At 45.4% G+C, this 144179-nt stretch overlaps 1 protein-coding gene and 1 pseudogene across 3 annotated transcripts; both read left to right on the top strand.

Annotated features, from left to right (window-relative positions):
- The first annotated feature begins 39503 nt into the window (after positions 1-39503).
- On the top strand, positions 39504-141549 carry l(2)k09022 (HEAT repeat containing 1 homolog l(2)k09022). 3 transcript variants are annotated; one of them, XM_075668905.1, is made up of 42 exons: positions 39504-39586; positions 40536-40704; positions 42133-42349; positions 43487-43628; positions 44178-44279; positions 47001-47255; positions 51960-52060; positions 53056-53286; positions 53879-53986; positions 58416-58638; positions 61893-61985; positions 64430-64515; positions 66486-66679; positions 70227-70333; positions 75044-75329; positions 77489-77640; positions 79679-79892; positions 82910-83078; positions 89046-89184; positions 95197-95445; positions 96173-96301; positions 99775-99872; positions 100363-100506; positions 102013-102205; positions 104749-104877; positions 105776-106000; positions 110175-110292; positions 111177-111313; positions 112182-112367; positions 115749-115889; positions 117245-117454; positions 121496-121671; positions 129378-129477; positions 130248-130400; positions 131925-132062; positions 134829-134933; positions 136377-136447; positions 136841-136938; positions 137204-137349; positions 138402-138557; positions 138986-139094; positions 141433-141549. In XM_075668905.1, the coding sequence occupies exons 2-42, from the start codon at positions 40560-40562 to the stop codon at positions 141519-141521; spliced, it is 6264 nt and encodes a 2087-aa protein (XP_075525020.1). In that variant the 5' UTR covers positions 39504-39586; positions 40536-40559; the 3' UTR covers positions 141522-141549. The 3 variants fall into 3 exon arrangements, with proteins under 3 accessions (XP_075525020.1, XP_075525021.1, XP_075525022.1); XM_075668906.1 differs by having other exon boundaries at positions 39551-39622; XM_075668907.1 differs by lacking the exon at positions 39504-39586 and adding an exon at positions 39701-39719.
- Positions 122537-125469, top strand: LOC142557898 (uncharacterized; annotated as a pseudogene).
- Positions 141550-144179: the final 2630 nt, after the last annotated feature.

Genomic DNA, 144179 nt, shown 5'->3' with positions numbered 1-144179 from the left:
CAGGTTTTCGTTCTGTTCTTCGCGATTGTGGTACAGTATATATACGCTGACTGAGAGATTAAAAACACTTGGTTTTTAATCAGCGCTGTAGTATGTGTCCTTCTATTCTTCTTGTCAACTGATGTTGTTCCCTCCTCGTAATCATGAGCCAACCATAGTCACTGCCATGGATAACCTGGTCCAATGTCACAGAAAATCGCAATGCTGCCAGCGTCCGCGCTAGAACTACAGTAGGACCACTGCGCGAGAGGGCAACACACGCGGTTTCTCACCGTGCTAGTTCTTCAACATGGCGGTAGAATAACGACAGTGCAAGCTGTTATGTGTACCATGAGCTTTGCATGCCCTAACATCATGGCCGAGTGTGGCGAAGAAAGAAAGCGCGCTTGGAAAAATGTGCGAAGCACAGCTCAACAACCAAGACTCCTGCCGTTCCAGAAAGCAGCGCCGCATAGAACACGAAGAAGCTGCGCAATTCGAACAGTGGCTTCACCGTGCCAGAAACATTCTCCTTGCGGGAAGAACGCTTGTAAAACCACTCAGACTTGTCCAAGGGTGAAGTGAGCAGGTAACCATCTCGCACCTTTTGCAGGAAGGCCCTGTAGCCGTCCCTATGAGGAAAGCTTTTACGAAGTGGCATGCTGGCTAGACGCGTCACGAAGTTCTCGTCGAAAGCGACGACGCGGGCAGACACGCTCTTCTCGAGCGACGGCATGCGGTGTGTGTAGCACACGCGATCGCTCCTCGTGGCACAGGCCATGCACTCGTTTACATTAGCGGTTAGTAGCTGATCCCCGTATTTGAAAAGCGACGCGTTGAGCTTGTTTCCCAGTGTCGTCGGGTGGTGCGGGTTAATGAGGCTTTCCAGGGCCACTGATTCGTAGGTAACACAGGGCGCCAAGGCACCGGCGTCCAGTGCGGCTTCCAGTTCCTCCAAGGTGTCCAGGCTGCTGGCTGGACGTCCGACTGTCACCTGCGACGTCAGCACGCAGCGAAAGTACTGGGAGAGCGGGACCATTGCTAGCACCCAGAACGAGTAAACAACTTTGTGGGTCCTCGTCCGCCTGTTCGGGTTCGGAAGCGGCGCTGACGTTGCCAGAAGGATGGCCAAGAGGAACAACGTCTCGGATTGTGCTCGTTCCCATCTAGGAGCGCCGCCTATCAGAACGAGGAGACTGGCGCAGGTTATAAGTGACGCGGCTGTCACGGCAATGGTCACCATGGACTGGACTGTAGTTTCGAAAACAGAGAGGGGTTGGGTCTTGCTCTCCAGGGCGTAGAAAGTTTCAGAAATCTGCGTAGTCTCACTGTACGTCGCGGCTGCAAGCATATGTTTGCTGAGAGGCATGAGCAAGGCTACCAGGTCGGTGTTTTCGCAGAAGAGCGCGTCGAGCGTCGTCGCCCAATCTGAGTAAAACTGGTACACCAACGAAACATTCTTGGCTTCGAGCATGTCAGACAGGTAGGGAAAAATTAAGCAAGTGTTGTAATCTGGCGACTGCTCAGACCGCAGGCACCCAACCTTCATCACCTTTCCCCGCAAGGTCGTCTTTTTCGTCGCACGTTTGAAGGCGCCTAGCTCCTTGTGGTGCCGATAGTCTTACAGCAACGGACTCCCGTCAAGGTTGGAATCGGGAATGTCATGACTGAGGTACTTCCTTTGCGAAGTTCCCAGAAAGCAAGCAGGCAGCACCGACAAAGGGTCCCCGCTGTTGGATAACGTCAGATTTTCGTGAGTCACGATCCAACGCACGAATCCGTTCGCCAGTACCCATCGTACATAGTCTGCCATATCCCGCCAATCATCGCGGAGGCTCGGAACTAACGCGACAGTCGTCCTGTCAGCAGCGTTGTTCTCTAAGATATAGTTTTGCAGACCACCTTTCTGGAAAATCCAAGTTGTTCTCGGCCACGGTAGGCGGCGCGTCAACGAATTGTCGACGTCCTTCCAATCCTTATTGAAAGAGACGACCACGACGTTTACTTTTGCCGGCGTCGGTGCTTCAACGAAGTCCTACAGACTTTTCCGGGCGCCCTCCGGTGATGCACCCGCGTCTTTTCTCAGTAGGCCGAGGATAACAACCATGAGCACAGATGAGACCCGTCTCCTGGTGTGCATCATTCTTCTGGTGACTGAGCTATGGTACTCCGTCCTCACTTAAATGGCAATGCCAATATATACCTCCTCGAGGACCTATAGCGGGTGCGAAATCGGCCAATGACAACTTAGCAATTCTTCGTCGATCGGTGACATAGCGAGCGAGAGACTGTAGATAGCCCTAGAAAGGGAGAAAAATAGAAGGTAAAGGAGAGAAAGAAAGAAAGAGACGTTAATGAAAGCGAAATGAAAGGTAGCGCTGTATACTTGCAGAGTATGTAATTGTTTCAAATCGATGTCACACCTTCCACGGGCGTTTTTGAAAACTGTAGCAGCGACACACTTAATTTCCTGTTCGTTTCCCTCTCCAGCGCATCCTCACCTTCTGTCAACGTCATCGGTTGTGGCACCATGAAGATTAGAAAACCACTCAACAGTGTGGACCCCTTATTTGTGAGCCACTCGATTCGTAAAAGAGGCGTCAAGATGGCGAGATATATGCAAGGACGGTGGCTAAGTGAAAGAAAATGACCACACCGTAAATGGGGTCCTTGCCGAAAAAGCACGCAAGATATGCAGTGGCCCTGCCATCACCACTTGCAGGAAACAGAAGCGTTCTAATTTGTGCTTGAAGCCGGCACGCTAGGACAACACCATTAAAAAAGTTCAGAGCTCTTCGACCCTGTGAAGAGAGAAGCCCAGCGAAGCTCGGGCTGTGGTTGATTATGCTATTTGAATGTTTTCCTGTGTTCGGGATGTTATATGTTGAACTTGACTGTTATGAGTTTAGAATTGGGCGAATAAATAGACACTCAAATATCCCGGTTGTCAGTATTTATTTTGCGACCATTTATTTCTTTTTTAACATACCTACCGTCGCCATGAGGCATTGTTGTAGGGGGGTGTTATACATGAGTAAACGCAAAAAGTTACACGCACGGTATAAAAAAATTTTTGGCGTGATTACAGCAGTGGACATATATTACAGTAGAACTAGCAGGTGACAGCGGTACACTAAATGAAAAAAATTGAAGTCATATTGCACTCATGCGCTAATGCTGTCAGAGCGCAGCAGAAAACATTTCAGTTGGGGCGGTGACAATTGTGTCGGCAGGGACGTTCCACTCTTTAATAGTTTTGGGGAAAAAATCATGCTTGGAACGCAGATGCAGGGCATGAATATTCGCCAGTTTTTTTGCTGTTTTCTCTTCGCCTCGTTATGTACGGAGGGGGGGGGGGGGGGAAGGGGGCTGAAGGTACACACGTCGATTTATTGCCAACTCTTCACACGCAATCTGTTTCAAAAATAAACACCTAGAAAAGGTGCGCCGTAGATTTAGAGAGTCCCACGAAGTGGTGTGCTTAAGAGCGGTAATGCTAACGTCCTGACTATACTGGTTAGTAATAAACTGCACAACGCGATTTCGTATTGTCTCCAACTTGTTGAAAAGAATTTTAGTGTTCGAGTCCCAGACCACTGTAACGTACTCTAGAATAGAGCGAGCATTAAAACGTGCAGAATTGTTTGACATCTGGAGGGGCTTTCCTAAAATCCTTTCAATGAAATAACGAACACGTCCGGCTTTTAAGGTGGTGTAGTCCACATATTTACTCCACGAAAAATCTGAAGGAAACAAAAACACACCAGGATATTTTGCCTGATCTGCTTTTTCGATTAAAGTTTGTCTAAATTATAGTTTGGAGAAGGTTAGCCGGCTTTCTGCTACAGTTAATATAACTATATTTTCTAGGATTAAGGTTCATCTGCCATTTCCAGGAGCAAGCAAGTATTCGGGAAAGGTCACCCTGCAAGGACAAAGGATCAACGTCACTGTCTGCGTACCTATAAACCACGCAATCGTCCGCCAATAACCGTATTTTTGATGTAATATTCGAGGTGATGTCATTGGTGCATATAAGGGATGAAAGCGGTCCTAAAGGAGACCCTTGTCGTACTCCCGAAGTGACAGCAGCAGATGTTGATTCATAGCCGCTTATAATCACACTTTGTGATTGACCCGACAAATAATTGGGCACCCAGTTGAGCACGAAATCAGGTAGACCAAGATGTGACATCTTAAGGAGTAAGAGAGAATGGGGAACAGTATCGGATGCCTTTTTAAAGTCTAACAAAATGCAGTGTACTTGCTTTCCCGCTTGAAATGAAGAAAAAATACAATGGGAAAATTTAAGTAGCTGGGTGACACATGGAAAGCCCGCACGGAAACCATGCCGGGCACTGTTGAAGAAGTTGTTCTCCTCTAAGGGGTGAAAAATGGCCCTATATAACACATGTTCTAGTGTTTTTCAACACAGTCTAGTAAGAGATATGGGTCTGTAATATTGTCCATGCTTACGAGTACCTGCTTTATGAACTGGTGTGACATTCCAGGCTTCCGGTCCAAGGAAGCTCACCGTAACTGAGGGACAATCTAAACAAAGTGACAATGCATTTTTAAATAACGGATACACAAGATTTAAAGATATATGACGGAATAAGGTCAGGTCCAGTACCAGAGTTTGACTTTAGGGTACACAGAAGTTTATGCACGCCTTCATAGGACACAGAGATTTCGGACATTTTCTCGTTAAAGTTATGATCTGGCATAGCATGGACGTAATAGGTTCACAAAATACTTGCTTAGAGTAGTCATTGAAATGATTAGCCTTCTGAATATCATCAGTGATGCACCTTGGGGTCCTGATATTGTCGGTATATAACCTCACTCTTTGCCATTTCACTAAACTTGGACATCTCTTTGGGACTTTGTTTGAGCTTGGTTCCCAATGATTGAAAAAAAACGGATCTTTTGCTACCGTAATCTGTAGCCAAATTTTTTTTCCTAAGGTATCACGAGTGCAGAATAACTCTTCATTCCTGCCAACTTAATGCCTGGAAAAAGGCGCGTTTTTAATTCAGTATAGCTTTAATTTTTCTGGTGAGCCACGGTTGTTCTGTCAGAGGTATTAGAGATCGTTTTGCATGGGATATCAGAATCAATAAGGTCAGATAACTTGCCCTTGAAGCATTTCCCACAGCTGTTCAACGTTATATGTTAGCTTGATTCAGAAAACACTGGAAAGTGCTCCTCCAGGGCCCTTATCATTGGATCGTACATTCCTCTTTGGTACATAAACACTTTCCGAGGTCGTCTGATAACGGGTAACGGACGCTTACAAGAAATAGGTGCCAACACAGCATCATGGTCACTGATGCCAGGCACGGGACACATGTATTGCACCAGATAGTCTGAAATGGAAAAGAAAAGATCAAGCGTGGTAGCGCAATCTCCGTATCGTCGTGTTGGGAAGTCCACGAATCGGTACAGCCCATTAGTAGCTATCAAATTTGTGAATGCTACGGAGAGTACAGAGTTTGAAGATGGAATGGGAGACATGTCTAAACATCTCATTTGAGGCATATTGAAGTCTCCACCAAGGAAAATGTTTGTTTTAATTTCTGAATTATCAGGGACAAAATGTCAAGCGGCACCAGAGAAGTGCTGCTATAGGGATATGGTACAACGAACCAAATGCAATATGTTCGCCACCAGGAAGGGAAACATTGCACCAAAAGGATTCGCAACCGTTGGCAGGAGCCAGAGGTGTATTGGGTAAATTTTTATTGACCAAAAAAAAAAGAACACCCCCACCATGCGCGTTGCGCTCGCAACGGTTGGCATCAAATGAAGGTGCGAAAACTTCGGAATTGTTGATGGTATCGCTAAGCCAAGTCTCTGTACTGATTACAATATCTGCCTCAACTGCAGTGATTAGGACAGTCAGTGCATCGCTCATATTTTATATGCTCCGGGAGTCTACAAGGAAAACATTCAACGATTTTGGATTTGTGGTATCTCGGCCTGAGAGTAGTCGGTGCTGTCCCGGCGGTATCTGCTACCTTTGAGCAATCATATAGCTATTTTTTGCCTGAACAATCGCGTCACTTTCTACGTCATAGACATTCGTAGGCTCGCCTCGTGGTTGCTTTTTACAACGCAGCTGAAAGTTACTGTCGTGTTGCCTGGCAAACTCTAATAGTTTCCATCGTGCAAGCCAGACAGACGGCGAAAAGTCTTCGCGAACGGAAAAGTCTGCATTCTTTAGTTTCGCGCCGGAGACTAAAATTTAATTTTTATCTTTAAAACGGCTGAACTTACCAAAAATTGGTCGTTTCCTTTTTTCGCTGGAAGCTGCCGGTCTTGTGCACCCTTTCCAGTTGATGTTTGTCAATCGTTATGTTCAAGGTCTGGGCGCTGAAGGATATAACGGCGTCCCCAGATTCGCCCCATGTCTGTGATTCGCTGTCTGCAATTACGAAGAATAAAGGTTATTTCTACGCAATCGATTTTCGGCGTCATCGGCAGCTGCTTTTAGCAATCCTAGATCCTGAGCCAAGCCTGGGGCGTTGGCTTGCTGATTTGCCAAAAACGAGGGGTTGCCTTGTGAGATAATTTTTTCCGGTTCAAGGCACTTAAGCCCTTCCTCGATGTTTTTTTTTAACTTAGACTCGATGCCCTTTTTCAATTCTCGTAAGTCTGTCCGTAACTGCAACTGCACCGGCTCAACGCTTTGCATTGTTTCCAGAAAGACTGAACTTTCAGTAGGCTCTGTCTGTATCACAAGTTCAACAACGCCATCAGGCCCTGGGTTGGTGTCAATATCCCCAGATTGCAATAGAATTGTGTTTGTGGTAACAGTCTGATAAATGCAAAGCCGGCGCATTGAAGCGACACGTCTCAACAGATAGCGACACTCAGCGGGCACGACACCGCTACAAGGGAGCGATGTGAGCTTCGATAGCCCGATGACCCATTCAAATAACTAATGTGGGTTACAAGCAGCCGCACATGCTCTGCGCGGTGTCAAGCCCCACTGGAAGGTCCGTCGAGTGCTCCTTATGTAGTCACACTGGTGTCGTCTCTAGTTGAACAGCTTTAGTCCGCAACCCTGCAAAAGTTTGGTGGAGTCAATCCGTCGGAGTGCAGGAATTCACGGTCACCGACGTGGCCAGGGCAGTGCCATTGCTCTGCAGCAGGGGTGTACTCAGTTGTCCCTGGAACTTTGAACGTCGTGGATGGGCGGTGTGTCCAGGCAAGAAGGAGCAGCTGAGTTACAAGCAGCCGCGAGTACATCTTCAGCGTGGTGGCAAGGGCACTTGTAATAATTCCCTTATGATGACTGTTGTACATGGCAAGTGGTTGCACTATCACCGGGTTAATGTTCTTCCCGAAGGTTAAGGTCGATGCACATCGATGTGGTGGGTACGGTGACATTGGTGAAACACATGAGGCCAAAGTGCTCCAACATAATGGTAAGTATCCACGCCGCTTCGAATCGGCTCACGTAGACATTGAAATCTCCCACGATGACGATGGATGTATTGGCGGCGGCCTTAATCTTCCCGAAGACACGCACCATATACATTTCGATCACTAGACGTGCCACACGCAGTCTCTTGGTTCTCGTCTTCGGAGTAGGTGCTCTGTCGCAACGCACCCGCGGTCCCTTCAGTCGAAGCAATGGATGATCGATTAACAAGCCATCTTTCGAAACAGCATAACAGCGCAAGGTTGCGCGTTGTGCGATTCTAGATCGAGAACATTTGAGTCCCCCTAAACTTGAACGGCTGGCAGGCTGATGACATTGTGGCGAATAAGTGACGCTGAACTGCTAGAAGTTTCTAACAGTGTATGTAGTCCGCAGTACACTCTTCATGGATTTCGCCGTGGCGTGTGGAAAGACCAGGCGGGTGGTATAATTGGCTGGTGTGCTGGTTGGCAGATCACGCAGTATTCTTATATGCAGTACCACGAAAGAACAAGCATGGTGCGTTTGATGCGACACGTCCTTCAGGCACAATTCTCAAACCGTATATATAGAGTCTTCATTCTCTGGAATGTTTTAGGTCAAATTTCGCCCTGCCGCATCTTGAACGAAAGGCGTAATTATCTAATTTTATGGTAATTTAGTCTTATTTTGTTTCGCATGCAAACACTGCGCACGTAGAAATGTTCTATGTATAACTGCGATAAGGAAGTCTATATATCTGCACTGTGCACTAAAAGAAACGTTTGCGCGCTCTTGTAGCTTATCTTGTCCCAAGAGCATAACCGCCATGTAGCTTAACTGCATGCCTTTGGTTTCTCCATCGGCGCGCCCGGTACTTGGAGATCACGAAGAGCATTCGCGTTATCAGCGGGACGCAGCATTTTTGAGAGTAATGTTAGGAGCAAGAAGTTCTGAAGAAAGCGAACGCAAGACAGGTGACGGTTATTGTTTGGGGACAAGAGAGAGAGAGAGAGATCAAGGGCAGGAAAGGCAGGGCGGTCCACCAGGCGAGCACCCGGTTCGCTACCCCTTCCGCGGTGGTGGGGGAAAGGGGAATCAAGAGAGGAAAGAAGGAAGAGAGTAAGCACTGAGTGCGTGTTGGAGGGACACTGTACACATAGACACTATAAACGGTCTCTTAAGCTGGTGCACTTCAATTATTGTACCAGCGCGCGAATCGCTTTTCGGTGCCAGTGATGGTTGTGGCCACGGTACGAGTATCGTTGACTCGGTGAACGGTCTTTGGCCCAGTCGATGTAAAGTTGCCCACAGAAAGAAGCGTTGTACATCGCAGCGAGGAAAAGTACATAATAGGTGCTCGATGGTTTCCACGCACCCACAGGAGTCGCACACCGGGTTCTCGGCCATTCCCAAACGAGAGGAGCAGGCGTTCGTGAACGCTCACTCCCAGCCGCAAGCGGCACAACAAGGTTGTTTCGCCGCGGGAAAGGCTAGACGGCATTTGTAGCCGTAGCGTGAGGTCCTGTTTATGCAATCGGCAATTAAAGACGCTGAAAACACATTGAAGACACAAAAGCAACTGAGCGCATGTACCATGAACTTCAGAGTAAGATACGCAATCATCTGCATAAAACCTGACCTTAACAACGATTCGTGTCGCTATATCATTAATAAACAAAAGAAGCGACAAAGGACAGAATAGTGAGTGCTGAGGAACACCAGAATCAACCTTCACATGTTTTGAACACCAATGGCGAAAGGGAAGAAATTGTTGTCTTTTAGTTAGGTATGAAGAAAGCTAACCCATGAACATTCTATTGTAAAGTACCTTATCTCATTTGAAAAGTAATTTTTGTGCGAAACTTTCTCAAAAGCTTTGGAGAAATTCCTAAATATAGCATCTGTTTGTTGGCGGTGGTTAATGGATTTCACAAAATCGTGTACGATTTCAACGAGCTGTGTGCAGGTTTAAAAGCCTTTTCTGAATCAGTGCTGATTCCTAGTTAGGAAGTTGTCCTCTTCAAGAAATTCAAAGATATGACTGTGTATTCATTCTGTGTTCCATCATTTTGCAAGAGGTCGAAGTTAATAAATTGGTCGGATATTTTAGAACGCGGTTTTTGTCCTGTTTTTATCTGTTGGTTTAATTCTGGCAATTACGCAGTCGTAGGGCAGTTCACTAACGCGTTATGATTTACGCATTAAAACATTCAAATACCTAAGGCCCATTCGGCATATATTTAAAAGAGAACATGAGGAGTGCCATCAGGCTCGGGGGAGTTCTTCGTGTCAAGGTTTAGTTACACGTTCAATATACAGCTCTCTTAGATGTGAATATGGGACATAGGGGTTAGGAGACATTGATAGTCGGGAAGATACCATTAATTCTCTCTTGTGTAAACGGATTTAAAGTGATTAAAAAGGTTCGGAATGTACTTTGAATCAAAAATCTCTCTACCATTATCAACAACGATTTCACATTCACTGGACTTTGGGGAAGTTGATCTCCAAACTTTTTCTCGTGAGGTGGTTATGAAATTGTGCAATGACTCACCAAGGTACCGTCTTTTTTCTGAAGTCACCTGCAGTTAAATTTCATATGCTAATTCTGCAATTTTTTTCATGATATCTGAAATCACAAGAGCTTGTTTTGCTTTTCTTTTTTAGCGTTTTTACCAGCCTTCTCCATATCAAAGTCTGCCTAGATATCCGTGGGTTCTTAGTTCTGTTTCTTAAATATAGTTGGCACAAAACTTGAGCACGCTTAAGCTTCGCATTTAAGAGTAGAATGCGACATCGTTCATAGATTCCTGACTGCGTATCACACTTCACCGCAACAGCGGCTTAAGTAACCGTAATGCTTACCGGGAAACGCAGGCGGCGAACGCTAGACATGAAGGCGGTCTTTCTGGTAGAAACGCAGCCTCTTGCGTGAGCCGCGAGAATGGATCAATGGATGGATGGATTGATAGAAGGACGGACGGACGGACGGACGGACTGACGGATGGATGTATGGATGGATAGATGGATGGATGGAAGAATGGATGCATGGATTGCTGTCATGAGCATTCCTTTGGAATGGGGCTTTGGGTTGCGCCACCAAGCACTTGCTATTATGTTGTCTAATACCCTATGTTAAAAAAACATAAAGACTCACGATAAATTCCAAGAACCAAAATTTATTACCGCCTATTGTGAACTTTCTTCTTGTGCGCCCCCGCTGTTTTTCGTTTCTTAACTTTTCTTCCACCAATCTTCCATTCGCCTCTTACTAGTCTCTATTGCGGACATGTCTACTTTCCCGTGCACTCGGTGAACCGAAAGGCTTCAAGGAGGCCAGTGCTGCCTGAATCGACCGCTGGGCAGATGAAATCTCCACATTCTAATAAAACATGCTTCATCGTTTCCCTAACTTTAACGCAAGATGCACATGCTTCTTCTTCCTTCTTATATCTCCCTTTATAGGTGCGTGTTCTAAGGCATCCATATCTCGCTTCGAAGAGTAATGAGCTTGCCTTTGAGTTATCATAAATTTTTTCTTTACTGATTTCCTTTTTTCGTCTTAAGTAGTTATTCATGGCAGGTTTCTTTTCCATTCCCGCCACCCTTGAGATTATTTAGCTTCTCTGACGTTCAGCTTGACGTACTTTCTTGCTGTGTTGCTCACTGTACGGGCCGCATACTTACTGGTAAGCTTCCTAGTTCTTTTCCTCCACTGTGAATCAATGTTTCCCTGTACAGATACCTGAACACTCTCCCAGCTCATTTAATTTCTTCCATATTCCTCAGTCGTTCTTCATATTCAATTTGACTGTTAGCTTCCCTCACTTTAAAACTTGTCCATCCCATATGCACCTGCACAGCTTCATTTGTAGTTTTCCCGTGAGCGCCCAAGGCGAGGCATCCCACTTACCTTTGGTGGCCATTGCGTACTGATTGTGACCCTGTACAATCGGCGGATGCGAGCGCCACCTGGACGTGTTGCATGGAACCGGGAGCACCGCTTTATGGCTCTTTAGATTCGCGCGCGCAAATCTGGGAGGTCATGGGCGCTCTAGGAATGGTAGAAACGCTGGAAAAGGGGCCTTTGCGTGTTTTTCTTTCTTTAGTTTTCGCGTAACAGCGTTTTGTCATGTATACGAATTACAATCCGACTCTATCATGTCTGTAAATGGTGTTTAAGCGGTACTTTACAATTTTTCTGCATATCTTACCTTGAGAAATTGAAATAGTGAAGTAACTTCCTTGCGCCAAAATTCTCTGCAAATTCTTTTTGCCAAAACAACGCCCAATGATGGAAGCGGGACGGGGCCCTTAGCGACACTGCGTTAAAACATGAGATGCTTTCATTTACAATGACATTAAACTTCGTCCACAGAGCGGCCACACTATCGATGCCATTAGTACAATCTTCAAAGTGAAAAGAAAGCATATCAATTATTGATTCATCATCAGCTTTACAAAAGTTATGAAAGGTAGACAATATTGGTTTTCTTTGGGAAAAAACGTGTGATAAAGTAATCGGAAATACCAACGAACATGTCGCAAAAAAATTTACGTCCAATATTTCCCGAAATAAAGAAAAGATCGGGCATTGATTTTTTACCGCCCTAAATCCTTGCAGAATATACAACGACCTGTGATAACTCGTACTGAAAAGCGGTGTACACCATTGCCTCGGCAGAATCTTCACAGTTACTAGTGTGCGAAATTGTTGACCAATTAACATTCGATACGTTATTGTCTCCTGACAGTATAATTCGATCACACGGCCTCACAACTTTTGCCATGTAATTTTTTAATTCATCAGGTCTGTACATATTTCCCAAAACATGTGTTATTTTTTTTAGGTTTTATTAGCAGAATACTCTCACCGCTTCCCCTTGAGCTGTGGTCCTTTCTATACGCTCTGAAGCGAGGTGGAACGACTTTACCATCATAGATTGAATCGGCTAAGCATGTCTCTGTAAGGACAGCTATAGCAGGATTCTGTAACAGTAGAAGTCCCTGCAGTTCAACAGCCTTAACTACAAGGCGTTGGCTCATCACACAGACATGTAGTAATATGCTGGGTTCCAGGCCATAGAGGAATCGAGGGAAATGTGCTTGCTGATGAGATGGCCAAATCAATGGCATCGCAGGGTACTCGTTCTGCTGCAGTCCCTGCCACAGACATGAAGCCTTTCCTCAGAAACAAACTGCGAAGCCACTGGCAACGCTTGTGGGACGCAGAAACGAGTAATAAGCTTCACGTAATTAAGCCTAAGTTTGGTTTCTGGCACCCAACAAAGAAAACACGAAGAACAGACGTCCTGTTCAATAGACTAAGAATAGGACACACGTTCGGCACTCATAACTTTCTCCTCACCGGTAACGAGCCTCCAACCTGTGGTAGATGCGGCGACAGGCTTTCGGTCCTCCACGTCTTCCTGGAGTGCCGGGAAGCCGAAAGAGACAGGAAGAAACATTTTCCTTTTGCATACAGCCATCACGTCCCCCTGCATCCGGCCATGTTTCTTGGTGTAGAACCGCTTTTCAAGACTAAAGCAGTCCTCGCTTACTTGAAAGATGTTGTGCTACACGTGACAAGCCCAATTATTCCGTAGTGCATCCTCTTTCCAGAGGATACATCTACGATAGTGTTCTTTGCACAGCACATGCCTCTAGGTCCTTGGCTTTCAAGGGCTCTGGTGAGGCAGATGGGCTCCAGACATTTTAGCATCTCACGTATTTTATATATTGCATCATTTTTTCTCAATGCCTTCCAATGTTCATAGTACACTTCAATAGTCACTCCCATAATTTTTTACTCGTACATTTTATGGAATTTGGATCATCTCATTTAGGCCCCTTTACAGCCACGGCACATTAAGATCACAGAACCCATCTGTCCACTGCGAACTCATTAACATTAGCATGGCGCTCTTTGGCCACACCTGGCCCTTGCGCCATAAATATAAACATCATCATCACAAGGCGTTGGCAGTTGATGTTGAGGATCTTCATCGCGCAATGGCGTGGCTTGTTTCGTCGATCCATGCTTTTGTTCCTAATGCGGCAACGGGACTCATTGGTGTCATCCCACACGTCATCATCATCATCATCCTGGTTACGCCCACTGCAGGGCAAAGGCCTCTCCCATACTTCTCCAACAACCCCGGTCATATACTAATTGTGGCCATGCCACGCCAGCGAACTTGTTAATCTCATCCGCCCACCTAACTTTCTGCCGCCCCCTGCTACGCTTCCCTTCCCTTGGGATCCAGTCCGTAACCCTTAATGACCATCGGTTATCTTCCCTCCTCATTACATGTCCTGCCCATGCCCATTTCTTTTTCTTGATTTCAACTAAGATGTCATTAACTCGCGTTTGTTCCCTCACCCAATCTGCTCTTTTCTTATCCCTTAACGTTACACCTATCATTCTTCTTTCCATAGCTCGTTGCGTCGTCCTCAATTTGAGTAGAACCCTTTTCGTAAGCCTCCAGGTTTCTGCCCCGGAGGTGAGTACTGGTAAGACACAGCTATTATATACTTTTCTCTTGAGGGATAATGGCAACCTGCTGTTCATGATCTGAGAATGCCTGCCAAACGCACCCCAGCCCATTCTTATTCTTCTGATTATTTCCGTCTCATGATCCGGATCCGCCGTCACTACCTGCCCTAAGTAGATGTATTCCCTTACGACTTCCAGTGGTTCGCTGCCTATTGTAAATTGCTGTTCTCTTCCGAGACTGTTAAGCATTACTTTAGTTTTCTGGAGATTAATTTTTAGACCCACTCTTCTGCTTTGCCTCTCCAGGTCAGTGAGCATGCATTGCAATTGGTCCCCTGAGTTACTAAGCAAGGCAATATCATCAGCGAATCGCAAGTTACTAAGGTATTCTCCATTAACTTTTATCCCCAATTCTTCCCAATCCAGGTCGCTGAATACCTCCTGTAAACACGCTGTGAATAGCATTGGAGATATCGTATCTCCCTGTCTGACGCCTTTCTTTATAGGAATTTTGTTGCTTTCTTTGTGGAGGACTACGGTGGCTGTGGAGCCGCTATAGATATCTTCCAGTATCTTTACATATGGCTCATCTACACCCTGATTCCGTAATGCCTCCATGACTGCTGAGGTTTCGACTGAATCAAACGCTTTCTCGTAATCAATGAAAGCTATATATAACGGTTGGTTATATTCTGCACATTTCTCTATCACTTGATTGATAGTGTGAATATGGTCTATTGTTGAGTAGCCTTTACGGAATCCTGCCTGGTCCTTTGGTTAACGCTCGATAACGTTCTAGCGTTAAACGTTGCCAGGTTCATATTCCAATGGCGGCCTGTCCGGAGCCAGTGATTCTTAGCACCCTCTGCTGCGTCGCAGGTCTGACCGCCGCCGTGGTCAGTTGCTTCGCAGCTGCTGAGGACTGAGGGCCGGGGTTTGATTGTTGTGTTCATATAGGAGGTTGTGGCCAAGTACTGCACCAGGGTGGCCAATCCTGCTCTGGTGAGGGAGTGCGTTACCGGTTCTGGTCACCGGGATCAGGCCACACTCCAGGCCTGTTTGTGCAATTTTATCAACACGCGGATTTTTTTTAATCCGGTGGAAAATTGCCGGCACCGGGATTCGAACCACGGATCTCTTGCACGCGAGGCGGGTGTCCTACCTCTACGCCACCGCTGCATGCATCCCACACGTACGTAACGTACGTGATTCCATCTTTGATCAGTTTGTCAAAAGATAGCTTGACTTTCGCGGCTTTTACCCTTTGCGTAGTTGACGTTTGCCATAATTGACTTCTAAAATTTCGGGCTCGGTTTTAAAAGTTCTCGTATACAGATCGGTCACTATTCTTCAATTTATAGGCAGCCTTCAGAAAAGATACGTTTTCGCAATAGTCCAAAAATTGTACTATAAAAGGCCGCACTTCATGTTCAGTCCTGTGACCAAGTTTATTAATTCTTTTATTACTTTTCTCTGATACGCCCAGTTTTTGTTGGAATACTTCATCGCTTGCTATTCTTGCGAGCGTTTCGGTAGTCGTGGTGCGTCTCTTAGTGAGACCGTATATTATGAAGTTACTCCTAAGTCCTCCGTTTTCAAGATCGACCATTTTTTCTTCAAGTGATGTATATGCGGTTTTGTCCACTTTACATTAATTGCCTCAATTTCTTTTACTCTGCTTCTCAGCGCGGTCGTTGTTCATAGCAGTCTTTCGATACCATCGATTTGATCTGTTAGAGTAGGTATTTTTCGCTGAGTGCATGCTTGGGAGACCGTGATCACGTCAATAGCAGACTGCATTCTACTTTGGCCTGCTAGCAAGTTACATAGCATTTCCATTTCCGTAGCGCCTGCATTTTACTGCGTTCCCAGAAATTAGAAAATTTTTTCTTCAAATCGCTCATGAAACCAAGAAAGCATTGACACAACTGGGCGGCGGCAGCGGCAGCAGCAGCAGCATCAAGCAACAGCGGCAGCGAGCAGAAGCAAGCAGCTGTTTTAATATACCGCTACATATGTCGCGCGGTTTATACCATTGGTTGAATAGCTTTGATTAACTGTATCTTAATCCACTGTGCCGCAATAAACTTCACCTTCATCAACTCAAAATGTGGTAGGTTCGAGTGCCTTAATTATATCCTAATTAATTGGGCCTTAAATGACCTCGATTTAATAAGCACCAGAGGTTGTGCTTTATAGTGCCTAAATGACTATACCTTATTTACCGTGTTTTTATTCACTTTGCCCTAACGCCAAATGTCGTGGGTTCGACTCCCACCAAAGGTCGAAGGTTCGTAACCTATTTGGACCATCATTTGGTCACGCCGACAGCGCCGGATTTTCCGCCTCATGAGTCATTTAATGCTTTCGCAATAATAAATGATTAAGGCCCAGCTGACAAGTGGAAATCCCGCGGACCGGCTACACGGTTTGTTAACAGGGCTGGGTATCAGCACAGTGGCACGAACATCTGGAATAGATCGGCGGACCACCTCCGGGCACCCACAGGTTCTCAAATAAATGTTTACTCGCCACAGCGCACGCACTGTGGGAATCGATGTTATGCGAATCATTCTGAGGCCTTATTATCCAGCATCGTTTTCGGTTCTGCGAAGGAGTTAAAGTGTTTGTGTAAGGCGTGTGCGAAGTGAGCGTGTGCGTGACGACATCAGAAAGGGGAGGTCAGCAATGCCATGACGGCGCTGACTGCACGACTACTAATGTTTTTTGGACACGCGTGCGAAGAAATGATACGCCTTCTATTAGAACCTGTCCCGATCCCTAAGCCAATGCATAATGTCGCAGACCATGCAACGCTACCCGTGTCGAGCAAAGGGCGCAGAGAATTTGGGCCGATCTCGAAGGTTATGCCTTCTAACACGTGAAGAGATTCTCGCAGTGTGTTCCAAGCCACATACGAATGCCGATAGCTCAATTGGAAAGACACACCGACACCAATATAATTGCAAGAACATAATAATTAGAATAGACAGCAATAATTAATTTCACGCCCCCTAAAATAAAGTGCCATGAGGGCGCCGATATCCCTCGCCTGGTCATCAGGTACTTTTACATGAGCGCGTGAGCACGCACGCACACACATACACGCCCGCACGACCTTGTATACATGCCTGGAAGAAGGTCCCGTTCCCTACCACAGCCCCTCCGCCCCCCTCCCTTCGAGCAAAGGTGTCTGCTTTAAGCACTGATTACAATATGAAGACCTAGTTGTACCTTTGGAACTCCGGACGGGGGGTTGAAATTCATCAAGCTGATCTCAAAGCTTCAAGCTCCCACGAAGGAAGGCATAGGTGAAAGTGGTACGCTCTCTCTTGTTTAGGTGATTTGTTTTAAGGTCTACTACCATTAGGCTAAATGGTGAACTATGCGGGTTGGTGTACATTCATCGTTAGGAAAAGCGCGAAGGCAGAAAGACGACAGAAGCAAACTCAAAAATATTTTATAAGAGGAGCACGTAATATGCGTGAACAGGGATGTGTGCGCATGCGCGTGAAAAGGACTAGATTGTCAACGGTGCTAACGAAGGTGATATTACACGAACAATTTAACTGCAAATGCTTTTACCAGGCCCCGGCACATTTTTCCGCACTTTGCTACAACGTCACGAAAGCTTGTCTCAATCAAGAACGTGTTCTTCTTCGCCGTAGCTAGTTGTTCTCGCCGATTTCACTTGTTCGTCGATCCGCGTGCTTGAAGAAAGTATTGGTTTAGCCGAATCTTGGGGAGCAAAGCACAAATTGCAACTTGGCGTTTCTTTCCATGAATTTCTTTGTGGTCATAGGCGCTCATTCACGCTTTGACCCGTTTGTCCGATATATCGTGCGCCACATATATGTCATGGGAATTCCGTACACAACAGGTTTGGAGGCACGTAGTGAACCTTCCAACGTATCACACCTCGTCCTGTTTTATTCGGTCGTCTCTGACCTTCTAGTGGCGCTTTTCCCAACTATATGTGGCCTAAGTATATGTGGTCTATTGTAAACTGACAAGCCATCGCGCGCGCGTGTGTTCTCGGTGTAGGCGACATATGACGCACGCACAAAACGTCTCAATGAGCTAGTTAGCACGAGAGAAGTATGCATGTCCACGTCGTAAGGGAACATCTTCGCACAAATAAGAGCGTTGTGCCCTAGTCGACGTCATACTATCGTCTTTACCTTGCAGCTGTCGTTACCCGCACACAAACACACTAGCTCTCCTCAAGCGAATACGTTGGTTCATTTGCATGGTAATACTTTGATGATCAAAACATGCTGCATAGCCAGCTATACCTGCGGAATGCATCGCACAATATCAATTCATATGGTGTGTAGGATCAGATTTCTTTCTTCTTCTTTTCTGTCTCTCGCTCTTTCTTCTCTTTCTTTTTTTACAGCGAAAGCTGCATATGACTAACCTTCCGCAGTGTTCTTGGCCTTCAGCAACGAAAACGGACTTGACAAATTCTAACAAACCCATACGGGTGCAGTGCGGTGGCGCAGATGTGAAAATACGGAACAGAGTAGAACGCTCGCCGTGAACAATATGGAGACATGAAGGTGATCGCATTGTATAACGAGCAGAGATATCGGTGTTAAAAACAGCTGCGTTATCGATGGGGCCGACACGTATAGTTCGTACACCCGAAGAACAACATGCGTGCGACGAGCGCCGGAGGGAACAGCAACGAGAATGTAAACGGCGCCGGCGCGAAACGACCACCGACGAAGAACGTTCCCGCGACGATGAACGAAAACGACAATCGACAGTGCGGGCACCAACCAGCGACCATCGACGCTAGACTCGCAACGCAAAAAATGATAACAATTCCACTCTGTGAAGATGAAATGGCAGCGAAAGGACGTTGCTTTTCGTTTGATTGCTTCGACTGTTGTCAGCGTTCGCTGCCATTCCTTCTTCACAAAGTAGAATGATTGTCTTCTTTTTTGTTTGTTTGCTGCGATACCTTTGCATCCTATGCAGCAGTTTTCTAGGTGGTCGTCGTAAAAATAACCGGTGTCCTGACACAGCATTCTATTACGGGTCCTGGTCATATCGACCGCTCTTTCGTTATCTCCATCGGGAAACCTATCACTGTTGTAATCGGTAGGCAGTTAGAAATCAATTTAGCTGGAGTTGCAGTTTACATTTCTTCATTTCCTTTATTCTTCATACGTACACTTATCTCTACGTTTTCCAACCCTCAAAATATATCCACACGTACTAGTACGTGAGGTTCACGTACGCAACTTCTCACGGTGCTGCATTTCAATATGGCATGCAGCCAGGGCTAAGACAGTGTATCATATTCTGAACATAAAATAGCGTTAAACGACATGACGAAGAGAGGGACACGAACCAGAGGTCTGACTAACAACCAACCGTTTCTTTTTCTTTCAGTCAGCATATATGTACTCTACCAATACGGCAAGAAAAAGAACAAAATCAAAGAAGGGACAGCAATTCAGCATGCGCCGAGGCAACAAATTGTAATCAATGAGATAGGAAAGCTGTCTCCTCCGGAAGGAGTGAAATTGAGGGGAGGCTTGCATATCCGTCGCCGCTGTTGTGGATGCGAAAGGTTTCAGAAATAACGCGCGCACCATCATCGTGGTATTTTATTAAGGCCACACATTTAAAAGACAACTTGCAGCTGCAGTCATGGCAATGCAGTGACAATTGACTATCTGTAGCTTGTTTTTAGACATTGTTAGAGTGTTCGCGCACGTGGTTATTTACGCACCACCCCCTTTGACCGACATAGAAATGCTTGCATGAAAGACTAATCTTGTAAACTACACTGTCACAACCGTCAACAGCATACCGCTGCCTATGTGCTGCTTTTTACAAATTTAATTTCTTGCTCTCGGCCACCCGAATGACTTATTGGCGCAGGCTACCTAACTTATTTCGGGCAGTGCACAACCCAATGCCCGCCCGGCTGACAATCTACTTGAGATTATGCGTGACCTGGGGCAGATATGCGGCATCCACACAAATTTGCTGCGACTAATCAGATTGGGCGGAAGTCGAGCGCTTGCTTTGAAGGCCTGTAACTAGGCTTTTCATTCTGTTCTTCGTTATAGTTGTAGAGTATAGATATGGCTGACTGAAAGAGCAAAAACACTTGGTTGTTAGTCAGCGCTGTGGTATGTGTCCTTCTGTTCTCCTTGTCAACTGACGTTGTTTCCTGCTGAACCACCCAGCCCAAATGAGTACCCTTCTGCACTATCAGATTCATTGCCACGGGTAACCTGGTTCAATGTCATATAGAATATCGCAATGCTGCCACCGTCCATGCCAGAACTACAGCAGAATCACCCAGCGAGACGGCAACAGACGCCGTTTCTCACCGTGATGGTTCTCCAACACGGTGGTAGGATAACGCCAGCGCAATACGTCATGTGTGAACTGAGTTTTACATGCCCTAAGGTCAAGGCCGCGTGTGACGAAGATAGAAAGCGCGCTTGGAAAAACGTGCGAAGAGAAGCTCGACAACCAAGACTCCTGCCGTACCACAAAGCAACTTCGCATAGAACGCGAAGAAGCTGCGCAATTCGTACAGTGGCTGCACCGTGCCAGAAACACTCTCCTTGGGCGAAGAACGCTTGCAAATCCAGTAGGGCTTGCACAAGGGCGAAGTGAGCAGGTCACCCTCTTGCACCCTTTGCAGGAAGGCCCTGTACGCGTCCCTCAGAGGGAAGCTTTTACGAAGTGGCATGCTGCCTAGACGCGTCACGAAGTTCTCGTCGAAAGCTACGACGCGGGCAGACACGATCTTCTCGAGCAACGGAATGCGGTGTGTGTAGCACACGCGATCGCTCTTCGTGGCACAGGCCATGCACTCGTTTACATTAGCGGTTAGTAGCTGATCCCCGTATTTCAAAAGCGACGCACGCAGCTTCTTTCCCAGTGTCGTCGGGTGGTGCGGGTTCATTAGGCTGTAACTGTGGGCTGATTCGTTTGTAACACACGGTGCCACTGCACCGGCATCCAGAGCGGTTTCCAATTCCTCCAATGTATCCAGGCTGCTAGCCGGCCGTACGACTGACACATGCGACGTCAGCACGCAGCGAAAGTACTGGGTGAGCGGGACCATTGCTAGTGCCCAGAACAAGTAAACAACTTTCTGGGCTCTCGTCCGCCCGTTCGGGTTCGGAAGCGGCGTGGACGTCCCCAGAAGGATAGCCAAGAGGAACAGCGTCTCGGATTGGGCCCGTTCCTGTACAGGAGCGCGGTCTATGAGGACGAGGAGACCCGTGCAAACTGTCAGTGAAGCGGCTGTCACGGCAACGGTCAACATGGACTGGACTGTAGTTTCGAAAACAGACAAGGCATCGGTCTTACTCTCAAGGGCGTAGAAAGTTTCTGAAATGTGTATAATCTCACTGTACGTCGCCACTGCAAGAAATCTTTCCGCGAGAGGCATGAGCAAGGCTGCCAGGTCGATGTTTTCGCACATGAGGTCGTCGAGCGTCGTCAGCCAACTTGAGTAAAAGTGGTACACCAACGAGACGTTCTTCGCTTCGAGCAAGTTAAACAGGTAGGAATATAATGAGCAAGTTTCGTAGCCCTGCCACTTCTTCGACCGCAGGCACCCGACCTTCATCACCTTTCCACGCAAGGTCGTCTTCTTCGTCGCACGTTTCAAGGCTCCTAGCTCTTCGTGTGGCCGATGGTCGTACGACAACGAACTCCCATCAAGTTTGGAATTGGGAACGTCACGCCTAAGGCACTTCTTTTCCGAAGTTCTCACAAAGCAAGCGCGCAGCACCGACACTGGATCCTCGCTGTTCGAAAACGTCAGATTATCGTGAGGCACAATCCAACGCACAAATCCGTCCTCCAGTACCATTCGTATTTCGTGTGCTATACCACGCCACTCAACTAGGAGGCTCGGAACGATCGCGACCGTCGACCTGTCGGCATTGTTGTTTTCCGAGATATAGCTTCGAAAACCGCTTTTCCTGAAAATCCAAGTCGTTATCGGCCACTGTAGGCGGCGCGTCAACAAGTTGTCGACGTCCTTCCAGTCCTTATTAAAAGACACGACCGCGACGTTTACTTTTGCCGGCGTAGGTGTTTCCATGAAGTCCTGCAGGCTTTTCCTGGCGCCCTCCGGTAATGCACTCGCGTCTTTTTTCAGTAGGCAGAGGATAACAACCATGAGCACGGACGAGGCCTGTCTCCTGGGGCGCATCATTCTTCTGGTGACTGAGCTGGGGTACCCCAACCTCACTATAGTCGCAATGCCAGTATATACCTCCTTAATATATACACCAGCGTAGGGTAACAAACCGGATCTACCCATCTGGTTAAGCTCCCTGCAAATCCACTTTCTTTTGTCTCTCTCTCTCGCTCTAAAGAGGATGCGAAATTGGCCAATCACCGCTTAGCAACCCTTTGTCGATTGGTCACTTAGCGAGCGAGAAACTGCAGAATTCTCTGGGGAGAAAAATCGAAGCTAAAGATTCGAGACAGAAAGAGAGAAACGAGGATAAAAGCGAAATAAGAGATAGCGCTGTGTACTTGCAGAGTTTATAATTGCTTCAAATCGATGTCACGTATGCCACGTACGTTTTTTGAAAACTGCAGCAGCTGAACATTGTTTTCTGTTCGTTTCCCTCGATCCGGCTCCTCCCCACCTTCAGTCACTATCATCGCTTGTAGCACCGTGAAGATAACAGGCCACTCAACAGTCTGGGCCCCTCTTTAGTCAGCCAGTCGATTCGTAAAAGAGGCGTCAAAATGGCTAGATGAATGCAAGGAAGGAAGCAAAGTGAAATAAAATGACTACACTGTAGACGGGACCCGTGAGGAATAAGCACGGAAAACTTGCATTTTCCCTGTGGTCATCATTTGTAGGAAAGAGAAGCGATCGAATTGATGTTGGAAGTCGACGCGCTTGGATAACAACATTCAAAAAAGGACAGCAGTCTTGTGTACAGCTGTATGCATGGTCCTAATTTATGTATACTCACCAAGCGCAGCATAACCCGAGTTTGTGTTGAAGTTGAAGGATTCCCTAATAAGCGCTTTCGTAACTCGTTCGTGGAAACTATAATAGCGGACGAAAAAATGAATGCTAAATAAATAAACACACATACAGTCGAAGCGACGTACGATCTATTAACAGCACATCTTTTGAAACAGCATAACAGCGCGTAGTTGCGTGTTAGGCGATTCTTCTGACCGCATTTTATTTCTCCTAAATTTGAACGGCTGGCAGGCAGAGGATATTGGGGCTAATGAGTAATGGTTAACTGCTGGCAGCCTGTAATAGTGTTTAGCCCGCCAAACACCCGTCCAGGATCTCGCCATGGCGTGTAGAGAGACCACACGCGTGGAATAATTGGCTGATGTGCTGGCTGGCGCATCACGCAATATTCTTATATGCAGTACCACGAAATAAAAAGCACGCAGCGTTTTGCACGACACGACACGGCATAGTTCTCAAACCGTATGTACGTACAAGCTTCGTCCTCTGGAACGTTCTAGGGCCAATTTTGCCGTGCCACATCTTGAGCGAGAGACGTAAATGCCTAATTATATGGTAATTTAGTCCCGTTTCGTTTCGCATTCAAACACTGCGTGCGTTGAAATGTTCTATATAAAACTACCATAAAGAAGTCTATAGATCTGCACTGTACAGTAAAAGAAAAGTTTGCACACATTTTTAGCTTATCTTGTCCCCAGAACATAACCGCCATCTACCTTAACTGCATGCCTTTGTTTTCTTCAACGCTGCGCGCCCGGTACTTGCAGATCTCGAAGAGCAGCCGCATTATCAGCGTGACGCAGCATTTTTGAAAGGAATGTGGTGAGTAAAGAGTTTTGATTAAAGGAAGCGCAAGACAGGTGATGGTTATTGTTTGGGGACAAGATGCACCACAAAGGGTGCAAGCTTTCTTATAGCGCATATAAAATTCCCCATACAAGGATGATTTCCGGCGCTTGCACAGTCTGACAAAAATTTACAGCCTTTCCCATTGACGTATGTATCAGGGGGCTCGCACTTGGACGGGGGGTGGCCACGGCATAGGCGGGTGTCGTAGCATGTCATATTATGTCGGATGTTCTTGTGTAGGGAAATCTCGGGGCGTGGGGCAGGCACGTGCTCCATGTCAAGTAAGGAGGAAACGCAGGTAAGACAGATTATTATTGTTTGGGGACAAGATAAGCCCTAAATAGGGCAAAACTCATTTGGAGTGTAATAATATGACACCAAGCCGCCTCGAGAATATATGACATAGACTCTTAAAGAAGTTTGCACGCTTCGGGCTTGTCTTATGCCACAAGAAAGTTGGAAGGGGAGGCTGGAGAGCTCGAGCCCCACCTCATATTTTTCCCTGAGTGCTGGACAACTCCTACCCCCCCCCCCCCCCGAAGGTCAGCGATGGGGCCTGTGGGCATCATGTGTCTTCTTTTGAATGGTTTTGGACAAATCGACTGCAGAAGTAGAGTTGCCTAAAAGTTGAAAGAACAGCACATCCTTAAAACGCCGTGGCTACATAGATTTGTCTTGCACTAACCAAGGAGAAGTATCAGAACACCAAGAGATTTAGATCCAGTTCACCATCAAGAATTCCGACTGGGAACGGCAGCTCTCTAGACTTCTACTGTTCCAAGTCTCTGTGCGGAAACAAATAAACGGTCACTTGATAAGTGCAAGTGTTTCCTTCGTACACATTTTATTTCGAGCCCTTCCCGAACCCCTAAATGAGCGCTTTACTCGGTATTCAATTGTGAACACACCTCTAAATACATGTATAAGGCCGGTCCCATATGTCATGGGAATGTCGTAGACAGCTAATTTCTTGACAGGCAGTTAGCCTTGTAACGTATAAGAGCTCGTCTTGTTTTCTACGGTCCTCTGTTGTCTGAGGCGCTCATGCACGCATTGAACCGTCTGCTCGATATATCCTGCGCCACATAGGTCATGGGAATGTCGTACACACCAGATTTCTTGGAAGGCAGTGAAACTCCTAACATATAAGAGCTCGTCATCTTTTCGCTGCTCCTCTGTTGTCTCAGGCGCTCATTCACATATTGACCCATCTGCCCGATGTATCCTGCACCACAAAGATCATGGGAATGTCGTACGCAGGAAATTTCTTGGCAGGCAGTGAACCTGCTAACTAACGTATAAGAGCTCGACCTGTTCTCTTCGGTCCTTTGTTGTCTGACGCTCTCATTCACGCATTGATCCGTCTGCCCGATATATCCTGCGCCACACTGATCATGGGAATGTCGTACGCAGCAGATTTCTTGACAGTCAGTGAACCTTCTAACGTAAAAGAGCCCGTCCTGTTTTCATCGGTCCTTTGCTGTCTGAGGCGCTCATTCACGTATTGAGACGCCTTCCCGATATACCCTGCGCCACATAGATCATAGGAATGTCGCACACAGCAGAATTCTTGGCAGGCAGTGAACCTTCTAACGTATAAGAGCTCGTCCTGTTTTCTTCGGTCGCCTGTTGTCTGAGGCGCTCATTCACGTATTGACCCGTCTGCTCGATATATCCTGCGCCACATAGATCATGGGAATGTCGTACGCAGCAGATTTCTTGGCAGGCAGTAAACCTGCTAACGTATAAGAGTTCGACCTGTTTGCTTCGGTCCTCTGCTGTCTGAGGCGCTCATTCACGTATTCACCCGTCTGGCCGATATATCCTGTGCCACATAGATAATAGGAACGTCGTACACTGTAGATTTCTTGGCAGGCAGTGATCCTTCTAACGTATAAGAGCTCGTGCTGTTTTCTTCGGTCGTCTGTTGTCTGAAGCGCTCATTCACGCATTGACCTCTTTGCCCGATATATCCCGCGCCACATAGATCATGGGAATGTCGTACACAGCAGTTTTTTGGCAGGCAGTGTACCTTCTAAAGTATAAGAAGCAGCAGAAGCTTGATGTGGGCGAGTTGGTTGAGCATACTTAATGAAAAAAGAGAGCGCTCTTTTTTTTCATAAAGTATAAGAGCTCGTCATCTTTTCGTCACGATTCTGTTGTCTAAGGCGCTCATTCACATATTGAACCATCTGCCCGATATATCCTCCGCCGCATAGATCATGGGAATGTCCTACGCAGCAGATTTCTTGGCAGGCAGTAAACTTGCTAACATATAAGTGTTCGACCTGTTTGCTTCGGTCGTCTGTTGTCTGAGGCGCTCGTTCACGTATTGACCCGTCTGCCCAATATATCATGTGCCACATAGATCATAAGAATGTCGTACACAGTAGATTTTTTGGCAGTCAGTGAACGTTGCTCATAACGTATAAGAGGTCGTCATGTTTTCTTGGGTCCTTTGTTGTCTCAGGCGCTCATTCAAGTATTGACCCGTCTGCCCGATATATCCTGCGCCACGTAGATTGTGGGAATGTCGCACAAAACAAATTTTTTCGTACGCAGTGAACATTCTAACGTATAAAACCTCGTCCTGTTTTCTTCGGTCCTTTGTTGTCTGAGGCGCTCATTCACGCATTCACCCGTCTGCCCGATATATCCTGCGCCACATAGGTCATGGGAATGTCGTACACAGCAGATTTCTTGGCACGCATTGAACCTCCTAACGTATGAGAGCTCGTCCTGTTTTCTTCGGTCCTTTGTTTTCTGAGGCGCTCATTCACGTATTGTCCCGTCTGCCCGATATATCCTGCGCCACATAGATCATGGGAATGTCGTACAGAGCAGATTTTTCGGCAGGCAGTGAACCTTCTAACTAATAAGAGCTCGTGCTGTTTTCTTCGGTCCTTAGCTGTCTGAGGTGCTCATTCAAGCATAGACCCGTCTGCTCGATATATCCTACGCGACATAGATCATGGGAATGTAATACGTAGCATATTTCTTGACACGCATCGAACCTCCTACCGTATGAGAGCTCGACCTGTTTTCTTCGGTACTTTGTTGTCTTAGGCGCTCATTCACGCATTGACCCGTCTGCCCAATATATCCGGCGCCACGTCGATCATGGGAATGTCTTACACAGCAGATTTCTTGGCAGGCAGTCAACCTTCTAACGTATAAGAGCTCGTCCTGTTTTCTTGGGTCCTTTCTTGTCTGAGGCGCTTATTCACCCATTGACCCGTCAGCCCGACATATCTTGCGCCACATTGATCATGGGAATGTCATACATAGCAGATTTCTTGGCAGGCAGTGAACCTTCTAATGTATCAGAGCTCGTCCTGTTTTCTTCGGTCCTTTGGTGTCTGAGGCGCTTATTTACCCATTGACCGTCTGCCCGATATATCCTGCGCCGCATAGATCATGGGAATATTGTACACAGCAGATTTCTTGGCAGGCAGTGAACGATCTAACCTGTAAGAGCTCGTCGTGTTTTCTTCGGTCCTTTGTTGTCTGAGGCGCTCATTCACGTATTGACATGTCTGCCCAATATATCCGGCGCTACATAGATCATCGTAATGTCGTACACAGCAGATTTCTTCGCAGGTAGCGAACCTTCTAACGTATAAGAGCTCGTCCTGTTTTCTTCGGTCCTTTGTTGTCTGAGGCGCTCATTCACGTATTGTCCCGTCTGCCCGATATATCCTGCGCCACATAGATCATGGGAATATCGTACACAACAGATTTCTTGGCACGCATTGAACCTCCTAACGTATGAGAGCTCGTCCTGTTTTCTTCGGTCCTTTCTTGTCTGAGGCGCTCATTCACGCATTGACCCGTTTGCCCAATATATCCGGCGCCACATGCATCATGGGATTGTCTTACACAGCAGTTTTCTTGGCAGGCAGTGAACCTTCTAACGTATAAGAGCTCGTGCTGTTTTCTTCGGTCCTTTGCTGTCTGAGGCGCTTATTCAAGCATTGACTCGTCTGCCCGATATATCTGGCGCCACCTAGATCATGGGAATGCAATACAAAGTAGATTTCTTGGCAGGCAGTGAACGTTCTAGCATGCAAGAGCTTGTCATGTTTTCTTCGGTCCTTTGTTGTCTGAGGCGCTCATTCACGCATTGACCCATCTGCCCGATATATCCGGCGCCACATAGATCATGGGAATATCGTACACAACAGATTTCTTGGCACGCATTGAACCTTCTAACGTATAAGAGCTCGTCCTGTTTTTTTCGGTCCTTTGCTGTCTGAAGCGCTCATTCACATATGGACCCATCTGCCCGATATATCCTGCGCCACATAGATCATGGGAATGTCGTACACAGCAGATTTCTTGGCAGGCCGTGAACCTCCTAACGTATGAGAGCTCGTCATGTTTTCTTCGGTCCTTTGTTGTCTGAGGCGCTCATTCACGCATTGACCCGTTTGTCTAATATATCCTGCGCCACATAGATCAGGTGAATGTCGTACACAGCAGATTTCTTGGCAGGCAGTGGACCTCCTAATGTATGAGAGCTCGTCCTGTTTTCTTCGGTCTTTTGTTGTCTGAGGCGCTTATTCACCCATTGACCCGTCTGCCCGATATATCCTGCGACACATAGATCATGGGAATGTAGTACACAGCAGATTTCTTGGCAGGCAGTGAACGTTCTAACGTGTAAGAGCTCGTCCTGTTTTCTTCGGTCCTTTGTTGTCTGAGGCGCTTATTCACCTATTGACCAGTCTGCCCGATATATCCTGCGCCACATAGATCATGGGAATGTAGTACACAGCCAATTTCTTGGCAGGCAGTGAACGTTCTAACGTGTAAGAGCTCGTCCTGTTTTCTTCGGTCCTTTGTTGTCTGAGGCGCTTATTCACCCATTGACCCCTCTGCCCGATATATCCTGCGCCACATAGATCATGGGAATGTAGTACACAGCAGATTTCTTGGCAGGCAGTGAACGTTCTAACGTGTAAGAGCTCGTCCTGTTTTCTTCGGTCCTTTTTTGTCTGAGGCGCTTATTTACCCATTGACCCGTCTGCCCGATATATCCTGCGCCACATAGATCATGGGAATGTAGTACACAGCAGATTTCTTGGCAGGCAGTGAACATTCTAACGTGTAAGAGCTCGTCCTGTTTTCTTCGGTCCTTTGTTGTCTGAGGCGCTTATTCACCCATTGACCCCTCTGCCCGATATATCCTGCGACACATAGATCATGGGAATGTAGTACACAGCAGATTTCTTGGCAGGCAGTGAACGTTCTAACGTGTAAGAGCTCGTCCTGTTTTCTTCGGTCCTTTGTTGTCTGAGGCGCTTATTCACCTATTGACCTGTCTGCCCGATATATCCTGCGCCACATAGATCATGGGAATGTAGTACACAGCCGATTTCTTGGCAGGCAGTGAACGTTCTAACGTGTAAGAGCTCGTCCTGTTTTCTTCGGTCCTTTGTTGTCTGAGGCGCTTATTCACCCATTGACCCCTCTGCCCGATATATCCTGCGCCACATAGATCATGGGAATGTAGTACACAGCAGATTTCTTGGCAGACAGTGAACGTTCTAACGTGTAAGAGCTCGTCCTGTTTTCTTCGGTCCTTTGTTGTCTGAGGCGCTTATTCACCCATTGACCCCTCTGCCCGATATATCCTGCGCCACATAGATCATGGGAATGTAGTACACAGCCGATTTCTTGGCAGGCAGTGAACGTTCTAACGTGTAAGAGCTCGTCCTGTTTTCTTCGGTCCTTTGTTGTCTGAGGCGCTTATTCACCCATTGACCCCTCTGCCCGATATATCCTGCGCCACACAGTTCATGGGAATGTAGTACACAGCAGATTTCTTGGCAGGCAGTGAACGTTCTGACGTGTAAGAGCTCGTCCTGTTTTCTTCGGTCCTTTTTTGTCTGAGGCGCTCATTCACGCATTGACCCGTCTGCCCGGTATATCCTGCGCCACACGGGTCATGGGTATGGCGAAAGTGGTTCTCGCCCACGGTAGGCGGCGCGTCAACAAGTGTTCGACGTCACTCCAGTACTTATCGAAAGACACGACCGCGACGTTCACTTTTGCTGGGGAAGTTGTTTTCACGAAGTCCTGCACGCTTTCGCGGGCGCACTCCGGTAAAACACTCGCGTCTTTTCTTGTTAGGCCGAGCATAACAATCATGACCGCATACGAGACCTGTTTCCTGGTGCGCATCATTCTTCTGGTGATTGACCTATTACTGCATCCTCACAAGAGTCGTAATGCCAATATCTACCTGCTCGAGGACATATAGTGGGTTCGAAACTGGTCAATCACCGCTGAGGAGCCCCTTGTCGATCGGTCACGTAGCAAAAGAGAAACGGCAGGGTACCCGAGAAAGGAAGAAAAATGAAAGATAAAAAAAGAGAGAAAGAGAAGCATTAATAAAATCGAAATTAAATGTAGCGCTGTATGCTTGCAGAGTATATAATATCTTCAAATTGATGTGACATTTGCCACTTGCGTTTTGAAGACTGCAGCAGCAGCTTGTTTAATTTCCTGTTCGTTTCCCTCGATCCGACGCCTCCCCACCTTCTGTCAATATCATGGGTTGTAGCACCGTGAAGACTAAGAGGCCACTCAACGCTTTGTACCCCTTATTTGTCAGGCAGTCGATTCCTTAAGGAGGCGTCAAGATGGCGAGATGGATGCATGGAATCAGGCAGAGGAAAAGAAAATGACTACACCGTAAGCGGGGCCCTTGAGGAATAAGGACGGAAAACATGCAGTTGCCCTGTCGTCATTGCTTGCAGGAAACATAAGCGTTCTAATCGATGTTGGAAGCCACCACACTTGAATAACAACATTCAAAAAAGGGCAACAATCTGGTGTATAACTGTATGCATGTGCTTAATTTATGTATATTCACCGTGCGAAGGATAAGGAGAGATTGTGTTAGAGGTAAATGATTTTCTAATAGGAGCCTTCGCAACCCTTCCTTGGAAACTTTATTAGCAGACGTAAAAGTAAATACTAAATAAATAAATACATCTACAGTCGAAGCGACGGGCGATCGATTAAGAAAACATCTTTTGAAACAGCATAGCAGCACGTAGTTTTATGCTATGCGACTCTTCTTTATCGACCACATTTTATTCTGCCTAAACATGAACGGCTGGCAGGCAGGCCGATAACAATGAGGCTAATGAGTGATGCTTAACTGCTGACTACTTGCAGCAGTGTACGGCCCGTAGTACACTCGTCCAAGAATTTGCCATGGCATGTAGAAAGACAATATGCGTGGAATAATTGGCTGGTGTGCTGGCTGGTGCATCACGCAATATTCTTATATGCAGTACCACGTAAAAAACAGCACGCAGCTTTTGACACGACACATCGTTCACGCATAGTTCTCAAACCGTACGTACGTACAAGCTTCGTGCTCCGTAAAGTTCTACGGCCAAATTTGCCCGTGCCACATCTTGATCAAGAGACGTAAATGCCTAAATATATCTTTAGTCTTATTTTGTTTCGCATTCAAACACTGCTTTCCTTGAAATGCTCTATATAAAACTACCCTAAAGAAGTCTTTAGATCCGTACTCTACAGTAAAAGAAAAGTTTGCGCACTTTTTAGCTTGTCTTTTCCCCAAAACTTAACGTCATCTACCTTAATTGTGTCCCTTTGTTTTATTTACCGCTTCTCGCCCCGTACTTTCAGGTCACGAACGGCATGCACGTTATTAGCGTGGCGCAGCATTTTCTGACAGGAAAGTGGCGAGCGCAGATTCTGAAGAAACACTCTTTAATAAGTTTGCAACCTTGGGACTTATCTTGTCCCACAACGAAAATCGTCATGTGCCTTGCTTGCGTTTCCTTTCTTGAAAACTCGGCCTCGCTACTGTCGTGTCGAGAATGCTGTGTTGTCCTGGTAACGTGCAAGCCGTTCGTGACTTGGAAGTACCGAGCTCGCAGCGTTGAAGAAAGGAAATTCTGAAAAACACCACATTAAAATGTCGTGCATCAATTTAATTCTTTCATACACATACAATGGACAAAACTGCACAAAAAACTACATAATTGACAATATTACAAAAAGAAATACCAATATATTTTTATGCTAAACATTTTATTTATGTTGAAAAACATACTTTTTCAAGACCAATCGTAATAGTTGACACTGACACTTTCACAGATTGCATTAAGCACTAATACAAAACGCCATAAAGAAAACACGCTTGTAAGATATGTAGCACACGTAGCTGTATTTTGTCACGACAAAGATAATGCATGAATGATGAAGACAACTAAACTATGCCCAGCTACGCACACGCAGCTGTAACCATGCACATGGTGCATAAAGAGCCAAAAGACACAAAGAGTAAGTAATGACGTGAGGAAGGCTTCTTTTACTAATCACAAGTCATCCTGTAAGAGAATATTGTGTACCGGCTGTAATCTACCCTCAGTAAATACACGAATAAGTTACATTTTAAGTGCCACATTTACACGTCACTCATATAAAGCTCTTGTGATTTTCCTTGTTCTGATATTTAGCTTAGGAGCATGACTGACTTACATAAAGCCTCTCCATATGGCTTGGCACATATACAGAAAGAAGTGTTTTAACACTGGAGGTCACGTACGGGAAGCTGACTGACGCATAACTCTAGCTTTTAGTTATGTCTTTGTCTTTATGATTATCTACCACAGTAGTCTTTTCTACAGTGAATATACCTGTTCTTGATTTCTACCTTTCTCGGGTGTCCCCTTAAAGAAAGGAAATGCAAGCAACGCAGATTACGATCGTTCTTGTGGAACAAGATACCCCCCAAAGTGAGAAAAATTTTTAAATAGTGTTTTATGGGGAAATGCAGGCCCCAAAGGGTGCTAACTTTTTAAAAAAGTGTAGATAATATTAGACCTATTAAGGTGCTTTCCTGTGCCTGCAGCATGATAAGAATTTGCACCCTTTGCCAGTTGGCGACCCGGGAATTTTTTTTCGAATGGTGGGTGCTCGCACTTGACCGCAAGATGGGAGGGGGGTGCAGGCGGGTGTCATTCATTCATTCACAAAACTTTATTAGTGTCCTGAAGCCCGGTCTTTTCAGACCGAGGCGGGCCGCGTCCACGTCGGCACCGCCAGGCCGAGCCTTATGGCGTCATCGTAGACCCTCTGGACAGCCCGTAGCTGATCTTGATATGAAGCGCTTGTTATCAACTTGTGCCAGTAAAGCCATTTTTCTTCGGGGTCGGCGAGAGTTGTCGCATGTCATTTTATGCCACGTATCCTGGCACACAAAAAGTTTCGGGAAGCATGTGCTCAATTTCAGCTAAGGGAATACGCACGTGGCAGAAGATTATTGTTTGGAGACAAGATAACCCCCAAAGGGTGTAAATTTCTTTAGAGCGTGAGAGCGTACATCCTTGAAAGAGTTTGCACTCTTCGCGGCTTATCACACAACAATAATTGTCATCTATCTTGCGCGCCCGGTACTTCCAGGTCACGAACGGCATGCGAGTTATCAACGTGACTCTGCGTTCTAGGCAGGAAAGCAGCAAGCGCAGCGTATTCAAGAAAGTGCTGGTCACGAGGTCGCGTCCCACCGGAATGGAAGCAGGCCAGGATCATAACCATCCCCAAACCGGGAAAGACTAACCCTCGGGGCTCTGCAACCCGTCTCACTCACGTCTTGTATACATGGGCAAGTTTTTTGAGAGGGTGGTCCACACGTGTCTCCAATAACATATTGAACGTGATAATTTATTTCCCGCCACGACGTTTGGATTCCAACCCGGGCTCTCGAAACAGGACGTCTTCCTCTTGATGAGAGAGACGATCCTGAGTCGAGTCCCCGTGGGAAGCGACAACCTTACACCGGACCTACACCGCAGCAGGCTGCAGAGTGCACGCGGATGACCTGAGCAAGCACGCTAAAGAGGGCCACGACGGCGGTCTTTGCCGGGAATAGCGGACGCTTCTGCGCGCCGAAAAAGTCGGAGGTCATCCGCGTGCCCTCCCGATGCTACAAGAGTAATAGAGAGATCAACCTGAACTTTGACAGGAACGCCATTGCTGAAGCTTCAAAATCCGAAATCTTGGGCTACTAGATCCAGACCAATGACAAGGCCACGCACACGATTGCCACTATAAACACGACGTCCAGACATATTGGCCGAATGGATTAGGGGAATTTTCATGTCGTATGAAAGAAATGGAGGAGAGAGACGCCGTCAGACTCGTCCAGGCCTTGGTCATGAGCGTGGTAACGTACACCTTATACTATCACACGCTCACCAAGACCGATGAGAGACAGGCGGATGCTCTCATAAACACGCACAAAGCGGCACTAGGGCCGCCGCATTACACACCGACAGAGAGACTGCTAGCCCTCGGCTTGCACAGCTAAAGGCAGTGGTATTGATCTGGCGGAGGGACCGACTGAACGGCACCTCTGCAGGTAGAATATTGTTACGTGTAGCTGAAGCTGAATGCTATTTACAATTTATTTACAAGGAAGCTAACGGAGGCCAAAATGGCGACGCTGTTGTTGTTGTTGTTGTCCTGAGTGGCCGTGGCACATACCCACAGTGGGGGATTGGCCAAGAATCGGGCGGTTTAATTAGGTGCCTAAAATAATAATGATAACAAGGGAGTTAACAATTTGGGCGTGTGACTTTATATCAAGCCGGCACACACGTCGTCTTCTTTCTCCTCAGTGCAGCCACACTGTGGCGGCTGTTCCGTAGCATCAACCCCGGCTGTAGAAGCACCGTCCCGGTGCTTAATCTACACATCCGCGGTGAAAGGTGTGTGATATGGTTTTAGTCTCGCCACGTGAACGATGTCACTTGCAGCTGATGATGACGCTGAGAGGTCGGCGGGGACGATTTGATACGTGACATCTGTCACTTGTCGCACCACAATATTCTCAAGCAGGGCGGGCACCCCACCACATCCGCAGCGTAGACTATGTGCCGATGGATTTGCCGAGAGAAACGAGGAAACACGTTTCGGTGACTACCTTACCGAGAAGCATTCATCCAGAAAGGCACAGACAAAGGCGAATCGCCACGGTAGAGCGGCTCCGTAAGCAAACGGAGTCGGACCCTAGTACTTGGCCAAGTACCACAAAAGTGGTACTTTGGCAAGCGAACGCTCCGTGAAGCCACAGTGGTGGCCCAACACGTAACCCCTTGCGTCTAGATCACGGAGCAAGAATCGAGGTTTGCTGAGACGTTTGGATCCTACTAGTTATGCCAGCTCGTCTATGCCAGTAATTTTTATTCAGTGCGGCTTTGTTCGGCTGTCCACGACTCCAAAAGATGGGAGGGAGCACACCGCAACGCAATTGAAGCCAAACCTGATGGTCCAACGCGTGATCGCACGTCTGAGTTCGTGGTTGGTTTAGTGTTCTCGCTCTGCAGGCAGAGCCACGGCAGGGCTGCTGAATAAGCGCGCACCGAGTAAAAACTACTGGCATAGCTGCTGCAAACCACGTATCTCAGCAAACCTCGATTCTTGCTCCGTGATCTCGACTCGAGAGGTCACGTGTTGGGCTACCTCTGTGCAATGATATTCCGCGCAGGGAATTTCCCTTTCTTTTCGGGGAATTTTCGTTCACACATTTGGACGAAAGGGAGAGAGAAAATTTTTGCGATATTGCACGGAATTTTAGGATTGATGGAGTAAATATTAGAATGATGCCTTCGAGCGAGCAGTCACTTTGACAAACCACGTCACACCTTTTTAGTACACTGGCCAAACTTAGACCCGGTCGGCTTTAAGTTCTGATAGCCTTCGTTGTTGAAAAGCTGGTGTGTTGTTTCGGTACAAAACGCGGACTACAGTTTCTTTGTATAATGATGAGCTCTAGGGTGACTCGAGCGATTCCAGCAATCTCCAGCAAGTGTAATGATGTTTAATTAAAGGTGAGCAGCAGCGGCCTAGCAGCAGCAAACAGCCCAAGCGCTCTTGCAATCACAACACGGGTCGTCGTCGTCGTCTCCGAGCTGCTATCGGAAACACGAGGCGCGTCTGCTTCGTTACACTTGCATCAATATTCGATAAGATAATCTACTCAGAACCGCTAAAAGGTGTTCGTTGATAATATCGAACCCTGTCTACGCGGAAGGTATGTCGGGAACCGACATTAGAAAGTGCCACATCTGAAATTTTCTCATATTGCTGTTCAGCCGAGATGTTGAATAAACTGTAATTTCTTTGAAAACATACGGACACGCGCATATGAATTAATTCTAGGTTTTACCTGCCAAAATCACTATTTGAATATGAGGCACGGTGGGGGACTCCAGATTAATTTTGACCACCAGGGGATCTGTAACGTGCCTCCCATGCGTGGGACAAAGGCGCTTCTGCGTTTTGCCTCATCGAAATCCCGACGTCAAATTTCTAGAGCAGTCATCCTGGGGACATCCAAGGGATATCATTAACGGGCTAATTTTAACATCCACTTCTTATACTCCTGCGGACGTCCCTAGGTCATTTGCGCTGGACATTTTGCCAATGTCCGAGCCGGACTTCGTTCATGTTCTAGTGACGAATTTCTCAATCGCTGAGCATTTCTTCGCTTGCAAATGCCAACGAAGGACTGGCCTCGAGTTCATTCAAGCTATGTGAACCACATCTGGCATCGTTCAATATAGACATTAACGTTTTTCTGTAAAATATCGACCAGTCCTCAAAGATGCAGCATTAAATAAACCAAATTCGATCTAATTTCGTTTATTTATTAGGATTTCTTACAGCGAAAGCTGTATATGACTAACCTTCCGTAGTTTTCTCGGCATCCGACAACATAAAAAAATCATGTAAGTGGGCCGAGAGAGTATAAGAGTGGGATTGAAGATTAATATGCAGAAGACAAAAATAATGACCAATAGCTGGTCAAGGGAACAAGAGTTCAGGATCGCCAGTCAGCCTCTAGAGTCTGTGAAGGAGTACGTTTACCTAGGTCAATTACTCACAGGGGACCCTGATCATGAGAAGGAAATTTACAGAAGAATGAAAATGGGTTGGAGCGCATTCGGCAGACATTATCAGATCCTGACTGGAAGCTTACCATTATCATCAAAAAGAAAGATGTACAATCAATGCATTCTCCTGGTGCTGACATATGGGGCAAAAACTTGGAGACTGACCAAGAAGCTCGAAAACAAGTTAAGGACCGCGCAAAGAGCGATGGAACGGAGAATGTTAGGCACAGCGTTAAGAGACAGGAAGAGAGCGGTGTGGATGAGAGAGTAAATAGCGATAGCCGATATTATAATTAACATTAAGAGAAAGAAATGAAGCTGGGCAGGGCATGTAATGCGTAGGTTAGATAACCGGGGGACCATAGAGTTACACAATGGGTGCCAACGGAAGAGAAGCGCAGTCGAGGACGGCAGAAGACTAGATATGGGGTAATGAAGTTAAGAAATTTGCAGGCGCTAGCTGGAATTAGTTGGCGCAGGACAGGCGTAATTGGAGATCACAGGGAGAGGCCTTCGTTCTGCAGTGGACGTAAAATAGCCTGATGATGATGGGCCGATCATGGTGATAGTGCAGAAATGGCCGAAGCTCAATGACACATACCTCTGTGGGCTCGGAAACGTGTCCCGCGGCCTTGAACTATTCTTGTCACACGTGGCCGGGACCGAAAGAGGTTCCAGGCACACGGGTAAGAACATGTTTTTTGAAAAAAAATGTTTCGTGCAAATTTTTCAAAAAGGACTTAAAAATTCTCGGCGCCAACCGCGCAAACATGTACGCTAATTCCAATGCTCGCGCGTTCGTCTTCTTCCACAGCTGGCTTCGCTGTGCAAAAAACTTTCATCATCAGTAATGGCGCGAGCGTCGTCGTCTTCCATAGCTGGCTCCGTTGTCGCTCATCATTCCAGCGTAGAATTCACTTCTCTTCCGTCGACGTAATTGGGAGGCCTCGTCTGGGGGCATGAGCCATTGATTAAGGGGTGTGTGAGCCATTCAACAGCTGCGTTATTGATGGGGCGGATACGTATAGTTCGTACACCCGAAGAACAACATGCGTACGAGCAGCGCCGGAGGGAACAGCAACGAGAATGTAAACGGCGTCGGAGCGGAACGACCACCGATGAAGAATGTTCCCGCGATGCTGAACTATAGAACGTCAATCATGAGCCCGGGCACCTGCGAACGAGCAACGACGCCAGACTCGCAACGCAATACGGCGCCAGAGGTACCGGATTGGCCGAGCTACGACTTCGAAGGTGCGGATGCCAAGTTCCGACGACATTTCTGGAACGGCTCACAGTGTTCAAGAATAGAATGCGGGCAAGAGAGATGACGATTAATTGTTGTGGGGCCAGATACGACCGAAAGGGTGTAAACTACTTTTAAGAGTGTAAGGTGGCACCCTTTGTAATTTAAATGCGGATCTCAAAGCCCATGCGTTTGCTGGTTGAATGCGGCGAAAACAATTTCGGGAGCCTAAGACACACCATAGAAGTCGGTATAATAGCGAAAGGCTTTGATCTCGCCGCCGTGCTACGCGATTGGACGATAACTTTGGCGCGCCTCCTGGTGTGGTCCAAGAGCAGCTCGCAGACGACGCGCGCATCGTACCCCGTTATCAAACGGAGCGCACGCATAGATTTCACTTGATTCGCCCGTGTCCTGCACCGTGCCCCCGTCATTGCGAAATTCCGTTTCTGCCCGCTCGCCCAACTGGCCGGCGCGGCTAGCGAGGGAAATGGAATAGAACCAGGCTCTTTTCTGCTAGTTCAACCAAAGGAAAAGAGAAAGCAGTGAAAGGCTATAATGCGGCCGCATAATACTGCATAATACCATAGAGTTTCCTACAAAAATTACTGTAGAAACTCTATGCATAATACAACACTCCGCGTAGGGCGCGCATATTTTTAATCTTTTTCACTTGAACCAAACCAGGGGCCGCTACAGGCAGTTGGCGCTACTTTGGGAAAATCCAGGGCATATCCAGGGGTTTTATGTCGGTATGGTTTTTACACGGAGGAAGGAAACCAAGGAGAGGCCCTGACGTCACTCTTTGTGAAGCAAAAGTGAAGCCGGAAGTTGGCGTTGCTCATGGCGATGCTCCGCCTTTTGGGCCACCCTCCTCTCTTGTTTACATCTTTCGCGAAACCACGCCGCGCTGCGCGTGGTTTCGCGCGCGCTCGCGCAACATCCGGCAGAGCACGGTGCAGGTAACACAGCGCAACAAGACACGGTGACTAACGCAAACCCGCCCACACAGCGCCTTTGCCACGGCACGAAACCTACCAGAGCAACACGTGTGAGCGCTCAAAACCATAACAACACCGCTATTGTGGCCCAAAAGACATGGCCATACAGCAAAAAAAAAAAAAAAAAAATGAAAAAGCAGCAAAAAAATGAGAACCTACTACGTCATTTCCACCACACTTTTCTCCTAGCGCGCGCAGGGAGTAGGGCCTCTCCTTAGTGTCCTTCCTCCGTGGGTTTTTAACACCACCTATTTGTTCCTTTCAGAATATGTTTTTCTTTTCTTTCTTTTTTAAATATAAATGGTGTACAGAACTCTACGTCTATGGTGTATTTATGGCTCCCGCAGTCGCGTCCGGCGCATTCAACCAGAAGAAAGCATAGCCTTTAAGATCCGCAATTTAAATTTAGAGGCGAGCTGGCGATGGGTCTCAAGCTAATAAAATGATTATTCATAGACTGCTTTCCTACCTCAAAAAGCAGTTATGCCCGTCAACAGTTACTAAAACTTGCGCTTTACGCTAGCACTCACACTGTTTCATTTTCTGCGGGCAGCGCTTTGAGTGACAAGTCACGCGACCTCTTACGTTCGTTTCTGAAACCTGCGTCAAACATGTCGGCGTACACAAGCGTCCCACGTGTGTAGTTCTGTCCACGGGTCGGTCGGACTTATATGTTCTCTGTTTCGTTTACAGTAAGTGTACTGTAGTTCGATCGTGCATGATAAATCGCGCCGTCTTGAGCTCTGTGTAGTTTGTTTCTCTCGTTTATCCCTTCTGCGACGTAGAAAGGTGTGTTTCGTAGTTTCTATCTAGCTTTCGCTGATGGTGGTAGCGTCAGTAGCGTTGTGCAATTTTTGTGCCTTTCTGGGTGCGATAAGTGCTGAAATGTGACTAGGCGATGCATACAGTCCTCTGTAATTATTTGCGAAAGGCAACCGAGGCCCTGCTTTGGTCGAAATTAAAGACTGCAATACGACTGTTTCATTAGCTGTCACGTTATAGTTACTACGGTGGTTTGATCTTTGATCACATACCCAGCACTTTACAGCGTAAAATCGCATTAAATTTTGCTGATCGCTCTGGGCAACACGAAAAGCTATAGTGTGTAAAACGCAATGTCGCCGTGCTTTTGTATCGTCGGGATTTTTGTATGCAAGCATGTGCGGGATCAATTAATGCATGTTGTAAATTCTTTCGCTATCCGTAATGCGTTTATAGTTCGTGATTGTTTGAGAATTTCAGCCTAAACGTTGAGCGGGAGGAGCTGCCCTTCACGTCGAAGCATGTCTTGCCAGCTGTCGATGTTAGTGAATGTGGAAATGCGATAAAGTGTGTTGTCAAGTTTAATTATTTTCGTCTCACTGCGATCGCATCGTGCTGCTTTAGAAACCGTTTCTCTTACCGGAGTTGTTCGAGTGACTTTTCGCGCTCATACCCCCTTGTGCCGGTCTCATGCTGCTACTTTATATGCCTTCGAATTACAATGAAACAAACCTATGAGAAACAATGCTTCTATTCTGGTGCGATGCTACTGTTGCCAGTGACACATCATACATAGCACACTTTACGACGTGTCTGTTTGCCTTTCCTCGTCTGATGGTCCAGGCAACCCACGAGTAAGGGCCCGTCATGGCGCAGACGTCGCTTATACGGCAGCTGCAGAAGCTAGCGGCACCACAAACGTCGCTGCTCAAGGAGACGAAAACTCGCGCCTCCTTCCTCTTCGACCCGCGAGAGGCGGCTGCTCTTGACGTCGACACTGCGTATGCCATAGGTAACCTTAATTGTCCCTTGTTCTCATATTTACATTGCTAGAACGAAGTCTCAGCAACTGTAGCAGCAGCAGCAGCAGCAGTAGTAGTAGTAGTAGTAGTAGTAGTAGTAGTAGTAGTAGTAGTATTAGTAAGAGTAGTAGTAGTGGTGGTGGTGGTGGTGGTGGTGGACAGTTTGAAATGTTGGCTTTGAGGCATGAGGTGGTCTTGATAAACGCCATTAGTGGATCTGGGCCAAATTCCATGATGCGTGTAATACAGGTGTCGCACGGGACACTTTCGATTATGATCTAATTTCTCAATCATGATTGCCTTTGACACAGGCAATCTTGATTGGCACAGGCTGAGGAAAGGAACCAACGGCAATTGGAAAATTTGATCCAGATTGGCCTAGATTACGATAGAGAGTGTCCGGTGTGACTGGGGTGTGAGAGAGAGGGAGCAAATTTATTGACAAAAACGGAAACCTCGTCCAGGTGGGATGGCGGCTTGGCACATGTTCATGGCCGTATGGCTGTGTTTTCGCAGATTGTGAGCATTGCCAGGGAAGCTTTCATGTGTTGGGCTTTTGGGGCATCCCCGTTTCCCATGAATGCTGCGTCTGAAGTGTGGAGCCAGTAGCAAGTGCGTCATAACTGTGTCACAAAGATGGCGTCTTGCAGTGTCGTGCTAACAATAGGTGGTGGGTGAAACATGGCATTTTGTCAGGTTTCTCCTAGCCTTTCTTGACAGTGTATCCAAAAAAAAGTGCGAGTGTGGTCAGGGCTCATTGAGAAGTGAGTTATAGAGCTTGCTTTTCACCCTTGCCTGGTTGCTATGTGGTTTTGCATGGTAGGATGTACTATCGCAGGAATTGGGGAGAAAATTAAGTAGAAAGTACCTACAACACTTTGAGAATGTTCCGGAAATAAAAAAGAAGGTGCGCGGCCTTACTCGAAACAACTTATGGAAAAGCAGTTGGTACTTCTCTTTTCCCCACAAACAATATCTTACCGAATCACATTGCATCATGACACACTTATTAACTTGCAGGCTATGAGGAAACCCATAGCGGGGGGAACTCCAGAATAATTTCAACTGCTTGGGGTTATTTTAACATATTCTATTTGCATCACAATGCGGCTGCTGCAATCGAGCATCGAACCTGCAACTTTGTGCTCCAGCAGCTGAGAGCCTTGGCCAATGAGCCGCCACTGCGGTGGATTCCACATGTCGGCTGATGGGGACGACCGCCTCTTTTGCCTGCACTGAACCTGATGACCGCTCTGTTCATCTTCACTGCATCATGCTCTGCATCTTCTCTGTACAGCGCTAAAAGCCTCTCGTAGGAGTTCTGTGCAGCAAGTTGTACGTGTTGTTCATGCGGTCATGCAAACAGCTTGGATGTACCAGAACTGTCTATGTCAACCTGCACTGCTGGGTTATTCCAGGCACGACAGGGTTAGAGGAGTTGTCGACGCTCAATGAGGCCTTCTCGAGCTTCGAGGAGAACCTTTTCTCGGGGAACTCCAAGTACTTCGAGCGGGCTGTCAAGAGCCGCGAGGAGAATGCCATCCTCGATGGCCAGATCGAGGACTTCCTGCTCCATCTGTCGCCTCACTTCCTGCTGCGGCCAGCTCACAAAGCCCTCGAGTGGCTGGTTTACAGGTGAGGCAGTGACGTACCTGCCAAGTCTCCCGGATATTTTTGTATCATTAATGAATTTGGGCTTGTTCTATCATTTTATGAATATTGCATCAGGTTCTTAAAGAATAAATTCTGTTTGCGAAAACAGTTCAGTCGTCATTCTTGCGACCTTTTGTAGAAGGCAGTATCATGGTGAAAGTACGAGGTAGGTGTGACTGCTTTGAGCAAGTTTAGGGAGACAAGTTCATAAACAGGCCAAATTGCTAACAGCAATGTCGCTGTGACCTAAAAACAATGTGTTGCTTCTCAGTATTTGTCGTTAAAAGTTTGCTGCTGCTTTTGTTCTCCCTCTAAAAACAAGTCATTGTTAATAAAGTGTACGGTATTCGAAAAAAAGAAAGATGTGTGTGTGGAGGGCAAGCTTTAAAATGGAATGTGCAATAAACCCATTGTTGCGTCCGTGGGATTTTCAAGAATTTTACACTGCACAAGTTAGCAAGTATGCAATAGTTTTGATGTACTGACTCTGCCTCGGATGGCTGGGTCACTGAGTCAGTGACAGAATGGCACACCTTGTTCTTGTAGCATCTGGATTTGAAATTCTTTAAGAAAGCTACAAAGGAAAAGCAGCATTTTGTATTGTTCACTTCAGAGCTGCCTGTGTCACATAGCTTTCTGTGCTGGTTCTTTCTTAGTCGAAAATTGAATTTTTCTTTTTCTGCGCACCTATCTTCAGTTTCCCATATCCTACCCTCTTTCTTTTCTTTTTTTTTTTTTTGCATGTCTACGAGTAATGTGTTATGCACCAGTTGCAAATTGTGTGCTTGTTTCCTTCTCTGCCATTTTACTTTTTTTCTTGCTTGTATTTGGTAACGGCCCCGCCCCTTTCTAATGCATTGTACGCCCACAGGGACAATAATTAATTAATAACTCTCGGGCTATCCCACTGAGCAGGCAAGCTCAGTAGTATGTGTCCAAATTAAATATATGAACTGCTTTCAGCATAAAACTTGACAACAACGCCGGCAGAACGCGCACAATCCAGAGTTCATTAGGCTACATGCACTGTGCAAACTTCTCTGTCGGCTTTTTGATCTCGATTAGTTGATAGAAAAAAAAAGAACATTGCTCCTTCGGGGCCCCCTCTTCAACTCGCAGGTTCCACGTGCACGAATACAATGTGGACGCACTCCTGCGTTGCATTATGCCGTTCCACGAAACGCGCGTCTTTGCCCGTGCCCTGCAGCTGCTCGACCTGTCGAGCAATACCTCCAAGTGGCACTGGCTCCACTGCCTTCAGGTGTGTCACGCTCTGTGGCTGGGCATCAATGGAACTTGTACCAAGCGTTGTCAGGGCCGTGTTTCATTAGTTTTCGGTTCGTCTTGTACGTGTGTCCGTGTGTAAATGGTTCTTCCCCTTGCTTAAGTAACATAATGCAAAAGAAATTACATGGTGAACTGTCGATCTTTTACATCCCAAAGGTCGTCAGAGCGGAGCAGTAGGCGAACTAGAGCTGCATATTACGAACATTTCCCAGCGCTCTGCGTGCCTTTTTTTCCTGTTCTGAATGCTGCTAAACCTTTTCCCTAAAGTTGTAATGTGGGCGGTGAAGAGCACCAATGGGAAGGAAATTGATTTAGTTAGTTTAGACCCTCTGGGTTTTTGAGGTTGTGCAAATCGGGAGTACACGTGCGGTTTTTCTAAAAAATTTTTTGTTCCACTACTTTGTGCCTAAACAGCGTTACCTTCAGACATTAAGCCGAGATCAATCGATCAATTACTCAGTCAATTAATTCTTACGATAGGCTAGTTAGTAGAATTCTACTGAATGCAACTGTTTGCCTCTAGAAACCCGGCCTATCCTTAACGAAGACGGCCCTGGTGACACAGTGCACTCGAGACCCTGGCACCCTCAAGTTTGTGTGCGAAGTTCTTGTTGCCATGGGAAAGGTGAGAAGAGTCTAAAAAAAGTTGAATGACAGAGTGTAGATTGTTATAATGTTTCGTCATTATATGTAGGCTGATTTTATTAACCTTCAATATTTAATGCAGTAGTACTACATGAAAGCCTTTACATTAATGGTTATCATTATTTTTGAATTGTTGCTATCAGTGGATTACAGTGCATCTTAAAACCAAATGGTTATGGATATGTTTGTAGAGGATGGTAGGCAGTAGCATAAGTGTGAGAACGAATTGTTCAGCAGCTCAACATGCTTGAAGATTGAAACTTAAAGGGAAGCTGAAAGGTTTTCCAGAAAAAATGAGTGAACATCTGTACATAATGGCTTTCAACCCTCCGAATTCGAATATCGTATCGAAATTGAGCGAAAGAAAGTGCAAATATATTTTATTTCGACGAAAAGTGCAGCAGCGGACACGCCCAGCTCGCGCGTCTCGTTTCCGCCTGTGATTGGTCGGTGCGCCTCGTGACGTCAACTCTGCCGCTGCCGACCGCTGCCGCTACACATGAAGCGCGGTGCCAGGTAGTTTGGTGCTGTTTTTCTGAGACGGTAATGGAAAATTGAGAGAGACTGCGTTTTTCTGAGGAGTTCGGCGTTAATCCCTACATGTACGAGCCGATTGCGAAGAGCCGGCCTCTCGAAGAAGCAAACGATGCTGGTGCGAGCAGTGCTTTCGACGCGAACGAAAGCAAAGTCTTGGGATCTCCTCGTGTTGGAAATGCTCTTTGGTGAGTATGTTTTTTGCAAAGCGATCTAGTGATCTCGCCGATCTTTCGCCGATCTAGTGAGCTCGTTTCCGGTCAAACAACTGTAGTGTTGCGTTCCTGCATGCCTCCTCGTGGAACGTAAGCGGGGGTGCGATCGTCGGCATTTGTGCGCTGTCCAAAGCTGTCGGCAATCTACAAAGACGATTTAAACGCGTGAAAAGCTTCCCAGTTCATGCAGTACGTGTAGTGACCTTCATCTGTTGACTACCACTCACGTTGACTACCACTCACGTTAATTACCGCTCACGTTGACTACCACGCACGTTGACTACCACTCTACATACACGCAGACGCACCAACAAAGGAATGCAGGGTCGATCGAAGCAGATTACGATGACACGCACGCAGAAACAAGCGCGGTCAGGCTCGGTCGCGGACGCTGCGAAGGAACGAAGCAGAGTTGACGTCACAACACCGCGGTTTCCGGTCTCCGCTCCGCTCGCTCACTCAAAGGGGGGCGGAGCTACAGCGCAATTTCAACCGACGATTACGTCGCTCCTAATTGGAAAAAAACCCCCAAATTTTACCTACATGGTTTATAAGGTTCCCACATCCGTATATGAGCGTCTTATTGAATTCGACAGACTCTTCAGCTTCCCTTTAATGGGTTTTATACCAATGCTGAGAACGCAAAAGCCAACAATTCCTTGATGGAAAGTAACAGCTGAAAGCATTGGAAGTTTCGAAGCATGTGGAGCTTTGCAGGAAACCAGAGTGCATAGATCACATGCTGTCTTGATCGCAAGTTATTGATCTGGTCATTGGCAACCATACCTTGTCAAAAAAAAAAAAACTTGAACTTGATATTTTAAAGGGCCCCTTACCAGGTTTTGGCATGTTTAATAAATGAACACGGTGTATACATGGCGCATTAACAATCGTATCTGCAAAGTACGATGGTACTGCTCGCCGGGACAACAGCGGAAATTTCAAAGCAAATGACTCACTCCTTCACTCTCGAGGCAGCGCGCTCCCAGCCAGAGAGCCACGGTCACATGCACTCATTCCTATTCGCCATGTGTGTTTTCCCGTCACTAATCATCCAATGCAGAAAGCGTATCGCTGCAAGAAAGTAGGCTGGGCTTGTATTGCAGTATATCCCTCAGCTCCGTTATAGCACAAGACAGAGAAAGAACACCACTTGGGAGCACTACTAGAAGCAGACTGAGAGCATGTCCTCATTGGCAGTGACGCTCGCCTCCTGGCGGCATGACAGCAGGACAATTCCATCTGTCTCCTCCAATAATGAGCCAATTTGAAAAATTGGTTTGGTAAAACGTTTCCTAGATAGTTCTTTAGAGCTTCCAGTATATAGCCAAAACTTGCAATGGGGCCTGGTGAAGGGCCCATTAAGGTACAGCTGCTACTTTTTGCCGTTGACAGCATTTATCATATAATCCCTATGTTCAAGTTCTCATTCAGTGCAAGATGCCCTTGTTAAAACTTCATGAACATTGTCACCCATGGGATAGCTAGAGGGGAATCTGTGATCAGATTGCAGATGCGTTGAGAATAGTGTTGTAGTTGGAAATCTGCACCAGCAGTTGCTCTGAAATGTGCAGTAATGTGTAAATTACGGACAGACTTGACTTGCAAGTTTAGCTTCGACAACCGATCCTTGCCTCTGTTGTCATCATTCGAGTGTTGCATTCATTTACGGGCACAAGTTTGTCCAATCAAGAGCTAGATGCTTTATTCGCTCTCTCTGGTAGCGACTCTGCTTCTTGAAAGAAAAAAAGAAAACATCATTCACCTTGATTATGGCACGAGGCTACAAAGGAAACTCGCCCCGGTTTCCTTTGTAGCAGCATGCTGCAGTCCAACAGAACAGTTTCTTTTTCTTTCACGAAACTTGCTCTATCTTTTGAGCTTCTGCAAAATTGATTTGCCTGATTCCGCTTCCTAATCGTCGCTACGTTGGGACAATGCGCCCTACACAGGTGCACTCGGAGAACGCCGTGGCACTACGTCCTGCCATCGGCCTGTATGCGTCCACAGTTCTGGGCACGCTGGAGGCGATGAAGAAAATCACGGACCAGACCGTGGCAATGATGCTTCCCTACATTCTCAAGGGCCTGGCATCGTCAGTCACTCCCGACCACCGCGCCGCCACCTACCTCGTGGTCGGCCAGCTGGCCCGGCGCTCGGTTCTGAACCGAGAATTTGCACATGAGCTGCTCGTCCGCATTGCCAAGGTGAGCAGATGGCCCCGCCTGGCTTTAGCTTCTCTACAGGCAAATTGGACTGTACAGAGCAAGGAAGCCAGAGAAAGCTGAAACTGTTTCATTATTCTTTTCACAGTTTTCAATGCCAGGGGCTTGGGTATTGCTAAAAAGTAAATAAAGAGAAGGACAATGTTTTAAGTGATCAGAGGCATAAGCCCACGTCACCGCTTGTTTGTGCTTGAAAGATTCTTGGAACCTATAACTTTAAGGGTGCTTAACCCTTTGAAAGTTTTTGCCGTACATGTACGGCGGCGATTTTCTGTCCTGCAAGGTCTTTGCCTTATGGGTACGGTTCCGACCCTCCGTTTGAAATTTCGCGCCATAATGACGATGCGTGCTCACCGTAAGGTGCTGCCACATCTTAGCATTTATAAGAAGCATTTGAAATTTGCGCTACCTTCTTGGGGAGATAAACAGAGCTGATTGCTAGCTTCAGCGCGTCGCTCAGACTGCGGCAACGCCCCTTTGGCGGTTTCGGTTTCGCCGTGTGATCGCAACGGAGGCGCGTGAAACATCATTTTTTTCTTTGTCGGCACTCTCTTGCAGGCGGTGGAAGCTGATTTCTATCTTGATTGGCGCTGCTCTTAGCTTGTCTATCAGCGTCGTTCGCGAGGTATCCTCGCTCTCAGTGGCAACGCGCTTACGCGAGAGGGTACCTCAGACCTCTGCCCAAGGCAGCCGCACACAGAGATGTCATGTGTGCGCCAACACAACTCCTCGCTCCAAGAGAACAGACACGCATTTTAGGTGTGCAGACTGCAATAAGGCGCTGTGCATAGACCCATGTTTCAAGGAGTACCACGCTCAGAAATACTATTGAACATTTTGTAGTTCTGAGTGATGCCGACACCAAAATACTGTTCATAATTGTTTTTTACTATTTATTCCCGACTTTATACATGTTGTACATTCAAGATCTGCAATAAAGTAATTTGACCACCTGGGAAAGCTTTTTTCAAAATAATTCGACCCTCAAAGGGTTAAGCTCGACCTTTAAGAGTGGAATGCGCTAGATTTCAACGATCCCTGACTGGTTGTCATGTTTCCCGGCAACTGCAGCTTTCTTGAGCATGCGCGGAGGCGAGCGCGGGGGGGTTGTTTCAAAGAATCGAGCGTGCCGCGCCGCTCACAAAAGGGGTTTGTGTTTGAGTTTCCGTGTAACAGAATTATGTTTTCTAATTAACTTCGATGCTATCATATCTGTACGTTGTGTTCAGGTCATACCGTATTTAATCGCATAATGATCGCACCCCTGAATTTTGTCATCAAAATTCGATTTTTTAAAATTTCTCATGTAATGATTGCACCCCGAACTTGCCGCAACGATATGTTGTGTGCCAAGTCTGTCGTGTGCGCTTACCATCTGTGGAATGCTACGCGAACGACTCTTCAAGACAAACCAAGCGGTCTGCACACGCCAAACATTCTTAAGCTGATGCCCCATTTCATTCCTTTCATCACTTTCCGCACTTCCATGAGAAAAAAAAAAAATACTACAACCACACTTGCTTTTATTATGTGTAGGCTTTATAATGGTTGTGTCCAACAACAGCAACAACAAAAAAGGGGTCTTTCGATTCTTCTTTTCTGCACTCGTGGGCACGCAACAAACCGCGAGCGGCAACGACAGCAGCCACGTTTACACTGATACGTTAGAAGTGTACCCTATTCGTATCCCGACGCTTGTAACACAGCTAAGATATTCGCCCATCTTTAGCCGAAACATGCCGTATTAGGATAGTAGTGAAGACAAATTCTGCAGTTTCTGCAGCATGCCCGCCATGTGTTTCTATGTCACTGGCAGCTAAGCGTGTCCGTCTGTTTCTGTCCCTTCAAAGTGGACATGACTACGTTATTGCCGCAAACTTGCCGATATTAACGATATTATTCATTACAGATACGGAAGAAACTGTTTCAATGCACGTAATGGACTCATGAGAAGAAAAAAAATTGCATTTGGCACGTTCGGCTTGCTCCGCCGGCCGCCATTTTTGTTTTGGTGTCCCGAACTACATACAGCGGCAGCCGCCTATTTGTTGACCTGTTGTCATCCCGCAGCAAACACAAAATAAAAAGATATATTTTTTTTTCTTGCGGGATATTTAACCTGCGTGATGATCGCACTCCTGAATTAGCATCAATTTTTTTGACAGAAAAGTGCGATCATTATGCGAGTAACTATGGCATTTTATGATTTTTCTGCACATTTTACTTTGAGGAATTCAATTAGTTTAGTAACACCTCTGTGCCACGCGGAGGGCCTGTGTGGTTGTGGTTCGGAATGATTTCTCGCCAAGCGATGTCTGACGCCGACATAGGATATTTTGCGACATGGGGCCCTTAACGCTAGCGCATTAATACGCAGCACGGTTCATTGTCAAAGTTAACACTGAATTAATATTTCGAGGCTTACTGCAACTTAGCCTTGAAACGAAAGCCTTGGCAGTAATGATTTTTTACCATTGTCGATTTACCTATCATGTCACAATATGCCCTTTTTGTTTTTTTCTCCAGGAAGTTGATAATCAGGTTTTGTTGGCTTGAATATATTGTAATTAGGCGTTCACTTTAAAAGGACCCTGAAATACTTTATTTGAATGTAGGAAGAAAATCCGTTAATGAGGCTTCTATGAACATGTGAGCCAAATATTATTGTACTGCAAACAGCAAGGAATTTACCATTTTGTATAAAAAACAGTGAAACATTGCTTGCTCTCGCTTACGCACTATCATTGTGTAGCATCATCGTAAGCAGCTGGGCTTACAACAGCTATTGACTGATTTCGTGATCGGAAGAATGTTATTAGTAATACAATTATTGCTTGTTTTCAATAAATGAATGAAGAATACCGTAAAAACCGGACTATAGGTCGGACCGGAATATAGGTCGATCCCCCAACTAACGAATTCTAAAAATGAAAAAAAAAAAATCTTTTTCAATGGCAAATGTACCGAAAGACACCCTTACCTTAAAACAAATGTGAATCATGCACAACAGTGACAGTGTTTATTTAAATGCTGCTCGCATGTGCACCCGGCCAATTTTTAGCAGTATTGCACTGCCATCGACCCGCATGCTTATCAGCATTTTATTAACGGCGCTGAGCGGCGAAACAAACGCGATACACGCATGTGTACACGTGCGCTTACTTTCGCTATTTCGCCGCTCTGTGCCGTGATGATAAGGTGCTGACAAACACGCAGGTCGATGGTCACGCGATACTGTTAATAATTGGCTGAGTGTAGAGTAGACAGAAAGGCACGAAGTGTGCAAGCACTACTCCGAATCAGGGCAACGCCTTTGATCAGAGTCGTCCGAACTAGAGTCCGATGACGAGTGCTTCTCGCTGCCCAGTCCAGAGGCGCGCGCGATCTCTACCGTTTTCAAATGGATGCATTCGGCAGTCACAGGCAGCGATCCTACACACAGCTCCCGGACGAACTCCGCGACCTTGCCTCCCAGTTCTGCGGTCCGCCCATGAAATGACATCTTCTGTTGGTTTGCTGCTTCTACCTCCGCCAGTACCGAATGCTCTTTTCGGATACTCCAAATCCGCACTGTGCCGCGAGGTTGCCGTGGGCTTCCGCGCACTCAATCGCCTTGTTCTTGAAGGCGACGGTGAATTGCCGTCGGCTTCCGCTCATTTTGAAACAAAATGTGAAAAAGGAGCCTTCAACCAAAATAACTTTGCGACAATGTAAACGCAAATTGGCGATGCCACAATGTCGCCATGCCGCGCTGCTGCTGATGGTGATGGCGGCTCTTTCCGCCCATTGTTGCAAGACTTCTGTAGTTTCTCTGCCAATGTCCGCTATATAAGACGAGGGTCGACTTTTCGCAATGGTGTTTTGAAAAAAAGTTCGACGTATATTCCGGTTTTTACGGTACGTACCATAATTACCCGGGTCTAACGTGCGCCTATATTCTGAGAAATTGGGTCCGAAAATTGCCTGCCCGCTACAATCAAATACGAAATCAAAGCCGAGTTTGCAGCGTTGGCAACAGCCTACAGTCAAAACCTTTCGGAGCGCTTGTAGCTGTGAATCGCACTAGGTGAATTGTAACTTCCAGGTGACGCTTGGGCCGAATCATTGGTAATAGGAACCTTATTTAGAGCACTTGCAGCCTTTTTTTTATTTTCAGTTTCCAAGCCATCATGCATATTGGGTAACTGCGTAAGCTATAGAAAGTCATGAAACAGTGCCTGCAAAATGTGCATGCGGGAGGACCCCTTGTATCTTCGTCGACCTCCTCTCGGCTCTAGACTTCATGAGTCACACTAAGACGGCAACCAGTGATGGATTGAACATGGTCCTCCGGCACCATATGGCAGGTAGTATTATGAAAAGACAGTCTTCAGTGGCGACATGCATCTGTAACATGTGGGTGCTACCGACAAGTGATTTCACATGGATGGTACACTGTTTCAATTTTTTAGACATTAAAACCAATAAGAGAAATGTGGCAAACTAGGAAGCTAACACGCATGATGCTACGGAAACTAAACAGGACTGGTGCTTCAGAGCGCAAGAGCTGGGAAAACGTAGCAAGGAGGAACATGTCATCTAGGTTCTACAGTAGCAAGTGCTAGCACCAGAAATCCTTTGTTAAACCTTTTGATTATGTGAGCCCGGTTAGGTTTGCACTGGTGCATCCTCATTTTTCCTTTCCAGAGTCTGAAACCGCTGAGCAACTCAGGCGCAAGCCTCTCAGGCGGCCTTCTGTGCCTGCTGGTGCTGATGACCCTGCAAGGCATCGAGGAGCTGCCCAAAGCGTGAGTGATGGAAGGGACCTCTTGGCTTTCTAGTGATTAAACGGGAGCACTGAGAAGTGGCTGTCCCCTACTTAAGAGTGCATGAGTTCATGCTCTCCATGTGAACAGTGTTTGCTTTGAGGGTGTCTGTCTCCTTGAAGATTTGATGCTCCTCGGCCACATATGTGACTAATCATCTTTGTCATATAGTAACTCGTATTGCCATACAGTTAGAGCAAATGTAACACGAGCCAACATGAAGGGGACTTAGCAGGTTCTTCTTGTGTCATTTCTGTGATACCCCTATAACACTTTTACCTACTAGCCTACCAATCGACTCTACTCAAATGTCATCTACAAATATGACAAAACAGACTTGCAGTCTTGTATTATAACGTATATCATAATTGTGCTGTAAACATAAGGTGTTTTCATTTTTCTGTTATAACATGCGGTGAGGTCAGTTCCCAGGCATCCGAGCTGTGCAGGAAACTCGAATGTTTGGTTTTTACTGCAGCGAACGTATACTCATATGCATTTCTGGGGATGTAGATTAGCAAAGGCGCATGAGGGCAGAAACGTGCAGAAGGAGGCTGAAAGGGGAGGGGGAAGGGTTACTATTGCATGAAGCAGTTTAATGGCACTCATTGCAGCCACATTGCTAGCCTATGTAGGGCCTGGCCTACTGCACTGTCCAGAATTCTGGTTTAAGCTCATGTACTATGATCACAATATGTGTTGTTAATTACATGATGTAATCTCCTTATTTCTTTGTTTTTTCTGAGTGATGAAAACTATCTTGGATAGCTCAAGATTACGGTAAACGGAAGACAATTAGTAACATCTGCCTGTGATATATCTGCCGGTGATGCATCACTCTTATTGTTTCTTAGTTTGTTTCAAGCTACGCAGAACGTCCTGTATGTTGAACTACTGGCGCTCATTTTGACCTTTCTCATCGTGCTCCATTTCTAATTATTCTCTCTGTTAACCTGTGTGTGCCATATCTCGCTCAGTTCATTTCAGGCGCTGGTCAAGCACAAGAAGTCGCTCGTAGCCGCACTCGAGGAGCTGTCATCCAAGCATTCAGTGTCGCCCGTCCTGAAGCCACTCCTAGCACAGCTGACCAAGTCCGTGCTGGGGTCACCCAGCAGTGAAGACGAGGATGCCGGCAAGAAGGCTGCAATCCTCAAGGCTCTAATCCAACTTGCCTTGTCACTGGAGAAGTACTCCGACTTTGTCGTCTGGTGAGCTTTGTCACTTGCACTATAGGTTGTGCTCCAGCGCTCACTATAGACGGCTGATCAGACAGTGGCCATCTTAACTTTCAGTACAAATATGATGAAATAGTCAAAGAAGACAACTTTGCTAGGACACATCAAATAAAAAACGATGCAAGCTACTTTGCTGTCCAAACAAGATGGTGGCTGATCAGGAAGCTTGCAAACTGTTGACAAGATCATTCGCTCACAGCAAAACGTATTCATGCTTTGCTATATGCTTAAACTGTAAGTTACATTCTGTTTTCCAAAGGTTTGCACATGCAAGGAGTTAAAACAGGGAGACGGTCTGTGCTTTTCTTAGCTTTTTCTTCTCACCGCAAGGTGTCTTCATGTCGCAGAAACATCTTCCAGACAATTCCAGACACATTGCATTACTTGGGCTTGAAGCTGTCCATGTAGATTTGTCTCCCATACTGCGCAGAATTGGAACACACTTGTAGAAGCTTTTCTGCAAATTACGTGCTCGAATAACACGCTGTGTGTAGTGAACTTCACATGCCGAACTGAACTGCAAGATGCTTTCTCTCTCTCCCTCTCTCTTGTGGGATTTGTGCAGCTTGTTCTTTGACACTTATATCGAGCTCCATGCAAGCGATAGCGGCGAAGCGGTGGATCCTGCGAGTGATGGAGCAGTTCTTGACATAATGAAAATGCTGCGTCAAAGGTGAGCATTTCTTCTGTGTAGCAGTTACAAGTACACTGGAACCCAGTTATTGCAACATTCAAGTGCCAAGAAAATCCCATTGTTATAACCGATAATTGTTACAACCGGGTCGCACAAAAGAAAGCAGAGGAGATGAACATTCAGATCTTTTAACTTAGATAGAAAGAGGTACGGTCGAGAACCCCCTTATATCATTATTGGTTTTAACAATACTTGGATGTAACAGTGAGCAGCTACATTTCACTTTGGACGTTTGTGTGTGTTTTGAGGTAAAATAAACTGCTTACTAGATTGTTCTCATGCTGCATTATTGGCTATAACAATAAAACCTGGCTACTGCTGGGTGTTTGCGGAAGAGAAAAGGAGTTCGAAATTCAGGAAAGAAAAAAAAAAAAACACGCCAGCCCTTTTATCTCGCACGGCATGCCTTCGTTGCCCCTCCCCCGTCACCCTTCCGAAGTCGGCAAGAAGGTGGGTGGGAGATGGGAGAGGGGCATAGGAGGCTCACGAAGGGATGCAATGCTAGAAGGTGTGCTGTGCAGAGTGCGTGCGCAGAGGCAGGTGTGACAAAAGCAGCCCCTTCCCTCCCCTCCCCCGAGGCAATGCGATGAATGCGTGCCTTGCGGGGTGCGAAGCGCAAAGGCAATAAGTGGCGAAGTGGTTCACGTTTCTTTTTCTGTTTTTGCGAGGATTTCGCATTCTTTTTCCTTTCAGTGCGTACTCCCAGTAACCATATTTCATTGTTATAACTGATAATGTGACATGGGAACATTGTAGTAAGTGGTTTATTGTGCCCTAGTGCACATACCAACGTTGATGGTGCATCGGCTGCTTATTGTTGTATTCAATATGTTGTTAAAATGTATCATTATAAGTGGGTTCGTCTGTAGCTTTTATCTTTTTGAATTTTCATTTCCAACGTCCTTACAAGATATGCCAGGTTTTCAAGGGTAGCAGGCGCCTAGGGCCAAAAACCGGCACTGGAAGGAATCCCGGCAGGGATGTTGCAAAAGCTTACCTGCCAGCTCTCCCAAATTTTTTATAAAATTTTTGCATTTGGTCTCGTTCTGCAGTTTTAGAAATGCCGTATCAAGTTTTGTAAAAAATAAATTCTATTAGAGAAAAAGCTCTTTAAAGGTGTTGAAATATAGGATGCCACTAGACTGAAAGAAAAACAATAAATAAAAGTTGCATGAACAAAATTAAAATGACCTGTGCCGCCCACTTTTGGCTGCCACATACTACTGCAAGCATAGCCTCCTATAGACCATAATGGTTCTTTATTGCAATAGCAATTATATGGACACTCCCGGGGAGGTATTCTGTAAGAATCCACCTAGTGGACTGTCCATTACAGCCGCTGCTGATTGGATGCAACTGTACGAGTGAGGAGGAGATGAGCGGCCCCAGCAAATCAGAAGTGGCCGAAACGGACAGTCCACTAGGTGGACTCTTACAGAATACCTCTCCAAGTGCATTTTTTGCCGTCACCATGGTGTTCCGTATGAAGCCCGAGGGCGATAACACCGTCGCTGCGCTTTATATGCTGTGTGTGCGAATGAAAGCATGTGAGGGAAACCGATGACTGCGGCTAAATCTGGAGCTTGCGTAGGAAAAAATGGAGAATGCGCCGTCTTCCGTCGCGTGAAAAGTCTCTTGAGGATGGGAGGGAGGGGTGGGGGAGGCGGTGGCATTGTGGCCATGACAGCAACTGTGCCTTTCGCAACCGGGCGCAAAGGGAACTGATGATCGCAGCTCAGTCTAGTGCGTCATATATGGAGGAAAGCGGCAACGCAGCGCGGGAGGGATGGGGGGGGAGGGAGGGCAGCTTTGACTTTGCCAACGACTACGTACTTTGCACGGCCTTGCGCGGTCGTGTGCACTGTATCTTGAAAGGAATCTGCAGATGGCTCATATTCATGTGTGGTGTGTTCTAGCCGCTCTTGCGTTGAGTTGATGGATGGCATGAAGGTCGCTTTGCTCGTTGCTGCTGTTGCACTTGCTCACACCAGCGCTTTGACAGCAAGTGTCCACGCACATTGAGTGTGATGTGTTCATATTTGCTTGTGCAGGTAGACACCATGCTTGTTGATTCAGTTAGTGGACGAATGTTTCCAAGTTTATACTGCCGTTGAAACTACTATTCTTACTTCGTATAGCTGTCTACTAATTTGCTATTGCAATCGATGCTTCGCCTTTCGGGCGAAACTGTGACTTTTTTTGTTTCACACACACATTTAGAGCAAGCGCATCTTGACTACTGTTGCTATCTGTCAGCACAGCCTGCACAAGGGCTTTGGGTTTGTGAGCACCTGGGGTTTCTTAAGGGGCCCTTCACCAGGTCTGGCCATCTTGAGCTGACAGGCGCAGCATATACAATGCGTGCTAACGACCGTGTCTGCGAAGTATTACATTGCTACACACTGGGGAAAAAGTTGACATTTCAAACCAATTGCCGTTTGCCCTCCTCTCCGTGGGCGCTGCGGTCCCAGCCGGAGAGGTGACGTATATGCGCAAGTGTGTGTACATACACGTATGTGCTGTGACGTAACTCATAGTGGTGCACGACTTCGAGAATTCTTCAAGGCGACATCTGTTATTTGTATAATCTGTTGCTTCTACAGACGAATTAACCTTTAGAGAAATAATAAAACACACAGATCTAATGTCTGCGTTTTTCTGATTTACTTTGTACCGTAGCAAGAGAGATGTACTTCCTCTTCGTCTTCTTGCTCCCACGTCGTTCAGTTGCATGCGCAGACAGCAAAGCTATGTCATTTTGTACCATCTTCCAGCGTGCGATCGTGCTCTGTTATCCGCTTGTGTCTGTGTCGGTGTTCGCATAGGTCTGATTTATACCACTAGTCAGGTGTTCTCGTGCACAGCAGCCAAAATTGTGAGCTGTGTGAAATGAAACAAATGCAACAGCTTGCACCCAACACCATTAGCGGAAGTTGCTGTGCAGCAAAAAAAGCCAGGAAAGAAGGCGGGGCCCGTGACATGTGTCACGCGATCTTCCAGCTCCTGTATGGGAGAACACAGGGAAGGAATTTCGTTTGTGGTGTCTAGACGGGGCAAGTGGAGAGAGTGCTCGCTTCCTGAAATCATGGGTTCGTGGCGCTGAAATATTTCTATCTCGACTATTAACGAACCAGTTTGAAGAATTCTCATAGTTGAACGCTCCTTAGAGTGTACCTAACAACTCCTAGTGTATAACAAAATTTCTGTGTGACCTGGTGAGGGGTCCTTTAAGATGCGCATAAATCTGATGGGGTCGTGAACCTAAGTGCATTAGTATCTACCTAAATTTTTCTTACTGCCCCTCCCCTTTGTCCGGCTGTCCAGCTGATGACACTGTGCTTGGCACACTATCATGCACAAGAAAAGTTTGGATATCTTGAAAATGCATGCCACGAAATCTGCTATGTACTGTATTTGCACAATTCTAATGCGCACCTTTTTTGAATAAAATGTATGTTCAAATTTGCTTGTGTGTTATGATCGTAACTAATTCTACTCAAAATCAAAAACGAAACTGATCTCTACTAAAAAAAAAGTGCAATGCAAGGTAGCTAGCCACACTGTTAACAAAGGGTTTGCTGAAGAAAGTGATACTCTGAGCCATCGCAAGATTGCTTCATGGTACGTGGAATGCCCTCCTGCAGACGACGGTTATGCGAACCTTCCAGAAGTGTAGAATTTCTAATGCATTAAATGGAACTGGAGGTTACTTGCTGGGGTCGGTAGACAGTGAAAAGGAGGTGTCGTCGGACTCCGATAGCTCCTAGCCGCTAAGATTGAGCTGTATGTGTGTCCGTGTGTCTTTGTGTGTTCCATAATATCGTTTCCACACAGTATGCGTCGACTCAGGTTTCGTTACTTGATGTGTGCAGTAGAACCGGCGCCAATTTATCTTTTTGGATATTTGTGCGGTAATCTAACTGTGCGGTACGATTGGTGGTGCAAATGTGGTAGTATGCCAAGATGCCAATAGTTCTTTAGCTGGGGCATGAAATCAGAGACAGGGAAGCTTGTTTGCTTTCTCTGCTTATACTTATTCATTTTGTGCTAGGCAAAGCTGGCAGAATCCTCAAAGAGCACCAGTGGAGCCTTATACTTTGTCTTGATACTATTTCCATGCAGCAGGACCCAGACTCACTGTGAGGCTTGCAAATGCAAATGTTGCAAGGGCAGCAGGGCAAAACACGATAACAGTGCACAATGATGACGAGGCACAGTTGGATACCTTCTAGATGCATTTGTTGTTCTGATTGGTCAAGGCACCTGTAGCTCCCACAGTGCTGCACAGAATTACTGAGGCAGAGTACAGCTTAACGTGTTTGACCTGAGTATTACCCAGAGAAAGTGTGTAGAGTGACCTGCGATACCATCTTGTGATAATGCACATTGTCTTCTGGTTTGCCTTCAGGTGTCCTGACGAGGTGGACGCCTGCCTCGAGCGCCACCTGTGCGGCGACAACGAGCAAGCGCGCCTGGCAGCAGAGCAGCTGACCCGCACCAGCGCCTTTGGTCGGGAGCATGCCCTGGTGGAGGCCACGGGAAGCGCTCTCTTTCTAGCATTGAACAGTGCCAGCAAGCACCACCGAGTGGCAGCCGTACGTGAACTGGTCACCGCTCTCCAGAAAAAGCAGGTGGGTGACCATGTTAGAACGCTTTAGGGTTTCTCATTGTAGTGGACATTGAATAAATAACAAAGCCAGATATATATATATATATATAGCTCCTCTTACTAACACGCTGGCTCACTCCCTATCTTGCAGATAGGTGGTACGGTAAATATCCCTAATTTCATCTCCGGTTAATTAGATTTTTCGGTTAATTCTATCTCGACTGGCTCTCATAGATGTTTATGGGGCCAAACTTGCGCTATTTGGATCTTAAAATTGGCCTTCGTTAAAATAGTTTGAGCTTGAATGGTCAGCGTGCTTGTACCTGACCACAATGGTGAACCCAGTCGCAGTCCCTTTAACGGCATAGTCTGTCTTGGTGGAGCTTAGGGGACAGTGAATACGTCAAACACGCCCCATCCCCTGCCAAAAATGCCTATTTTCCGACTACCGTAGGAAGATTTTAAGTAAACGGTAGCCCATAATGAATGATTGCATTATTTACCCTATTCTAATGGCTTCGTTTTTTTTTCTCCACTGAAACTGGTCCGGAAATTACCATTTCTTTTAAAATCATTTCTTATATTGAACAATTTATAAACGCTGTAAAGCTAAATGGGAACATATAGCAAAAAGTATGATTATGTCGAATAAATATAGCAGCCACTACCGGTATATTGAACTTCAGATAGTGCGAAACTGTCCCAGAAGTTGGCTTTCATGCGTGGCGGCCAAGCAAGCTACCAACACTCCCTTAAACTCGTATAGCCCGACTTCGCCTGTGTGGCTCTGGCACACTGCTGTCGGCCACTCCCCTGAAAAATGTTATCCCTGTCTGCCCTGCAGTGCTCGCTCACACGGCCAATCAGGGTTCCTCATCGTGGTAGCTTCATATTATTTTGTTTCCACATGTTGCCTTTACTTTTGCGTGATGGCTAGCGTGAAGTGGCTGTATCGGCTGTTCACTCCAAAGTTAAATATCATCGAGTCAAGCCGGGGGGGGAAAAAAAAAATATGACGTCGCCACACAGAATCCTGGGCTGGCATTGAGAAGGAAACAATCCAGAACTGGTTCCGTCATGCCAGTTTTTGCGTTTCTGGTAACAACAGTGAGATGTCTTCCGAGGAATGCAGTGAAGTTTGGAGTGAGCTGTCGGCATTTTCGCTAGCCGTTCACAAGCTACAGGTCGACCAGTTTGTGTATGCGAACTAAGCTGCCGCGACCACGGAAGAGCTCGAGTACGAGGACTTTGTTGGCGACATTGTGATCTGGACATTCTTGAAGGGAACCCAGTGAGGACAACAACTCGGATCCCATGGCCACCTGCTCCAACGTGATGCACGCACTCGCCCTGTTTGGGTGCTTCTGCGTGAACTTGGAAGGCTGAGGCTTGCAGCCTTCCACAGCTACAACGCAAAAAAATATATGCTCAACCAGGAAATGAAGTTCTTGAAGCAGAAGAAAATTCAGGAATACTGTATTTACTCGAATCTAATGCGCAATTTTTTCCTGATAAAACGGGTCCAAAAATTGCGTGTGTGTTAGAATAGAGTATGACCCTAAATCTGTGTTACCATAGTGCCATCGACATTTCAAAATGGCCGCCTAGTACGTGCTTCGAGCCTAGCCACCGTAGCTTCCTCCACGTGAAGTAGTATGTGTGCTTTGGTTAGTCCACTGTCCATCTTCTTGTTTTTTTCTGCGTTTGCTCTATGAGCATGTAAGTGCTAACTGCGAAGACACACCGAGCGTTTATCACAATGCCGCAATTAAAAGGAAAGTGATCACATGTGCGGAGATGGGTGGGAATCGGGCTGCATCACGGTCGTTCGGAGTTCCCGAAACTTCCATGTGGGACTGGCGCAAACAGGAGAGGTGTTCTACTGTGATGGCTGCAGCATAGGCATGGCCGCGTGGCCCCTATCTTGAAAGCGATCTGCAATGGGGACGCACCTAGACGCACTGCGCTGTGTTCTCATCGCTTAGTTCACGTTGAAGCAAGAGGCCGCATAGAGGTCAATTCGCTCGCCCCTGTTACTGCAGTTTCTTACTCTAGTGTCGTGATAAAAAGTTCCCGCAGTCATTGAGTGAGATGTGTTCATGTTTGCTTGTGCGTGCGTGGCACCATGCTTATTAATTTAGTTAGTAAGCAAATGTTTAAAACTTTATGTGGCTGATAAAACTTACTTTTTGTATAGCTGTCTACTAATTTGCTATGTATCGCAATCGATGCTTCGCCTTTCGTTTTTTTATTTATTGCAACTTTAGTACATTGGGAGTAAATCTTTGTTTCCCCAAATGAGAGAAAGTTCCATTTCTGTTTGAAATAATGAGGTGCGTAGTACTGTAAAGGACTTTTTTTTATTTAGGTCACGGGAAACAGGTGCACATTACAATCGAGGGTGTGTTTCTTTTTTGCCCTTTTTTGGTCACAGAAAACGGGTGCGCGTTACAATCAAGGGCGCGTTAAAATCGAATAAATACGATTGTTCGTGCTAGGGTAATCCAAAAATAATACAGTTGTCACACGGTGGACTTTAGATAGCGATTGGGCTTCTGCCAATTGCGATCGAATTTTTCAAGTCGTAATTGGCTCCTTTGCTGTAGCTGTGGGAGCAAGCCAATTGTGACTGAGCATTTCGATCCAGATCAGGCTCGATTGCGATCGAAAGTGGCTGTGGGGCACTGGTGTGAGTCAGCTTTGTCAATAAAGTGCCGTTACAAATTGTACGTGCTTTTTAGTTGTCCATTTCTTTAAAAATTCTACATCAAATTATGCAATATATCGAACTAATTTGCATTTTCTTTGAGTTCTGTATGTGCGTGTTTGTGAGTTTTGTATGGGCTGTAAGTTGCTGTTTGCTGTCAGCACATGGTGCTCTGTTGGTAGAATCACAAGCATACTATAAGGGTGTTTCTTCACTTCAGTAAAATCGGTTGGTAGTCTTTTGTAGGTTGCACTGTTTCTGTCCGCATTTTTATGTAATGTTCCTTTCTTTCATTTGCGCAGTAATCTCCTGTGGTAATGAACTAACTAGTTTTTCAGGATGTTCCACTCAGAAAACCATAATTGCCTCTGTGAAAGGAACTGTTGTGCCATGCTGTTGCTACGGTGAAACACAGCACAAGCTGTGTTCTGCTATAACAGTGTCATACAATACCATTTCATTTTATTGCTGCGAAAATCTGCAGCTTTGGTCTGACATTGCCGCAGACTATGCATACTTTTTTTAGGTTCCCGGCCAGGTTGGATGTAAAGCTGTTCTCTTGCATGCAGGACGTCGATGAAAAGTTTGCTAGAGAATCGCTACGGAGCCGTTTGGCAGACACGGAGCCGGAAGTGGTACAAGCGGTGCTTGCGCTTGGCAAGGTTGGTGCCGATCTCCAAGTGGATCTTTGCTCACTTCTCTCTCTTATTTTTTTTTTTTTTTTTTTTCAACCTAAGCTTGCACTATAGCAAGTTAGAACATGCCAGCAGCAGTTACCGTATTTATTCGAACATAGGTCGACCTTTTTTTTTGCCGAGAAATGTTGCCCAACATGAGCCGTCAACTTATATTTCTTGACCAAAGAACCTCGACCTGTATTCGTGATCAAAGCTAGACAAAATGCCGAGCTCACAAACTTCCATCGCCGTGCCTGCCGTAAAGCCAGTCTGGAGATTATCAAGACTGGCTTTAAGAAATTCTGCGTATTCAACACAATCAATGGCTCCGAGGACAACGATGCTTGGGGTGCCAAGGGCGGCTGTGAAGCATCCGACCAGGACAACTTCTCTGGAACTTCTGACGAGGGTGCAGCTTGTGCCATCGACTAGCAAGGTTTAATAGCTGAGCTTGCAGTATAAAGTCAACGACCAATTTTTCGGACTCTCTAGGGAACGTAAAAACGTCCGAAAATTCAGGCAGTCCGAAAAGATGAATGCATGCAAAAAACACACTTTTTTTTTCTTTTTTTCTCGGATCTAGAGGTAAAGTGCGAAGTACCACGTTTCCAAAACCCTGCCAAAGCATCAGTGAAGTGGCTATAAAAAAACACATTCAAGAACTCTGTATGCAGCCGACTGCCGGTTTATTATGTACATGTGCATCGTCGGGCAGCCGGTTTTATTGCTGCAGTGGCTTGAAGAACTTGTTGATTGTTGTTTGGACGGCGTTCCGGTTGCATGCGATCATATTCACCTCGATCTGAGCAAGGGTCATGTCAGCACTGTACACCGATGAAAGAGTCGACAGTGCACGCGTCAACTCGGCGCTTGTAGGCGGCGCAGGCATTGGCTCCTCATTTTCAACGTCGGAGTCTTCTGAATCCCCCACAACCTGACTCCTTGCTCCATGCCGAACTCCTTGCTCACGTCAGCCTGCGATGGGCCGCTCACGACTTGATTAATAATGGCGGCTTTCTTCATCGTTAACCGACGATACTGCTTTCCGCGCTTCGATACCATCGGCGAGGACGACGAAGATGGAGTGGGGGCCATCGAAGGCAAGCGAAATCGTCAAGTTGCGAACAAGGGAGTTCGCAGACGAGCGTCGAAGCACCTAGGCCTAGCGTCGCAGAGCACACTTGACACAACAGCACAACCACACACCACGCTAGCCAAAACGTGGCCTACGCAAACAAATGAAATGGCACCGCTCCGGAAACTCCGCCGGAGGCGGAAGCAGAAGTGCGGCGATGAACAGAGCCAGCGTGGCCAGACCACATCGGTGTGTGACAGCTAGATTTGGCTAGTTGTTCGAAGAGGTGATATGCTTCGGCTGCAAGTCGATTTCCTGCGCAGGGGCGCTGAGTGAGGATCCAAAGGACCTTCCGTCGCGTCAAAAAGTCCAGAAAATTGGACGGCGGAGGGCTCGAGCGTCCGAAACTTCAGATGTCCTTGTACATTGATTCTATGGGGCTCGTGGCGGTGCCGCGAAAACGTCCGAAATATCAGGCATGTCCGAAAATTTGGGCGTCCGAAAATTCAGTCGTTGACTGTATAAAGATATGTCATGTTCTAAGTTTTTCGTTCTAGTAAGACGTGTTGACCTATGTTCGAATTATAATTTATTATTTTCCGGCGAGTTCAATATACTGTAGGGGTCGACCTATATTCGGGTTCTACCTGTGTTCAAATAATACGGCGCTTTTGCTAGTGACCAGCGGACAAGCCATTTTCATTGGGTAGCAAGAAAGGTGATCAATAAACAGCCTTCTGAATTCTCATTCTGTTATCTCTAAAGTAAAAGAAACACCTCAACTATAACAAAACATGCTGTTGGTATCTAGCTTTCTTTCTGTATTCCTAGCAGTGGGAGATAACCATGCAAGACAAGATTTTCTTTCTGTACATTTCTTGCAAGCTTTTAAGCTCGCTTCCTACATCTACAAACACCATGGCTTATTTATTGTGTTTCAAGCACACTGGACACCATGTATTGTGCTTTTAATTTTCTCATGTTTGCTAGCTTGCTGTGGCAGGCTGTCTTGCGTCGTCAGCATTAAAGCGTCCTTGGCATGTCTTGGTGAGATATGTCTCGCTAGAATAGCAGCAAAGGGAGGTACTGCCGGATGAGTTCGTTAGCAAGTCGGCAGTATTGACAAAGCTTTCTTTCTTAACAACATATTTAATTACATCACAAAATTACAATCACAAGAAGAACTACAAAACGTGCGTAGGTGCATGTCACAGGTGTTGCATGCCTATTTGTGCTTTGTTCATCATTTCATTTTCAAGCTGTGCTATGTTCTTGGCAGCTAGCCCAACAAGACATCAAACCTTGCTTTGTTTTCTTTACCCTTGCCTCCGACTTGTCTCCCTCTGTTTTCTAGGACCTCTGCAACTTTGTGGAGCAAAGCTTTGTCCTTAGCATCCTGAGACGAATCCTGTTTGAGCCCGCGGAGGACAGCAAGAACTGGTGTGTGCCTGCTGTTGTCTTTGCCCTCTCTTGTCATAGGTGTGGCTATGGCATTGCACTAGGCATGCACAGTCGCGAGCAAAAAGTCTAGAGACCATAGATGCTGCCCGACATCGACTTTCCTTGTCAGCCTAGGACTAGTGGCAAACTTATGTACCCTCTGTTCGCTGTAATAAATAGAGATATTTTCACTTTGCGTATAGCTGTGCCAGACGAATTTAAAATTGGTTTGCTGATGCCTTCGTCTGTAGACTTTTGCTCTCCACTGTACGGCAGCTGTTTTTTTTTTTGCTTAAAGCCTTATGGGCTGTGGTGTTATTGTGTTGTACAATGGAGTTTAGGATTTCCAGCTTACTGGTAAGCAGTCGTATGTGGGGTGTACATTCTGTCTACCTCAACCATGACTAGGGCAAGTAATCACAAAGGAACTGAACCATGAGAAGGAAAGGTTTTACTTGGGGTTGCAGTGCGTTTGGTTGGCGTACTGTCATGAACAGCAGCTTACTGAATTATTTGAAAAATATGCTATCACAGTACTTTGGCAGTTAACAGCTCACAGTAGCCGAATGATGGATTCTGTACTTGCAAGGAAGCTCTGAATTGGGCAACATGTGCAGAAAAGATAAATGATAGGCATAGCACCAAGAGGTGTAGTACAGATAGGACTCAAATGAAAGTGCTACTAGCTGATATTCCAGTCAAGATTACAGTGAACATGCCATGCTTAGCTGAGAAGGTTACGCAATGCATAGAACAGATAAATGTCAATCTACCTAAGTGATAATAGATTCATAGGGAAGGGAAATGGTGTAGAGCCTGACTGAGAAGTGGACGGAGTGACGTTATCAGGAAATGTGCAGGCACAGTAGACTCAAATTATTTCGACTCCAATTAATTCAATTGTTCAGTCAATTTCATCCCGAGTGAAGATTCCGGCTGGCGCCCATGCATTTCTACAGGCCCATACATTCAATATTTAGGTACTAAAATAGGGAAAATTCGAACTTGACCAGCCAGCATGCATGTGCCTGATCCCTATGGCGCCTTTCTTTTTCCAGGGAAATTGTGCGCCGAAAATTGCCTGCGCGGTGCGATTGAACCAAAACTGCATTCCTATCGGTTGTATGCTTTACCACATAGTTACCTTGTACTGTGGTGAAGCTTACTGTGCGGTGATGCTGACTGTAGGAAACCGGTAGCCATTGTGCAACACATAATAGTCTTGCCCATCTCTTGCTAAAAAGTTAGGGGCACATTAAGTTTCTACTTTGTTTAGGAGCTTTAATGTAATTTCTGTTAATTTGCTACTTCGGACACACAGAAAGTGGGCATGCGTTTGATTAGGGAGCGAGTTAAAATTGGCCAAATTTGCCAAATGAATCAGCAGTGTTTTGGCATTTCTTTCTGCATGTTGCTAAATTCGACCCGACAGGTTGAATAACTAAATAAGTTTTGTCGGTCTTGTTAGGGCTGAATTAACAGAAGTCAACGGCATAATGTGTCTACGGTTGAAGCAGGACAAATGCAGCGACATTTCCTGGGTGAGGATTTTGACCCGCTGTGGACTTTGTTTTGCTTGAACAAGAAAAGCTGTGCATTCAGTAAATGAAGTTGCTCTTCTGACTCTGAGTACTGGGAAATAAGGCAATACAATGTGGCATTGCGTTTCATCGTGGTGCCTTTTTCTGCCCTTGTCTCTAGTGCCACTTCAGCATCACAATAGCCCAACAAGCCATCCAGCGTAATGGTGATGACAGGATGGGCTTGTTGGTCAGACATTTTGAATTGGGACATGAAATGTAGCGCAGCACCAGGACATAGACACAACGTGAAGCTGTCGTTTCTTGTGTCCATGTCCTGTGGTAGAGCTACATTTCATCCCAGTTCCAGTGTAATGTGTTCCGATTCTTTTGCCGGCTCTAGCATTCGCCAACTCTAGCCCCTGAGCAGACTCCTTTGTATTTCTGCAGGTTTGACCTTCGTACCCGAGCATTGGCATTTGTGTGTGATGACTTCTGCTCTGTTGTGGACGAGGGTCAGCTGCTGGCAACACTGCTTCCCTTTCTAATGCCAACGAAGAGGTCAGAGGTGTCACTTGCCCGAGTGGCATATGCGAGTCGAGCCCTCCAGCGGTTTCCGATGTTTAAGACTGTCACCACCGACAGTAAGTACCAAAGACATGTGCAATGTGACGGTTATCACTGTTTGGTGGCTTTGGTTTTCTAGCCTTAGACAGTCTAGACAGATTGTTGACAGAGAGCAGGCAGCCACTATACTTTTTTGAAAAGGAGGCATTCAATAAACTATTTCACAAAACAATAACTGGCATGAAACTGTGCTATCTTAGACCCTTGTTACTAAATTCAACAACTACAAATAATACATGAAAGTAACAGTGACTGCGTGTAACTGCAGATTTTTTTTATCACGTCCTAAGCCTTAGTGATAGCAAACTTGTGTATGCTAAAAGTCGTGTATCCCTTAAAAATGGTTCTTTCTTAATGTGGCCCTGGGCTGCCAAGCTCAAAGTCGTGGGTTCCGTAGCAATCCTTCATGACTACTTTTAACTTTTGATGGAGGCGAAATGCAAAAATATGCATTCTTGTCAGTTGTGACAGAGTAATACCCCTGTCAGACTGGTTGTTTTAATGTAATTTGAATAGAATGGCATTAGCATTGAATGACATTATTCAGTTACTACACAGTGATATTTAATGCCATTTGAATCGAATGACTTCTTCAATCGAATGAGTTTGAGAAACTCATTCGGCTTCGCACTCGAGGCAAATATATACTATCAACCTAGAGACAAGGCAAAATATGACATTGAACGTTCATAATTTGAGAAAGATTCATGTAAAGAGGTAATTAATTTTGCCTGGTTAAAGGCATCTGTTATTTTAACTAGAGAAAATCTGTAAGGCAGGCTTTCGCAAAATGCTTTTACTCTCCACCTAACAAACGTCTGACGGCCACCACTTTACTAGTCGGCCGTACCGTAAACAATCAGGTGCCTGTATGCACGTTTTTGCTGTCTTGAATTGCATCTGTATCTATTTGACTATCGAGCCTCTTCCTCTGATTAGTATGCTTTGCTCGCAATGCAAAGCACATATCAACTAACTGCTTCACTTACTGCAACTGAGTGTCGTCGTTCGGCGCTGCCATGTCAGTCATATTGTGTTCAATTTATTGGCTATTGCTACTAAGCTGGCCAAGCCTTGTTTTTGCTTATAGTGGGCAGAAATTTTAGAATTATAAGTTTTATATGCATGTTATTTCAGTGAAGTGATGCGCCATATTTATATTAATATAAATAGATTGACTCTTCAGACATTCTACACATACCTTGCTATACTTTTCTCACCAGCTTTTTTTTTTTTTTTTTGCGATGGTTGCCATTGATATCATGACTGAATGACATAAATTTTTCCCGAGCAGCACCAACGAATGGGTCGAATTGCATTTGTTGTACCAAATGTCATTTGGATCTAACGAGATTAAAATGTCCAGTGTGACAGGGGTATAACACATTGAAGTGGTTGAAGATATTCTTCAGTTCCTTAGTTTGGTGTTCAGCAGCATGTAGTGTAGCGTTGAGATGTAAGTCGGTTGGTGAGTGAGTCAGTGTTCATCAACAGCCAGTCAGTCAGTCAATCAATGTTTTACAAGTAGACATTGTCATGTACAACTGAATCGGTTACTTAATGTGCCCAAACATGGACCACTAGACTCTGTCCTACACTGAAATTTTGAGAGAAAATATTGCTACCAGTTGACAAATTTGTGTTGACAGTGCTTTTTGGCTAGTGCAAAGCAATCTGTTTTGCGCAACTCCACTGAGCAATACCTTGTGAACCACAATGGGTGCTCATTGGAAACAGTTTTAAATGAAACATGGCTTGGCTTAAATTGATGCACAGGTTTTATTAGAGGCTTCAAGTTTGTCGGTATGTAGTTAACCATTCACATAATACTGGAGATGTGGACAGGAGCAACAGTGCCGATGACGCCATCTTGTGAAGTTCAGTGCACAACCAGAGTGCACAAAACTATCGTTACAATGACTGTTTATGCGCTACTGAACTGCCGGTGTATAAGCATCAGCACCAACATAAGCATTCATTTACGGTGGCCCTTTTCGTTCTGTGGTAGCGGTTATGCAACCCAAAAATATTTTGAAAACTTTGTGGTTGAACAACGCACCACTAGCTGTCGCTACCACTTCTGCTGCTAACATTCATGTCTTCAGTGTTCGGTATGTTGGGCTAAGCCAGACGGCGTGGAATAGAACCCTGGCTGCGGTGGCCACACTTCGATGGGGGCAAAATGCAAAAACGTCCTTGTACCCTGGGTTAGGCGCATGTTAAAAAACCTCAAGTGGCCAGGTTAACGCGGAGTCCCCCACTGGGTGTGCCTCATAATCATATTGTAGTTTTGGCACATAAAACCTCAGAATTTAATTTAATTTAAATTTCGGTATGTTGTGGTTGGTCATATGTAGGGGTGTGTGAATTTTAGAAGTTTCGAATATGAATGGAATTATCTTTGCTATTCGATTCAGATTCGGTTCAGGAATTAACTGTTAGAAATTGTCAAATTTTCATTTATTTCAAATATGTTAAGGGTAACAGCAATTATTGGAGTTTAAAAGGAGAGGGAAAGATGAGAGTCATTCAATGTGAATGAATTCTCAAATTGAATATGAATTGAATAGTCTTTGCTATTCGATTCGTATTTGATTTCACAATGCAGCACTATTCCTCTCTGTTGAATGTTCATTCGTTCTTGAATGCTGTGTAAGGGATAACAGTTATTGGAGTCTCAAAGGAGAGAGAATGACGATAGTCAGTCGTTATAAATGCCTCACGCTTAGGCAGCCTATGTGCGAATTCCCTCCAGTTAGGCAAGTTGGTTTCTTATTTGACCATTCGCACATTGCTTCCACCCATTTAAAATAATGTGCAGCACTGTGGTCTCACACTTCCCTCCTTGAACGAAATAAACACTCTACATGTAACAGGTGATGTGATGTTCTTTACCAATACTGCCATTTTCATGATGCATCAGATACCTGAAAGCAGTTTCAAATTTACAAGCTCCTTAGTTGACCGGACATCCTTTTGTGAACGGCATTACACGCATTTAATTATGTGTGTAAATAACCCATGTGAAAAATGTCAATAAGCATCTTGTTTTACCAAGAGGGTTCCATGCCAACTACATTTCACTGCGTTTAGAAATAAAATAGTTCATATTCAATTCGATATTTGGAGGTCGTTCTTCTGGAATATTTGTATTCGGTTTGGAAATTTCACTATTCCAACAACCCTAGTAATATGTACACGAGCAGGAAAGGACTATCTTTTGCTGCAGAGCAGTTTTATTGCTGTTCAGCTGGCTAGACTTGTTACACAATGAGAGTAACATTTCTAAAGTACTCTCCTCAGAAATCTGGCTTATCAGAAGATAGTGTGCAAAACTTGTTATGTGCAGTGTGGCTATTTAATACTAACCAAAGATAACTCTTCAGCTTACAAGAAAATTTGGCCTGGTTTAGTTCACCTGAAGGATCAGCATGATGATAACATCTGCAGCCCTATTCAAAACTTGTAATAGGGTCTGTGGTTCACCACAATACTTTGCCCATTGAGGAAAAAAATGTACGCTGAGAATGCCAGAGTGTCATTTAACGGTTGACTTGATTTCAGAGAGAATGACGTCTGCATTGGATGCTGAGGACCTAGACACCATCACAGAATTGCTGCTGGCTGACATTGCTGAGGCTGTTGGGAAGATTGACCAGCCTCTTGTTGTGGTGAGTAGCAGCATTTGACTTTTCACAGCGCTGGGAAATATTTTTAGAAGGAACATATTGGTGCGATAAGCTCCACTGCAGCAATTTTGATCAGCAGTATTTTAGAGTTATTACTTGAATCCGCGCATAGCTTTTCTTTCTTTCTATTCCCATGATGACTGAAGTCACGGAGTCAATTCGTTGCACTGTGGAAAAACAGCCTTTGGGTACAGGTTGCTTCTAGAGTTGGGCGAATACTTGAACATCCCGAAATGGAATGTAATAGTCAAAGTTTGAATACAGTAGAACCCCACTGTTACGTTCCTCACTGCTGCGTTTTTCCCGGCTGCTGCGTCGCTTTCATCCGGTCCCAGTATAGCTTCCATAGGATCCAATGTATAAGGAACCCCGCTGTTACGTAGTAGCTGTGGAAACGTTCCCGCATGATGCGTCGCAACCTGAACCCGCCTGGGCTAAAGTAGGCAACGCGCTCCAACCGCCATTTTGGCTTTTGACAAGTTTTGACCGGGCTTGGCTGGGCTTGGCTATTGAACTGGCTGCAAGGAGCCGCACGCCAGTTCGAGAGGCCGCCACTAGGTGGCCATTCGTGAAAAATGCTATGACTATCATCACTGTGATTACGGTCACCGCATGGTTTGTTAGGCGGGTCGACTCACGGAGGAAGGAAACTCGGGAGAGGCCCTGACGTCACTCTTCGGGAAGCTATAGCTAAAGAGAAGCCGGAAGTTGGCGTTGCTCTGTCTATCGGGCCAGTTCTCCTCTCTTGTTTACATTTCTCGCGAAACCACGCAGCGCTAGCAGCGCTGCGCACAACCGGGCTGCCCGGACGCGCGCGCTCCGCAGCAATACTAAACAAACGTTAGCACGTTAGCATGATTACGCCAAAGAGGGCAAAATTTCCTGCGGATATTCATTCGTCCGTTGCCTGGCGCGTTGATGACGAGGAGCACAAGCCGCATGATGCCGGGGAGTTGCCAAATCCTAGCTTTGGAGAAGCCGTCGCGGCTCTGGACCCCCTCTGCAGGTACGTCGCACCTCACAGCGACGCTGACAGCAATGCGGCCTTCCAGGCTATTGAGAAACGCGTGGTGATTTCTAGCGAGCGAAAGAAATGGCAAGCCACCATTCTAGACTCTTTTTAAGTCCTAAGCGCGCTATGTGGAAATACCGTATTTATTCGCGTATAACCCGCACCAAAATGTGAAAAAACGCGTTTAAAAAGTGGGGGTGCGGGTTATCTGCGAATTTTTTCCTTGGGAGGGGGGGGGTCGGCTTCACCGCAATGTGCGGCAGCCTCCCCGTGTAGTCCGCCATCCCCATCGTCATCGACGCTTGTCAAGCCGATGAAGGGCCAACGAAAGGCCAGCATTGTTGAGCCTCGCGTTAGGCGCTGTTTAGTGTACTTACCCCAGTTTGCACTGTTTGCCTGCTTTGTTTTGGCATCATGAGTGCGACTCGACGGCAGTGTTTCACAGCGAAAGAGAAGCTAAAGATTATAGCCGCTGCCGAAGAAATCGGCAACAGAGCTACTGCAAGACAGCATGACGTCGACGAGTCGTGCATTCGCGACTGGAGGAAGAAAAAAGAGAGTCTCGAAGCAACGAACCGGAACAGGCGAGCGTTTCGGGGTCCGAAGACTGGCGCGTACCCCCACCTCGAGACGCAGCTTGCGAAGTTCATTGAGGAGCAGAGAAGTCGTGGCCACGCTGTTTCGACTGAGATGACGCAAATGGAAGCCCTGAAGTTGGCCCGGGAATTGAACATTCCACGTGAGTTTCGTGCAAGCCGTGGATGGCTTCAGCGCTTCATGCGAAGACATGGATTTTCTATGCGGCGGCGAACAACCATGTGCCAGCGGCTTCCTGAAGCCTACGAGGAAAAGTTGTTGAACTTTCAACGATATGTGATCGCACTTCGGAAGGAGCACAGCTATTTGCTGTCTCAGGTGGGAAATGCTGATCAAACACCTGTGTACTTTGAGATGCCGATGGACACGACCATGGAAAAAAAGGGCTCCAAATCAGTCAGCGTGCTGACCGGCGGAAATGCCAAGCTGCGCTGCACAGTCATGCTATGCGCTTTGGCTGACGGCACGAAACTGCGCCCGTATGTGATTTTCAAACGCAAGACGCTACCTAGCATTCCACTGCCCCCAGGAATCGTTGTGCGTGCGGAAGAAAATTCGTGGATGAACAGTGGCCTAGTCGGTGACTGGCTTCGAGTAATCTGGGAGCGAAGACCAGGTGCCTTGCTGGCACGCCGGTCGATGCTCGTACTAGATTCCTTCAGAGGCCACTGCACTGATGCGGTGAAGGCTCGCCTTGCCGAGACCAGCACCGACCTCGTCATAATACCTGGCGGCATGACGTCCATGCTACAGCCACTCGACGTGTGCCTGAACAAGCCGTTCAAGGCACACGTGAAGCGGCTGTATGCCCAGTGGATGGCCGACGGCATGTACGCCCTCACACCGACGGGACGCGTGCGAAGGCCTGATATTCCATTGCTGTGCCAGTGGATCGTGGATGCGTGGAAAGCGATACCGGCCGATTTGGTGCGCAAAAGCTTTAAAAAATGTGCGATCAGTAATAGTCTGCATGGTTCCGAGGACGACTACGTCTTTGAGAGTGGCGATGAAGCCTCGGATGGCAGTAGTGAGAGCGGCGACGATTAAGAATCGGATAACCAGTGACGTGGTGGCGGTCGTTTGAATAAATGTTCTGAAAACGAAATGATCACTGAGTGTGAGTTGCATCTTTCTAGCGCTCATTTTTTTTTTCAGGTAAACGTGCGGGTTATACGCGAGTTTTTTTTTTTTTTTTTCCCGCCGAGTTCAAAGTTAGGGGTGCGGGTTCTACGCAGGGGCGGGTTATACGCGGGTAAATACGGTAAATTGTCTATAGTTGAAGCTGCACTTTTTTCATTCATTTTCGGAGCTTTCCTCACTGTTGCGTTTACCCGGCTGTTACATTTTTTGTCCTCGGTCCGGTCAAAAACGTATGAACGGGGTTCCACTGTAATTTGATTTGCAAATCGAATATCTGCTGATTCAGTTTTTTAATGTTCGATATATTTGGTTTATAGACCCACGCAGTGCCACCCGTGTCGCATGTTGCGTGCGCCGTAAGGACTGTTATGCTCGGTGCTGCCTAAGCAAGCGCTTCACTCGTTTCAGCTCATGCAAATTAGACGTGACCCTCCAGATTTCTGAATATTCACGGCGAACCTGACAATGAAACTGTGCGGATGGCTTCTGCTCTCTACCATAGGCGCCCGCTACGCACAGAACGGTAATAGAGTCACGTGATGCGCAGTCCTTTTGTCTGTCGCGTAGACTGGCCTTATGATAACCCACTTGCCGTAAAGTTGTGATAGCCCTTCAGTATTTTGTAGAAAAACTGGAAAGCAAAACACTGTGCAATAAATAAAGGATTGTGCACGACATTGGTTCACTGCTAAACTGAGAACCTCATTGGTATTCAGTACAACAGAACATCACTAATTCATTAGTTTCAGAGGCAAAAAAGAACACTTGGTTCTAACAGAAATTTTGTTTGTAAAAGCAACATATTTTCCAGACCGTCACATTATAGAACTGAGGTGTAATCAGTGCTGGTATACTAATTTGGTGATTCCTTTAGTAAGAGTAGACTATACTGTATTTATATTGATTTCTATGCACTTAAAGGCAAATATTAAGCCAAGCTAAAGTGATATATTAGTGCTCGAAAAACTCTAAGGCGTCAATATTATCATGAACAGAGCCTTAATAATTGAGAAACTGAGGTAAACACAAAACGTGATTAGAGACTCCCCAGGGATATTCAAGTACTTGACCGATGACGAAAGCACTCCTCGTTAAAATCTTGTCATTATTACTCAACCACTCAACCACTCAAGACAAGATAAAATGCTACTTGTCCAGTTCCATTTCCTCTTTATGAAAAAAAAAGAACGAATTGAAATTACCCTTGACAACGATGGGGGCGGTCGAAAGGTTTCATTTTTGCTCGACTCTGCGCCGCCCATGCTTTCGTGTTTCCGTAGTTTTGTTATCGCGTAGTGCTGCGCTGGTTTTGCTGGCTTGCGAAAATCACGCAAACTGCAAGTGGCGGAGAATTCAACTTCCATGTGATGTCGCGGGATGCCCGAACGGTCTGCACCACTTGACCGAAAGCAGCTGCAGCGGCGAATCCGCCGCTCTGTCTTGGCTCGATACCGCCGTCTGTTGGGTGCCGTTTTATTCACTGACGACAACGAAGGGTGGTGATGGTGTATGCAATGCCACCACTCCGCCGGTTGGGTAGCGGGAGATATGAATTTCGAAAAAGGTATTCGGACCCTTGAGGTGCAGTTTTCTCATAAACGAAGTCTTTTCTTGGCACGAAACAAGCTTTGCGAGATTTCTGGAATGGCATTTAAACAATCCATGTCGACTTAGTATTTGCTTTTGGTGTCCCTTTAAGCTGCTGATAGCTCACTACATTCTTGTTAAGCAATGCTAGGAGACTGCCAAGCATATGTAGTACCGTGTTTTCTTGTACAAAATTTGTAAGCATTAAACTTTGCGATAAATTTTCTGATATTCAATATTCAGTTCGATAGTTGGCTTTTCTTTCTTGATTTGATTCAATATTTGATTTGAAATCTACTAGTCGGTATTTGCGCATCCGTACTTAATTACATGTTGAGTTGCTCTCCCAACCGCAGGTGAAGACACTGGAACAAGTGTGCTTCCCGAGCACAGGGTATGCAGCGGCACAGCTTAGGTGCATCTGTGGCTCCCTCCTGAATGCCCTGGCATCCTCAACGAAGGACGCAGAAGTGTTTCGTGAAGCCCTGCACTTTTACCAGCGACTACTGGCCGAAAAGGCAGCTTGCGGCGAGTATGACTTTGCCGTGGCTGCAGTTCGGGACGGGTGTATTCCCTCTGCCATGGTCATCAGTGGCCTGTCGGCAGTCATCAGTGGAGTGGAACCTGTGGCAGCTCTAGAAGGTAAGATTGACCTGTAGGCCATTTTGTATACGCCTAAAGACGACCTCCTTCAGAATATGGTCGTTGTAGCGGGGAATCGAACCCGCAACCTTGTGCTCGGCATAGCTGAAGCTTCTCCATCCATGCTCCACTGCTCACTAAGACCTTTGACGTGCAGCACAGTTCCACTATTTGTTGATCACGCCAGTTCTGCTTCTGCAATTTCTGCTTCCAGAACTTTTACTTGCTGCATTTATGCTTTCGTGGAGGCTGCACGCCCGCACCTGTGAACAGCGGTAGCAGATTGAAGATGATGTCACTTCTGCTCAAAACCAAGAACTAAGATGACACATGTACGGCTCGACACCGGAAGCTTTGAAGGGATGAGCGAAAGAGATGCATGGAGGAAGAGATTAGGTTGGCGGTACTTAATCTGGTCAGCAGAAACATGTAGGGAGTAGCTTTAACCACACCCACTGAACCACCTTAGAGGGTATTTATGTTTCAGTAAAAGCTATTGTGAGCTTGAATCTGCCTCAGTCACACTTGGGATCCCTCACTGTCATCTGCCTTCTTGTGTAGGTATGCAAGGAAATGAATAAAAGGGGATTATGCACGATCTGCTATCATTTTTCCAGACCATGACCTTCACTATTCATTATTCCTTCTGGCGCAATGTATGGGAACACGGAGAGTGGAAAACACAGACAAACAAATGGTGTGCGAACTGTGTTCTTGTTTTTCTGTCTTTGTTTTCCCATACATAGTTGAAGCCTGAAAGGCTGCAGGGTATTCCAGCACCATAACCGTAACATCAGTCACAAGCAAAGTGAAAATAATGTCAGTTTAATCGAAGAACAAGTTTTGAATTTGGTCTACTTGCCTATGAGATTGGATCGAGACACAAAGGTTACCTGTGTAACTCTAAACACCACAGGATTTGGAATATTTGTTTTAAATTGGTCAATTTTGCCCTTATCGAATGTAATATAGAGTTGACATCAAGTAATGAAAATCAAGAAATAAAGCTCTTGTTGCAGTCGAGTAAATACGGTAGTTTTTGAGCAAGTCTTCATAGTTCACGATATTCCTAATCTAGAGGGTCACCTCCTTCTCAGCTTGTGCAACATATGAGGGCACTGTTTTCCAGTAGCCTTGAGCGACCGATAATAGCACATTTTGTGGGAGAAGCCTCACCTGTGTTTTTGACCTGTCACTGACTCTGCTGGTGATATAGTAGTCCTACAATTAAGGAGAAGCACATAATGATGTTACACTGAAGGTTTGTTTTTTAAACCCCACCTTGACACAATTTGGTTGAGAAAAGGCGCATGACCAAATTTTGTACAGTGCTTTACATACATGTACAATCGATAAGTATGGACAGCTGGGCTAGTTGGTTGTGATTAGCATTATGAAACATCGTTCCAGCGCACAATTGAACAAAGATGAGAAGAGAAAGACAACACGAACGCCAGGAAGCGCGTTCGTTTTGGAACGTGTTGGAACGCCAGGAATGCGTTCATGTTGTCTTTCTCTTCTCGTCCTTGTTCAATTGTGCGCTGGAACGATGTTTCATAATGTACAATCGACTTTCATTGGCTTGACCCAAGCAGGACTGCGGTTCAAGTTAAAGAATTTCTTGATGCGGATCAGAACGCTTCCGAGATATTTTATTTATTTACTTATTTATTTATTTAAGTACAAAATACAGTAGTAGAAAATGCATGTAAGTACAAAATGGCATATTTTGCAGCATTCTTGAACATGGTCCAGTTAGCAGATGCCAAACTAGAATATGTCGTGTGTAGCTCACGCACAAATATCTGGCCTTGATCAGTCATTGTGGTACTGGATGATACCACAGAGATCACCAGGGACTGTGGAACTTCTAAATAGTGTACTAAACTTACAAACTGTCATTGGCCAGGTAGTACGACACCGCAGAGAAGCACCATGAACTTTGGAAATTGTAATTAGTGTCATACACTTAAAGATAACGTGATTGCTAATATCTTTTATGCCATTTTCTTGCATGACAAACACTTGTCCCCCCCAAAGGTGACCAGTATACCTATGTCGCTGCAATGAACCAATGTAGCCTGCTAAATAGTTTTCTTTAATGTACACTTAATGGCAGGGCACTCATTGTAACAGTAATTTTTCTAATGGCTTTGTAGGAAATCCGATGTGGGTCCTCAAGCAGCAAGACGAAGGCACCCGTGCTACGTTGGGCCTCCTCACCAGCATTTTTGAGATGGTCGCAGAGAATTCGATCGCCAAGAGCACCTGCCGGTTACATTTTCGCCAGCTGCTGCAGAAATTCTTCAAGGTGCGCTCCAAGCCTTTTTTCTCTGTCTTGCATGCACACCTGGTTGCTTAGCTCGATAACAGTGCCAAGGTTATGCTGCATACCTCCATGATTCATTGTTCTCAGAATGTGATTTATCGCATTGATTGCAGTGACTCTGCCAAGCCGGTCATTAAGCAAGGCCATTCAGTATTGCTTCGGATTAAATTGTGACCCCATTTTCATGTGTACAACAGTAATGTGCAAAAGTAACAGTCCCCCAGAATTTTTCAAACTACAATTCAGCATCACCTGACGAAACAGTGGTAGTTAATTCTTATTTAAGGCATACATGTACACATAAAGAACATTCTCAAGTTAAAAAAAGATTACAGCAGAACCCATCTCATGATAAGTGTCGACAGTAATGCAATTATCATTCAAGCAACGTTGCAACAGACTGTATTGCTGAAGTCACATTTATTTATTATCTGAAATCGTCATTCTTAAAGAGAGAGAGAGAGAGAGAAACAGAAAAAGGGAATCGCAATGAAGTTAACCAGATGGGCACGTCTGGTTTGCTACCCTGCTCTGGGGAAAAAAGTCATTCTGACTCGTTTTGCTTTGGCTATGTACAATAGATAGTATTACGTCTCCGTTATCAACCCACATAGCTCTAGCACTTGCTTCCCAACATTGCCAATGAGCATGACAGCTTGATGACGAGTGTATTACGACAACATCGTGCCGACAGTAGAAAGATGAAGACGGAATGAAGCCGATTGAATGGCAAAGGCACTATGACGACATAATTATGACAACGGGATGATGTTTATGCAGTGATGATAATGGCAAACTGAGGACAGTGTGATGGCACCAGCATAAACATAATGGGATGACGATGAGTGTATGACGACAATGACGTGACGACGACGGTATGACAAACGAATGACGAGAATGGCAGAACCATGATGAAATGATGATAATTGTACTACAAGAGGCGTATGAGAACGACAGTCTGGGGATGACGCAATGATGATACTGTCATAATGGTAGTATAATTCTGATTAAATTATGACAGTATGATTAAGATAAAATGATGGTGGCGGAATGACATCTGTGGAATGACGTAGGCTTAATAATGATGACGGCATAATGACAGTGGGTGGATGTTTCTTAATTGATGTGGACGGTCAAATGACACCTTGACGATGGTGGCATGGCAATAATGGCATGACGACGAAGGCATGCCGAGAGTCGGGTGACAAAGTTAGAATGACGACGAAGGAATGAACATGACAGCATCACGACGACAGTGTTACAATGAATGTGTAATGATGACTCTATGATGACGACACGTTGAAAAGACGGTGTCACAAGGATGGCATGACGAGAGGCATGATGAAGCTGGAGTGACGTAGATGGAAGGATGACAACGGCATCATGATGGCATTATGAAAACAAATGCATGATGACTCTGTGACGACGATGGCGTAAAGATGATGACATGACGAGAACCAGATGACAAAATTGGATGATAAGGATGTAATGACTACGACAGTATCACGGCCATGCTCAGATCCCCAGTCGCCTTAGCTGGAAGACAACTGCTGCTGTGTTGACGTAACAGGCTAGATAGATAAATAGATGAGAGGCTCAAAATGCCTGAGGTAGGTAAGGAATGCTAATCTCATTAAGATGATGGCATCCTTATCAGCTGAAAAAAAATATCAAGGTCAAATGGGGAAGGGGGGAAGGGTTTGTCACATTTGTGCATGAGGGTACCTAGATCTGAATGCACAAAGAATGTTTTCACATTTTGCCACCGTTGAAATGCAGATCTTGAGGCCAGTAGTCAAGCCTGTGACTTCATGCTCAGTAGCAGAACAATAGGGGCCTCTCATTGCTTGAAGTGGCAACCAATATACAAGTTCAAGAGTTAGAGTGTTATGGATGAGCTAAAAATTGAAATTTTGGACATGACTGTACTTTATTAAGTCACATTCGTACATGGAATGCTGCATTGAAATGCTCTAACAAAAACATTTAGCAACTTTCACCTGCACTTTCTCTACTTCAGGTCCACTGCCCTAGCCTCAAGCACCAGGTGCACTTTTTAAGTGGCCTGTGGCTGCTGCATCTGGATGCCGACTGCAGTGCTTCCAGCATCGATTCCCAGGGGGTGCCAGCTATCCACGGCAAGGAGAGGCTTCAGTCACTGGCCCTTGCAGTTTCGATTCAGTTGTTGCGAGAGGCGGAGGACATCAAGTGGATTCTGGCTGAAAAGAACCTGGGTAAGTTCATGTTGGAAGGCAGAAGAACCTAGAAACTTAGAAGCAAAAAAATGTTTTGCATTCAACTTCATTATCGAAGCCACATGTTTTACAGCTACATTTGTGGTCAAGTTGGTTAGAAAATTTAACAGGCCTGCAGTTCATATTTCATTTGCCTATTATAGTGTAGTTGAACGTCTCTGTGGTCGACTTCTGTTATTTTGACCCTCATGGGACCGACAAAGTTAATTAAGTTATTCGGTAGGTCGAATTAAACAAGATGCAGAAAACTCGAAACGCACTGTTGGCTCATTTCGTAGTATTTTCCCGATTCTAACGGGAAAAGACCCCTGAATCGAATGCGCTCCCACTTGATGTGTCTAGAGTAGAAAACCAACATAGAAATTACATTAAAGTTCCTTAACAAAGCAGAAATCTAATGCACACCTGATTTTCTAGCAAGAAAAATGGACAAGAGTCTAATATGTGTTGCACAATGGCAGCCGGTTTCTTAAAGTCAACTTCGCCACATGGTTTTGTAGCTAGCTTTGCCGCATTACAGTATTGTAATGCGGGAAAGCATTCAACTGCTGCGAAAGTGATTTTGGTATTGTGACCGACTGCACTGCGATATTCGGCTCAGTTGTCCTGAAAAAAAAAAAGTATGTGTTAGAAATGGGCAAATGTCGTAACCATACATTGTGAGGAACGGCTGTTGCTTGCAAATCTTCCTAGGCCAGGTTGAATATAGGTATTTACCACACGATCACGTGTGTTTGACACATTCACTGTCCCATAAGCACCGCCAAGACAGGCACTACCACTAAAGGGGTGGCTATTGCAGTCAGCATGGAGGTCAGGCACATGCGTTCTGACTAATCAAGTTTCAATTATCCATCGAAGGCCAGTTTTAGGATCAAAATAATGAACGTTTGGACCCATAGAAATGCATGGGGCACTGGCCGGGACCTTTGGCCAGTGCCCCATGACACATGACACAGACGTGACACATAATTTCGTACAAAGGTACAAACTCATTTATTGTCTTGATGGGTGGTCAAAGGTACACACACTCATTTATTGTCATGATCGACGATCATTATTTCACTTGGAACTGTAATCACATTCTTTGATAATGCTAAGTCGATGCACATACGACACCGAGTGGTCAGTTGGCCCGGGTTAATGTGGCATTGCAAAAGATATATTAGCGACACAGAACGGCGTAAACTGCTCCCTTTTCGGTACCAACACATCCACCTTGACAACGACAACAGGGGTAGTGTCATCACAACTAATTCACGCAGAGTAGCCGTGAACCTTATGGGACTAATAGTCATTGCATTTTTTGCTTGCTTACGGGGGTATGAGCCCTTGATGATCATAGTTTTCTACATGCTGTTCTGCTTGTTGTATGCGTGATTGGAAAGAATTTAAGCACTGTTTGCTTCACTTTGCTGAGTGCTGATAGCCTCTGCCTAATAGGATTATGAACCATTGCATTTTTTGCTTGCTTACGGCGGTATGAACCATTGAGGATGATAGTTTTTGTTAACAGAGAACAAAAATGCACAGAACCCTAGCGTGTTATACAGCTTTACTGTAAAAGTTTAATTAACCAGAGTGGAAATAATGGATGTCTACTGCATAATGAAATCGCATTTGTAGTGAAATTTCATTTGTTATATTCTATACTCATGGGTGTGCGAATAGTACCTTTCGAGACCCACTCGAATAAAGATCAAGTGGTGCCAGAATCGAATCGAATATCTGATACCTTTTGAATAGATTTCAAATAACGAACAGCTTTCTTACCCTTAATAGAGAGCAGTCTTCACAGCCTAGTATATTCACAGCTTCAGGAAGTTTCAGTCATCACTTTATAATTATGAAGCGTTGTTTATTAAAATAAACGGAGCAATATGATAAACTGAGGGGCTTATTTGCATAGTGTGGACTGATTCATGAATGCGAATGACAATGGTTTAGCTGGTGAAGTCTGGCTTTATCGTGCACATTTGCCAATTTGGAATATTTGAAAACTATTCGTGTTTATAGGTAGGGATTATTTGATTTAAAGACCGAGTTGAATGTGGCATTATTCGATTGGTTATTCAGAATTTTTAGATATTTATACACCCCTAATATTTTTTATAGGACAAAGATTAATGCCATGAAGTGCGTAGTCAGGCGTGAACTGCCATGAAGTGTGATGGCGCCAGTGAAAGGAAACATACTTTTTCATCTCTCAGTGAGGACCACTTTAAAGGGGCCCTGAATCACTCCTCTGGCTAATCATATAATAGCTGCACTATAAAGGATGTCACCTCACAAAACTCCTGCTGCACAACATTTTTGAATCCTTCAAGTGTAAGTGGAGTTAGAGGTATTTGTCGCACTTATGCATAGTTTCCAATACTGCACTGGAAGCTACACATGGGGATGGCAAGGGGGCAAGACTGCAAGGCCCTGCTGAAAAGTTGGGCATTTTCATGTGTGTGTGTTTTTTTTTAATGCAGGTCTAGGCTTGTGTGGCACTCTCTTGATGCGTGATGTGGACGGACATGCTATGTTTGTCACGGCCACGACTGCTTTTTTCTAGCTGTTTTCTTTTTTCTAACGGCTCAACGGACCTTTCATGGTACATAAAGAAGTGTTCTCTGTCATTGGTTTCTTCTGATTCATAATTCATGATTCATAATTCATGCTTCACCTACAGTAAAAGCTTACAAGGTGTCTGTGTGTTTAGACGACCTTTCCATTCATGGCTCAACAGGTGGACAATGTTAATTTTTGCACGAGTTGCTTCTGGGGGCTCAGGGAGTGCGCTGAAAACACAAACGAAATATACTCGGGAGTAGCAGGGGCTGTGCGAGTGTGGCTGCCCGAGTTATCTTGTGAGTGGCAGTCAAAGCGTTAATAACTTGTTAATATACCTGCAACCATTCCAGTTGTATTGTTTGATTGCACAGAATGGGGACAACTTTGCAGTGAATGAAGTTCTCATTCGAATTTTCCACTTACTTTGAACTGTGCAGTGTTCCTGTCAATCATCCTGTCGCTGCTGTCGCCAGTACAAGGAATTCGAGATCTGGCTGTCAGTTTGGTGGAGGCATCGGTGGCCTGTTCCCACAAGGGACGCAGTGGACTCCATTCCCTCTTTCAGCTGATCACCAAACATGCTGCTGACGTATCTGTGGGCACAAAGTAGGTTTACTCAGTGAAGCATGCTTTCTAAAAGGGAAACTCGAAGGATGCTGGATATGAGACTATGAAATTTGGCTGTACAGTCAATGTCTGGTATTTCAGACTCCCTAAGGGCTCTGAAAACCGGAAAGTGAGGCAGTCTGGAAAAAATAAAAAATGAATGCATGGCTTTAACTGCTTCCAAGGTCTCAAATCGACACAGGCACGTCCAGTATAGCTCTGAAGGCCTGCCGCTACACTAACACTATTAGTGTTTTTACTGTGACAGGAGATGGCAGGTGCAGGTGTGTATAAATAAAGAAAATAGTAGTGAAAATACATATAGTCTCCTGTGACTGTTGCCCCTTTCTAATCTTAGTACGCTTCGCAGTATATTGCGTATGCATCACCGCATAACACTACTGTATTGCGGCAAAGCTTACTTTTGGATACCTGCATTATGCAACGTATCATGCTTTCCACACTTCAAAATCATTGGTGAGAAATAAAAGTTGGGTCCGTTGCTTACAGGGGTGGATTATTTCAATGAAAAACGGGGCTCCGAACAGCAGGAAGTTTGGTAGCAAACATCAAAGTGACTAGGCTTAGCGTTGCCGCGGTGGTGACTATGGCTGTAGTGGATTGGCGTGCGAGGGCGGACTGCAAGGTAATCAAAATGGTGCTGGCAGTTGCCGTTTCAGACCTGTGGTCACACCAAAAAGTTATGAAAATCGGGCAGTGAAGGGTTTTTGCGTCCCAAATTTCAGATGTTCTTATACATTGGCTCTATGGCATACGTGGCAATGCTGCCAAGGCGTCCGAATTATTGGGCATGTCTGAAAAATTGGCCAGCTGAAAAATCAGTTGTCTCTGGATTTATTTATTTCAATACACTGCTGACTTTCTTTTGGAAACCAAGGCAGAAGTGGTGGATACATTGCATGATTGCATGCTCTTCTTCCTAAAGGGAACAAGAAGTAAAAAGATAATAAAGAAGGCAAAGATTTTCTGATACATAAGTCATGACAGAAAGATACGATAACAACATCACATTTGCGAACCATAGGAAAGGTGTAAAAGGAGAGATGTTAGAATAGAAAACAGAATCAAAATAGAAATGAGAAGAGACAGCTAACGCATGACATTACAAGTACACCTGCACTGCAGATGAAAAAGGACAGGGAGTGGTTGAGCTAACCATGCTTTGAGGAAGGGAATTTCATTCACATATTGTTTTGGGCAGGAAGGAAGAATGATATGTGACTGTTCTAATATGCGGCATTAAAATTGTTTGATTGTGCTTACCTCTTGTTTGTCACGATTCATTGAATTGCTTATAGGTGTCAAATCTAATTTTAGTGTGGCTGTTAACTATGTTATACATTGTTTGTAAACGCTGTAGTTTGCGACAAATTTCTAGTGTCTTGGGCCCAGATCACAATCTCGGATCGGTGACTGAAATGTGCCTCTCATGAACATTATAGATAAATCTAAGTGCTTTACTTTGGTGCACTTTCGATAATGTCAATGCCAGTCTTCGTGGGACACTTGTCGGTGTCTGAACATGCTGTGTCAGATTAAAGCAGTACACAATGTCAAGCAACACTCCAGACTGTGTACAAGGCGGTAATGAGCACAGTTGTTCCCATTTATTGTGGCCAGGTTAACGTCGTCGCACTTGGTAATCTTGTTGTAGCTTTCGGCATTCTTTTGATGAAGTTCATGCAGTAAGTGCAGTATTGAAATGTCAGCTTTGGGAGCTCTGTAGACTATACTGACTAGAAAGTTGCATTCAGTAAATGAACAAGGATCCAGACCATTCCAACATTCATCTTGTGTGGAACACTTGTGAAGTCATTTCTTCCTTTTAATATTGTAATATAATAGCTACGCCACCTCCCCTTTAACCACGATGCCTCCTAACCATTATGTGTGAGCTTGCTACTATGTCTGCATCCGTGGTGTTTTCGCTCAGCCATGTTTCAGTTAGGAGCGTTACATCCTGACAAAAGGCCAGGAGTAGGCTTTCTAGTTCTCCAGTTTAATTTGTTATACTCCCAGCATTGGCACTTAACATAGTAAGCTACCATGTATGCAGGAGCATGCCCACTGGTATCATGTTTTGTTTTCGCTTTGGTATGTTATATGGTTTGTTTAGGGCACCAGATCATTTGGCATTCAAAGGGACTGCCTTGTTGAGTGTTTCATCTCATCTGAGTAGCTGGTCATTAAATTCTACCTTTTCATAAGTGAACACCGCTTTGCTGGGATTGTCCCTGTTTTCCTTTGTGCATTCCCACTACTTTTTTGTCAATAAATGAACATGTGGTGAGAAATCCTTGAAAATACTGAAAGGGGTACCTTTAAGACTGGAGCAGGGTTTGGGAACGGGCTAGTTGGTATTCCGTTGCAAACATCACTTACAGCGTATACATAGCCAGGGACCAGAAGAACGACGAAGACAAGCGCTGTCTATGTACGTGCTGTAAGGGATGTTTGCAATGGAATACCAACTAGCCCGTACTCAAACCCTGCTCTAGTATATTTCTAGTTTGTAAGCACTTGTCTTCATCATTCTTTTGGTCCCTGTCTATTTACGTGCTGTAAGTGATGTTGGCAGTTTTAAGACTGGCACCGTTACAGTGAACTCTTGATATAACAAACTTCAGGGGTCTGTGGCAAATTGTTTGTTACTTTGAAAGGGTGTTATGAAAGCACGGAAATTAATCATTTCATCCATCAACCTATCAGTTCATCAGTTGAGCTATCAGTTGAGCATATGAGCTATTCATGAAAGTGTCGCTGTTGGCTGTTGGCCCACAGTGTTGCTATTTCCATAGATTCTGCCACCCCGCACCACTGTATATAGAGTGGTGCGTGCAAAAGAAATGATGACGCTGAGAAAACCACCAACAAAGAAGAAGCTCCATGTCAACCATAAAATGTAATGTTTCATTTTGCTTGTTTGTTTTTCACATTCCTTGCCTTGGACACCTCAACTTCTTACTCGAGGCACACACCTGAACTATTCCAAAGTGCTAGCTTGTGTAACGACACAGTCTGAACAGTGTGATGGTTTGGCATCCCTGCAAGCATGGATGTTACATTTCTGCATGCATGTAGCTGGTACGACCGCAGAAAGAAGTGTGAAAGAAAGAAGAGGCGTGTGCATAAAGTAGTGCGTGAGAAGGAAGAGATGTGCCTTCGTTGCTAGATGACACTTGTCTGGGTGGAGGATGCACTCGCAAAACTTGATGTGTTGTTACTTCCTCAAGAGAAGAGGAAAAAAAATGTCCCCCTCTGGCGATCCTTCTTTTCCTCTGGCGCCATCTCGGGTTTTCTGAACCCATGTGCCACAGCGTCTTTTTTTTTTATGCTCTGTCTTCTGCTAGCCTACTGTTCCGCCTGCCATAATGGATACACGGAAATCAAAGAGTCCTCATATTTTTGAATATTAATTCGTAGTACTGAGGCGTTCACACGACATGGAAACTGATAAAATATTGTTATTCTGAAAAGTTCGGTATTCTGAAGTTCGTAGTACTGAAATATTGCTACGGAATAGTATTTCCAATGACGAAGAGCCGAGCAGTAAGAAGACGACGACGACGATTGGAAGCTAGCGCGGGCTGTTGCCTCTTGGCCAACTGCGGCGTATTGCCTTGTAAATATACTTGTAAATAGCTTTTCGTCGGTGTCTTCCTACGTAACAATATTTTTACATTGAAACTAAAAGCAATGAGCAGGAGATTTTTGAAAAGCTTGTTAATCTGAGAAATTTGTTAATGTGGTGTTCATAGTAACGAGGTTTCACTGTATTGAGAATCTTTATGTTATCCCTACCATTATCTAGTTTAAATATGACTGGTCGGGAGTGATTCTCACATGGGTTCCCAAGCCTACGAATATGCTCTATATATATACAGTTGGAACTTTCAGTACATCCTCAAGGATTTTCTTAGTAACTTCCTGTTCTAAAACCTGGTGCTACTCACACTTCTTTTCTTGAAGCCCTTGAAGGAATAAGTTGTTCCTCCTGCTTCTGCTTTCCAAATCGTCTACCTTAAAAACCAGATGATCGACGGTATTTTGTAGTTTATCTACTTTACACGCATATACCGTGACAGTGGCTACGATGTCATCTACCTTCCTGGCAGTAGAAATAAGTCCATTTTCAAGACCTGGGCTTGAAGAGCTTACGTTTACCTTGATCTCGCGTATTTCATGCATGATGTCTTCAAGCATTTTTTCCGTAGATGGTCCGGGATTAGATTCACTATCCTCACGAGGAGAAAGAAGATCTACAAAACATAACTAAAGATGTGTCAACACTGCGAGCAGCGACTGTGGGCACTGCAAAAGCAACTGACATGGGTTATTACTACAATACCTGGGAATTTGGCTGTAGTCACTCAGCTGGATGAAAAACAAGAATGGATTGTTCAGATGCATTGTGCTCAAGCTTTTGGCAGGCCCACTGAATGGTTGCCGATTTGGCACGAATATGAACACTTGTGGCTTTTGTTCATGCTCATGTTAACTGGCACTCACTCCTGTTCACGCTGAAGTCTGCTCAAGTTCACTAGCATGCACTCCTGTTCATGCCCACATACACTAACACCATTCATCACTCACTAACACTCTATCTCATGCCTGCGAAATAAGTGTACAGTGACTATCAGTCACTGTACTCATGGGTAAGTGTGCCAAGCTGAGTTGGTGAGCCATTGGTGGATTACCATGCCGATATACGGCCGCCCATCGTGATGTAGACTGTGCTCTTCATCCTCGACAGCTTCGCACTGGGTAAAAACGAAACTGCTGTTTGCCGCAACCGTTGCGAACGAAACCGCGGCTGCTGTCGATGCGATCATGCATGACGACCTTGTGGTTCTGAAGGCATGCAGCTGACGCGAGCACCAAGTTGAAACTGCTGTTTGCCGCAACCGCTGTGGGCAAAACCGCGGCTGCTATTGACGCGATCATGTATGGCAACTATGTAGTCGTGAAGGCACACGGCCAATGCGGTGCTAAGTGCGGCGGTAAACGCAAGAAGAAAGCCTTTAAAGGCACAAATAGGCATGATGCGTTCTGGCATTTCACGTACGATTTCCACGAATGACTATGGTGATGCGAACTCCGCCACTTTGTTTTGGTGCACGCTAACACCGTTTTCGCTCTTCTGCATTGCACATTTGCGGTGCTCTCAGCTCCAAGAGTTGTCCGAATTAACCGATCTGCGGTCAAATAGGTCAGAATTAACGAGAGTTTCGTTGCATTAAATAATGCATATGTCGGCCGGGACCAGAGGACAGGTCCAAAATATTCGATTTTCTGAATAAACTAGGTTTTACTGTGTCGGGCGCTCACCAGCCAGGCCACTAACCAAAATGCACCTGTGTGTCTAGATGTGCCATTACACATAGCTTTAGCTTAGTACTTCACATTTTTGCTAGCATAATAAATCAACAAATATTTTGCTTCACGGTAATTGGTGTTGTTTTACTGCATGCTTCGGGCTGGATCAAGGAACAAAGAAAAAAAATAGAGCGTGGTTACATGGGAAGGGGGGGTGCCATGAAGAGGTGGCAGGGTGGAGTCTAAGTCAGCTTAAATGATTTTACCTTGTGCCTGTACCGATATTCTCTTGGGTCTCCCATTTTTTTGTTTTACTGTAGCAGTAGCGTACTCATTAAGACAAGCCATGTCAAAGCAAATTTAAGTTTACTTTGTTATATTAAGGTCCAACAGTGTACATTATGTTGGCCCAATGAAAGTTTTGTTGGGCGGTTGCGAACGACTGCTGTTTGCTGCCTTAAATCCTGGAACTATCTGCAACATTTAGCAGTAGAGGCTGCATGTTGCTAATCATAGTGTAATCAGCCTATTATCGTTGGCATGAGATATTTGCAGAGCCTGATCTTCTGAATGTTTCAGCTTTGCACAAGGCATCTAAAAGCCTTGCCTTCTTGTTTCATTTGCTTGCAGGAAGCTGCTGAAGCTCATCGCTTCCTGGGACACCACCTTGAAGAAGCCGAACACGTTGCTGGCACTGCTGAACCACAAACAAGTTCCCGTCGCGATGAGGTGTGGCATACTGAAACTGGTGTCGCGCATCGACTCCAAGGTAAAGTGTTCTCAGTTTGTGGCTTCAGTAATGTTGCACGTGGTTGCAATTATGGTAGCTTTAAATACAGCCATCAAGGAGCAGGAATACACTCAAACTGCATTATAGCGAAACAGGATATTAACGAAATAGTGAATACAGTGGAATCTCGTTGATACGAATCTCACGGGGTCACGAAAAATATTCGTATTAGCCGAAATTCGTATCAGCCAAACAATTAAATCTAGCTAAATTAAAAGAGTGAGAGGTGAATTCACTCAGGCACACGTACGTAAAAAGCATTTATTTCTTGAAGAAAAAGTCTCCGATGTCCTTCTGCTTGTTTTTCTTTGTCAGGTCAATTAGCAGACTTTGTTCAAATCCATAAAAACGCGTGCACGTGTCGTCGCTGATTTCATCCGCGGCCATAGCACGCCCCAGAACTTCGAGCGCATGCAGCGTTTCAGCCGCCGCCGGTGGTCCTTCGCTGTTGCCCACGTCTAACACAAGAACGCGGCTAGAAGCACAGCAGCCACTCCGTCCGATGGCACGTGGAAAAGGAGGAAAAGCACAAAAGCAACAAAAGTGCCACTGCTTCAAACTCTTCGTGGCCAGTCGCGGCCTCCGCGCTGTCTGGCACCACGCCCGCGCCTCCACACCAAAAGAGAGAGGGAAAAATCGTGTAACTGCGCGCTGTTCTCTTTCATTGCCGTCGGTGGGGCTCACGGTCGCGTCCGTCCGTACGATGGAATGGTGCCAACTGTGGCCTCTCCTCCGCGCAGCGGCGCAACCTCCTCCCCTCCTTAGCAACCGGCGCACTGGTCGGGGGCGCAGCTGCGCATAGCAATCATGACGTCACACAGTAGCGGTAGAACGAGCGCGCAGGCGTCGGCGGTGGCAGCTGCACCGCCGCTCCTTCGTCAGACGTCTCGTTGCAGTCGAGTGAGTGAGACCCATAGCTCTGAAGCGGCCCAGTGATTACGTGCCAAGCGGTTCGGGGAAGCGGCAGCGGATGCCGGATTCCCCAACATCAAACACCAGAAGAACAAGAACGAATGCGCATGCGACAAATGAACATGTCACCAGATGCGAAAGCAAGGGAGGCAGAACGGAAACGCCAACAGCGACTGATTAGATCGCCGGGCACTAAAGGCAGGGAAGCAAAACGCAAGCGGCAGCAGCGACAGGCGATATCGCCGAACACCAAAGCGAATGAATTGGAGCGCAGACGGCAGCAGCGACCGGCCATTTCACTAAACAGTAAAGCCAGGGAAGCAGAGCGCAGATGGTAGCAGCGTCTGGCTTTCGCCAAGCACACTTTCAAATTTCCAAAGTGTCTTCGGTAATATTCGTATCAACCGATGCGGGTCGAAAATTGATTTGTAACAACCGTTCTCTAGCACGTTGCAAAGTAATGGGGCTCGGCCGGGACCACAGAAAAATTCGTATTAGCCGGGATCGTATCATCGAGATTCCACTGTATATTGAAGTAAATAAGTTCCCCTTGAAATCCCCGTAGAGATATATGCATGTGTTCACAACCCAGTTTTAACGAAGTGAAATTGTCCTGCCAATGGATATAGTCGCTGACGGATTTTTCGGACTCGAAAAATTCGGACTTGGTGGATATTTCAGACTTAATAAGCGCACCCTCAGGGTTCCCATAGAGCTAATGCATTTGTGCAACTGATTTTTCGGATGAATTTAGGCCCCAAAGTTTGATTTTCCAGACTAAAGCGCTTGTTCCGAGCCATGCCACCCTATCTTGGATGCCGCCATGTTGTATATTCCGCTGGCTTGGCTTCCAGTGGCCCACTTTATAGCCTCCAATATTCAGCGTGTTCTTTTTAGCTGTGCCAAATTTTTAAAAATTGCCTGTCGCAGATAGCAGAATTCTAATTATGGATCTAAATTACTCTATTACTTCCATGAGAAATCAAAATAATTATATAATCAGCCTGATTATGTTAATTACCTGTTTAATTATTACCATTATGACCACTATTTCAATCTACGAATTATAGTCGGTGAGTTTACAGGGCGTATTCACTCGGAATGAATTCTCAGGACTGCACCAGATTCGAGGTATTTATTTGCAAAGTGTCCAACGAAATGCATTGGCATTCCAGTTGCTTTCTTTAAGAAAACGCTGTTTTATTCACTGACGCACACAATTTATTATTAAACATCTATCTAGACTTGAGTAGACACTGTCGAGATCGATGACGTGATGCTGAGCTGGTGTGCTAACTTCAGTGGCTTTGCCACGAGTCTTTTGTTTTTGTATCTTTTCTTGCAAAGCCTCCTCTCGTGGTAACAGTGGTAACTTTGCTATTGTAGAAGTGCAGTTTGCTCACATTTTAACTTAATGGCCCCTTTTAGTACCTGTTTTAACTTTCAGTTAATTTTAGCCTTTGATCACAGGCGTCTGCAGTCACATCCTCACGCTCGCGGTCCGCAGTCATAACCTAACAGTCGCAGTTTTTTGATTGTGTCTGTGGACATTCATTCAGTTTATTAATAATCACTATGTATGAAAGCATGAAAGGCAGTGATGCCTTTGCGTCTGCAATTGTAAAAATTTGAAGGACGCGTAAGCGTCGCCTTTAAGAGTGGAATACGATAGCATTCAAAGGTCCCCGACTGCTTCTCACGCTTCCCGGCAACTGCAGCTTATGTAACCATAATGCTTACCAGGAAATGGTGGCGGCAAATGCTATGCATGAAGGTGAGCTTTCTGGTAGAAACGTGGCCTCTTGTTTGGGCTGTGGTGCGGTGAAGGCGAGCGCCATCTGGAGGTATTGCAAGGAATCAGGCACGCTGCTCCGTGGCATTCGAGATTTGTGTGCACTGGTGCGTGCCAATCTCAGATGCCGTGGTCAGTCTATGAATGGTAAAAACGCTGGAAGCAGGGTTTGTGTTTGAGTTTCCACATAACAGAATTATATTTTTTTTGTATGTTCAAATTACAATCCAACACTATCGTGTCTGTAGGTTGTGTGTAAGTCGTGCTTTACAATTTTTCTGACGTATTTTACTTTGAGAAATTCAGTTACAATGGAGAGAGAGAGAGAGAGAGAGAAAGAGGGCTCTTTATTAGAAAAACAGAGAATTTTGCTGGTGCGTATATAACCGCTGGCATGCTACTCTGTATAGGGATGGGGAATGGGATTAAAGGATTCCAGAAAAGAGTGGGAGAAAAAAAGGAAAAAAGGAAAAAAATGGACTCTCTTTAAACAGAACTAGGGTGGCTAGAAGGGGAGGTGTGAATACCGGCGGCGCAAACATGACCCCACAGCGCACCGATGCCGCGGGGCGGCGCTGTTGACCAAGGCGGGGTAAGCACGCAGCCGAAATTAAAGCCGAAATTAGCGCCTCGCCAGCCTCGCGTCGGCTGCATGTCTATCACCCAAGTGAAAGTGAGCCCGTTTCGGGTATCGTGCGCTTTCTGCAAGCGTCAAAGAATGAAGCTTTATCATGAAAACAATGTTATGTCAGCCCACATCATTACCCCTGTGAAATTTTACGGGCCCAATGCACACTGTATCGAGATTCAAATGCGTTTTGTCTGTGCGCATTTCGTGAGACGGCTTTGGGTGTTAGGGGCTAGTGGAGGGCTTCGAAAAAATTTCGACCACTTCGGTTTCTTTGACGCGCACTGACATCATACGGCACACGGGCACCTTGCATATCGCCTCCCTGAAAATGCGACCGTTGTCCTCGAGATCAGCAGTCAATCACCCTATGCGTGCCGTAGGACCTGTAAACTGCAGACATTACCTGATAACGTCTGGACGTATTTACAAACCACTTTTTGTCTGCGCTTGCAGACCTGTAGCATGTCATTTTGACGCTCATATAAGCAATTTACTATGATTGCAGAGAGTGAAGCAACAGATCTGGACATGAAATCGTTTATTTACCAGTGAGGAAAAAATGTACAACACACAAGGTTTCAGTGTTTTTCGTTTCTTCTCACTGCTCTGCTCATCGACACCTTTAAGCAAAAAGTGAATCATTGTGAGGCAATAAAAACGTATAACTGAGGCTGTCAGGGTAGCAGAATGGTCTAGTCAGCCAACCTTTGGTATTTCACCAATTGACTGCAAAATCTCGGCCACAGCACGCAAGCGTGTTACACTGAATAAACAAGTGAGTTTGTTTTCAAGGGCGTAGTCCAGCTTATAGAACGATTCTGAGGGATATAAAAGGCCCCCAAGGTCCCACTCTTTGGATGCCTCTGATGGAAGCTCTCTGCAGGGGAATATTGCCTTTATCACTAAGCCATGCTGCTTCGCAGTCTTCACAATGAGTGGGCAAAACACGCCTTCTCGCCACATAACCTGCAAAGTAATAAGCTAGCCGTGCGTTGCTACGGTGCTCAACATAACTTTGGTGGTTATCTCGCCCTCGAATGATGGAATGTCGCGAGGAACACTCCAAAATAGGCGACGAGACCAACTGCACAGCGGAGGCGCAGGCCAGCGCGGGAGTACCACGCCTTAATACCATGCCGCGAGCAGCAGCGCCGCGTTCCCCCTGGTGGCATCGGTGCGCAAGGGGGTCAGGGCGCCTGAAGGAAAGCGCCGCCGGTATTCACACCTCCCCTTCTAGCCACCCTAACAGAACCTCAAGGTACCATGGAAATTGGCTCCGTTTATTAGGAGTTACACTTACTGAGAGACAAAGTTGAATACAATTGCATGAATACAAAACCAACCAACCATGAGAATGGTGTTCCTTTTAAGAGGCAGTTCCGTTTAAGCAATTTCTGTTTATCGAGATTCCACTGTAGTTCAGTAACTTCTTTAGCTACACGGAGGGTCTGCGTGGTTGGGTATGCATAGTTCAACAGGATTTGCTGGATGCGGGATGCCGGCGCCAGATTTTCTGCGACTCTGGGCCCTTAATGCTATCGTGTTAATACTATACAGTTGAACTGCTTTATAACGAAGTCGCATTCAGCATAAAAATGCGTTGTTATATCAAATTTCTTGGTATAAGCATATGTTCGTTATGTGCAAATATCAGCGAGAAAAATTTCTGATTTTCTTCGATATATGCATGTTTTGTCATAATCGTCATGCGCGTCTTGACATAAGGTTTGGTGTCACTCGGGCAATATTGCAAAGGCATTCGGGGAAAATCTGGAAAACTCAGGGCATTTGGAAATGTCACTTGGTAGACACGCTGAAGTGTCCCTGTGACCTGCATTATGCTGTCAGCTCATTGTGCCATGTAAGTGCACACATGACTGCAGCAATTCATGAAACTGCACAATCACACGTAGATGCGTTGCTTCGTTTTCGAAGACCTAGCTCAGCCAGATAGTGAGACCGCCGAAACCTCAAAGATAATTTGACAGGATATAAGAGCATGTATGTGTTATCATACAAATAATTCAAATCTGTGAAAATTGTGACGATGTGAACCATTTTCACACACATACATTGTTTATATTTTTCCGGTGACCGTTCTTCACCACCAGCTAACCACAGTTACACTAGACTACTGTTCACGCAACAAATAGTTAAGTTCATGAACCTGTTTTGGCACCATCTGGTCCTTCACCATCAGTGCAGTGTTACAACAGTTGCGTTTTTAGCAGAGCTCATTCATTTCGTAAAGTTGAGACCATGCCACTTTCTGCCGTTTCTGATGCCAATCTATGATTGCTGTCATGCTTACCTTTCACTGTTTCCAGTATATGATTACATTAACACGAACTTGACAGGAGACTAAATATTTTTAATGGTAGTTTCCACACAACCACTGCAGGATTGCATTTCTTTGAAATTCACTCATATCACTGTGCAGCAGTATTGTTTTGTTCTGCCTCATTTGGGATGTTGCTGCTACAGCTAGACAGTTGCACCCATGACCGCTTGCTTAGAAGTTGATTGTTGTAGCACTGCGGTGGCATTGTGTGTAATAGCCCCCTTTTTCTTCCATGTCTGTCTATCTCTATGGGTGGGGTTTTCCGTGTTTTTGTGGGTTTTTACATCAGTAATAATTACAACGTAAACTGCGCAGGCCATGCTGGAGGCGGCTGTGAAAGTTATCACAGCGACGCTCGGTCCTGAAGCTCGCGACGTCGCACCCACGTCGTCACTACCTGCTGCCGAAGCACGTCTGCTCGAGGCTTGCTTTGCAAAGTACAACTTGGGCGCAGTTCATCGACTGGCTGACATCGAAGGAGCTGTAGAGACGTTGGAAAATGCACTGCGCAGCACAAAGACGTGCGAGGGTAGTGATTCCGTGGCTACCATGGTGCTTCAAGTTGTAAGTTCATGTTGGCAACGAATGACTGAAAGGTGCTCTGTACCATGTTTTATGAAAGATGTAGAACATATCTTGCAATAAGGCTGTTGTAATAAGGCTTTTTCCTCGCTAATATTTACGAACGAAAGGTTTGAGCACGAACCACCAGAGTTTGAGTTTCGAAGTAGTCAAGCAATAGCTTCCCAGTAGATCTGCTGAGATGTGTTACTGGAATGCTCATTAACTAGCTCTTCTGATTATTACTATGAGGTGGGTGGGAGCTCAGGAGTACGAAGATGTCACAGTTCACTAGGCAGGCACTCTTCAGACTTGCCATGCCATGAGATAAGACACGTGCTTATGTATTCATTTTCCATGCACATATGGTTATATCTTTAGATATGCTGTAGTCAGTACCTTATGAAGTTCCACTTCTGCTAAAAAGTGCTTCTTGGTTTCCATGTTCATGCGCTATTGCCCCAGCATAGTGCGTAACGTTGAACCCAGTTGTCGTTCCAACTAAGTTTGAAGATGTGCCGCTATGACCATGTGGAAGTGGGCCACCATGCTCCACCATTCATTGCATTAAACTTTTGCTTAGTGCAGTGATGGGTGGAGTGTAAACAAAATGATGACGCACCAATCAAATGGTGTCGATATCCCCACCTTGGGTCGTTGCCAAGCTTCTGTGCGCATAGCTTCACTGCCAGGCTTCTGTGCCCGCAAACTGCTTTCCTTTGTTGCGCAGGTGAACAAGGACTTGGTGAAGAAACTTCCCCAAGAGAATCAGGTGGCGCTGCTCGACACTCTCGTCGACCTGGCCCTTGACACGCCACCAGCGGTTCAGCATTCGGCAGTGCTCAGAGCATTGCGCAAGGTATGGAAGACCCAAACAGCTAGAATGAGCTCCACTGTTCTGTTCTTTATCCTGTCTTTCAGTTCAGTTTATTGTTTCATCATCAGTGGTACCTGTGTAGTATTGGTGTGTTATAGAGACAGAGGTCCCCTAGTTTGAAACTGCAATGGCAGCGGGTCCTCCTGTTATAAGTCACATAAGAGGCATCAATTTTGACTCAAGGCAGAAAGCAATTTTGCAAGTTACGCATTGTTATACAGCTCAATATATTTAAAAACTGGTACACGATGAGTAACTAGAGGACACTGAAATAACATCAGTATAAGAATTCAATTTACAGAGTAGCAATGTATGATCTAGGTGAGTTCTGGTATGGTGATAAAGTGATACGGCGCTAAATACCAAAGCTTTGGCTTTGTTTGGCAAAACAAAGCTTTCGCATTTGTTGATTTGACTGGGTTGATGTCAACTTTAGAAGGCATATAAATTTTGTTAAAAAGCTCCTCGTCAACATTGCTCAGGCTTATTGCCCTCTGTATTTACCACAACACTTGGATCTGTTATAGGACAGTTGTATCTTTTTTTTTAGATACTTTAGAAATTTTGCTGCCACATTGTTTGTGTGAAGCAAAAGGTTCTAGCTTGTCCATGTATTAATTTACGTTTATTGAATGGTATGTTTCATTTCTGGCAAGGAACCAGCAACTTTGCAGCCATTATTGATTGCATTGGTCGCTTGGTACAATGCTAGGAAATGAATGAAAAATAAAATGGGAGAATAAAATTTGAACCTTGCGTTTCATTTCTGGAAGTGTTTTCAAAAGTCTGCTTGTAATCAGCTTCGCATTCTAAAGAGAGTCGTCGGGCTTGCTAAAATATCAGGTGCCGTTTTGGCATCTGGTCGTGACTCGCACTTAGGCACGCCCCGTGCTGTAAGAGCACTCACCTGGAAGCTTAGTTTTCAAGTGTATGCAATCAAGCCTGTATGGGAGACCATTCTCAAAGTAAACGCTACAGCGATATTTATTACTTTCACCTGGTGGCAATCTTCATCATTAGCCTATTTATGCTGTGATCACAAACACCACTCACATTGTGCGCGGAACGACTGCCATGTGTTTGAGCACTCTGAGCCACCATACAGGTAGCCGCATCAGCGCCTGCTTCGTTCCATGTGCTGACATGGCACTATGTGCATGTCCAGTCAGTCCCATCTAGGGGAAGGCAAGCCCATACACGCAGCAAGGGAGACCCTAAGCAAAGCTCTGCGGATAAGAATAAAGAACATTTATTATTCTAGGTCAGTCTAATGGCCCACCACGACAGAGAAAACAAAGAATAAAGAACCCAGCCTAGCGTGGCCGCCTATCCTTCGGCCATTGCTTGCCATTGCACATCCTACAGCAGAGGAAATAGAAAGAGAAACAAACAGAGCAACAGACCAGGGCATGATCGGATGGTGCTGCCTCGGACATCAAGGCAACGGAAGAGCCTGAAAACCTGCCGAGGCCAGGACCCCGATGAGCCGAAGTTGCCGGCAACGGACAAAGAGAACGTATGCACCTTACGGTGCCTTGATCTGATCTCCCCAGGCCCCGTCCTGTGCACGCAAGCAAGGGCCTGAATCCTGCCAAAAACTTGGGGGCAGCCTGTTGACTCGCTCGTGGGTGGTATGACAGCCAAGTGACACTGTTTCATGTCCCACTGCCATCTTGTCCAGGCAGCAAGACAGCTGCATGCGAGATGGCTCGACCACATCAGATGCTTCACAGTCTGGACCCTGCGAATAGAAGACTGTTGGCTGCGAGATAGAATGCGAGTCGCCATCTGGCGGACACTGGCTGAACCACGATCATGTGGATGGCATGTTGCGTTGTCTGCTAGCTGCTACTCATTTACGTGTGCATGTAGAGCACTGATATCTGTTAAGGTCTGTTTATTTCGTGGTTGTAGTGCAGTTGTAAATGATGGTATGCACTTTTTGACGATCAAGAGGCTCGTTTGGCTTTGTGCTGTAGTCTTTACACTGCCGTAATATCAGTGACTGCACAATCGAGTGCCTGATATGATCGTTGCACTCTCTGTTCGTCATGATCATTCAAATTTTATCGCCACATTTTGATACAAGTACTTCACAAAAAAATTTTGGCTCTCTTTTAAATAAATGAAGTGGTCGTATCGATACCTGAACCCACTATTTTAGCTATTTCTTGTATTGACTTGTTTTGATCATTCCTCAGTCTTTGTGATACCACAAGACATGTACGAAGTGGCGTGAGATCCCTCAGCAGTAGAAAAAGAAGTCTTAAGCGTAATTATCATGTCGCAGGATAAATCTATCTTAGAGCTTATACTAATTCCAGGACTGTCGCTTGGTGGTTACGTGACAATCCTTAGCTATTCCTGAGGTGCCCTTCTACTATGTGGATATTCCACTAGGCAGAAGTAATTTTACCTCACAGGTGAATTTCTGCGCTTTGTTACTTTGATCAGAAAAGGGAAGCGGAGATAAAATATTCCAAGAGATCACAGGTACAATTGCAGTCGCCAGACACAGTATGTCGCAAAACTGAGTTGCTGGAGGCTAATATAATGCGCTATTTAGCATGGTGGTAGCTTGACAGAAGGCAGCGGCCGTTATTTTCATAAATAGAACAAATAACGTAATAATGTTGGGTCTTAAAATAATTGAAAAGTGTTTCCATGATTCTCATGCACATAATCGTGCAAAAAATTGCCAAGCGGTCGGCCCAGATCGCTCACATTGAAGCGCCACCGTGTACATATCAATTTGCGGCGCTGACTACCAATCCACACTAACGCGGTGACGGTATTGCCACCTACAGCCCGATCTTGTTGCCAGTATCCTATTTTGTACAAATTGATGCAACGAGGAGTAAAGTGTTCTGAAAACGTTGCATTTTGTGATTGCCGGCGGTTGTTTTTGAAGTGCCATATAAGTATAGTTTTGTGGCTTTGCTTCGAAGCTGATCAAGCCTAATGGCACCATTGGCACTTTCTAGACACCGAGCCGACAGTAGGCCGCTTGCGTGGTCGACACGAATACTCTCTGCCGGCGGCACATAGCACGGCGCTACCTAGTGGGAAGCTTGTCGGTAGTGTATTCACTCTTTAAGAAAAAGTGCATTTTCCGCAAGTGGCCGAAAATAGTTCCGTGCAGTGCACTGCCCCGCACACGGATTACCACAGCAAACTACATTGTATTTACACCATCTTGAGCAAATTTGCCCAAAAACTTAAATTGTAACTGATAGTTCGTTATAGCTGGATCTGTCAAAAGTGGTACATCTTGCATTGATAATATAGGCAGACCAAACAAAGTGAGATGAGTGGTCTGTTGTGTCCGAAAACATGTTGCGTGTGGATCTGTTGTAACGAGCCTGGACTGTATGAAGATTTGCAGATGGCTGTCTGGCACAAGTACTACTGCCTTCGCCTACAGCATGCGGCATGTTTCATGCATATACTTGCAGGTGTGTTCCTTCGGTAGCCTTCTCGTGGAACCTCTGCAGAGGATTAGCACGTCGCGGCAGAGCCCAGCTAAGACGGTTCGGGAAGCCAAGAAGATGAGGCAAGTGGTTCAGTATTCATTGATGAACACACTTGTCTAGCATTCACGTGCAAATCAATATTGTTCAGGGGAAGAGGAGGCAGGCAAAAATGGAACCAAATGCTTAGTTGAAGTTCCAGTCCACCATAGCCCCTTCTTTATTCCTGAGTCTCCAATTTTTTACTTCGCATCAGGGAGTGTTTGCCTCTGTGGCAAAGAATCAGGCTGCAACGTCGCTTCTCTGCCAATTCACCACTGTAGCTCAGTGTCTATGGCTTTGCTGTGCTGAGTGTAAGGTCATGGGTTTGATCCCAGCTGCAGCAGTTGCATTCTAATGGGGGCAGAATGTGCACACGCTTGTATACTGTGCTTTGGGTGCATGTTAAAGAGTACCAGGAGGTCAAAATGAACCAGGAGGCCACCACTATGGCATGCCTCATAATTGGATTGTGGTATTGACACACAAAGCACCTGAATTTCATTTAAAATTATTTTACTAATCTGCCAACAGGCTGATGGATGCGTCGGAAGAGCAGGACCCGGCTGAGTCACCCCAGTGGAAGCGCATCCTCATCCTGCTGGAGATGATCCAGAGCCGAAAGTCGATTGAAGACGTCTCGCGCCTCGTGGCACCCTTGTACGCCCTGCTCAAGAAGTAAGGTCGTGCGCTTCTACCCAGCACTTTTGACCCTTGTGGCATAAGTTGGCTCCAATATTGCAAAAGTCATGCAGGCATCAAGAAAGGAAATAAATGGGGTAAATTAACCTAGGAATGCGAAACTTGGACGGTCTTTATTCAATTTCAGTAGCTGGGGTTTCAGTAGGACAAGAAATGTTTTCTTCAAACGAAAAAGCAAACCAGGCATATGCAATAACCTTCCTTTAGCATATATATATATATATTTTTTTACCTTTATAGGTCCATGACGACGTTAAATGGAAATGTGAAGAATATTTTTGCGGCGCCTTTAATGGACACTGGAAAGAGGCTATTTGTGTTTCAAAGGATACGAGAAGTGTCTGTTTACAATCTCTCAGCCCTTATGGTATAATTTGATGCTTTATCCATAACTTTAATCAAAATTGCAAAATTGCTTCTTTCTCGTATGTGAGTTTGTCTTTCAGGAAATTTCTTTACATTAAAAAACAGAACAAAACAAGCACTGTAGTTATATGAAGAAATACACAAGGCTGAAAGGGTTAACTGCTGCATCATGCATGATCTTCTGAGTGGTGCTAAGAGTGCTTAGATCTTGCTGTTCTCAACATAACCAGCTCAAACAGTTTGTGCTGCTGCTAGGTGGCCAAATATTTGGCATAGCATGTTGGCTTATCAGTGACGCAGGCACAGAGGTAGAATTGACGGGGAGATGAAGTAAAACCTCATCATAACGGTGTTGGAGGGGCAGCCAGAAATACTTTATGTCCATTACTACATGCACTGTACTACAAATGTTTATGAGTATTTCAAGGCAAGTTCACTTACTTTGTTATATTCGTTGTTTTCTTAAATTACGTTTCATTATAACGAGGTTTGGCTGTACAGTGGAGTTGACAGTGTATAGTTCGCCTTTGCTAGGTCTCAGAGGCTGGTGGTAGTAGCTCTTGCACAGTCAGACGCATTTGCCCTTGAAGCATCTAAGCTTTTGGGTTAAGTAAAGGTTAGAAAACACTGGATGCGGTTAGTAATGGAACGCACGCATGGACATTCAGCAAAGCCCAGCCCTTGGGATGTATTTACACACTTTGGCATTGGTGGGTAGGAATAAGCCAATGGTTGTCTGTAACTCTAGTTATGGCATTTTGCTGCAGTGCACAAGGTTGCAGGATTGAATCCAGGTTGCAGCAGCTGCTGCAACAGGATTATCTGTTGGAGGGTTATGTGTTGACTTGACCAACCATCTCTGCTGCTCTTTGAATCAGCCAGTGCTGGCGTCCCATGAGAAATTACCATACTCCAAAATAGGTGGTGCCTCTCTGATTTTTCATTTTTATGATTTTCTTCCTTATGAAATCTGTGTTCTCAAGACAAATGACAAATTCATTATTACAGAAGCCTAATCTTTCAGTCGAGCTTCACTTAATGTTTTCCTTTAGCGTCTCTTTAACAGCTTTGCTCTAAAATTGTGGTGCCCCCACCCCCCTTTTTTTTTCACTGCAGGAGCCTTGAGCTGGACCAGTCACCACATGCCGAATACTTGCGCCAATGCGTGCTGACATGCCTGCAGGCGCACGGCCTGTCTGCGCCACGGCACGAGCTGGCCACCCTTGTGAAGTGCCTGCGTCATTCGCAGAGTGCTCAGGCCCAGCAACTCTCCTTGGTGCTGCTAAACCTCGCCGCCCAAAAGTACCCCGTAGGTTGCTGTGGCTTCTCTCACGTGGTGCTCTCTACCTCTACGTTCTCTGCAGCTTTGTTTGTTCCTGTATTTATCTATAAAATGCACAACCAATTTACTGGACGCCCTATTTTTTTCAAACATACCCGATAATTCGGACGCCTTTGCGGCACGTACCCCACAGAGCCATTGTATAAGAACGCCTGAAATTTCAGATGCTGAAACCCTTCACTGCCCAATTTTATGGACTTTCTGCCATGACTCCTGGTCCGAAATTACGTTATTTGCACCTACCACAACCGCCATTTGGTTATCTCGCACCCGCTGTGGTTGCTTAGTGGCTATGGTGTTGGGCAGCTACGCACGAGGTCACGGGATCGAATCCCTGCCATGTAGGCTGCATTTCAATGGCGGTGAAATGTGAAAACACCCGTGCACTTATATTTAGACACACGTTAAAGAACCCCACCCAGGTGGTCCAAATTTCTGGAGTCCCTCACTTTTTGTTCTGACTGCATGTCCCAAACGGCATTAATCAAAACACCACTGCTGCCATTTCGATTATCTGGCCGCTTATAACTGGCGCTCTTGCACGGGGATCCGGTGGCAGCCATAGCCACACTGCGGCAACGCTAGGTCTAGCTGCTTCGACTTTCACTATTAAGGTTCTTGCCGTTCGGAGCCGTGTTTTTCATTGAAAGAAGCAATGAAGGGGGCTAGTTGGTGAACGTTCATGGTTATATTGCGCTCAGTTTTACAAACACGATATTAAGGAAGGACAGGACGTGGACGGACGCAGCGCAATCCGTCCACATCCTGTCCTTCCTTAATATCGTGTTTGTAAAACTGAGCGCAATATAACCATGATCATTGAAAGAATTCGCCACTGTCAGCAACGAGAGGTTGCAAGGTGTCCGAACTTTCGGCAGTTATTATACATTATGGTCTATGGGGAGAATGGCGGTGCAGTGAAGCAGACCGAACAATTGAGCATGTCCGAATTTTAGGAGTCCGAAAAATCAGTCGGCGACTGTATTCCTTAATTATACACGCGTGCACCTGCCGTCTCCTGTCACAGTGCAAGCACCAATATCACACTCACGCTCTGCGACCCGCTTGTTCTGCCTCAGTATTCGTGTAGCACTGAATTATACCGCTAGTCATGTTTCCTTGTGCGCTGCGCAAACGAGACAACAGTTCGCGCGCGGCGCAGTCAGCGGAAGTGTGCAGCTCCGAAAAAAAAAGAAATAAGTGAGGAGAAAAAAGAATGAAGGCGGGGCCTGTGACGTATTCGTCACATGATCCTCGAGGTCTGGCATGGGAGTACGCAGGGGAGGAATTTCGCTTGTGAAGGCTTGACGGGGCGAGGGAAGAGAGCACCTTGCTTGTCAGTGGAGGCCGCCTGCTGAACTCATGGGTTTGCGGCACTGAAATATTTCTATTTTGGTTATTAATGAGCCGATATCAAAATTTTTTGTGGCAGAACATTCCCTAGAGGACACGTACAATTTCCAACACATAACCAAAATTTGCTATGGGGCCTGATGAGGGGCCCTTTAAGGGCAGTAAAAGACATGCATTCATTTTTTCGGACTGCCTGATCTTTTGGACGTTTTCGTGGCCCCTAGGGAGTCCGAAAAATTGTACGTTGGTTGTACAACTGACCAAGAGGATGATTCAAATGGTCCGTGGGGCGAATACATGGCGGAAGGAGGATGAGAACAGAAAGGACTGACACATTGAGAATGAATGGGAAAGGAAGAAGCTTGAGGCCAAAAATCATAGTGTTGGCTGATGCTGACATGCAGGTGTCCCTCATCCAAACCAAAATAAACTCCTTAAACCAGCAAAACACAACACTGAGGCGTTGTGCATGGGCTGAGTGTATGCCAGGACAGTTGTGGTTGACTTTCCAGCTGCTGAGAGAGAATCTCACTTGTGACAAAGTTCAGGCCTCATACCAATGAGCTTGCTATCAGTTGATAGAAGTAGCTAGTATTCGAAAATATTTGTTTCTGTATGCGTCTCTTTTTACTTGTATTTGAAAATGTTTGACTCGATTAGCAATAGGCTTTGCCATTTTCTTTAAAGATATTTTATTCGCTGTGCATTTTACTAATGCCTCCCTTCGATTTTTCTTTTGAATGTAAACGCTACTCCTCGCTATTCAAACTGCATTAAGTCATCTTTTATTTTTTAACGTGCTTACTAGGGAGTGGCATCAGGTGACGTGGTGTTAGTCTCTCTTGACATAAAACATGGTTCTGTGTTACTTGGGGAATCTTGCAAAGGCACTCAGGGAAAACCTGGAAAACTTGGGGAATTTGGAAATGTCAGCTTCGTAGGCACCCTGATAAGTGCATGTGCACATCATTATTAAATTCGATATTCGATGCTAAGTATCCGTATGCGATTCGTATTAGAAAATTTTGATATTCGCACACCCCTGGTTATAAACTAACTTCACGCTTACGTGCATTTTATGGAATAACATTGTCTGCCTTTTGAAGCTATGGAAATGAAGTCATTGCGACAACTGTGCATTGCTGACCTGTGTGCAGGAGGAAGTTCTCCACAATGTAACCTCGGTGTTCACCTTCATGGGGGCCAGCCTTCTGCGACTGGACGACAACTACAGCTTCCAGACAGTCATGCAGACGGTTGAAACGGTCGTGCCTGCCCTGCTTCAGGTGGGTTGCCTAACAGAGCTCCTGGTCCTGCATGAAAGCCATGCAAAGTGAACTCACTTTGAATATGATGCACCAGGTTCCTGTACCAGGCTGTATGAGTGCCATTTCAGTTACCACCCGAATGAGCTAATCTTGTGGCTGTTTTACTGTATTTGCTTTAGCATTAGCTAAATCCAAATGCATTTATGGTGATGTGGGTCTTTCACTTTACGTGAAACAGCATCTGATGCAATATCTCACCATGGTAAAGGTAATTCATTGACATAATGGTTCTGCTCTCCATCCTGTTACCTGCTGCGACTGCCACTGAATTGTAAAGAAAAAAAAAGGGGGGGGGGGTGGCATGAGTACTTGCCTTTCTTCATGGGCAGACTGCTTGATGAAGCACGCTGTCGTCCACTTCCTGCCCAACCTTGTGAGATCAAACATAGAAATGTGTTTCTTCATCCTGCATTAACTGACATAGGAATTAATTTCCACTAGTGGATGCACTTGTCTATGCATTCGCCTGTGCACTGACGAATGTGGGATCGGGAAATAATACTGGCAGAGAAGTCATGCCTGTCGACCCACAAGTTGCTTCTTTGTGTTTCCTTTAGGTTAGCCAATCAACACCTCCTGAAAGTTGTGTCACAAGAAGTTATGTTTTGAAGTAAAATGCCTATCAAAAAAGAACCAGGAATCAAAATTTCATGTTATAATGAGAACATTTCATGTCCCCTGGTCTCTTACGATGCATATGCTTTGTGATTATCAGATCACACAAACTAATCTTTGCTGCAAAAACGGAGTCCCGCATAGATGAAAAACATATTCACCCACAGCTTCATTCTAGAAGATTTCTTCATTCTTCAAGCAGTAACATTGCTGTCCCACTTGTTTTCTCGTGTTCCTGCAGGCTTGCGCTGGCGAGAGCAAGTCGGCCGAGGCCTCGGAAAGTGCGGTGGCATCGGTGACCCGGGTGTTTGTCGGGGCCTTCCTGGACATTCCCGAGCATAGACGATTACCACTTTTCACAAAGCTGGCCACAACCCTGGGTGCTAGTGACCATCTCTGGGTCCTGGCTGCACAGATGGGCGAGCACCACGTCACAAAGATGGTGGCCGCAATGGAGACAGATGAGGTGGTTCGCCTCCTTGCTGTTGAACTTTTATGCTCAACTGCACAATAAGTATATGTTGATGGTGTCATGACTCCTGCTATCTTTTGGCATGTGTAAGAAAGAAATCTGTGCCAGTTTGCTGCGTCAGTTAGCTACTAAGTTTATAAAGTTCTTGCACTTTATAGTGTACACCAATGGAGCTCATTGCAATATTCAATTGCAGTGAACTCTCATAATTTTAATTTATCAATGCAAACTGATTGGTTGGTTCCGGCAATGTCGTGCAGCTGAATAGGGTCACAATTCCTGCTATTTAGAACTGAAAACTGTGCTGTGTTATTTCGAACAAAGTTTCTTGCTCTCGTGGACCACCTCAGCCAAAGGCCGAAGCCTGATGTGTCGCTAGCCACCGTAACCATGCCTACCATGGAAATGGTGCATTTTGAGCTCTTCGTGATGTGTTAGGCCCACAATGCTTGCACCGCCTCTCCACATAACCGGGGTAAAGTGCCGGACGAGCAGCATACAGTCGAACCCGACTATGTCGAACTCGTTGACATCGAATCATCCTGTATAGTATCAAGCAATTTCTGAACACCATAATGTTACAATAAGAATATACAGCAAAAAGTATGGTTAAATCGAACAAAAATAGCAGCCGCACTTGATATATCAAACTTCAAGCACCGCAAAATTGTCCCAGAAGTTGGCTTTCCCACGCGATGGCTGGGCCAGCCGAGGGCACCCCCGTCCCAGACAAAGTGGTTTAGCCCAACTGTGCGTGTGCGGCGCTGCTTTTGCTCCCGTTCAGACAGCCGCCCCATAGAAAAAGTCGTTTGACCCTCCTCGCTCTCTCACAGCCACTTGCGCCTGCGTGCGTCCTTTCCTTCACCCAAGCCACCAAGAAGATCGGTTCAGTTCCTTCAGTTGCGAGATTGTGTAGTCACGTTCCGGAACGCAGTGCTCGTCCGCTCCGTTAAGAGATGGCTGCCGTGAAACGGAAGAATTTGACAATATCCACAAAGATAGAGATAATCGGAAGAGTCGAACGCGGAGAAAAGAAGTCGGATGTCGCCGTAGCGTACAACATCCCAAGAAGCACGTTGAGTACGCTATTAAAAAATAAGGCTGACATTAGGGCTAAGGTGGACAAGAGGCCTGGTGCTACCGACGCCCGAAGAGTACGCACTGCTGCATATGAAGACGTGGAGGCAGCAGTGTACAAGTTGTTCCTTGACGTTAGGTCGCGAAACATCCCTGTTTCTGGCCCCATAATTGAGCAGAAAGCGAAGGATCTCGCTTTCATTCTGAACAGACCTGACTTCAACGGTGGTTCAGGTTGGCTGCAGTGTCTTAAGGAGTGCCACAGCATTGTCGGCCGGGCTGTCACCGGTGAAAGCTGCGCGGTGGACGTCACGAGCGTTAACAAATGGATCGAAGAAAATTGGAGCGACATCACGACAAGATACCATCCCCGCGATATATTTAACGCCGATGAGACGGCTTTGTTTTGGCAAATGCTGCCAAACAAAACGCTGGTGTGTCGTGATGAGAAGTCCCATGGCGGGAAAGTTAACAAGGCCCGAATATCGGTGTTGCTCGCCACCAACGTCTATGGATCGACCAAGCTTCGACCACTTGCGATCGGAAAAAGCAAATCACCGCGATGCTTAAAGAATGCACTCTCTGTTCCGGTGACATACAGGTCCAACGAAAAAGCTTGGATGACAAGCGAACTTTTTGAAAAATGGCTGAAGTCCTGGGACGACGAACTGGTAAGCAAAGACAGAAAGGTCTGCTTACTACTTGACAATTGTTGCGCTCACCATTGTAATGTCAACGTCAGCAACATCGAGCTTCGCTTCCTACCACCGAACACAACGTCGGTGCTGCAGCCTTTAGTTCAAGGTGTCATTCGTGCGCTGAAGGCAGGCTATAGAAAGCACCTTGTGCAACGGCTTTTGCTTAATCTTCGCACTGGCCGGGAGTTGAAAATTGACCTCCTGGGCGCAATAACAATGTTGAATGCGTCGTGGAACAACGTCAAGAAAGAAACAATCCAAAATTGTTTCCGTCATTGTGGACTGAGTGTTTCCGGCTAGGCTGGCGCCAGCTCATCCGAAAATTGTGTTGAACCTCTCGACATCGATGAGCCACTCGGGGAACTTGACAATTTGTTAAGACAGCTGTCCGAGTTCCCAGGTGCCGTTTGTGATGGGACTGTGGCTACAGACTTTGTCTCTGTTGACGACGATGTTGCGACAACTGGAGAGCTCGCCAACCAAGACATTGTTGCCGATCTGGCTAGAGATCCCGCCGGCGACTGTAACTCCGAGGACCCTACGAGTGCTGACCCGCCCACGTGTTCCGAAGCACTTCACGCCACTGCGCGTCCATAGAAGGCTGTGGGCTCAGCTGTTCCCAGTCATTCAACAACGTTGAAAAGTGCATGCTTAGCAATGCTTTCAAAGTGAAAAAACAGAAGAAGATCGGCGACTATTTCTCACGCTGATATGCCCATGGTGCATGTATTTAGAAAGTAAAGAACACTTTTTAATGAGATGCGTTTTGTACATTGTCAATTCTGTATCGAATTACACGATATGTCGAACTAATTCCCGTTTTTTTTAGAGTTCGATATATGCGGGTTTGACTGTATTAGCATACTGTCATCGTGCGCCACATATCAGTGCATCAGAAAGATTATGATGCCATAAAGGATCAGGCTTTTAAGGCATTTCGTGTTGCCAGCGAATGATCAGCGCTAAATGCTTACCTTATAGCCGTGTAGTCCATGGGGCACACCAGTGCAGTTTTCTTTGTCTCTGCATTCCCAGCTCGAATTAACTGCACTCGCTCATTGATTCGTATTTTCCGGGGCAGTGCTTCCAAAAAATGCGTGGTAATGCACTAGTTTTTGTTTTTCTCAGACATTTAGCATGCTCATTTTGGCACACTAAGCACATCGAAATGCAGAGAAAAATTAATCATTTGCTAAAATGCAAAAGGCACAGCAAACGGTGTGCACAAATTCTTATCCATGTCTAAGATGCATAGCCTAGCAGCACCGAAGGCAAGCATAGACTAGTAGTAGGGTGCCATTTTGTTGAGTTGATGTTGGTGGGGTGCTGATATTGGAACCTTAGGTCAGTGTTCAATTGTGGTGTGGGTAGCGTGCTTTATTAATTTTTTTCAGCATAAAAGCTTGTCGTCTAATTGAGTAAATATGGTGAAAAGCACCTTTATCAATTTTCCGCAGCTGATCCAGAAGTATGCTCAAGTACTAGTCACAGTATTGAAGTGCAAACAGAGGCACACACTTAAAGCTGAGTGATGAGACCAGCAAAATTGGTTGAATTATCCAGCAGGTCAAATTACACAAGATTTACTATTGAAAGCACCAAAATACACTGCTGATTCATTGGATGGTATTTGCCCAATTCTAACACTCCCTATACGCACTGTCTAAGCACTTTTAATGTGTCTGAAGTAGAAAAATAACATAAAGTTAACAATAAAGTTCCTAAAAAAAGTAGAAATGTAATGGTCACTCAATGTTTTAGCATGAAAAATTGGCTGGCAAGTGTCTGATATGTATTGCACTATGGGCAGCCTGAAAGTCAGCTTCGCCGCATTAAAGCTATGTTTTGCGGCAAAGCATATGAACGACGCAAAGGTGGTTTTTGTCTCGGTTTTATTGGTGGGGAGGCATGCGTTAGAATCGCTTAATACCATGATCAGTTCCTAGGGCAGGCCGAACATAGGTGTTTTCGGCAGGAGATAACGTGTGTTCAACGCATTCTCTGTCTTTTAAGCGCTGCCAAAATAAATGCTGCCACTGACGGGATCGTTATTAAGGTCACCATAGGTGTCATGCACGAGCATGGCAGGTAAGTTCAAATTATCCGGTGGAGGTCAATTTTATGATCGAAACAACGAAAGTTTGGACCAATAGAAATGTATGGGTGCCAGCCGGGACCTTTTGTCAGTATCAAACTAACCGAAAAGTCTAGTTAACCGGAGTCAAATTAACAGAAGTCTATACTATACCAACTAGCCTAGCTGTCCGCCTTTGTGCATCGGTAGTATCGGTGCTGGTACCTGCCCGCTGGTAACAGTCCTGCCATCATGGCTATACCGTACTCTTGACTTGCACCCGAGCTCACACAGACTTTCCTCCTCGATTTCCTCCCAGTCTACGTCAAACATCCTTGAATTTGGCCTGTCCCTGTGTGGCCAGTTTGAGGTACCCGTCCAGATGCAGACGATGACGCACTTGCTCAATTTTGCTGCCAGTCTGCCTGCCGTCAAAGGTGCGTCGCATGAAACTCTTCTTTACAGTGATTGCATTGTGTCACCATGTATCGCCAAGCAGTAAACGGATTTGTGATCTTTTTGTGATGATTGTGGCTGCTTAGTGTGCTGGGTGCTATACTGCCATGAGCACTTCTTACCATGGCTTGATCTTAGGAATGAGGGCGCTGCTGTGCTACCAGCACAAATGAAAGGGACTGCAAGGAGCTGTCTATGTCTTCTCTTTGTGTCATGTTCAATTTGTGCAGGTGACGTGTTTCACAATTGCAATAAAAATCAATTGGCTCATCTCACAGCGTTATAGTTACGAAATTCTTACTAATGCTCTTCTCGAGATTCCAGCTTAATACTGGCCACTCAAATGCATTGACTTCAAGATGGTTGTCACATATCCCTGTTCCTTGCACAGCCTTAGGAAAAAACATTTTTAGCGGGGAATGTTTTAAGGATTCTAGGTGCCTAGCTATTTCAGTTAGGGAAACACGACAAATATATAGAAAAGCTACACTAGAGCTGTAACATATACACAATACAACTTTCGTAGTATTGAAACGACACACTACAAGTTGTATTGTCTTTGTGTAAGCCCTTGCAGTGCAGCACAACTGTGATTTTTTGTCGTAATATTATTACAGTGTATTACGTTACTTTTCTGTTTACTACATTGTCTGCCTCTGCTAATTGCATGTCTATTATGTGTAATCTTAACATTACGCTAACTATTATTACATTGCAAGATAACTATGTATGCCCTTCCTGTTATGATCTCTGATGGGATCGACAGTATGAATAAATAAATAAAATAAATTTTCAAGATTCCTCACCAACTCGCCAAACATCAAGCCATTTTGATGCACACGCCATGTCCTTGCCTGCCTTGCAGATAACAGCAATGAGCCCCCAAGCCACCCCGAAGTGTTTGACCTGCGACTATACTCAGACAAGCAGCTGCAGCGGTTCCGACTGAGTGTTGCCAACTTTGTGGCCAATCTTCTGGGCTCGTCAACCTTCCTGGGCCAGGTGAGCTTTCTGAATTCTTGTCAATGTTGAGTTCGGCTTCATTTCCAAGGCTTTCTGCCTTGCTTCAAGTCCGCCGCATTAAAGGTACGAGACTGGGTGGTGTTCGTAAATGTGTTGCCAACATGACAAGAATTTTTATGTAATGCTGCAGCTGGTCACATCACGTGACTGCATGCCTGCCCACTCTTCCAAAGTTTACAAGCTGTGGCTTGTTCTGTGATTCAGGGAATGAGTGCTATGTCAAGTTTTACGAGTTCTGTTTGTGAAACATTTTAGCTCACCAGTCTATGACCATACCTTTGGAAGTCTTCTGATGGTGAAGTAACACCAAGGAGGAACCTGTTTTGGCCCAGTTTATTCTGATACGTTTCCATAGCAGGCAAAATTGTCACTGAAAAAGCCACTCTTTCTTTAAAAGTAATGTGTTGGTTGTTGGGCTCTGCTGTCTTAAGTTTGCTGGTGCTTGTGTGCTACGATCATGTTATTAATGATCAGTTGATAACATTGTGTAATGGTTTTGGGCCTTTAAGGTGATAATAAATGAAATAATAAATGAAATAATAAATAAAATGAAAGTGCATGTTGTGTACCCCACAGAAGGTGCGTGCTATGCTCTCTGTCTACTGCTGAGCATGAGGTCAGAGGTTCGATTGCCGGCTGTGGCTGCTGCATTTTAAACGAGAGCACAGTGCAATAGTGCTCTTGTGTTTTAGCTACATGTTAAGGAACCCCCCTGGTGGCCATTATCAATTCAGAACCCTCCACGTACGTCCCTAGTGTTGCTTTGGGGTGTCACACCCCTTGGATTGATGAGCCTTTCCTCATGCAGAATAGACTGTCACATTTATGTTGCCACCTTCCATTCCAGATGGCAGCATTGCAGGGGGGTAAGGGAGATCAGGGCACAACGGAGGCCCTCTGCGGGCCTTGCCTGTCTGCCTGCTTGCAGTTCGTGCAGCACGTAAGCCGCTGGAGTAGCAGCCCGACCAAAACCCCTTACCAGGAGCGTGTCTGGAAGGCTTTGTTGTCAAAGCTTCACGACGTCGTTCACAAGGTGCGTGAATGTCACAGCAACCCGTGAATGCACTTCTTTTATTTATTTACTTATTTATTTATTTATTTATTACTACTATTACAGGCCTCTAGAGGCATTGCATAAAGGGTGAGAGGGGTATTCACAGGAAGTGTTGAGGCACTAATATGCGAGGCACTGATAGGCGCATTAGGCTGAGTAAAAACAGAAATATACTGCTTGCCATAAACACTGCGAACGACACTGCAGTTGCTGTCGACGTGATCATACATGGTGGGTGCACAATTCTGGAAACGCCTGCCAAATGTGCGCACTGAATGAAACTACCTCCTGCTGTCACCGTTACCGATGAAACCATGGTCGTCGATGCCAATCCTGAAGACGCGCGGCCAACACATGCACTGAGTCTAAACGAAAATACTGCTCTCCGCAGCCGCTACAGATGAAGTCATAATTGGTTTTGATATGATCATGAAAGGCGACCATGCAGTACTGAAGGAATGCGGCCAATGTGCGCACTCAGTAAAAACGAAACTACTGTTTGCTGCAACTGCTGCGGCCAAACTGTGGTCATTATTGGCGCGATCAGGGCGAACTTGTAGTTTTGTAGGCACATGTGGCTTTGTGTGGTGATAAACGCATAAACGCTCAAATAGACACGAAGTGTTCAGTGTTTTTCTCGTTCCTGTACGTTTTTTGCTGATCACTATGGCGATGTGGAGCTCTGCTGCTTCGTTTCCGTTGGCCGCATATGCCACTTTTGCTCTTTTCCGTTGCACATTTGCAACCCTCAGTGCTTGTCGCGCTCTGAGGGTTGTCAGAAATCATTAGTTTGCTGCCAAACACATCCAAAGTAACGAGAGTTGGATGTCATTAAATAATGCATACGGCCTGCTGGGACCAAAGGACGAGTCCCGATGATCCAAATTTCCAAATTAATGAGGGTCGAATTGATGAAGTTTTACTGTACAGCAAACCCTCATTAACTCAAACTTTGGTGTCTTGAAATATCGGATACATTTTTTCTCGCTGTGGTTTCAACCCTTGTGCATTTCACCTCTTATATAGAAAAGTTTTTCTCGCCGTACTCCAGGTATCTCGAAATCATGACTTCGATAATACCAAGAAAGAGGCAGTGGGGCAGCATTGCTTGCAATCGCTTTGTACGTGGCGGCAGCTCGCTAGCTGAACCAGACAACAGGGCCCTGCATGTCTTTCTCCCTTCTTTCCATCTGTCACCACTTCCATGCATTTGCTTGGCTGCTCACTGCCACTTTTTGTGGCCTCACAAAGCAGTGGTGACTTGGGAAGCGATCTTTTTTTTTTTTTTCTTGTGCATTTAGAACGCTTTGGGCAAGATGATTGGCACGTCTGAGCAGACAGTCAGTCCATGCACTACACCCAGAAGGAGCCAGCATGCAAGCCCACAGCATTTCAGTGAGGTTGCGGCTTGATCAGGATGGTTGCTTCATACTCGTACAACAGTGAGGCATAAATACTGCGTCACTTGTGGGCATCTGCTAAAGGCGCGACAGTTGTGCTCTTCATAGTTTCTGTTCTTGAAGTTAAATTGTGCGGAATTCCTTATGACGCAGAAAGTAGCCGTGTCAGCTTTTTGGATGTCTGAAGACAGTTATGCTCTGGTGACTGGCTTTAAATATACTGCATTTTTCTGTATAGAACCCACCACCATGTATAATCCACACCTGCAATTACAACTGCCCGAAAAAAAAAATTAATATCTGGGTGATAACCCGCACAAATAACTGCATACAATAACACTAAAATATTTTCAAAAACAGTCTCTGTTGGCTGATGCACGACTCGTCCACATCATTATCTTCGTCCAGCGGCTCCGTAGCCCCCACTCCCCCACCCTATTCGGCGCTGCTAATAAAGCTGGATTCACACAATGGACATTATTGCGGATGAATCATTCATGGGACACGGGATGTGAATCAATCGGATCACATCACAGCTAACATTTGCACAACACACTGATGGAGCAGTTTTTGCATGGGCAACGGTGACAGAGCAAACGCGATCGAGCCGAAAATCCCACCGGATGGTGATTTGGCTCTCTGCTGTATTCTGAAGTGCTTTGTGCAGACTGAAGGAGTGCCGCAGCAATGGATGATGTACGATCGCGCGATATGCAAATCCCAAGCTCAAATCGCGATTTGCTCTGGCTCCTCATGCACTTTTGGCCACGGAGGAAGGTTTCTTTCCTTCCTTCCATGATTTGCTAGCTACTAAGCGCAAATTATATGTAGTGGTTCAGAGGAAGGAAGAAGGTGCTATTTTCTGCTGCCCGTATGGGAGCACGGCTTAGCATCTATGCAAAATGGTGACCCATATAGAGGAGAATGGGTGACCGTGAAGGAGGAGAGACGGGAGCTTCAACATGCAAAGGTGAGGTGAGGGTGGGGTTTCCTAGGGAATAAGAAAACTTGAAATTCCAGAGAGCCTTGCCTCGAAGTGCAGCTTCATGGCTTTGCAGCGTGCAATGCCGTGAAGCCACACTTAAAGGCGAAATTCCTGTATAACTCGCACCCTGACTCTGCTGTCACATTTTTAAAAATTTTTGGTGCGGATTATATGTGCAAACATTCGGTATCGTCAGGATCAATTGTCTGACTCTGCTGAGCACGCTGTCTTGGCACAGTGCCAGTAACGCCGTTGCCTGTAGGCGCCACTGACGTGTGCATGTGAAAGTGGCTGAAAATATCACCAGCACTATTTTGGGGAAAGCTCCGCATGCTCTATGTGCAGCCAGAGGGCTTCTATTTTCATGATCTTGCTTATCTCGAAACCACGCTTATCTCGAAATTATTTTCGGTCTTTACAGCTTCGAGTTGTTAATGGGGTTTTACTGTATTTTGTTAAAACCAGTAATGCCATAAGTGGGTTCGGCTGCACTTATTTCTGCCTAATTAACATGTTTGAGTGTTTGTCCCCTCTGTTTTTTTTGTGTGTGACTTGGTTATAACACTCATTGGTTATAACAATGGGATTTTCGTGGCCCTTGATATTCTCATAAGTAGGTTCAATTGTACTACTGCGATGACCTTCATTTCTATTCATTGTGCTGTGTTGAGCTCTATTGGAAAACCCGCACTCCCTGGCATAGAGAGGTTAACCCTTCTGCATAGCTTTGTCGTGTAATTGTTGAGCTTGCCTTCTTGTGAAGCTCAAAATCAGTGAGAGGGGGAAAAACAGAATCTTGCATAATATTTTAAGCATGATTCTGAATTTAACACAAGGAGCCTTGTCATACTTTTTTTCTTGTTCTATGCTTTTTCTTTTTTGAGATTACCATTTTTGGCACACTTATTCAGCTATTGTTGACTTTTTCTGCTGCGCCTACTAATTTCATTCGATCGTTTACTTTTGTCACACCAGGTGAATGGGTTGCTTCCGAGCGGGCAGTTTGTATCCGTGGTTCGGTCGCTGATGTGCCACGAACTTCCCTCCATCCGGCGCAGCGCCATGGACATGCTGAATGAGAAGCTGGCCGCCAAGGATTACTTTGCAGTGGAGGATGTAAGTGTGGGCTTTGTTACATGTCTTTTGGATTCTCTGTGCTAGCCTTATCAGTAGTATTGCTGCCCATTGGAAAAGCACTGGATGGGGACATACTAGTTTAGTGGTGTCTGTTCCCAGAATTGTGTTACTTGGGCTGGTTCGTGCAAATCTTAATGCGAAAAAGAACAGTGTGCAAAGACAGGATACAGAGGGCAACAAATAGAGAACACTTCGCTGTGTCAGCTTCTTGTCCTCTGTGTCCCGTCTTCATGCTGCTTTTCCACAATCATTCTGCTGCCAGGTCCGTGTTTTTTGCGCTGTTTTAAATATGAATGATCCGTACCAACTAGCTCGCACCCAAACCCTTCTGAGGCACTGTATGTATTCTTTAATTATACACGTGTGCACCTGTCGTCCCCTATCACAGTAAGAGCACCGATACCGCTAGTAAGCGTACTGGCAGGCCTTTAGAGCTATTTCGGACGCGCCTATGGTGATTTGAGCCCTTGGGGGCAGTAAAAGGCATGCATTCATTTTTTTTGGACTGCCCGATTTTTCGGACATTTTCACGGCGCCTAGCGAGTCTGAAAAATGAAATGTTGACTGTATCATGTGACTAGCATGCTGACCCTTGGCTGCAGACACATTTACACAGACTGCAGATGGATGCACAGACAAAACGGAGTTGGGGGGAGGGTGGGGGGTATGTCGTGCAAACTTGCAGTGGGCCTCCTGGTTTCAGAACTCTTTACCGTAACTGCTGACCATGGTCGACCCATGTAGCACTGATGACCGTGCGAAGCAGTGTTGAGTGACATGATGCGCATTCCCCACTTTTGTCTGTCACTTAGATTGGCATTAACAAGCTGGTTTAATCTGGAAAGAAAAACTTTCTAAGCAATACAAGACTCCCACTAAGCACAGTATGGCCTACTATTAAAATGAAAACCCTATTAGTATTTAGGACAACTTCACTATTTCTTCAGCTTCAGAGGGAAAAAGTCACTTGAATCTATTCAGCAGATATTCTATATATAAAAAATATTTTCCGGACCTTTGTGTATGAACTGAATTATTAGTGCTGGCATACTAATTTGCTGTTCCCTTTAATGAGAGTAGAGCATACTATACATCCCGATTCCTAGCTACCTAAGTTACTGAGAGCTAGCAAGATTCTTGTTACATAATGTGAGTGAGTAGCCTCCTGAGCACGTGCGGCACCTTACTTTGTTTTGACAAAATTTTAAGCGTAAAGCTTTGTGGTAAACTTTCTGATATTCAGCATTCAATTCGATTTGATATTCCATGCGTAATCTACTGTTCAGTATTTGCACACCCCTACTCATTTTATTCTCGATCCACGGTTCCCTCAGACACAGTCCCTGTTGGAGCTGGTTCCTATGCTGCTGCAAATGGCTCGTGGCAAATCTTCGTCCACTGCGCCAGTGAAGCCAGCTGATGGTGACAAAACATCTCGAGCCCCTTCCAGCGAGGAAGCAGCACTCAACCGTCAAACGGCACTGTTGTCACTCAAGCTTCTGATCCGGACGCTGGGCGCCGAGCATCGCGACGCTTTCGCTGAGGTGAGTGGCAAGGCGGGATCGCAGTGAGTGGTGATTACTTGAGTTGTGGAGTTGTCTTTGCCCTTGCTCAGCGGCTTGCAGACATGAAAGCCAGTGTGAATATTTGGAGGTTCGTAAATTTTAATACCAACATTCTATCCACCTAATTAACATCACACTGTCTCAGAGACTCGAAGTTACACTGCGAAGCACAAGGTTGCACGTTCTCTTCCAAGCCAAGGCGGCCGTACTTTAATGGGAGCAGGAGCCAAAATGCTTGTGGGGCACATTGAAAAAACCGAGGTGGTCAAAATTGATTCGCTACCCTTCACTGCAGCCTCTCTCATAGCCTGTGTGTTGCTCTGTGACCACGCTGCCCAAATCGTCCACTTAGGTAAAGGGACACTAAACGTTAATATTAAGTCAACGTGGATTCTTGAAATACCATCCCAGAAACCTCGAAACGCTTGTTTCGTGCGAAGAAGAGACTTATTTTAAGAGAAAATGCGTTCTGAAGCGTCCGCATACCTCTAGCGCAGTTCAAATCGCCCGCCCTCCAATCGAGAAGTATTGACATTATGGTCTCATAGTGACGTTGCGCCATCGGTGAGTAAAACGGCTCCCGCAGACGGTGCTACGGCTTTTCTGCACAAAATGCAAACGCGCGGCCAGAAACAGAGCCAAGACAGAGTCGACAGCAGCGCGAAAGCGGAACTATGGTGGCTAGCGGAAGGGAAAGCGCACCACGATAAGCTGGTTCTTTATTTTATGACGCCAGCTTCGACGCTCATTGCGATGGATGACCCTGACAACGATACATTAGCTCGCGATGCTGGGCTCGAGTTAAGCGATTTAAGCACTGATGAATGTGACCCGCTGTCGAGGGCTCACGCTGCCGGCATCGTTGCATACTACTACGACAACGGCCTGCTTTGAAAGGCACTTCACGCGACTTCAGTAAGTCGGCGTTGAACTCGTAATCCTCTGGACGAATGTGCAGCGAGCACACTACGTGATTTTTCAGCTCTTTGCCAGCGCGCTGTGGCAGAGGTACGGCACTTAACCACTTCGAACAGAGAGGTTCACTCGTTGGCACACAATGATAAGTAACGTTCGATTTGCCGCTGCAACTGCTCTTGGCCAAGTTCTGCAGACCGTTCGCGCGTCTCACGACATCACATGGACGTGGCATTCTCACTGCTTGTTCCAAATGCAAGTTTTGCGAGCCAGCAGGACCACCGCAGCACGACGCGATAAAGAAACAACTGAAACTCCAAAGCGCGCGCTGCGCAAAGTCGAGCGCGCAGAGTCAAGCGAAAACGAAACCTTTCGATCACCCATACTACTCAAGGGTAACGTCAAAATGTTATTTTTTTCTTAGAATCGAATAGAAGTAGACAAGTAGCATTTTCTTCCGTCTTATAATTTAATGAAATTATTTTTTTAATACGAGTAGTTGAGTACTAGTGACATAAATTATGATGAGGAGTGCTTTTGTCATCGGGCTAGTACTGGAATGTTGTTGGGGGGTCTCAAGTCGTGTCATACATTTACCTCAATTTCTCGGTTACTAAAGCTCTGTTCGCGATTATATTGATGCCTTAGACATTCTAGAGCATTGCTTTACCACTTTAACTTGACTTTCTGGTAACCTTTAGTGTCCCTTTAATGCGAGTTAAGTTTAACCTCATTAGTTTGGACTTTCTTGAAACACAGAAAGCATATAAGTTAGGCAGGCTTTTTATTCCTTTTTAGTTACTTCAAGAGGAGAGGACTTGTTAACATAAATAACGAAAACACTTTTGCTGCAATTAGCATGTCACTTTCATTTACGTGTAACTCTATTACTTCTTTAATTTGGATTTACTTGGTTCCTTGACCATAGCGTACACAATTTAAGTGCACTTTGCATTTTGGAGTAGCTGTCTGCATGTGCTGAAGCTGCTGAAAGCACTTCAGTGTCACTCACGTTCATCGAATTTGTGCCACAATTTTGGTGAAGTGTCAAATCACATCTACATCAGAAATAACAGCTGTAGTTATGTTTCGTGTACAACTTTTCAAGCAGTAAGAAGTGTATTGGACGCCTTCTCCATGTATGTTAGCCTGCCAAAGCCCAACATATCTAGTTTGATACGTTAATACCTCAAAGTGAGTATTTAAGCTCGAGAAACTTAACACAAGAGACGCAGTAGCTTCTCTCATGTGCTAGAGAAACGTTTTAGTTGTGGATAGCTCAGCAAACCGACCACTAATTCGTGAGTAAATTATAAATTTATTTATTGATTACTCCAACATTTCATTGTTTCTTTTAAATGCGTAATCATTTCTATGTTTACCCAACAAGTACCGTATTTACTCGCATAATGATCGCACTCGCGTAATGATCGCACCCCGAACTTGCCGCAGCGATATGTCGTGTGCTAAGTCTAGCTAATAATGATCGCGCTTACCATCTGTCGAATGCTACGCGAACGACTCTTCAAGACAAGCCAACTGGCCTGCACGCACCAAACATTCTTAAGTAGATGCCTCATTTCATTACTGTCATCACTTTCCGCACTTCCATGACAAAATGAGGTACAATCAAACTTGCCTTTATTATGGGTTGGCTTTATAATGGTTGATGTCAACAAAAACAATAAAGGCGCATTTCGATCCTTTTCATCTGCACTCGTGAGCACGCAACAAATCGCGCGCGGCAATGATAGTAGCCACGTTTACACTGATACGTTAAAAGTGTACCCTATTCATACGCCGACGCTTGTAACACAGCTAAGATATTCGCGCACCCTTAGCGGAAACGTGCCGTATTAGGATAGTAGTGAAGACAGATGCCACAGTTTCCGCAGCACGTCGGCCATGCATTTCTATGTCACTGGCAGCTAAGCGCGCCCACCTGTTTCTGTCCCCTCAAAGTGGACATGGCTACGTTATTACCGCAAACTTGCCTATATTAACGATATTATTCATCACTGATACGGAAGAAACTGTTTCAATGCACGTAATGTACTCACGAGAAGAAAAAAAAATCGCGTTCGGCGCGTTCGGCTTGCTACGCCAGCTGCCATTTTTGTTTTGGTGTCCCGCACCCGCAATCTCGCATCCCGCAGCAAACGCGGTACGAAAAAGAAAAGTTGTTTTTTTTTTTTTTTTTGCGGGAAATTTAACCCGCGTAATGATCGCACCCCTGAATTTGCGTCAATTTTTCTGACAAAAAAAGTGCGATCATTATGCGAGTAAATACGGTAAATCTTTATGGCCGCTGTGTAAGACAATTGCTTTCAAGATAGGGCAGGCGGCAGCAAGCGAATTCACCTTTCTGCTGCCTGTTGCTTCAGCGCGAACTAAACGGCAAGAACACAGTGCACGCGAAGCTATCAGCACTAGACGCACTGTGTCCCCATCGCGAATCACTTTCAAGGTAGGGTCCATGCGTCTTGCTTCAACGCGAACTGAGCGGTGAGAACACAGGCCTGCCCGGCGGCCTGTGTTCCAGATCAAGCATACTCCAGCAGCAGCATATGCAGCCGCCGCTGGAGTATGCTTGATCATGGTTGATAATGGTCCGACATGGATAGATAAGTTGTAAAGTACGGTAATGGCTCGTATTGACCTGAATGGCATCAGCGCACCTGGCGCTGTCACCTGCAGTGGTTTGCTTGCGGCAGTCCATTTTGCGTAGCTGTCCACGGCAGTTCGTGTCACCGCAACGCTGTCGTTTATACTGGTCGGATAAAGTTTCATAGCATTGATAATGACACCAGGCTGCATGGAGATGAGCAAGTGGTACCTTGCTTATACATACTTGGACAACTCCCTGAGGAGTTTCTGCGTGAATATTATTGTTTAACGTTTACTCTTTGTTATCAGAAGTAAAAGTGATCAAGTTGTTCTAATTTTTCTCGAATTGGAATGTTGTTTGGGCTTTCGGGATTTACAATACTGAATGCCACACTCAAATTATAAAATTATAGAGCAAATTCATGCACGTGCTGATTTGCAACTAGGCAACTTAAAACAAGGGCAGTGATGATTGACATCGGTGCTTCCCTCACGCAGGTGTACGACTTGGCTCACGAGCTGCTGTCTGACGAGCGGTTAAACCCCCTGCTGATGAGCAGCGCACTGCTGTGCTTTGCTGAGTTGTGCCACAGCCTGCCGACGCCCACCATTGCTCATTTCGGCCGTCTCATGCCGCCCTTCCTCAACATCCTGCAGGAACAGAGCAAGGAAGGGTCAGCACCTTCCAACCTCTCCTTTGCTCTTCGTTGGTTTTATTGCTGTCGTTGCCCAATAGACCATTTCTTCTGTGACTTTTGCCATGCCAACCTTATGACAAGGGTTGGCTGTAGCAGTTAGTATCAGTGCGAGTACTGAAACAAAATCTTTTGGGCTTTCTTGCAATTAATCAGCGACTATTGACCCAGTAATCATGGTAAGGAAACTAATTTGCTCCAGCATATAGCAATTATTTAACTAAACAATCTCAACAAATGATGCTTGTATGTTACGACCAGTTGTTTTGATTTCTAAGAGCACTTTGGGGGGTGCCCCTTGATGTAGGAGGCATGCTTAGAATCAGCATCATGTGAGCTTGTGAGCTGATCATGTGGTGCTCACATGACTTGTGCAGGGTTCGCACAGCCCCTTGAAACCCTTGAATATCCTTGATATTGACAGTATGAGTTCAAGGGCCCTTGAAACTACTTGAATACCCGTGAGCTCCTTGTAATCCTTGAAAATCCCGAGGGATTTGTTCCGATAGAGAAAATTAACGACGTACCTCTGCAAGTCACGCTGAATTTAAAGGCCCTTTCGCCTACGAATGCCCATGAAAACAAGCTGTGTTGACTAAAGGGCAACATCAAGAAGTTTCGGTTTTAAATCCCGCAGCCCCTACGTCGTCTAGCAACTAATATGCATCGGAAATCGAATCCAATCCAATGCGAGGCATATCGCTCGGTCGGTTACAGTGCCTAGAATCATAGAGTTTCCTACAAAATTTTGTAGGAAACTCTATGCCTAGAATATACTCTAGTGCACTGTCCACCGAGCCTATGCACCGAGCGTCTGCAACGCGCGACGTTGGCACGGGCAGCGATGCCTGCCGCCGCGGGCCACCAGACGGCGATGCCTGTCGGCACCATGCTAAACCGTGGGGAGTTCGAATGGCGTTCGTTAGCGATGCGTTGATTGCAATGCGTAGTTCAGTTCGCGCCTTGCTGCCGCTTTCGTTGCAGTCTTTTCTTCTTGTGAGTGGGTGTTTTGCGTCTATGTGTGCGCTCGTCTGTCAAAAGAAACATTAAACAGGTCGCGAAACTGCGATTTCCCAGACAGACGTGGAAAGAAACGGCTCCTCTCATTACCCAGCGCGTCCGCAGACCCCGAATGTATCGCGGATTGAGACAAGACCATAACAGAGGCAGATCGCCGGGCAAATGGGGAAGCTCGCGTCGTGTCTCGCTGAAGTCCGCCCATGCCTCAGCATGGTCCGGCACAGTCTCGTAGTACAGCGCGCACCAAGCGGCCGGCGGCGGCAGGCGTCACTCTCGGTGCTACCGCGACACCCGCGCTCGGCGCACTAGTGAGTGCTGTTTTAGGCACTATAGTTGGACCGTCTGGCGCATAGAGTTTCCTACGTACGGTCTGTCGGCCTCGTGCGCGCCATTTCAGCGAAGTTCGCGTTTGCGTTGTGTGTTTGCTTTGACAACATGCCGGGCGGGAAGTGCAAGTTTCAGTCTGCGTGGCTGCAACATACGGACTATCGTCACTGGGTGAGACCGGAACCAAGCGATCCTTATCGAGCAAAGTGTGCAATATGTCAGAAGATGGTCGACATTGCAACGATGGGGGAATCTGCCTTGAAGAGCCACCAGAAAGGCGCAAAGCACCGATCCAAAACTGCAGCAGGTTAGGGCTACTCATCCGTCGCAAGTTTCGTGCAAGCGGGAAATCTGACGTCCGCGGCTCCTTGCAAGCGTGAAACCACGGCAACTTCCTCTCGGGCTGCGACACTTGACAAAGACTGCAGAAAGCATGATTCCGTGATCGAAGCCGAGATTTTGTGGACGATGAAAGTTGTGTCGTCACACTACTCCTACAGCTCCAGTGGATCCATTTCCCAGCTATTCCAAAAGATGTTTCCGGATAGCGAGGTCGCGAGAAGCTTCACTTGCTCTGAGAAAAAATGCGCGTATGTCGCGTGCCACGGTCTACGCCCATTTTTCACTTCGCAGGTACAACAAATGATGGAGAAGTCTGACAATTTTGTTGTGCTTTTTGACGAAACTTTGAATGAATACCTGCAAAGAAAACAACTTGATGTTCACGTCAGATTGTGGAACAACTGTGAGGTGGCAACCATATACCTGACTTCGACATTCATGGGTCACAGCACAGCGGACGACCTTATGCAGAAGTTGACGGAAACACTCGCGTCTTTTCCCCTGAGCAAGATTGTGCAGCTCTCGATGGACGGCCCGAATGTCAACTGGAGTCTTTTCAACAAGTTGCAGCAGCACATGAAGAATGACTTTCAAGTTCAGTGCTTGGATATTGGTTCATGTGGCTTGCACACAGTGCATAATGCTTACAAAGCAGGAATGCATGCGATGAGCTGGCCAGTTGACACCTTTCTTTCGAGGTTATTCTCACTCTTCCATGATGCACCGGCCCGCCGTGAAGATTTTGTTGAAGAAACAAGGAGCAAGCTGTTTCCACTTCCTTTCGTACCCCACCGTTGGGTCGAGAACGTGCCAGTACTGGAGAGAGCCCTGGCTATGTGGGAGCATTTGAGGCACTACACCGAAGCAGTGAGCGACCATAGGCCACCCTTGCCGAAATGTAGAGCGTATGAGAACGTCAGTGATTTTCTAAAGGACCAGATTGCACTTGCGAAACTGAACTTTTCCCTAAACATTGCAATGGTTGTGCAGCCTTTCTTGACTGTTTTTCAGAGTGATTCTCCAAAGACATTTTTTTTAGCGAAAGAGCTCGAAACTGTCTTGAGGAGCCTCCTTGCAAAGTTCATGAAGCGCTCGGTGTTGACAGAAGCCACGAGCATCACGAAACTGCTGCGAATTGATGTTCATGATACTGCCAATTACACGTCACTTGAGAAGGTGGATGTTGGACGAGTGGCTGAGAAGATCTTAAAGAGCGGAAAAGCGAGTACCAAGTGTGTTTTTGAATTTAGGGGTGAGTGTCGCAAGTTCATTGTGAACATGATCCTGAAAATCATGGAGAGAAGTCCTATTAGGTACCCTCTGCTTCGAGGGTTGTCATGCTTCGACTCCAGGGAGATGTCAAAGACAGAAATGTGCCTTGGGAAGCTGAAAGTTGTTCTTAACTGTTTAATTGACAGCAAGCTTCTTTCTGAGCACAAGAGCGATATTGTGTGTGCACAGTACATTCAGTTCCGCCAAGAAAAACGGCATGAACTGCAAAACTATGAAAGAGACCAGGAATGCCTTGATATTCTCTTCGTGCGCCTTTTGAAGCATGACCCGGCGTTCTCGATGTTGTGGGAAGTACTGAAGGTCCTTCTCTTGCTTAGCCATGGGCAGGCGTCAGTAGAAAGAGGTTTCAGTGTAAACAAGCAGATCGCGGTCGAAAATATGGCAGAGCTCTCGTATATCTCACAACGAGTCATCTGCGAGGCCGTGAAAATCCACGGTGGGCTGCTTAACGTTCCGCTGTCGAAAGAACTGAAGTCACCAGTGCGCCAAGCCAGGCATAGGTATGCGTTATACATGGACGAACAGAAGAAGCAAGCTGTAGCACAGCAGGTAACCTTGAAGAGAAAAGAACTCGAGCTAGAGCTACAGAGCATGCAAGAGAAGAAGACAAAGCTCCAAAAAACTCTTAAGTGCTTGCAGGAGTCAGCGGATCGCTTTTCAGAAGACGCCGAAGCAAAAAATGACCTGACTTGTCTTGTCAAGGCCAACAGTTCCCGTCGAACAGCCAAAGAAAAAGAAGCTGAGATAACAGCTCTTGAAAGAAAAATTAATGCGAAAATAGGGCTCCTTTCCTAAGTCATGTGAGGAAATAAAATTATGCTAACACTCCTTGAATTCTGCCTTTTTGCATCCTTGAAATCTTTGAAATGTCCTTGAATTTTCAGTGAAATATTGTGTACGAACCCTGCTTGTGAAGCATGCTGGCGCACCATCTACCGTGCCATCTATGCTCCTGTTTCGTCTTTTAGTCTGGTGGGAAACCTGTGCATTGCTACATCATTGTAGTGCTTTGTTGGGCAGAAGTCTTCTATGCAGTATGATTTTCGCATTAGCGAGCTTTAGCACGTCTACAAAGTCCTTAGTGTTCGCACATAACTAAGTAATGAGAGTGGTGTACGACGGAACAATGCTGGTAATGACATCTGGCGACAAAGTGAGCACGCAGAGAGCACTGGAGAACGTGCAAAACTAATGCAGTTAAACCTCGATATAATAAAGTATTTAACATTTTATGACCTCTTGTACATAGAGCAGCCTGTATTTTGAACCTCAATATAGCCAAGTGTGCAAATGCCCAATTTCAATACTGTTGAACCTTGTAATAATGAAATCAGTGGGGCTTGCAAGAAAATTTGATTTTGCAAGAATTTGGTTCTTGCAAAATGAGGCAGCACAGATAGGGAATGCATTACAGAATGAAAATTTACTGTCAAAACTCCATTTGCCTACTTTGGCAAGCCTTGCTCGAGGACCGCATTGCCAACAGCACAAAGTATGCCCCATGTGTCGATCAGTGGTGGCGGCACTGCCTTGGAGCAGTATTCTCATTCGATCACTATCTTTGATGTGATCGCTTTGCAAGAGTTCGCCTAGTTTGGCACCGGATGCAGAGCAACAGCACTCCACGCTCGCAGCAGTGTTTCTCCAGTGCACACTGTCGCCTATAGACGCCAATGCATCCGGTGGCGAGCGCCAAAGTGATGGTATCTCATGTCCCTGAAAGTGATTGATCTAGATTATGGCCCTTTCATGCAAATCTATGTCTGGTGCCGAATCCGCATGCGATGCTTGTTGGGTGGCACTGAAGCCAGCGTTCATGAAGCAAGGGACGCATATTCCTGGATGATTGCCCAATTACAGCCTGATGAGTGGCTGTCCACGCTGCGGCTGCCAACCTCTAGCACCATATACAAGTCCACGTCAGGACTTGTATGTGGTGAGTGGGACTTGTATGTATGGGATTTATTTGTTTTTGCTGCACTTTTCTAATTGAGCAGCTCATTACGCAATTCACTGTTGCTTCAAATGGGTGATCAACAAACAAGATGGTGGCTATCACACATTTTCGGCGTAAGTGATTGCTTCCAGTGCGTGGTTGTTATTGTAAACAAAAATGGCGGCAACCATGCAAGCGTAATGTGGTGGTAATTTACAAAATTTTAGTGCGAAGCAAACACATTTGAGCACCTGGTGGAGCCTGCAAGCCTCGTGTGAGTAGGTAATGTGCGCGGTTACATCCGGCAAATTTCGTTGCAGCAGGATTGCAGTTCAGTGACATTTAATTCTTGGGAGGTATGCAATGCTTGCATCCTATGTGGTTTGCCGGGGATACGAAAATATTTAGTTGCTACGAGAATTTCGTTGACGTGGGATTTCGTAATCGCGAGTTCGACTGTATAACGCAATTTCACTGCTGTTGCGGATAAATACCGAGAGCATAAATGGAAGATACGTGGATGCAGTTGGTCAAATGGTTGAGTTACATGTGGCTGCTTGCGAATGCAGCTCTGAAATCACGTGCCAAGCGACCAAGAGCAACCGCTTCGATCAATGTCATGTTCTCTATAAAGTCCAAGTGCAATAAGATTCTATAGGCCCCACGCACTGTACGCTCTAGGTGTGAGTGAAAGCGTGGGAGGGCGAGCTAAGAAGGATGGAGACTTGATGAGTGTCGTCTTCCTGCACAAGCAAGGGGAAAGCAAGAGAGGGGAGTGAGCTCGTGAGGCCGATCAAGCATGCAAATGGAAAGAGGGGGGTGGGGCATGTTAGGACCCGTCTCCTTTTTATAGTGCGGCCGTGGCTGTGTACGATTGCAAGCATGGCTGAGCGCATATGCAGCTCGCACGCCTTGTTTTAGGTGTAATCTGCTCCATGTGCAAAGTCTGGGTGAGCCAAGTGGGCGTGGCATTGTGCACCGTCTTCCTGGGGCATTTAATGCTTGAGGTTGCGTGACCTTGAGTTTCGGAGGCACGTTGAAGCGAGATGCAAATGATGCATACGCTCCCCATTGCTGGTGCTTTTCATGATACCGTCGTTCCACTGCGGGCGACATTATCAACCGCGGGGGCGAATTGGACACGAGAGCGTGGCTGGCTTCCTTTTGTACCGTGGAAGCAAAGAAATTGTTGACACGTCATGAAACTGAACCTTTCATCACCGACACTCAATTTCAACAAAATTATTCTTTTCTCATTCAAATTTGCTTTTTCCCATTGCTCGATAATTCAGAAAATTTTGCGGTCCTTTTTGCATGTAAGAAAAATCCATCTGTGACTGTACTTGCTTGCCTAGAGAATTGAATTTCAATACAACAATATTTCTGTATAACGAATCAAACCACCAATTTTACCGACTTCACTATATCGAGGTTTAACTGTACTGCAACTTACATATTCTACCTAACTGCTGGTGTAAAGCATTGGTAGCAACATAACTGCAAACATACCATACATTTATGATAATTCCCTTCAACAATAGCACTGAGGTGGCAAAAAGAAAAATTGGGAATGTGTTGTAGTTGGAAAAGTTGTCACAAGATGTCGCCAGCAGCTCTGCTACTGCCGGCCACAGCTTCGGTAACCTGAAAATTCATAAGCAGTGAGAAGTTTGCACATACGCTTCTTGTGCACGAGTATACATTCGCTTCGTGTGCGGTCAGTGCCAGAGACCCAATTCAAACAGTGCAAAGGCAAGACAAGCGAATGATGTTGCATGTCACCAAAGTCATTCGCTGAAACTCCTGACGTATCGTTGTTTACAAACAGGGCCTACGCTGATGACTACACCAACAGGTGCTGCACTGTCAGATCCCTCACTCGCACGAACATCAAATTTGAATAAACTAAGCTGCATTTGATATTAATACTTTCCAGATGATACCTGTGCTTGCAGCAATCGAATCTACATGTGTCAGTACCCCTTTAAGGAGGGTACCTATCACGGTTTATGTTTCCGCTGGCCATGTTTGCAGTGTCGGCAACATATTAAGCCAAGAGTCCCTCTCTCACAACATCCATGGTTACCTTGTTTTTTTCAGTGGCACGAGCATTGAGTGATACTCTTGACTCTTGTTTCTTGCGCGGCACTTCTGGTTCACCTCCAGAGATGACCGGGAAGGAAATTCAAAATAAACCAAAAGTAGAAAAAAAAATAGTAGAGTACGAAATTAATGGGTTTCATTGTAGATGCGATACCAGAGCATAAGTGTAGTTACAAGTTGAGTTACTGAGGTGTCTGGAATAATTAGAATTAATTTGAAATCACTGATTACCTCACACCAAAGCACAGAATCGCGGACTTTAGAGACCCGCTACGTGAGCACGACTTTGTCGAAATTCCTGGAAACCCGGAAATAGAAAGTGAAAGTAATGACGTCACTAATGAAGTCACACAAAAAATGGTGGCGTGATGTTTACCTGGCTAATTAATGGAAAGCAGTTGCCTCCGAATTCGGTTTGCGCATTGCGTTCGCCCAAACTTAACCTAAAGAACACCAACGCTGATGTCCGAGTGCCACTGAGAGACACCTAAGTCAAAGATTAGGGTCTGCTACCTTTTGTTTTTATGATAAGAAGAAAAACACCAAAAAAGGGAAACGAAAAAAAAAAGAAGAAAGAAAACAGCGGAGACATAATGTAAAACCTAGTCCTCTGTGAAAAATGTTACCCAGGCCTGACGCATTCCATCATCATTGGGCATTGCAGGTCAGATGTCGTTACGATGGCACTCATCACAGCCCTACATCGTCTGGTCGAAAGCCTGGCACCATTCCTGAGTGCATACTTGACCACAATCCTGGTTCAGGTGAGTGCACTCAAGTAATTTGCTCCATATTGCTTTATCTGCTAAAGCAAGCTTTAAAAATATTGTGTGGCCTCTTTGGGAATTTATTTTTATTCTTAGAACTGGTGAGCTTGAGAGCTCTCAAGTATTCCAGCTGCACTGCATCAATTTGAATTTAATTTTTTTTTTCAAGCTTGCTACAATTTTACAATCTCCACTGCAGGAATCATCTATTACTAGCTGCATCATTCAAATGAAAATTCTAAATTTAGAGCTGTGAAACTTGGTATGAGCCTGGTAGAAAATTGTATTTTATACACCGAGTCATGACTACTGCATGCCAAATTGTTGTCTTGATTCTGCTGCAAAATTTGTGGTAGTCCATGGGGGAAGCAACTTCAGCACTTTCATATTTTTTTCTTTCCTTTCTTTTTGTTCCCCGCATCTGTTGAAATTGTCTATGTTAATAAACCTCCACCCTCTGAATGAAATCACAAAAAAGCTGTGTTCGGGGCGAAATGCAAAAAGAAACACCTGCATACTTAGATTTACGCGCATGTTAAAGAACCCCAGGTGTTCAAAATCAATCCGGACTCCTCCACTACGACGTGCCTCATAATCAGATGATGGTTTTCAGATCGTGCTTAATTGAATCTTTTAAAAAAAGGTGTGCTTTTTGTGTTTGTGTTGTGTGTTTGTGTATGTTTTTAGCTGCTGTCAATTAACCGATCAAATGAAATTTTGTGACTTATTTATTGGCTTTTTTGTCGTCTTGGATCGACTGCCAACAGGTGTGCCTGATGCACGTGTCATGCGCGAAGGAGACTGGCAGTGGAATCCTTGGCCAGCGGCTGGAGTCCATATCGACGCACATTGCTCACCACGTGCCAGCTCGTGTCCTCATCCCAGCAATCGAAGAAAGCTTCCACAAGCTCAGCCATTCGGTAGGTGCTGGTGTTCATGCAAACAGTTCAACATGTAAACCAAAGTGAAACACGACAAAAACGGGAATTTCACTTTGGTTTGCGTCTTAACACTTCCTAATAAGTATGAACCAACTAGCCCAGCAACAACTGGTGATACTACTGGTGCTCGTAATTTCGCTTTCAAAGCAGGCACGCCAGCAAGTGTTGTTGGTTATCGCTGATGACTGTAGGTGCCCTTAGTGTGGTGGAAGGTTAGGCTAAAGAGTAGACCTGCAATAAACACCTAACAGACCACATCACTGGGAAAAATCATAGCATCAACATGACATGAGTACAATAAAACTTCGTTCATAAGCTCTCTAAAAAAAAAGAAAAGAAATTATAACCAGGAAGAAGAGTACGCATTTGGGCTGATTGGTTCATGATTACGAGCAGTAAACAGCGTTGAAAAACAGGACAATGAGAGGGACACAGACAACAGCGCTGTTGTCTGTGTCCCTCTCCTTGTCCTGTTTTTTAGCACTGTTTACTGCTTATAACCGGGAATACGTATGATCCAAAGTCATTAAAAACCTTGACAGATTCAGCTGTAGTTGACATCTGCGTGATGCTTAGCGTCATACAAATCATTGCAACATGAGGCGCTAACACACGCCGAGTTGGGGGTGCCTGAGAGGCACTTGGTTGTTTTTGCGGCTTCAGCAAACTTACATTTGTGCTACTCGAATTTGGCCTGTGTCAGAAGATACTCCGAGCAGGGTATCTCGGCAGGAACTTTTGCTGTGCCCACTGCACTCGAATTGTTGCAGCACAAGGTGCCGACGTGCATTGAGCTGGTGGGGCCCAACTTTCAAGCGACTCAAGACGCGCGTTTCCGTTTTCATAATGTGTAGACTGCAGCGGCAAACGGAAATGAAATCGAGCTAGTCGATGACGCCGGAATACTATGCCTATCATGCAGCCAAAGCAGAACATGACATTTACTTGCCTACAGCAAAGAATGGAGGCTTGCTCGACTTGTCACCTATTGAAAGCACGCTGTGCACTTCTCATGGCACCACGCCCTACACTCTGTGAAACAGATAGGTGAAGATGCTTATTGCAATAGGGTTAGCGGCGATAGCGCTGAATACAGTGTGTGACCATCCGGGAGGAGATTAACTTGTATACTAAAATAAGAAACGAAGTGCGCGTCAGCGTTTTCACGTGACATGCAGGCTAGTATTGTGGGGAAGCTGCTGCGGCGAGCGGCTATGGTTCTTGTCGCTTGGTTCTCGTCTTTATTGCAAGTTATGTTACACATCATTTCTTAAGTCAAGTGTTATTTTTGTTGTAAGTTGTAATATTTGTGCATTTTGTAAATTTTTTAACAAAATTATGAGTACATTTCTGTGCACCTCCTTGCTTAAGCTTGAGCACTGAATTAAGTTGTTAATTAAGCACCCAATTAACTTAAATTCGAGCACTTAATTGAGCACTGTCACATTTAGCAACCAGATGGTTCTCAAGTTGGTGAACCATTCCATTGTACTGTAATTGCAGGCAGCTGCCCTGGCCCCCCTGATGTCTGTGCTAGGCGAGTTCATTACCTCCATGGAGAAGGCTGACCTGAAAGGACATCTGCCCCAGCTTCAAGAGCTAGTCCTCCAGCTGCTGTCCTTCCGTCGGGACAACCCGCAGGTGAGCAGGTGATGTATGAACGCTGGAAAATGACAGTGACATTCGGATTGAAAGATAAGTTCATTCAGCAAAATTTTGTTAATTTAACCCTCGTTAATTTGTATAATCTGATTACTAGGGCTTGCTCTCTGGTCCAGGCAAGCTTGTGCATTATTTAACGGCATCCAGCTCTCGTTAATTTGGATGCACTAGGCTGTGCGCCGTTTAATTCGCGCAACCCTTGAGCATCCTGCGCATAAAGTCCTCATCACCATATTCATCAGCAGGAACTGTACAAGCACGACGGGAATGCTTTGTGCCATTTTATTTATTTTATTTACACAATTTTAATCATGCATTTACTGTTTTGCATGACACCGCATGAGCTGTGTGCCTTCAGAACTGCATGGTCATCATCCATGATTCTGCTGATAGTGACCGCAGGTTCACCGGCAGCTGTTGATGCGAAGAGTAGTTTCGTTTCGATTCAGCGTGAAGTGCACTTGATGTCACAAATGTGGCAAAAGCTGTCGAGGATGAAGAACCGTTATACTGTGTCTCATGCATTGGCGTAAAACTCGATGGCAACAGTGCAATGGACAATCAGTTGCTGACGAGCTCACCGGTGTTAAAATACTTCCAATGTCCACACGATAGTAGAAAGCAGCTCTACTCGGATGAAGACGTGCATCGCTGTCGCACTGTTGAGGAAGCATGGCCCTCATCGCTCAGAGCTTATCAAGCATGAGATGACGAGAAATGCAGCTTCCATGCTGATTTTGTGCAAAATTGAATGAGGGTTGCAGATTCCTTCTGTAAGTAATGGCATGTTGATGTCAGCATATGATTATTGTTTTCTTATTACATTCAGTAGTACAACATTCAATTAATTTGGAAAACTTATTTTTTTCTGGTTTCATGGAATTCGAGTTAACAAGCTTTTACTGTACTTTTACTGTGCTTACAGCTAAGATGCACAAAAGGAGTCACAAACAAACAGTGTATGCCCTGTGTATTTCCCTTTGTCCTTGGTCTCATCCGTGAGCACTGTACATATGACTAACACAACAAACTTTGTATTTCATTGGTGCTGTTTCTTACATATCAGGTGTATTGTTTTTACAGCAAAGCTGTTAATGGGAGTTCTACAATGGTTTCTATGAGGCAGCATGCAGCAACTTTTGCAGTGGCATGGTCGATATCGAATGTAAATGCAACATACTGTATGTCGGAGGTTCCGAACTCGCTTTGAATCTCAATGATTATCAGATAAAAGTTACCTTGCTTATATGTTCAGATGGGCAATTAATATGTGCAGTTTCTTCTAGCCAGTAATCCGTAATCTTTTTGTTTCTCATGTTGCGTTATACTGGCTCGCATTGGTCAGCCAGGAGTTTGTATGGCTGCGACGTTCAAAGCAGACGCCATGCTGCTGCAGTACAGCCTGCGTGAAAGCTGTCGCTAAGAACAGCCGAGCACGTGCTCAAATGCAGCAGCTGCGCTTGAGCGAGGCCGTGTGCCAGCAGGCATGCCCCCTTAGTACTTATGAAGGGTGTGAGAACTTGTGTATGTAGTATACAGCTTTGCTGGCTTTGATCTATCATTTGTCAGATCGGCAGGATAAGGATTCCATTTTACGTTTCTGAGATAGTGAGGCAGAACCTCAACACAATCTTCTTGTGTGTCAATGTTCTTGTATTATAGTACTTGCAGTGAAAATAAGGACTTGGGCACCATGCTTTTCTATTTAATGCTAATATTCAGTCAACATTTTCTGGGCAGCTGGAGGTTTTGTAAGAAGTCTGATTATCACTTAGTTTTATTGTTTATCTTTAGTTTTATTTTACTCGCTTAGTCTTTACTCACTTAGGTGATTACTCACCGCATTTACTCACTGTGTAAATTGTCGCAGCAGATAGAATGTCACATTAGTAAATGATGTTCGTTAAAAATGACGTGAAGGTGATGTAACACGAACAAGGTGGCTCATACACACCACAGGGTTCGTGTAGTTCAAGCCTCTGTCGAACCATCACAGTTTTTATGAGATACTACGCTATTTACTTGAACTTAGGGTGGCCTCGATTCAAAGAAGACCCCTGAAATTGTGAAGATAAGAAAAAGAAGAAAATCATTCCTACAATCTAAGCCGAATGAAAAAAGACACTTGACTGCAAAAAGAATGCGCATTTCAGTATCGTTTTCGATACCCATCGCAAGCATGTGCAACGTTCACTCGTCTTCATCGACATCGCCGGCCTCTCTGTCACTGATTTATTCCCTCATTGCTTTGTCCTCCCCAACGACAAGATGTTATGTGCAAATAAAATGATGCATTGAAGCCTGTCAGCTGCAATCATGGCTTCCGATATCAGGTGTTGTGTCGCTATGTTTCGTAGACTACGCTGCAATACACTGTCTAGAACACTGTGGCCGCGAGGTGACTTTAAGTGTCTGGTAGTAGCAGCCAAAGCGCATCCTTGAACACAAGTTGACACAGACTTTAACACAATTTTTGTTTTAAAGAATTGTCAGCCTATATTTGAGTAAGTACGACTACCTACAGTGGACAAATGTTTACAGGATGCAATATCTCAGAAAAAGCTGAATATTTTTTTAGCCTGGGCATGCAGCCTTGATTTCAAATGTGCTATGTGTACTAGTGTCTTTGGCCACCTGTGTATGTGTTACGTCTGTACTGTTTTGCTGCTTAATCTAGGCAAGCATTTAGCACTTTTGTAAGTGCAAACTTATTGACCCTTGACAATCTTTGTGCTGGGGTTTCAGATGGAAGATTCAGAAGTTGACACCGTCGAGACCGGCATAGTTGGTGTTGTGACGTCTCTATCCTTCAAGCTTTCAGAGGTCACATTCCGCCCATTCTTTTACAAGGTGTGTTACGTGTTTAAGTCTGTATTGTTTGGCACTTTAATTTCTTGTTTTAATTTGTGTGTTGTTCTAAGCCCCACTGACTTGCAAGTGAACAAATTAAAAAAGGCACTGCAAACAGGCACCAAAAAGGTGTTGACTTTAAGCAGTCGCCGAATAATGCATGCCTAGACAGCTCCCTAAGTTGTGTAAGAAAAGAAGCTTTAAGTTTTCACTTAAACATTAACTATCAATTTTGCATGCACTACTTGTGCAGTTTTAGGCAGTGTTTCCCCTGGTATGGTGCTGCAGAACTTGTACTTCTGCTTCTTTACCTCAGTTTTAGTTTCTTTCCTAAACTTCTTTGTGAACAAAACAATGAGATCTGTTCCTTCACAACCCCTATTCTGCATAACACATTACCAGCAAATTCGCTGTGCTTAATTTATTTCTAGTAACATTTCCTCAACTTTACAATTCCCGGTATGCAAAACCCATAAGCACTGCAGTTGTCCCTCCCACAAAGTGTACCGGCATTTTCGAAGTGCTTAAGAAACAATTATTTTACAAGTTGGTCAAGTTGACAATAGTTGTAATGCCTTTGCTTTATTAACTTCTCATTTCTGTGAGAAAGCATATGCTCTGCCCTGGTGCTTAGCATTATAACATGCACATCATGCATATGATTATAATGCACTGTGCTGAATGACTGTTCTATTATACCTCAAGTTCTGCTATATTTAGAGGCTTTTGTGTCTACTACATGGAATGCAGAACATGTCATTGCCACACAGACATGTATAGTGCAGAAGAGTGAAACCATTTCTGTTTAACTTTCTTGTTCAATTTATATAAATCATTTCTAACTATCCTGTCTTCATACTTACCTATGCTCAAAAATCCTCAACATACAGAATAAGTCTCTCAAGCCCTGAAATTGAACATAGAATTTGAGCTATGATGGCTGACTCCAGAAGAGATTTTGATAAAGCATCCTTATCCCCATGGAAACAGTGCTAGAACCTCAAAATATTTCCAGTGTCTGAATTGGGGCTTTAGCCAGTGGCTTTAGCCATGTCTCTCAAGACAGTGTTGTATATAGTTTTAAGTAAGCAAATAAATGAATAAATAAATAAAATTAGATATATCACCGCAGCTCTGCTTCTGAAGTGTACTTGCAACATTCCCATCTGATGTCATATTAATATCATCAAAATACGGACAGCATCCCTGCATTATTTTATTGGGTGATTTACAGGGCCATTTTTCTGTTCATGAACTACACACTCTTTCTAAATTCATTAACTCTAATCAGTATCTGCAGTGTACAAGGCTAGGAATATAGGTCACCTTTTGTTTCCACATGCTTGCAAAACAATCTGAGCTGATCTTGATCATTTGAGAACTACTATAAGGAGCAGTTATTACGTCAGTGCCTTAATTAAGCTTCTTGTGAACCATTTTCAGATATACAACTGGGCTGCTGTGGAAGAACCAGATAAGAACAAGGTCCTCACATTTTACCACCTCACTGAAAGGTAAAAAATTCCTAGCAAGAAGTACACATTTTTTCCGATTAGCAGTTGAACTTTTGATTCATAGTCTATATATTGCATGCACTTTATGGAGGTGCAGTTCTTGTCTGTACTAGTACAAGTAGTTTTGTGTTGTTAAGATGTTGACATAATAAGATAAGAGCTAAGAGATAAAGAGTGGAGGCAAGTGATCAAAGAGTACTCGTTGGACTAATGAAACGTCAAGCTGTTGCAGCAGTTTCTGTAATTTTATATCTGCGTAAAATCTAGAGCGCAATTTGCATATGGAGTGACTCCTTGCACTGATTAAGTGTTCTGAGCTGCTACAGGCAGCTTCTGTAATTTTTGTTGCTGCCTTACTTATTTATTGTTTTCTCTTTTCTTTTTAATCTGCAGGTTATCAGAAATGCTCAAGAGCCTGTTTGTGCTGTTTGCTGGCGTCTTTGTAGAGCATGGGGCTGACTTGTTGGTGGCGACGAACTCTGCGAAAACAGGTGCGTGCTGCCATACATTCATTCTTCCAAGACGTAGCTTGGTTTCTGCTGCCTACTCTCTTTAGAATAGCTGCTACACTCATGCACATGTTCTGGTGTTGTGATCTCATCACGGTGTTGAAACTGAGTGGAAAAACCTTGATACTAATGAAGAATGCTATTTGGAGCTGCATTTCATGAACTGCTCGGACATTTAACCATTTGCTTAAAGAACAATGCAAACTGAGATTTTTATTTCTATGCCTGCTTTTGATTTTCTCCACAGAGGAAGACTATTTTGATAATGAGGCCAAAAGCTGTCGCCTGCTGAACCATGTTCTGGCAACTCTGACGGCGTGCTTTCATCATGGAGGCAAGCAGTTTCTGACCCGCGAGAGGGCTGCATTTTTGCTTAAGCCATTGGTGAACCAGGTATGTGATGAGGGTTAGTTTAGTGCATTGTTGAGGGTAGAGGGTAGACATCATTAGTATTCAGTCCGATGTAACTGGTTTCTTTCTGTAATTTGTGAGGAGGGGAGGGGTGGGGTGAAGGAATGGCTGACATGATGCCTAATGTAGGTTACCCTCTACATATTCGAAATTTTCACCAACCAGTTCAGGCTAATGGCTAGCTGTAGCTTCACAATAGCAAACAGAAGTTTGTTGACAATACCACGATACTCTGCTAAGCAATATTCTTTGAAAAACTGTGCAGTTTAGGGTTATTTGGTCAATTGCAGATAGATATTGTGCACATATTATTCCTCTTTGGTCATATGTAGATTGTTTTAAGTTGTCTTTCTTTCCAAACGCTATTGAGCAGTTGATCTTGAAAGTTCTGTGCATGACTTACCTCTTGATGTGTTTGTAAAGTACGTATTTTCATGTTGTGTGACTGTTGATTACTCTTTGTTCTTGCACAGTCTGTATTCAAAGTCGCGTTTGCTTGCAATCTGTACACACTCCTGCTGTGTCTTGCTATGCAAAATGGCAATATCTGTAAATACTGCCATTACTGCCATTTGTAAATACTGCCAATACTGCCCGATTGGGTGCATGTCTCATTCTCCCTTTATTAATTATTTTTCTCCATCGTGGGGAAGTCCGCAGAAATATTACGTCAAACTCATGCCTTTGCTTCTAGTTGTTGACAAATTCGACTTTGCTCTGCCATCTGGTAGTCGCCTGATTAGCTCAGATGGTAGAGCGTCTGCCCCGGAAAGGCAGTGCCCCCGGGTTTGAGTCACGGACCAGGACGAATTTGTCTTCAACTGTGAGGCTTTTCTCTCGAGCAAACTGTATCGGTTTCCTTTATAGCAATTGCTGTGATTGGGTGGATGTCTCATTGTCCCTTTAATGATGTGTAAATAACCAAATAATTATGACTTTAGTTTTCAAGTTCCTAGACGTTTACTTTAAAAAGGAGATAAGTGTGGTATCTTTTCTGCAAGAGGTCTTACCGCTTCGCCCTTCTTTACGACAAGGTGGAGAATGAGTTGGGTGGCGAGGAGGTGACACAGAAGCGAGTGGAGCGACACCTGGTGCCATGCTTGGCCAGCTTTGCTGCCGGCTGCGAAGATGCCACCCGGAAGGAGTGGCACCAGAAGCTGCTCTACCAGATGCGCAACTCTTCAGCACAGGTTCGTCGAGTCACCAATGGCCATCGCACACTCTCTAAAGAAATGCTAGGCCATTCACAATGTAGCTGGAAGGTCATGCAGAAATATCTGTCTTGTGCACCCTGTGCTTCTGGTACTACTATTACCTTATCTTCACATATGTGGTGCTTATAACTTGCATTCCGAACAGCGGCGTTGGAAAGGGTGGAAGGGTGTGTTTGTCTTTTACTAGCGCAACGAAATACCAACATCACTGACGATTCAATTAGCACTGGTATCATAAGTGTGTTCTCAGTGGTCAAGGAGTGGCTCGTTTTTCTGCCCCAGGACATTTACTGATGGATAAGTGTCTTTTGCAGTCATTGAGAGCCACACACCCATCTGCTGCTTCAAATGTGGCTGCAGGAATTGTGGTAAAGTTATGTCGCATGTGATACTATGCTCTGCAGGTGCGCTACACAACGCTGCTGGCATTCCGTGAGGCGGTGCGGAAGCTGGGTGATGACTACCTGTCCTTCTTACCTGAGGCTGTTCCATTCCTGGCTGAGCTTATGGAAGGTATGCACGACTTGTTACTTTGTGAAAAAATTTTTTGGTAGAGCTATTTCATTAACAGGTTGATATTTCATGTCCAGCTGCATAAGGAGCCCAGTGCAGCAATGCTTGTTACAGTAAAAATGCAAAGAGCTGGCGGGTTTTAGTAATACTTGCTGAGCTGCACTTTAGTTTGGTGAACACAAACCGCCGATATATACCTGTGCAAACAACTTCATTTATGTAGAAGTTTATAGTAATAGTGCAACATCGAGGTATGGCCAGAGGAGGCGAGACATGCAAGCGTTATCAACGAATGTTTATTGGAAGCAGGACAGGGAATGTGTATGCATGATTTTACAGAAAGTGTGCATGTCACAAAATACGTGTCACACAGACAGCTGCTGTGGGACATTAACAGGAGCAGTCCGGATCTTGTTAAAGTAGAAACTTGTCTGGTCATTGCATTAGATGGTTCTGCACTCCTCTCACTGCATTAAAAATGATACGAAAACTAACTAGCACAAAATGAGCATAGGAGAAGCCTTCTGTGTGTGTTTCTTTTTTTATCGTAAGGTAAGGTAGTAGTAGCCATTTTTCATGTGTTACAGTGTTACTTAACTAAGCTCAAGTTACCAACGCGGGAAGGGAAAACCACATTTGTGGCTCTCCCTTTCAGAATGTACAGTCGAACCCGACTATATCGAACCCGTTTACATCGAATTATTTTATATATCGAACAATTTCTGGACACGGTATAGTTACAATGAGTATATATAGCAAAAATTACGCTTACATCGAACAAAAAAAGCAGCGACTCCCGATATATCGAACGTCAAGCTGCAGAAAGTGCCCCCGGAAGTTGGCTTTTCCTCCTGGTGACGGGAAAACACGGCGGCGCGGCTCCATCCAACCGCTCTCCCTACCGTGACCGCCCTGTCTCGGACGAGCCGTCGACACCCCCCTGCAAAAAATGATCCTGGCCCGCCCGCAGCGCTTGCTCAGACAGCCAATCAGAGGCTCTTGTGCCCTCGTCGTGCAGGATGGCGGAAGTGCGAGTTGTCTCGCTGCTTTTCTGGTTCATTGTGTGTGCGCCTTGTAAGCCGTCTCCCGCAGTGTTGCTGTGATGAAGCGGCAAAATTCGCCTTTTGTCGTGAATCTCGTAATCATAAATACGATCGAACGCGATGAGAAGTCAGATGTCCCCGCAGCGTACAAGATGCCGAGGAGCACTCTCCGCACGATCTTGAAGGGGGAGATTACGGCTAAAGCGGCCAAACTCGCGACCCGGTGCCCGTGGCGCCTGACGCGTACACAGGGCCGTGTGCGAGTGGTTCATCCGAAATTGCTTCAGCCGTGCCGACTTTCGCGTGCTCGGTGATGACTAAATCTTGATGAATGCGAAGAAGCTGTTGCCGATGTTTCCGAAGTTCGGAGCGATCTGTCAGAATTTCTGGAAGCTGTTGACGAATCGATGGTGGACGAGTTTGTGAGCGCAAATGATGGTGTCGCGACCACAGGAGAGCCCGAAAACGAAGACTACATTGCCAACATTGTACCGAGCACAAGTGAAAGTGGGCACAATGAGGAAAGCAACTCCGGTCCTTGGCCCACATCCTCCGAAGTGATTGGTGCGCTCGTGCTAGTCGGTGCTTCTGCGCGAATGCGGAAGGTTGCGGCCTCAGCTGCTCCAACGCTGACCATCTGGAAAAGTGCGTGCGTCGCAGGCAACGAAATTGCCCAAGCAGAAGAAAATGCAGGACTACTTCGTGCGAAACTAAGCTAGTTTCACCAATAAAATGATTTTATAAATTGTATGTGCTTTTATGACATCCAATTATTTAGCTGGCTTATATCGAATTATGCTGTATATCGAACTGATAGGCGTTTTTTTGCGAGTTCGATATAGCCGGGTTTGACTATAGCTTGCTGTAGTGGCAAACCCTCAGGGTGTTCCAGATTGTCTAAGGGAAGAAAAATCTGATGAGAGCAATCGTTCCCCTGTACTGATGTATGCACTAATTTTGTATAACAGCTGCACTCGTGAGATAGCAGGGCTCAGTGACTGAAAAAACAGTTTGTTTTATCATTTTGATATTTTATTAATTAATGTATAAGCCACAATCTTAACTTAGACATTTGAAAAAAAAAAAGAAGTTGAAGAAATCTATCTTTCTCTGAAGAAGGCTGCAAGGTCATCTTAGTTTCGTCAGTCTGTAGCCACACTCACTGCCATCACAGTTTATACTTGCTGGTGTGATCTCTGCCTGTACAGACCTATGTGCAGTTGTTTCATTTTTGTGAAGGCAAGGAGTTAAAGTTATAGTACAGAAAAATATTTTTATCCTTTTCTCCTGTTCAGATGAGAGCACCGAAGTGGAAAGCCTGTGCCAAGATGTCATCCTTGAAGTGGAGCAGATCCTCGGTGAACCACTAATGAAATATTTTTAATATGCAATAAAGTTAACAGTGAACATGAGGGGTCTGCATTTTACTTCACTTCTATAAAGGTTGTAGCAGGGCAACGGTCTACAACATTAAAAGCACCTGATCATACACTAAAAGCTCAATAACCCGACAGGGGCCATAACACTATTACTCAGCAAGTACAAAAAACATCTTTTTCACCTTTATTTGTGGCTGTGAAGACAGTCCTGCTGACCCCAGGGAAAATTCCCTTAGCTATTCTAGGTTTTGTTTAGGCCAAGAGGTAAATTTATTTAAGTCTAGGGAATATTTGTGCTAAGATGTAATGGAAAGGAAAACATTGGAGACGTGAAAAACCACAGTTGCGACGCCGCAATTTCTGATACATGGAACCGCTGACATCACGGTGTATTTTGATTTCAGTCACCTCAAATGACTTTTGCATTAGCATGCGAAGTTTGAGTTTAAGATTATACTGCAGCGCAGTGAATGCATATCGCGAGGTAAATGACAAGGTCGGGATGTCCAGAGTTTTGTTAATGGAGCATAGCTACTGCACTGTTGCCATTTGTACCTCCAACTGTGCTGTTGCTTTATGCTCCCTTAGAATTAAATAATTTATCTGTAACTGGCAATGCAAATGTGTGCTGCAACACCTGACAAAGGAGCACAGGCAATTCTCGGCACAAGTGGACACAAATCCCTAGCGCTGAGCAAGACAAGGTGTTTGTGGGGCTTCACAGCCCAATATGCACACCTGTTTACCCGTAACCGTCCATAGACAGAGCAACCTTGGACAGAGTCGTAAAGTCCCAGTGGTCACGTGTTTGGGTGAGCTTTGGAAGATCAACCTTGGACATTGTCATTGTAAAGTCCCAGTGGTCACATGTTTGGGTGAGCTTTGGCATGTAGAAAAAAGAAAAAGAATTAGCTGTGTATTTGCATGTTGCGTTGCAAATAACATGTAAGCGTGTAAACGTGGTGATGCTACCTCAGTATGTCACGACGTGCAAGAACAATGGTATCGCACAAATTTTACATTATTGTCGTGAAGTGGCCAATGTTTCGTCACTGCTACATTCTGTAAGGGTGGCCTGGCACTCATCTTGCAACTGAAGTAGGGTTCCGTGTCAGTCTTGGCACTTTGTTGTCCTAACTTGATTTGTGTGTGGAGCAAACTATAAGCATCCTGGCGTCTTCTGTGAACATGGCTCCAAGCAGGAGGCTGTGTTGTTGGTACAACTTGCACTGCGACATCATTTTACAATAGATTCCGGAGTATAAGATGCACCCCCCCACTTTTCCTGAGTTTCGCTGAAAAAAGAAATTGGCGCATAAGTCGCACCAGTTTATAAGACACGCCTATTCTAATTTGGTCGGCATAATGAAACGATGCGTGCATTACACTTATCGCAAAATGCCGAACTTGCCCACTTCAGGGCATTAAATTTCTGTAAACAAGATTTTTATGAGGCACAAATTCCAGCAGAAAAAAATCTTTCTATTAACACCCCTCTTAGGCACAGTAAACAGTGCAGCATTTATTGCACTTCACTTGAAGCCAATGAAGGCCTCATCCTCCCATACACTGTTAGAAACTTAGTCGGCAGCATTACTGGGTAACTGTTGTTGGCTTCGTGGTGTTGTAGGCACATTGCAGGCATTTCCACTGTGGTGCGGCGTGCTCGCTGCGAACAGGCAAAAGACCTCAGCACGCCTGAACCAGGCCGAACACACGCATGCGAAAAGAAAAATGGCGACCAGGTTCTAGCACATTCTAACCGGTGGTGCTGCTGTGGACATTGTCAGGTTCCATCATATTGTCGAAATTACCATTTGGTGAGCGCTGATTGACCCAGAACAGGCCCAGAGGGCGACTACAGCCTCTCCGATTGGCTCACAGTGCCACCACTACAAAATTTGACAATGTGATGGAATTTTACAGTGTCCAGAACAGCACCGCAGAAAACGGAAGCATTGCAACTTCTTGTGCGGGCAGTTGGTGATGATTATATCCAAGTGCTACATTTTGGAAAGGGTAGATCCCATGTGCCACAATGTAACAGTAAAAACTTGTGGTGCCTCTAGTTACCTGTTGCATCAGTTCCGCAGGTCTTTCTTTAAAAAGAAAAACGAAACTATACAGCAAACTAGTGTGACCTCTAATGACGGAGCTGGCGGTTTTCACTGCTGCTACCTTACTGCTGCTGCCACACTGCCTACATAGCTATGAGATAATAGCTTTACCAACTGTCCCCCACTGCTTTTACACGATTCGGCTTATTTCAGAATGCTGCTACACGAAGATTTATTGTACTCTTAACAATAAAAATATAATAAAAAGAACGCACACATTGGTTGCGTCAGAATGCGTGGTTTTCTACACACATAAGTTGCACAAGATGCACTGGCGAAAGCTTTTGAAAATAAAAAGGAAAAGCGAGTTGTACACCTGGAAATGCGGTACTTCTATTGGAGTTCCATCATTCTTGAAATATTCTAAAACGAGCTTAGAAGGAAGTTTAAATTAAATTGGCCGTGTATTTGCATAAAAACAAGATGTGTCTTCACAGAGACCATGTTGACAAACAGCCATATCTACAAAAACTTGGGGAAATCTAGGAAATTTATCTGATGTTGAATTCCAATGGCGGAGTCGGAGCAGCCGACGGACTCCGCGAG

Source organism: Dermacentor variabilis, chromosome 9 (assembly GCF_050947875.1).
Source record: "Dermacentor variabilis isolate Ectoservices chromosome 9, ASM5094787v1, whole genome shotgun sequence".
In the NCBI taxonomy this organism is placed as follows: Eukaryota; Metazoa; Arthropoda; class Arachnida; order Ixodida; family Ixodidae; genus Dermacentor; species Dermacentor variabilis.
Note: the sequence above shows the minus strand (reverse complement) of the source record. Positions and strands in the feature narration are given on the sequence as shown.